The sequence below is a fragment of the Sus scrofa genome, chromosome 7 (assembly GCF_054392235.1).
Source record: "Sus scrofa isolate SSC_HxYL_T2T_F1_AM1 chromosome 7, Sscrofa_HxYL_maternal_Yorkshire_Landrace_v2.0, whole genome shotgun sequence".
In the NCBI taxonomy this organism is placed as follows: domain Eukaryota; kingdom Metazoa; phylum Chordata; class Mammalia; order Artiodactyla; family Suidae; genus Sus; species Sus scrofa.
Window position 1 is genome coordinate 47,671,568 of NC_139389.1, and position 105,818 is coordinate 47,777,385.

General features: G+C 52.7%; 3 protein-coding genes and 1 long non-coding RNA gene across 40 annotated transcripts; 3 read left to right on the forward strand and 1 right to left on the reverse strand.

Annotated features, from left to right (window-relative positions):
* The first annotated feature begins 20,455 nt into the window (after nt 1-20,455).
* On the forward strand, nt 20,456-27,261 carry LOC146401560 (uncharacterized). Its single transcript, XR_014810209.1, has 3 exons — nt 20,456-24,921; nt 25,171-25,807; nt 26,379-27,261. It is a non-coding gene; the product is annotated as an uncharacterized LOC146401560 (long non-coding RNA).
* Nucleotides 26,923-40,139, reverse strand: MRPL14 (mitochondrial ribosomal protein L14). Of its 4 annotated transcripts, none has more exons than XM_001929561.6 (3): nt 40,080-40,139; nt 29,616-29,707; nt 26,923-27,404 (listed from the first exon to the last, which is right to left on the reverse strand). In XM_001929561.6, the coding sequence occupies exons 2-3, from the start codon at nt 29,684-29,686 to the stop codon at nt 27,038-27,040; spliced, it is 438 nt and encodes a 145-aa protein (XP_001929596.1). In that variant the 5' UTR covers nt 29,687-29,707; nt 40,080-40,139; the 3' UTR covers nt 26,923-27,037. The 4 variants fall into 4 exon arrangements, with proteins under 4 accessions (XP_001929596.1, XP_020954447.1, XP_001929599.2 ...); XM_021098788.2 differs by having other exon boundaries at nt 39,983-40,139; XM_001929564.6 differs by having other exon boundaries at nt 35,093-40,139.
* Nucleotides 39,568-66,963, forward strand: TMEM63B (transmembrane protein 63B). 13 transcript variants are annotated; one of them, XM_084968166.1, is made up of 24 exons: nt 39,568-39,824; nt 46,239-46,575; nt 46,854-46,933; nt 47,205-47,243; nt 48,117-48,207; nt 49,873-49,910; nt 50,853-50,995; nt 51,089-51,140; nt 51,886-51,994; nt 52,994-53,064; nt 57,337-57,417; nt 57,883-58,006; nt 59,136-59,269; nt 59,348-59,485; nt 59,605-59,758; nt 61,383-61,489; nt 61,691-61,777; nt 61,979-62,044; nt 63,210-63,372; nt 64,026-64,131; nt 65,086-65,253; nt 65,486-65,601; nt 65,769-65,849; nt 66,174-66,963. In XM_084968166.1, exons 2-24 carry the CDS (start codon nt 46,417-46,419, stop codon nt 66,357-66,359), a joined length of 2,493 nt encoding a protein of 830 aa, XP_084824292.1. In that variant the 5' UTR covers nt 39,568-39,824; nt 46,239-46,416; the 3' UTR covers nt 66,360-66,963. The 13 variants fall into 13 exon arrangements, with proteins under 13 accessions (XP_084824292.1, XP_084824296.1, XP_005666113.1 ...); XM_084968170.1 differs by having other exon boundaries at nt 46,393-46,575; nt 49,873-50,370; XM_005666056.4 differs by having other exon boundaries at nt 46,393-46,575.
* Nucleotides 66,964-70,584: 3,621 nt separating this feature from the next.
* Nucleotides 70,585-97,742, forward strand: CAPN11 (calpain 11). 22 transcript variants are annotated; one of them, XR_014810193.1, is made up of 21 exons: nt 70,585-70,880; nt 77,727-77,977; nt 78,323-78,392; nt 81,145-81,263; nt 82,930-83,063; nt 83,257-83,425; nt 85,888-85,971; nt 86,061-86,146; nt 86,377-86,451; nt 86,570-86,727; nt 86,923-87,095; nt 89,443-89,665; nt 89,959-89,998; nt 90,095-90,163; nt 90,252-90,309; nt 90,454-90,518; nt 90,764-90,832; nt 91,573-91,651; nt 91,749-91,865; nt 92,675-92,733; nt 92,867-93,288. XR_014810193.1 is itself a non-coding variant. In XM_084968175.1 (21 exons), exons 1-21 carry the CDS (start codon nt 70,865-70,867, stop codon nt 92,891-92,893), a joined length of 2,115 nt encoding a protein of 704 aa, XP_084824301.1. In that variant the 5' UTR covers nt 70,600-70,864; the 3' UTR covers nt 92,894-93,288. The 22 variants fall into 22 exon arrangements, 2 of the variants coding, with proteins under 2 accessions (XP_084824301.1, XP_084824300.1); XR_014810188.1 differs by having other exon boundaries at nt 70,600-70,880; nt 77,724-77,977; XR_014810194.1 differs by having other exon boundaries at nt 70,600-70,880; nt 91,546-91,651.
* Nucleotides 97,743-105,818: the final 8,076 nt, after the last annotated feature.

Here is a 105,818-nt window from a genome sequence, read left to right on the forward strand (position 1 = left end):
GGACCCCACGCTGGTAACCCCGCATCTTTAAGGGATAACCCCCGCCCCCAGGAGTTCCTGTCATGGCTCAGCAGTTAATAAACCCTACTAGCATCCATGAGGACTCGGGTCCAATCCCTGACCTCGCTCAGTGAGTTAAGGATCTGTGAGCTGTGTTGTATGCTGCAGACCCATCTCCTATCCCGTGTGACTATGTCTGTGGTGTAGGCTGGCAGCTACACCCCCGATTCGACCCCTAGCCTGGGAACCTCCATATGACTCAGGTGTGGCCCTAAAAAGACAAAAAAAAGGGGGGGGATAAAAACCCCCATAGGACAATAGAGAGGGGAGTTCTTCTTCCCCCTCCCAGCTGTCCTGGGAGCTGTTTGCTTTCCTGTAATAACTGCTTGCTTGCTCAAAAATAAAATAATGAAATAAAATAAAACAAAACAAAATAAACCAAACACTGTGCTGACACACCTCGTATGTGATGTTTAAACATTTCCATGCCTTGGCCCGCTGGAGAAATAAAAGCGCCCAGCCTTGCGTTCACACAGACATGGATATAAACACAGACTCCAGCACAGGCTGTGTGACCTTGGATGTACCCCGTGTCCTTTCTGGGCCTCAGTTTTCTCATATGGAAAATGGACAGAAGACTAAGATGCTCTTCATGCTGCTGGGAGAATTCAATGAGTTGACACACATGGGAAAGCGGGGCTGGGAGGCAGTGGCAAGGGCTCCGCAAGGCTGCCCTTTCCTCCCTCTCCCGCCCCCACTCGTGCCCTTGACATTCATCCCAAGCAGACTTCACCTGCACGAACACCATCCTGGAGATCAGCCCACACTCAGTGCTTGTCCAGCCTCCCGACGGACCCTGCCTGTGGGATATTTGCACTTTCAAAGAGAAACCTAGTTAATCCACAGAAAGCCTATGCGATATAAAGAAGTGGAGACTTTCTGGATTCATCTCAGAAATATTTGGGATTCGGGAAGCAATCCTTTTCCCTCCAGTCACAACACTTAGGCAGCTGCTTCCACACCTCTTTCCTGAAGACACACACACACACGCACTCTCCCATAAACACACACACACACACACACGCCCAAACTCCTAAGCCGTAAATTCTCAAGAGCTGATCCCTGACCATGTTCTCACCTGCCCGCAGCTCAAAATGTCAGTGTAAGAATGCCCATCAATCTTCCGGGAGAAAGACAATTTCTTCTATTTTTGGTATTAAAATGTTCATATTTTTAGGATGAAAATACTAGGAAATTCATTTTGAAACTATTCTGAGGTTTTTACTTCACAAAATAAGATGCCAGCCACCCTTACATCAGTTTCCAAAATGACTCTTTGAAATGTGCATTGGCAAATCCTCAACTCCGAGGAACCCCCCCCCCAGACACACCCTCATCCGGGGTGGGGGTGCGTCCTGCCTCACTTGCTCAGCGGGGTAGGGGTGCGTCCTGCCTCACTTGCTCAGCGGGTGGGGAAAGGGCAAGGCCCTGGGGTCTGTCCCTGCCCTGCCAGGGTGGCTCTCTGCAGCCCCTCCCCCACCCCAATCCCGGCCGGTCCCCACAGCAGCAGACTGATTCCAGGCCAGGTGCCAGCCTCCACACACCGATGCACTGGTTCCTGCTTCCTGGTGCCAGCAGTGGAGTGGGTGACACAGAGCCATGGCACTGTCCCCTTTACCAATCCCCTGGTTCAGCTTAAGGAAGGACAAGCCATCTTCAGGGACAATTTTGCCTCTGAATCAAATAAGGCTTCAGTAGACAATGTAGACCCCACTCAGCCTGGGCAATTCACAGCCCAACTACATGTCCCAGGGGATGCCCATGGGCCTCATCGGGACCTCCTGGCCTCTCCAAGTCCCTCAGTTTAGGCCAGACCATTCTGGGTCACTGCCCTACCACCCAGGGTCTCTACCACTCCAGTCAGGAATGAACCCCAAACTCCCCACTTAAAATCATGTATTTTGGAGTCTCCTAGTGGCCTAGCAGTTAGGGATTCTGTGTTGTCACTGCTGTGGCTTGGGCTCGATCCCTAGCTGTGAACTTCCATATGCCACAGATGTAGCCAAAAAAGAAATAAGATGTTGAGCTTTTTTTTTTTTTTTTTTTTTTGTCTTTTGTCTTTTTGTTGTTGTTGTTGCTATTTCTTGGGCTGCTCCTGCGGCATATGGAGGTTCCCAGGCTAGGGGTTGAATTGGAGCTGTAGCCACCGGCCTATGCCAGAGCCACAGCAACGCGGGATCCGAGCCGCGTCTGCAACCTACACCACAGCTCACGACAACGCCGGACCGTTAACCCACTGAGCAAGGGCAGGGACCGAACCCGCAACCTCATGGTTCCTAGTCGGATTCGTTAACCACTGCGCCACGACGAACTCCTGTTGAGCTTATTTTTAAAAAATAAATAAAATAGGAGTTCCTGTCGTGGCTCAGTGGTTAAAAATCCGACTAGGAACCATGAGGTTGCGGGTTCAATCCTTGGCCTTGCTCAGTGGGTTAAGGATCCGGCGTTACCGTGAACTGTGGTGTAGGTCGCAGATGAGGCTCGGATCCTGCGTTGCTGTGGCTCTGGCCTAGGCTGGTGGCTACAGCTTCAATTAGACCCCTAGTCTGGGAACCTCCATATGCCACAGGTGCAGCGCTAGAAAAGACAAAAATAATTAATTAATCAAAATAAAATACACTGGGACGCAAGTTCAATCCCCGACCCAGCACAGTGGGTTAATGACCCATTGTTGCCATGGCTTTGGTTTCAGTAGCAACTATGGCTTAGATCTGATCCCTGGCCTGGGAACTCCATATGCCGCAGGGCAACCAAAAAAGAAAAAACGTAAGTAAATAATACATCCAGACAGACAGACATCAAATAAAATCTTGTATTTGGCTTGGAAGCAAAGTAAGTGACCTGGGGCCTGCCCCGGACCCTTCCACTCTGAAAGATGCCGGCTCAGCCTGACCCACAGTAGAAACTGTCAGCACGAGGAGCTGCGAAGGGAAGAAAAGAGACGAGGACGGGCAGGCAGCAAACACAGACTAAGAGTTCACGCTGCGCTGGGCGAGCGCTGGGTGCTAAGGAGGCAAACATGAGTGTGACACATCCCTGCCCGAGGGGCTCCCCATGAGCCGGTGTGACCAGGGGAAGAGGCGAGGCCAGGACTAGCACTTGACACGTTTGTTCATTTCCCATAATCCCAGAGACGAGAGCCCATCCCCGGAGTCCCGCTGTGGCACAACGGGATCGGCGGCATCTCTGCAGCCCCAGGACGCCGGTTCCATCCCTGCTTGGCACAGAGAGGGGGAAAAAAAAAAAAAGAGCCCCATCCTCACAGAGCTGACAACCAAGTCAAAAAGTCACAAAATTACAGATTGGGATAAACCCTAGAAGAAAATAAACAAAAGGTGAGACCCAGCAGAAGAGGGGTGGCAATTTTGAGACCGGTTGCAGAGGGCTTCTCCGAGGAGGTGACACTGGAAATGAAGTGGAGGAGGATGAGAAGAGAGAACGTTCAGGTAGAGAGCAGCAGGTGCAAAGGCCCGGGGGCAGGAAAAGCCTCCGTGTGTTCAAGGAAGAGCCGGGTAGCCGGGGCAGGGGGCAGTTCCCTGGCGGTGCAGCCAGGTTAAGGATCAGGCATTGTGACTGCTGTGGCTCTGGTCACTGCTGTGGCACAAGTTTGATCCCTGGCCCAGGAAATTCTGCGTGCTGCAGACCTGTCCAAGAAAGGAAGGAAACAGGTCAGGCAAGGCCTTAAAGGCTATAGTGAAGAATTTGGGTCGTGTAATAAGATCTTTTTTTTTTTTTTTTTTTTTTTTTTGTCTTTTGTCTTTTTTGTTGTTGTTGTTATTGTTGCTATTTCTTGGGCTGCTCCCGCGGCATATGGAGGTTCCCAGGCTAGGGGTTGAATCGGAGCTGTAGCCACCGGCCTACGCCAGAGCCACAGCAACGCGGGATCCGAGCCGCGTCTGCAACCTACACCACAGCTCACGACAACGCCGGACCGTTAACCCACTGAGCAAGGGCAGGGATCGAACCCGCAACCTCATAGTTCCTAGTTGGATTCGTTAACCACTGCGCCACGACGGGAACTCCGTGTAATAAGATCTTTATCCCCATTTAGCAGCTATGAAAACCAAGACTCGGAGAAATTAACTACCTCACGTGAGTGACCAAGCTGAGATTCCACCGCCCAATCTGACATCGAAGCCCTCATGTTTTCTTTCTGCTACCCACTAACAACACTAGGCTGGCTGTCGCATGGGTGACCATCAAAAATGTCTGAATTGGAGTTCCCATTGTGGCTCAGCGATAACGAAGCCAACTGGTATCCATGAGGACGTGGGTTCGATCCCCGGCCTCACTAAGTGAGCTAAGGATCTGGCATTGCTGTGAGCTGTGCTGTAGGTCACAGATGCGGCTTGGATCCTGTGTTGCTGTGGCTGTAGCTCTGATTTGACCCTTAGCCTGGGAACTTCCATGTGCTGCGGGCGCGGCCCTAAAAAGACACACACACACACAAATAATAATAATAATAATGCCTGAATTGACTCACAAGCAGTGAGACGCCAAGGAAAGATCTTGAGCAGACTAAGCTGTGCTGTCTTTAGGAAGAGGATTCTTGATGCAGGAGTCAGGAGAGGCTAGGGACAGTGGGAAGGGACACTTGAAATAAATGAGGAGACAGAGCCTGGTGGACAAGAGAGAAGAAAGAAGGAGGGAAGTGGTGAGCCCTGCTCTGCAGAGGGAGGTAGAGGGCAGGGCCCCTCCGGCCCCAGAGATAACAGCCCTGCTGGGCTCCCCTCCTTATCACAGGGCCTATTTATCCTGATCATACAGAATCTCAGGAGTTCCCGTCGTGGCGCAGCGGTTAACAAATCCGACTAGGAACCATGAGGTTTTGGGTTTGGTCCCTGCCCTTGCTCAGTGGGTTAACGATCTGGCGTTGCCGTGAGCTGTGGTGTAGGTTGCAGACGCGGCTCGGATCCCGCGTTGCTGTGGCTGTGGTGTAGGCCAGTGGCTACAGCTCCGATTGGACCCCTAGCCTGGGAACCTCCATATGCCGCAGGAGCAGCCCAAGAAATAACAAAAAGACAAAAAAAAAAAAAAAAAGAATCTCAGTAACCTGGCTGATGGGTACTTGGAGAGCAGAGGTGCTCAGAGAGTAGAGAGAGGTATTTTTGCAGCCCCAACAGTGGGGTAGCACAGCCTGGGACCCCACCCTATTTCAAATCCCTCCCCAGGCCTGGCCTAGGTCCAGGGTCCACTACTAGCCATGAGCCCCAGCCCCTGCTGTCATTGGCCCAGGGCTTTCTTTTCTTTTTTCTTTTTCTTTTCATGTGTGTATGTGTGTGTGCGCATGCATGTGTCTTTTTAGGGCTGCACCCATAGCATGTGGAAGTTCCCAGGCTAGGGGCTGAATCAGAGCCACAGCTGCCGGCCTACACCACAGCCACAGCAACTCGGGATTCTTCAACCCACTGAGCGGGGCCAGGGATCGAACCTCTGTCCTCATGGATACTAGTCGGGTGTGTTACTACTGAATCACAACAGGAGTCCCTGCCCAGGGCTTTCTGTTCATGCTCCATGGCCCACCCCCACCCTCACCCCCGGCCTCTCATCTTCTGTCAGAGCCCCCAGCCCCCATTCTCAAGGGAGCATAAAAGATGGGGCGTCAGCTTCACAGACAGGATGACCCTAGGATACTGACCTCAGCCAGCACTTATCAACCCGCACTCTGAGAGGGACCTATTGTTTCATTTTAATCATTTCATCCCCACAGCATCCCTACAAGGTAGATACAATTGTGCTCCAAAGAAGGGAAGCTGAGGCACGAAGGACCTGCCCAAGGAATTCTCTGTTTATCGACTCTCCTCTGCGTTGGGTCTTCAGCCTGCCTGCCCTCTCTCCCCTCTCTCCTCCTTGCCTTCCTGAAGACCCTGCCAGATGTTCCCATTTCTGCGGGGGGGGGGGGGGGCCCAAGGTCCACGTGTGGCGATGTGGCATCAGGCCTGCAGGGCAGAGGAGCTCGCCTGACGTAGAAAGGCCCCTCTGGGAGGCGGGGCAAATCTGTTTGAACCCTTCCCGCCCTGCACCTGGAAGGCAGCCACAACCAACCCCAGCCAGCCGTCCCTCTCCCCTCTGCTCTGAGACCCAGCCAACCAGGGCCCCTTGCCCATGGTGTCCTGCGCCCAGGGTGCTGGAAGCCCTGTGGCCACTAGATGGCGTCATGCGCACAGAAATGTAGGTTTGACCGCTGGGCGGCGCCTTTATCAGCAGCAGAGCTGAATTTTCACTACACTCTATTTTTTTTCATTTATTTATTTTTCTTTAAATTTTTATTATTGTTGACACTTCTGCTGTGCAGCAAAGTGACACAGGCATACATACATTTATATTTTTACACACGCTTTTTTTTTTTTTTTTTTTTTTGCTTTTTTTAGGGCCATACCTGTGGCATATGGAGGTTCTCAGGCTAGGGGCTGATTTGGAGCTGCAGCTGCCGGCCTACACCACATCCACAGCAACGTCAGATCCGAGGTGCGTCTACGACCTACACCACAGCTCACGGCAACACTGGATCCTTAACCCACTGAGCAAGGCCAGGGATTGAACCCACATCCTGGTGGATACTAGCTGGATTCACTACCACTGAGCTACAATGGGAACTCCTACACTCTTTTTCTCATATTATCTTTCATCATGTTCTATCACAGGTGACTGGATACAGTTCCCTGTGTTAATACAGCAGCTCTCCCTCTATTTTTATCTCACTTTTATCGCCATTCCTCACCCCAGCCCTGCAGTCAACCATGTGTGTTCTTGCAAAAGCTTGATCATGTACTTTCTAGTTTCCTACTTAGTAAACTGTATATATTCTCACTTTGTTCACTCAGCACCATGGTTTTGTTTCAGTTTGGGTTTTGTTTTGTTTTGCTTTTGGGGGGCCAGCATGTGGAAGTTCCTGGGCCAGAGACCGAACCCGTGTCATGGCAGCAACCAGAGCCACTGCAGTGACAACATCAGATCCTTAACTTGCTGCACCAAAAGGGAACTCCAGCACCCTGTTTTTTGGTCTTTGTTTTGTTTTGTTTTGTTGCTTTTTATGGTTGCATCCGAGGCATATGGAGATTCCCAGGCTAGGGGTCAAACAGAGCTGTAGCCGATGGCCACAGCCACAGCCACACAGGATCTGAACCAAGTCTGTGACCTACACCACAGTTCATGGCAATGCCAGATCCTTAACCCACTGAGCGAGGCCAGGGATCAAACCTGCGTCCTCATGGATGCCAATCAGATTCATTTCTGCTGAGCTACAACAGGAACTCCTCTGTGTATTTTAAAAACTCGCCCATGTTGCTACGGTGGGCAGCCTCCACACGTATGTACCCACTCTCAGGGTGACAGGTACCCACGTCCCCTCCAAAGCCCCTCAACACTCCCGCCTGAGCGACCTTGTGCATGACCCTGTGGCCCTGCCAGAGAACCTAGGGAAGGGAATTGCCTGGTCACAGGATACGTGTTGACTTAATTTAGTGCAGCACCACCAGCCAGCTCTCTACTCACCCAGTTCTTGGAAGGTTCCTGGGAGAGGGCTCTCAGCCTCCTGGTACCACACAGCCTGGCATCCTCCCTGTGGGCTGGCCCGAGTCCCTTCCGCTTGGGCCTTAGGGCAGTCGAAGGGCTGCTGGTGGGTGGCTTCTGTCAAGAGCAGCCTGTGATCATAAGACCTCAGGGCCCGCTGTCTTCCCTGGGCCTGCTCTGCCCACTCCTCCCCAGCACTCACCAAGGCCAGCTGGCATTTTTCGCGGCCCCCACGTCTGTCTTCAGGGGTTTTCCTGGTGCCAAAGCCCATTTTTCCCTCTTCCTCCTCCCACAGAACATCCCCAGTTTTCTGCATTTTCCTGAATTCTCTCCTCAGCCCATCCTTCTGTGCTTCTTAGCCCTGTGCCTGTGGGCAAATTATTTAGACTCTCCAAGTATCCTTGTCTGTAATACGGAGACAAGGTATATCATTACTGATAAGGGGCACACAGATAGGATCCCTCCCAGCCACTGCACACATCCCTCTCTCTGACTCACTGCTGCTCTGCTTCCCACATATGCAAGTAGCTATAACTCCTCCTCCTCCAGGAAGTCATCTCTGATTGAACCAGCTGTGGTTCTGAAGCCCTCAACCCAGCTGTTACCTAGTAAGAGGTCAAATATTGGGGCAGGGGGTGGGGGCTGAAATTTGAAATATGATGGTAGCTATGGTTCATCGAGCACCTACAATGTGCTAAGAATCCTTTTTTTTCCGTCTTTTTTTCTTGAGCCGCTCCCGCAGCATATGGAGGTTCCCAGGCTAGGGGTCTAATCAGAGCTGTATCCACCAGCCTACACCAGAACCACAGCAACGCAGGATCCAAGCCACGTCTGCAACCTACGCCACAGCTCATGGCAACGCCAGATCCTTAGCCCACTGAGCAAGGTCAGGGATCAAACCCGCAACCTCATGGTTCCTAGTCAGATTCGTTAGCCACTGCACCACAACGGGAACTCCATGTGCTAAGAATTCTTTATCCTACTTTATCCTCACGAGGGCCCTGGAAGGCCAACACCATCTCCTTCAGAATCCCTTCCTCCTGCCCCTCATTCACCATATTCCCAGTGTGTGTTATGTTTGAAAAATAGGTTTTGTTTTTTTTTTTTTTTTTTTTTGCTTTTTAGGGCCACATCTGCAGCATATGAAAGTTCCCAGGCTAGGGGTCAAATCAGACCTGCAGCTGCTGGCCTACACCACAGCCACAGCCACATGGGGTCCAAGCCGTGTCGTCAGCCTACACTGCAGCTCACAGCAACGCTAGATCTTAACCCACCGAGTGAGGCCAGGGATCGAACTCGCTTCCTCATGATTACTAGTTAGGTTCGTTACCACTGAGCCACAATGGGAACTCCTAAAAATTAGCTTTAAGTACACACATAATACAGGGATATATTCTCCTTATAAAAATATCAAAGCACTGGAGACAAGGCTGTGTCACCTGGGACCAGGACCTGCTACCCTCCCCCAAGAGCCCCCCCAATTGGCAGCATCCTGAATTTCATTCAAGTCCCTTTCCCATGGGTTTCCATGCATTTTTCTACATGTGGGAAATAGGTAATATAGTTGAGTGTTTTGGTTTGGTTTTACATTAACGATGTGTGTACATATAGATCACTCTTCCACGTGCTTTTTCCCACTCGACAGTATGTCTTGAGCTGCATCTGTTGAGAGCCGTTACATCCTTTCTTGGAACTGTTGTGCGCTGTTTGACGGCAGGGATGGGTTTGGCTTCTGAACCGCCCACCAGAGACGGGCAGTGGCCAGCCAGGTTGTCCACAGTTCTCACAATTCAAAATGAGGCTGCAGGAGTTCCCATCGTGGTGCGGTGGAAACGAATCCAGCTAGTAACCATGAGGGTGTGGGTTTGATCCCTGGCCTCGCTCAGTGGGTTGAGGATCTGGTGTTGCCATGAGCTGTGGTGTAGGTTGCAGACTCGGCTCAGATCTGGTGTTGCTGTGGCTGTGGTGTAGACCGGCAGCTGTATCTCTGATTCGACCGCTATCCTGGGAACCTCCAAATGCCTCGGGTGCAGCCCTAAAAAAAAACAAAACAAAACAAAAATACAAATAAAAAATGAGGCTGTAATGCCCATCCATGTACAGGCATCCTTGTGCTCCGTGACGTGTCTGGTGCAGTCACCACCTCTCATCTGTCCCACGGCTAATGACACATGTCATGGGAGTTCTCAACCTGGGAGCCACTGGAGGCCTCAGTAGGGGGGCCTGAAATCCTGCCCAGAGTTATCTGCATGTGTGGATCATCCTGGGGACAGTCACCTCAACCCTCACCGGTTTTCAGGTGTCCAAAGAGCCTGGTAAAAGCTAAGAAGTGCGTCCCACGCTACTTTTGTGATTTTACAAAGCACATGTGCTGTGCTCACAAGGACGGGGCGGGGGAGGGGGCATGAAGCCTCTTCCCTCCTAATGGTCTTGCCAACAAGGATTTTCCACCTAGTGCTGAAAAGTCCTCTAGAGCCAGATCTAGGCCAAAATGCTGGCTCCACTCCTCACGGTGGGCAACTAACAAATACTCAGCCTGTTTCCACTTTATGAAGAGAGGTGAGTGATGCCTGCTTCGTGGGGTTGCTGTGAAGAGAGAATAAAATCACCTGTGCCAGGAGTTCCCATTGTAACACAGTAGAAACTAATCTGACTAGTATCCATGAGGATATGAGTTCGATCCCTGGCCTTGCTTAGGGGCTTAAGGATCTGGCATTGCCGTGAGCTGTGGTGTAGGTCGCAGACGTGGCTCAGGTCTCGAGTTGCTGTGGCTGGGGTGTAGGCTGGCAGCTGTAGCTCCAGTCCTACCCCCAGCCTGGGAACTTCCATATGCTGCAGGTGTGGCCCTAAAAAGAAAAAAAAATCACCTGTGCCAAACGTCCAGCCCATCCCCGCCCCGCACCTCTATCCATCAGTCCCCACTGCCTTCCCCCAGCAGCATAGCAGAGACTAAACACCCCAGTGCCACCAGTCCTGGCCCAGTCACCTAGGCAGGTACTCTTCCAATCCCAGCCTCAGCTCCTGCATCTGTAGCACAGGGTAAGACCCAGTGAGACAGGCGGAAGCCACCTCCTGAGATACTGGGAGGATGAGCTGTAGGCACACGAAGCAATGAGAAGCAGGGCAGGTAGTGGTCCTCCAGGGCTTGCTGTTGCTCTGGCAACACCCACAGCATCTGAAGGGCACAGAGGCACCTGAATGATCACTGAGTGACCAGGGATGCAGAGGCCAGTGGACAGCACCAAATGGGTGTTTGCTCTCCCCATCGGATGATCTTTCAAAATCAGATGAACCCCTAAATCTGTCCTTCCTGGGATCTGAGCCCAGCCCTTTGTCAGGCAGGTTGTTGTTGTTGTTGTTGTTGTTGTTTGCTTTTTAGGGCCACACCCACAGCATATGGAGGTTCCCAGGCTAGGGGTCTAATAGGAGCTGTAGCTGCCAGCCTACACCACAGCCACAACACCACCAGATCTGAGCCGCATCTACAACCTACACCACAGCTCACAGCAATGCCAGATCCTTAACCCACTGAGTGAGACCAGGGATCAAACCCGTGTCCTCATGGATACTAGTCGAATTTGTTAACCCCTGAGCCATGATGGGAACTCCCTGTCAGGCAGTTTTGCTCCCCTCTCCTGTGGGAGGCCAGCTTCTGCAGGTCCAGGCATCACTGGAGGCTCTGAATGAATCGAACCATGCTCGTGGGTCTCCTTGTGCTGCTGACATCTTCTTACCAAACCCCCCGCCACAGCAAGATGAGAACCCAGGCCTCCCCAAGGAGTTGCTCGGGTCCTTGTGTCACCCTCCAGCTACAGCCCACCTCTCCCCTTGAAGAAGTCCTCTGCACTCCAGGTGACCGTCACTTAGCCCCGTCCCCTCCTCACCCTCTCGCAGGCTGCCTCTGACCCAGTTCTCCCCCAGCGACAGCCGGGCAGTCACTTCCACATCCCTCTGCAGACCTCACCGCTAAGGGCCTGGCCACATCTGACCAGAGCCACCACTTACTCCTCCAACCTCGCCTCCCCTGTCCCCTTCCTCCCTCCCTGGCTATTTCTTCAGGTCTGCTGCCCAGCCCGCATCCTCCTTCAGCTGCTGCTTAAGCACCAGGGCCCTGTCCCCAGTTTTGCCCTTGGCTCACTGCTCCTCCCTCCCTCTCTCCTCCTGACCTCAGGGCTTGAAGTACCAAGTACCAAGTACCTGGCCTCAGGGGTTGGAGTACCCAGTACCAAGTACCTGACCTCAGGGCTTGAAATCTTGATGCCTCAGAAAGCTCCCAGTCTCTTCTCTCCCCTGACCTTGCATGTGGTGCAGGCCACTGACCCCCATACACTTGCAACTCAGCAACCAGAGGAGAAGTCTCCCTTCCCTGGTGTTTAGGGAGTTAGGATTTGGTGCTTTTGCCACTGCAGCCCCAGATTCAGTTTCTGGTCTGGAAACTACTGAGATCCCACATCAAGCTGCCGCGAGAGAAAGACGGGGGGGAGGGGAGAGGGCAAGAACTCCCTTGTTCCTCCCCTCTCCCAGGATCCTGGACTTCCTGAGGTGCCCCACGAGCACCCACGAGCTGGAAGATTAGAAGGCACCCTCACCTCCTCCCACCTCCAGAGTGAGCAGGATCATGAGATCCTGCCCCCTCCCCCCTGGGGCAACCTGACAATTAGGTGGTCCAGCAGCTGTAAGACTCAAGGCGCAGGATGCTCCAATGCATCTAATTCAAGGATGTGGCTCAGAGGAAGGGCAGCTCTGAGGGCAAGGACAGGGCCCAGGAGGGGCGCAGGGCAGTGGAGGGGTGGCCAGCACCATGGCTGGAGTCACATACAGCCTGACCAGGGTGCTCTGCCCCCACAGGACCAGGAACACCATGGGCATCTCTCCCCAGCCCAGCCCAGGCCACCCCCAGTCACTCCTGAGCTGGCCAAGCATCTTCCCCCGTGTTGCCCCTCCCCTCCCCACCGGCCCTCCTTCACACAGTTCCTCTGACTACAAACATCCCAAATACCCTGGTTGTGCCAACCTGAATATCTGGACCCCTGCCCTGTCTCCCAGAGTGACTCTTCCCTAGGCCACGCTCCCCGAAATAAACACCTACCTCCCCCCAGATAGTTCTTCGCTGCCATCCTCCATCCCTGCCCTAGCATTCGCATCAGCTCTTGAACTTACAGGTTTCCTGCCCTCTGGCCAGCCCCTCATGCCCTCCCTTAGAGCGGTCCCTGCCCAGCACTGGGCCATCCAAGTAATGCACATCTGAGATGAGGCGCCCCCGGCTGCGCAAAGCAGGGCAGTGGCAGATCCCAGTCCCAGCTCCTGGCCGGGCCTGCCTGCCTCCTCACCCACCGCCACCCTCTAGGGCCCCCAAAATGCTGGCAGGTCCCTGTACACCCCGCTGGGTGTCATACCTTGGGCTTGGGCTGGGATGAAAGCTGTTTGTGCTTTTTTTTTTTTTTAATTTTTTCTTTTTATGGCGGCATATGGAAGTTCCCAGGCTAGGGGTTGAATCAGAGCTATAGCTGCTGGCCTACGCCATAGCCACAGCAATGCGGGATCCAAACTGCATCTGCACCCTACACTGCAGCTCACAGCAAAGCTGGATCTTTAACCCACTGAGCAAGGCCAAGGATCAAATCCACATCCTCATGGATACTAGTCGGGTTCTTAACCCACTGAGCCATAACTGGAACTCTGGCACTCACGCTTCTGTCACTTGCCTCTGACCAACCTTCCAGCGCCCAGAGATTTCCTTTGGAAGACTCTTTGAATCTCCCAGACCAATGGCTTCATGGCACATGGGCATCCTGGCACTTACCACCCAATGAACCCATCCCACCAGCTTCTCCAGGGCAGGGACCATCCTTCACCCATCTGGGCACCTACATAAACTTTTGTAGCAGGCAGGGTGGTCTGAGCAGATACAGGTGGGCATCCAAGCTAAGATCATCTGAGGAGGGCTTGACAAAGAAAGGGATGATTTACAAAGGTGAGAGCCAGGGCAGTGGGTACCACTGTGCCCCAGGTCTGACACACCCAGGAGGGAGCTGCTGTGAGAAGCCATGACACATGCTCGAGGGATGTGGTCAGCCCTGCAGGGAGAGAACGCAGGGGCAGTGCCAAAGACCCCAAAACCTCTCTTCCCTCTGGTCTTTTGAGCTCTTGCTGGTGATCCCAACGGCAAAGCCCGGGTAGAAATCAGAGGGCAGGGGGCGGGTGCAGGTGCAATCATACAAGTTAGCCTCGCAGGCACAGAGCAATGTGGAAAGGGGCAAGACGGACTTTGAGAAGCAAGTTAGGGACAATCAATGCCAGCAGAGCAGAATTTCACCGATGAGATGTCTGAACAGGGCTCCAAAGGATGCCTGGCCACCACTCCAGGAGTAAAGGACATTCCAGGTCAAAGCCATACCCAGGCTAAGCTGTGGGCCCAGCATGGCCTGTGCTGATGGAAAGGCAGCGGTCCAGCAGACGGGGCTGGGGAAGCAAAGTGAGGCGTGGCCTCCAGATGGGACACACCCCACCTCACCCTAAAAGGATGGGCAGGTAAAGCCTGGCCTCTGCTGGGCTGCCTTGGCCTGGGTTTTCAGGGGGAGGACCCACCCTCTCCATCTGGGAACCAATTGGGGACTGGGGGCCGAGGGCTGCACAGTGTGACAGGGACCACAGGGAACCCACAGTTGGCTGGGTGCACAGCATGGGAGGCAGAGGCCTTGCCCTTAGCCAGTGTAGCTGCCCAGGCTTCGAGGGACAGGAAACTGCTGATAACAGGGCCGGGAGCGGGCCTCCAGCGGGAAGGGCTGCCCTTGGCTGGAGGGAGCTGACCTCAGAGGCAACTGGAAGTGACTGTGAGCTTCCTCAGTGCCCGGCCAGCTGGAGCTTCCGGAAGGTGGATTTTAATAGCTGAGGGAGGGCAGGTTACCAAGAAATATTTCCACCACAGTCGGTGCGGCAAAAGGAGCAGGAGCTGTGAGGTCACGTGGACTGACTTCAAACCCCAGCCGCCCCGATCACCTGTCCCCTAACTCCTCTCAGCCAGTTTCTCAGCCATCACTTAGGCACCATGACTGCAGTGTCCCCATGGTCCCCAGAGTGTGTGTAAAGTGCCTGAACCAAAACTGGCACAAAGTAGGCCCCCAGTCCATTGCTTTCTCAGCACAGTGGTTTCTCTTCCCTGCCCCAAGACCCCAGGCCTCCGGATGGGATTTTACACCGAGGGCCGCCTCCTCTGGGGGCGGCTGGGTGATCACAGCGACGGGGCAGCTGAGCGCCCAGCCTGGGCTGGGGCCCTGGATAGAGCAGAAGGACTGTTGTGCTACGGGAGCATGGGCGGCACTTTGTGAAAACTGGAAACAGACAGGGAAGAGCAGGACAAACCCAGAAGTGAGTCCAAAGTTGTGAGATTTGTAAGGCAGGAAGGTTGCCTGTGCCACTGCTAGGACAGTCATGGAGAATGAGCAGGGACAGGAGTTCTGGTTGTGGCTCAGCAGGTTAAGAACCCTACACAGTGTCTGTGAGGATAAGGGTTCAATCCCTGTCCTTGCTCAGTGGGTTAAGGATCCGGCGTTGCTGTGGCTGTGGTGTAGGCTGGCAGCTGCAGCTCCAATTCGACCCCCAGCCTGGGAACCTCCATATGCTGTGGGTGCAGCCCTAAGAAGCAAAATAAATAAATAAATAAAATAGGGAGTTCACTTCGTGGCTCATGTGAAACAAATCTGACTAGGATCCATGAGAACGCAGGTTCAATCCCTGGCCTCACGCAGCGGGTTAAGGATCCAGTGTTGCCGTGAGCTGTGGTGTAGGGCACAGAGACAGCTCGGACCTGGTGTTGCTGTGGCTGTGGGGTAAGCCAGCAGCTACAGCTCCGATTGGACCCCTAGACTGGGAGCCTCCATATGCTACAGGGGAAGCCCTAAAAAGCAATAGATAAATAAATATCTGGGAAAATTGACTCACCAAGGAGGTTCAACCTGTGGGCAACTCCATGAGCAGCTGACCAGGACTCCCAGCCCAGAGCTGCTCGCATGGTCCGAGCCCCTCCATGTGCACCCTGGGCCAGATGCCTCACTGCTCTGATGGCCTTGACTCTGCTGGTCTTTCTCCACCTTCCATAAGCTGCAGCTTTCTAGACTCACCACCTGCTCCTCCTCTGCGGCTCAAGTCAGGGTAATGGGCAGATAAACCGTGGGTTTCATGCCTATAATCCTGCACTGTTATTTAGGAACCAGGGCTTGAGGTGACTCCCAAGGGTCCTCTGTCCCTTACACACAGCAGGTCCCACCTAGTCTTCACCCAGGGTTTCTCACCCTTGGCACCATCACTACTTGGGGCCAGGTTGTAGGCGCTATGCTGCACACTGTTACATGTCTACCAATGTCCCTGGTCTTGTGTCACTAGACGCCACCCCCAGTTGTGACAACCAACTAGCCTCCAGACACTGCCTAATGCCTCCCCCCACCACCCTGTTGAAAACCAGTGCCTTATCCCTTGGACAGCTTTCTTTTTTCCTAAACATGGTGAAGATTAAAAAATGAGTCCACGGAGTTCCCATCATGGCTCAGCAGTTAACAAACCCAATAGCATCCATGAGGATGGGCGTTCGATCCCTGGCCTCGTTCAGTGGGTTAAAGGATCCAGAGTTGCCCTGGGCTGTAGAGTAAGTCAAGACGTGGCTTGGATCCCCTGTGGCTGTGGCTGTGGCTGTGGCTGGCAGCTGCAGCTCCAATTCAACCCCTGGCCTGGGAACCTCCATGTGCCACTGGTGTGGCCCTCAAAAGACAAAAAAAAAAAAAAAAAAGAGTCCAGGGAGTTCCTGTCGTGGCTCAGAGGAAACGAATCTGACTAGTATCCATGAGGACACAGGTTCGATCCCTGGCCCTGCACAAAGGGTTAAGGATCCAGCACCATGAGCTGTGGGATAGGTTACAGACATGGCTTGGATCCTGCATTGCTGTGGCTGTGGCTGTGGCCAGCAGCTGCAGCTTGGATTCTACCCCTAGCCTGGAAACTTCCATATGCTGCACCTGTGGCCCTAAAAAAAATGAGTCCATAAGTAAATTTGTTTATTCTGCATCCCTCTGGGTGGGGAGAGCAGAGGAAAAAAGATGGAGTAAGGTGGAAAAGCTTTGCCAAAAAGAAGCAACCTGCAGCCTGGGCACTGGTGAACACTGAAGCCAGTTTATGGGGGCATGTCATCACTTTCCGTCGCATGCATCTTTTCTCCTCTTACTCCCTTTCTTCTGTCATCTGCCTAAGCCTGAGGCCTGCTGACACTCTTCCAAGGACATCATTTAAAGCCAATGATCTTGAGCCAAGGATTGAGCTGTTCGAGTCCATCTTCCGCCTTCCATCTAGCCCACAAATACTCACCCGCCTGAAGGGACTGCTGTCCTCTGAGCCCTACGGAAATTACTCTCTAAGGGCTCCTTCTTCATTCCTGGCTAGTCCAGGTAAGAGATACCCAAGGTATGACCGGAAGCCACACCTCATCGTGGGTTTTCTCCAAGAAAGCACACATTGCCTCTTTGGACAGGAACGTGAACTCCAGCTTAACGGGGTTATCAGGTCAGACCTGGCACAGGGAGACAGCCTCTTAGCAAGAAACTGGTATCCACCCCATGTGTGTGAAGTCTACTGGGTAAGAATCCACATAGAGATATTCAACCCTGACCAGCTCTGGTCCTTAGAAATATACCATAAATGTCTTAATACTTGCCAACTCTTCTGCTAGACAACTGTACAGGCTCCTAAATTAAGAATCCAAATTTTATTATTTATTTACGTGTTTGTTTATTTATTTATTTTTCTTTTTATGGCCACACTTGTTGTATATGGAAGTTCCCAAGCTAGCAGTCAAATTGCAGCTGCTGCTGCCAGCCTACACCACAGCCACAGCAATGCCAGATCCGAGTCACATTGTGACCTACACTACAGCTTTCAACAATGCCGTGTCCTTAACCCACTGAGGCAGGCCAGGGACTGAACCTAGTTCTCATGGACCCTAGTGGAGTCTGTTACTGCTGAGCCACAACAGGAACTCTGAGAATCCGCATTTTAACATTTGAGCTCTCAATATTTTTTTGTACATCTTCTGGGCATGGGGAGAGGACCATGAACCAGACGGACACTGTTCCTGAGCCCATGGGGATTACCAATTACAAAGAAGTGTGAAGAGGAGGTCCTGTTGTGGCTTAACAGGTAAAGAACCTGACACAGTATCCGTGAGGATGTGGGTTCAATCCCCGGCTTTGCTCAGTGGGTTAAGGATCTGGCATTGCCGAAAGCTGTGGCATAGCTGTGTTGCTGTGGTTGTGGCGCAGGCTTGCAGGCTGCAGCTCTGATTCAACTCCTAGCCTGGGAACTTCCATATGCCATGGGTGAGGCCCTAAAAAGAGAAAAACCAAACAAAAACAAGTGGAGTGAAGAGTGCTATGCTGGGGGGGTACCAGGCATAGCAGGGGCCCTGCAGAGTAAGAATGCTCCCTGCTCCATTGCACACTTACTCAGTTTTCTATCCATAAAGTAGGAACTTCAGCCCTATCTATCACCCATCATTGCCACCAAGGCTGCAGGAAGCCTTAGAGATGGCATGACATGAGATCACAAATGTGGGAGCACCTGTATAGCAAAAGGGCCCTGCAGAGGTAGAGGTCTGCCTGCAGCAGTGCTCAGAGATGACACGGACCCCAGTAAGGAAATACCTTGCTATCCAGGAGGAGGAGAGGGCAGCGAGGTGGGCTCTGAAGCCCCTGGACCACAGCATCACAAATCTGCTTCCTCCTGACCCTATCACCGCTGCACACACAACCTCAAGAACTATGATGGATTAGGGCTCCCCTCCCAGCTCCTCAAAAGCAATGCTGCTTCCTACCTCCTGCCTCCTACCGCTACGGGCCGGGGGGGGTAGGGGGGAGCAGCCCCACTCCAATGTACCTTTCAGAAGGTTCATCATGTTTTTGTCTTTTTTGGCCATGCCCACAGCATGCAGAAATTCCCGGGCCAGGGATCTAACTGGCATCACAGCAGCGACCTGAGCCATAGCAGTGACAATGCCGGGTCCTTAACCCTTCGCAAAGAGGGAACGCCTGAAAGTTCATCATGTTTTTAAACTCAGTGGTGAAAGAAAGTGCTTGGTGATGCTGTGAGGTGAAAAGAACTGGACTGGGAAGCAGAAAACCCAAGATCTGATTGAATCTGCGACTTTCCTCTGTGAAATGTGGGGGCTCCGCGGCCCCCAAGTCTACACAGTCATAGTGAAAGAGTCAAACCACATGGGTGGGAGTTCACTCCAGTTTGATTTTGAAATGAACTCGAGCTCCGGGTGCATTAGTTGTGATGTGCCCTTGGGGACAGAGGGCCCCTCCACATTCCCGAAACAAAGCACAGAAAACAGGGTTACTCAGGAAGGACAAAGTCCTCCTCTCCTTTGAAAACTCACCACAAACTTGACTAGAAGTAACCTACTAGTTTGATATTGTCCATACACCTACTATGTGCCAAGTGTTGGGAACAGAGTTAAAAGAAACACTATAGCCACATTCCCATGGGATACAACCCTAGCCCCGGCCCAGGAGCCGGGAGGACAATGATAACAGACTCCTGAACTGTCCCGTACTGTCCTGTCCTGTCCCCTTTCCTGTCCCCTCCAGCCATGTGGTACCACAGGTCAGGGGGCCAGGGCCCTGGCCAGGGCCAACACGTTTCAAACACAGCTTTGGTTTTGTAACCAGAATTTTTTTTTTCTTTTTTAGGGCTGCACCTGAGGCATATGGAAGTTGCCAGGCTAGGGTTTGAATCAGAGCTGCAGCTGCTGGCCTACACCACAGCCACAGCAATGCCAGATCCAAGCCACATCTGAGACCTATGCCGCAACCTGTGGCAACCCCAGATCCTTAACCCACTGAGTAAGGCCAGGGATTAAAACTGCATCTTCATGGATACTAGTCAGGTTCTTAAGCCACTAAGCCATGACGGGAACTCCATCACCAGAATTTTTATTTATTTAATCTTTTTTTGTTTTTTGTCTTTTTGTCTTTTCTAGGGCCGTACCCATGGCATATGGAGGTTCCCAGGCTAGGGGTCTCATCGGAGCTGGCCTACACCACAGCCACAGCAAAGCAGGATCCAAGCCGCGTCTGCGAACTACACCACAGCTCGCGGCAACACTGGATCCTTGACCCACTGAGTGAGGCCAGGGATTGAACCCGAAACCCCATGGTTTCTAGTCAACTTGTTAACCACTGAGCCACGATGGGAACTCCCCTAGAATTTTTTTTTAAAGCAGTCATTCCTTTTACTTTTATCCCCAAAATTTTGAAAATGTCAAATCCTTAAAAGGTTGAAAAATTAGTATAATTGCCACAAACTCATTTAGATGCATTAATTGGTCATTTCTTGCAGATATCATGACACTTCATTCCCTAAGTACATCAACATCATACTTTTTAAAAATATAAAAATATAAATAAAGAGAATGGGTAAGACTAAAATTTTTATATATTACAAAAGGAAAAATACATATACATGGACTGTCTCTCTGCAAGTAGTTACCTACCAAAAAGCAATTTAATTAATTACCAAGGGGAGGCTATGAGACAGCAGATCTGCAGCAAACACAGTTCAAATAAATAGAGAACCACGTAAGCAATTGTTTTTTTAGGGCCGCACCTGAGGCACATGGAAGTTCCCAGGCTAGGGGTCAAATCAGAACTATAGCCACTAGCCCACACCACAGACACAGCAATGCCAGATCCGAACTGTAGCTGCGACCTACACCACAGCTCACAGCAACGCCAGATCTTTAACCCACTGAGCGAGGCCAGGGATTGAACCTGTGTCTTCATGGATACTAGTCAGATTTTTTTCCGCTGAGGCTGAGCCATGATGGGAACTCCATGTAAGTAATTCTTTTTTTTTTTTTTTTCTATTTTTTTTTTTCATGTAAGTAATTCTTAATTGTTTGTCTCTTGTGGGGACCTGGCCTGGAGAAACAAAATCCACTTTCTTTTTGGTATTTTTGTATTTTTAGGGCCGCACCTGAAGCATATGGATGTTTCCGGGCTAGGGGTCTAATGGGAGCCGCAGCCACTGGCCTACGCCACAGCTCACAGCAACGCCAGATCCTTAAACTACTGAGCAAGGCCAGGGATTGAACCCAAAACCTCCTGGTTCCTAGTCGGATTCGTTTCCAAAATCCACATTTCAAGCAAGGGTTTCACTCTTCACTAGCAAAACTTTATTTATTTATTTATTTATTATTGTTAATTTTTTTTATGGCCACACCTGTGGCATATGGAAGTTCTCAGGAAGGGACTGAATCCAAACCATACGTGCAGCAACATCAGATCCTTTAACCCACTGTGCTGGGCTGGGGATCGAACCCTCGCCTCCGCAGCAATCTGAGCCACTGCAATCAGATTCTTAACCCGCAGCACCACAACGGGAACTCCCTGGCAAACTTTTAATCAGGTTGGCAGCAAACCAATGAGTTAATGCAACTGGTTAAGGACAATGCCAGTGAGGTACGTGAACAAAGGAAAGCACTGCTCCCCTCCCATGTGTGCCAGCTAGGAAGGGCACTGGGTCAGCCCGTGGGGACGGAGCAGCACCACCCACTCCTGGCCCAGGAAACTGTCAGAGCCCAGACACAGCATCCCTTGAAAAGGCCAGCACTGGGAGACACGGTCTTTCTCTGTGTCCAGCCCTCGGCAGGTGGTGCCAATCAACAGGGAGCCCGGAGTGGGGAATGGGGAGCAGGGAGGATGGCTCTGATCCCACAACACATCACCAGTCTCGACTGACCAAGAGTTGCCTCTATTTCTCATGTGAACACTTGGACTAAAATCAACTGCCAATCACAGTTCCATAATATCCAAGGATATCAATTATTCAAAGGCTCTTATGAAATTCTCAAAATGAGTTTAAATTCACTTTAATTTAAAAAAAGAAAAAGCTTGTGGTATGTCTTACAAGCTAGCTTGTCATAATATCAAGCAAGTGACAACAGGTTATCACTGAACCTGGCTGGAAACCATTGGCTTTAAAAAATCATAAAGAAACTGGCTTGATGCTGAAAATTGAGAAGGAAACTCATTTTCACTTTGAGCCTAGGAAGCCCAACTGATTCAGAAAATTAATAATGTTTAGCAAAACACGTCAGCAAGTGTCCAAAAGACTGAGAGGAACTGACCTGCGATCCATCCATCCTCCAGATGGGGAAGGATAAAACGAAATCCTGAAACTTTTTGTTAAAGATTGAATTACAAAATTAGGGGAGGGAAAGAAATGCAGCTGCTGGGATAGATTTGAATTTCACTTAAGCATTTGATTCCAATATCAGGCAATTTTCGTCAAGAACAAGAATTCTCAGCAGCTGAGAAGGAACAAGAGCGAACATGAGACGAGGCCAAGGCAATGGGAGGATGGAGCAGGGAAGCTACGGAGGCTGTGCCCAGGCAGGGCTGTGCCCAGGCGAGGCAGGGCCCAGGGTGAGGAGGGAACCCAGATGAGGTGGGGGCCCAGGCGTGGCAGGGATCCACCTCCTTGTTCTGATTGGGTGGAGGCAGGCCCTCTGTCCAAAGGGCCCCCTCGCTCTTTGGACAGAAGCAAAGCTGGGCTTGAGGTCTTCAGGGCCTGCCATCCAGGCAGTGAGATGGCCTCACCACCCCGATGGAGATGGTTGATTTCTGGCTATTTTTCCAGGAACGGTGATGCTGACAGGCTGAGCCCTGCACATTCTTTGGCCAGGTCCTCATCTACAGCCAAGGGCACACACTTCAAGGTGGCTGGAGCGAGGGCACAGTCAGAGCTGTGCCTGGCTCACCCATCAGTGGAGTCACAAGTCCCCACACAGCCAGCTCCCCAGCTCACCCAGAGGCACACAGCTGGTTAACAGCACAGGCCCAACTGGAAGCCAGGTCTCCCAGCCACAGCCCCGATGGATGGCTGTCCACGCTTCTCCAGCAGTTGGGCTGCAGAAGTCAACCCATGGGTGGAGCTGGATACTGCAGCAGACACTTGGACGAGGTCTCTGAGCCTAGAGAGATGAGGCTCTTTGACGTGTCAGGGGCAGCTTCTTAAGGGCACAGAAGGGAAAAAAACAAAAGCAAGTTTATACTCATCAGGAAACATAATCTGTGATTATAAATATTTCATGAGCAAAGAAAGCGGTACTGGCTGAAAGACTGGGGTGGGGAGGATGGACAGCAAATTAGGTTCCAGTTTGCAAAGTGATAGGGCAGCTGGGGAAGCAGCAGAGCTGAGGCTATTCTGGGCTGTGCTGCCAGGGCCTGCGTCACAGTCGGGGAGCGGGCTCTGGCCCCTGGAAACCACAGCCTCCCCGTGGTCAGCACAGGACACCTTGGGAGCAATGTTAAAGCCCATGGAGGACCCGAGGGGGGACAATGAGGACAGTCATTTGAATGACTGGGGCCAACCTCAACAGCAGGGCAGCGGGAGAGCGGCTGGAGCGAGGCAGCCCGGGCCCTGCACACCCGTGAAAGGATGGACGAGTGTCCTACTGACTAAGGGCAGGGGAAGAAGTGAGCCTGACTTCCAGAAAGCAAGTGCCCTTCAAAGCTAGAGGGCAGCTTTGGTCAAGCTGCCCCGGTCAGAGCAAAGACCATGCTCTGGGCAGGTGGTGCCAGGCTGAGAATGACAATCCTGCCCTTCCTTTCCCTCAGGCCAGGGGTCTCTTTCTCCTGCCACCTTGGGGAAGCAGCCCAGAAAGCAGAGCCTGCAGCTGGAGAGACTCCCCACTGGCAGGGCGGCCCGGTGCGGTGTGGGCAAGTCCTCCTCCGTGGCCAGGTTCAGCAGAGCAGGTCGGCTAGAGTCTGCAGCCCTTCCAGAGGGCTGCCAGCCCCTAAAGTCCCCGGAGGTACCTGAATCAGGCTTAGTCAGAGTGAGCCCTGGGGAGTGGTGCACGCCTCGGCCGGGAAGATGGAAAACGAAGAGGCTTGGCTTCCCAGCAGTCAAAGTGGAGCTGGGGAGGCTCCAAGCAAACCCACTGAATTCAGGAAAACCGGATTGTTATCCTCTAGACTCACAGCTAATCGGCTCAAGATGGCAAGGATGTGGCAACCACAAAAATAAGACCCCAGGATGTTGTGGTAAGACCCCCGAGCTGACGTCAAGGGGTCTGGCTTTGAGACCAGCTTGACCACCTACTAGACACAGGGCAGAAATCACATTACCTCTGAAATTCAGTGTCATCGTGTAAAACACAGGACCAGGGGCCGCCAAACCTATGGACTCTGAGGAACACCAAGAACGCACGTATACATAAATGCTTTCACAACAGGTCCGAAGTGCTATTCCAACTTAAGAGGGTCTGTACATCCACCTGCCTCCTTGACACCTCCTGCACATCTCAAAGGTGTCTCCATTCAGATGCCTGGCTGCTCTTCCTCCCTTAGGACACCAGACCAACCACCCAAGCATGGAAGCCAGAAACCTGGGGCCCTTCCCCTTCATCCTAACACATGATCAAACCCAGTCAACTGCACTGTTGAAGGCCTTTGCTCCCCTGCTTCACCACCACCCTAGGCCAACAGGTCTTTTTTGGGGGTATGTGGAACTTCCTGGGCCAGGGATTGAAGCCAAACCACATTAGTGACAACACTGGACCCTTAACCTGATGAGCCACTAGGGGACTCCCCAACAGGTCATCCTGCAAAGCCTACCCTCATCCACTCTAGATTCCCTCAGCCCCTCTCAATCAATCTAACAGTATCCCGACCCTACTTGCTAACTACCCTACAACAGGGCCCTGGTGCCCTTCAGGTTAAGGAAACCTTCCCGGCGGTTTCGAGGCTCTGCATGGCTGGCCCCCTGCTCCTCTACCAGCCCATCCCACACCATGCTCCCTCCTGCCACCCTGCTCCAGCTACACTGGCTTTTTCTCTGAGTCCTTGGGACTCACCCTATTCCCTTCTGCCACAGGGTTTTTGCACATGCTCTTCCCTCTTCCTGGAACATTCTATCCTTGTCTCTCACCAGCTAATGCCTGTCCATTTATTTTTCACTAAGGTATTAAGTACACACAGTGCACTAAAGTATACAGCTCAATAATTACATGTGACTCACACTCAGATCTAGATTTAAAACATTTCCAACACCCAGAAGGTTCCCTCGTGCCCTAAGTGGTCTATACTCCTCCCCACCGCAGGTAACCGCTATCCAGACTTCTAACACAAAGCCTATTCGTTCTTCACAAGGCAGCTGATGCAACCTCTTCTCAGAGAAGCTGCCTCCAGTCCCACAGAAAAAGTCTACACCTCCATCCCAGGCACTTCTTACACCTGGGGATCTGCATGTGCTGGAGTAGGTAGGTGATCTGTGTGGACCTGCCCAGGAGAGCAAGGATGCGTGTGTCGTCCCCCCCACCCCCACCCACCTCCGCTGGCGCCTGCAGAGCAAGGATGACAGAAAACAGCTGGTGCCGATCACATTCCTATCACTGGGCATTCATAGGCACTAACTCCTTTAATCCTCACATCAATCCTATCAATCATGGACCAGGAGTTCCCGTCGTGGCGCAGTGGTTAACGAATCCGACTAGGAATCATGAGGTTGCGGGTTCGATCCCTGGCCTCGCTCAGTGAGTTAAGGATCCAGCGATGCCGTGAGCTGTGGTGTAAGTTGCAGACTCGGCTTGGATCCCTTGTTGCTGTGGCTCTGGCGTAGGCCGGCGGCTACAGCTCCAATTAGACCCCTAGCCTGGGAACCTCCATATGCCACGGGACATGGCCCTAAAAAAGACCAAAAAAAAAAAAAAGCACGGACCATTATCAAATCTCCACTTCACAGGTGAGGAAACAGAGGGACTGAGAGGTAAAACAACCAGCCTGAAGGCAGAAGGGTAAGTGGCAGAGTCAGGATTGGAACCCAGGCAGCCTGGCTTACAGAGGTGTGTTCTTAATTATCAGGCTACTCTGCCTCTCAGAGGCCCTGGAATATTTAATAAGCACTCAAGGGGAGGGAGTGGAATGGACTGGGAGTTTGGGGTTAGTAGATTCAAACTATTCCATTTAGAATGGATAAACAATGAGGTCCTGCTATACAGCACAGGGAACTCTATCCAATCACTTGTGACAGAACATGATGGAAGATGATATGAGAAAAAGAATGTATGTATCTATGTATGACTGGCTCACTTTGCTGTATAGCAGAAATTGACAGAACACTGTAAATCAACTATTCTTTAAGTTTTTTGTTTTTTGTTTTTTTAGGGCCATGCCCACGGCACATGGAGGTTCCCAGGGTAGGGGTCGAATCAGAGCTACAGCTGCCGGCCTACACCACAGCCACAGCAACTCGAGATCCGAGACACGTCTATGACCTGCACCACAGCTCACAGCACCGCCAGATCCTTAACCCACTGAGCAAGGCCAGGAATTGAACCCACAACCTCATGGTTCCTAGTCAAAATTGTTTCCCCTGAGTCACGATGGGAACTCCTATACTTTAATTTTCAAAAATAAAAAAAAAAAAAGTGCTCAAGATACTCTGAATGAATAAGTAAGCGACTTTAGAAATGAGTTGATGAGGAAGTTCCCGTCGTGGCGCAGTGGTTAACGAATCCAACTAGGAACCATGAGGTTGCGGGTTCGGTCCCTGGCCTTGCTCAGTGGGTTAACGATCCGGTGTTGCCGTGAACTGTGGTATAGGTTGCAGACGTGGCTCGGATCCCGCGTTGCTGTGGCTCTGGCGTAGGCCGGTGGCTACAGCTCCAATTCGACCCCTAGCCTGGGAACCTCCATATGCCGCGGGAGCGGCCCAAGAAATAGCAAAAAAAAAAAAAAGAAAAGAAATGAGTTGATGAGATTCCCTTTAGAGGAACTAAGGGAGCCCTCCCCCAAACCTCCCCAAAGAGGCCAACAAATAAATGGAAGGGAAACGCTGGATCCCCTGCTCAGGCCCACAATTAGTTTCCCTGCAAACACCAGGGCTGCTGCACTTCCCCAGCAGTCGAGGCAGGGTGTCTGCTGCAGGCACAGAGGAGCAGTAGGTGCCTAGCAGAGGGCGCTCCACTGTGGAGGAAGGATCCCTGCATGGGTTCTCAGAGCCTGCAGGCTGTGCTCCCCTGGAGGAAACGGTGCCCACGCAGCAACCCATCTGACGCCTGCAGCCCTCTGACACAAAGAGACGACACTTGGAAGGCAAATAAGCAAGCAGTTTGCCCGGTTAGAAAGTGAGATTCCACTGTACCTTTATAAATGGGCATTGGACTTGCACCTCAGCTATCCAGAGCCTGACAGCCGTGGGTGAGTTCACAGGCTGCTGTAGGCAAAGATCACCATCCCGTGCGGCATCTCTTAACTGCGTCAGCAGCACTTACCCCACACCCACACCCAGGAAGCTCAAACGTACAAGAAAATGTTTATTCCCCCACAGGACACTGTTCCCAGGGCTCCCTCTCAGCAGAGGCACAGTTCTCAGAATGGCTCCATCCACGAGCCCCTGGCTGGCACCCTGGCTCTGCTCACACAAAGTTCTGAGCAATGGCCAGCACCTTGGAAAACTCGCCTTCCCTCTGGCGCAGGCTGCTGGGGATGGGTGTCTTGATTCGGGTCCCCACAGGGTTCCCGTTGTCCTCGAGGAGGACCACGTTGTTGGAGTCGAACCTGGGGGTCATGCGGGGACCAGGCATGCGATGCCCCACGATGAGCGCCTTTTTCTTCTGCCCCCTGATGGCCAGCAGGATCCGGTCGCCCACCTTGCCCACCCCGGTCTTGTTATAGACGTGGATGCAGCGAGGGGGGCGATGGTAGGGGGTGGTCCCGAGGGCACTGTTGTCCACCACGCGCACCCGAGTCATCTTCTGAATCGCACTGAGGCTCCCAGTGGTGCTGGCGGAAGAGGAAAAAGGTCTGAGGTCTGCATCTCTGCTGGGCAGGGCCCAGAGGCCTCTGCCAGGCAAGGCTTGGAGCGAGCACAACAGCAACGCACTGAACAGAGCACGGCCCAGGCCTGACACAGCACTGTCTGGGAAGACGCCTCTGTGCCGGGGGCAGGGCCCTCACTTCTCCTGATAAAACTTTTTTTTTTTTTTTTTTTTTTTTTGGTGCTTTCTAGGGCCACACCTGAGGCATATGGAGGTTCCCATGCTAAGGGTCAGATATAAATCAGAGCTATAGCTGCCAGCCACAGCCACAGCCATAGCCAAAGCCAGATCCAAGCCACGTCTGCAACCTACACCACAGCTCACAGCAACACTGGATCCTTAACCCACTGAGCGAGGCCAGGGATTGAGCCCTCATCCTCATGGATACTAGTCAGGTTCATTACCACTGTGCCACAATGGGAACTTCCTCCTGACAGCTCCTGCTGCCAGCTCAGGACCTCCATCTGGATGGGTTTTCAAGAGCACCAGATATTCTATCACAGCAAACTTCACAGCAGCCTAAATTTAAAGCCTTTAGTTCCCAAAAGGCCTCTGAGGATTAAGGGAATACCTTATGGGCCAGGCCTCACCCACTGCCTAGCCTGCCAAACCTGCTCCCCAAGAATGCACTGACTCCCGAATGTCCCATCTACATGTCGCTGGGAACCAGAAGACCCAAGTGAGTGTGTTTTCTAAGGGAGTCCCATGACACAAAGTGGCAGAAACTGGAAATAAGTCAAGGTAACTGTCTTTCAAACAATTCTCACCCTGTCGCTAGGACCTCAGTGCTGGCTGGCGTTCTCAGGGCGACCCGGGGTCCTCTCCTCTCACTCCACACGCCCACCCTGGGCAACGCTGTCTATTCCCACTGTTTCCAACTAATACATTCCAACTCCAGCCCCACTACTCTCCTGCCTTCCAGTCCCATGTTTCCACTCTAAACTCCTCATAACATGACCTACAGATGCTACAAACTCAGTAGGTTCCAAGGTGACCTCACTGCCACTGTCTTTCCCGCCAAGATAATGGCTTCTCCAGAAACTCCAGGGCCCAAGCCATCAAGCTCTCTCCATCAACATCCACTGGGTGCTCCTTGCCCCTGATCCCACCTCCTAAACACCCCTGGCCTTTCCCTCCACGCCCTGGACACTTCTCCACCCAGCAGCCCCTCACTCACACCAAGACTATGACATTAGTGTCCTAACCAATTCCCTGAACACCTCACTCTGCCCACCAGGGGCTCTTTTTAGAAGATAAAACAGAGGCCACTCCCCTGCTCAGGAATGTTCTATGGACCCTGCTGTCCACACTGTCAACAACCTGGCCCCAGTGGACCTGAGGTCCTCCACCTCCTGCCACTCACACATGAGCTCGAGCCCCAGGGAACAGCCCTGGAGTTCTCCGGGTGCACCCGGCCTCTCGGCCCTCCCTGGGGGCCTGGACAGGGCCTGCCCCCACTCCCCTTCCCACAAGGCGGCCTGCGTCTTCCTCTTCTCCTCCTCCTCCTCCAGGCTCAGGCCCTGTCTCAGGCCTTCCAAAGAACTGTACAAGCCTCTATTGTTACACTGGTCACATTTTCTTAGAGTTACTTGTTTCCAACGTTGCTCCCATGGCCAACTGTGAGAACTCTTCCAGGGCAGGAAGCAATTCTTATTCATCCCTCTGTGGACCAACCCCGGGCACAAGGCTCAGCAAACGCTTGCGGAATGAGTGCGCGAACGAGGCCAAAAGGCATGTTTGCCAACAGGAATGTAACTATGCTCTGCTCTCCACCCTGGCTTAGCATCTAACTGGGGAAGGGGGAGGGTCCGTCATGCTGGAGTTTTTGGTAGTAAATGGTTTTTTGTTTTTTTTTTTAAATAGATTCCACTTTTAAAAGAGAAGGTTTTGATGCACTGGGGGAATGACAGTGTCGAAAGACACCAGATTCCCTACCAGAGTCTAGTAGGGATGCGGGTTTCCTCTCCTCTCCCCATCCCTCCTCCAGTGCAACTCCCTCCTCACGCATCCCCTCACCTGGCCTGGCCAAACCCCAGCTCCGCCAATTCCTTCAGCTTTCCCCGACCCCACACCCACCTCCCTGAGCTTCCGCTCCCATTTTTGTCATCCAAATACCCAGCCATGACAGGAGGTTTGCTCAAAGACTCGGCTTTCAGAGCTTAATGAGAAAAGGTACCTGAAACAGCGCTGGCTGAGGGCTCTGCTCACTTGGGCGAAGGGGCCCCGGAGCCCGGTACAGAAAGCCATGCAATCCCGAGATGGTAAACCCTGCAGGGGAAGAGGAGGAAAGGATTTATTCCAAAGTCAATGTCCTCACTCAGAGCCAGTTGTTTTTGTTGTTGCTGTTTTGTTTTTTCCCCCAAAGGCTGTTGGGGACTTGTGTGGGAGATGGCACTTGGAGCACAAGATCATTAGTCACTAAATATAAATCTTAGTGGTTAAAAGATACGCAGATGATTAGATGGAGCTCCAGCAACAATTCTGCTGACTCATATTCTAACTGGGGTCAGAGAGCTGGGATGGCCCACAGCAGTTCTTGCTGTAGCTGACACTAGAGCACAGAAAATGCCTTCATCCTCACATCACTTCCACAGGAAGAAGGAAGGCATGAATCCTCGGGGACACACCCTGGCAGGGACCACTTCCCATGTCCTCCACACAGGAAAGCCTGCCCTCTGGTCCCTTGTTGACGCTGCCTGTGTGCCTCTTGAAACCAGAACTTTGGCTCCCTGCAAGAAAGCAGATTATCTGAGCCCCTGCCTAGCTTGCCTGTCACATCACCTTTCCCCCAAATGTAAAACCCAGAACACCTGGACAAGCTCAAGTTTAGCAACGTAGAGCCAAAGGATGCCCTTGCCAAATCACTGACCAAGGTCTCTATTTGTGTCGGTCTCCCAAATGACAACATAAAAACCACCTACCCCACAGTGCAGCTGAAAGCGGGGTTTGGGAGAGAAGCTGGAGATAAAAGAGCAAACACCGAGCCACCACTGGTGACTCTAGCTGGCAGAACCTTAAGCCCGTGGCTCCCCAGCACCAAAAAAGGTGGCAAGCTCCAGGTTCCTGCAACACTTGGGCATCAGTGAGGGGAATGGTAAAGGAAAACCTATAGCCAACTGGTCATTTTGGCTGCAAGATATGCCTGTTTTCCATCCAAATGTTTGGCCCCCAGAGGGCCTCATTTGAGAGTGCTGCTGAGAAAGCCCCTACCACTGCAGTATTTACACACGGCTTGGTCTTGCACAAGTTCCAAGCACCTTAGATAAGACTTTATTTAATAAGGGTGGGGTTAAGGCCACTATTTACTTTCAGAGAAACACCTAAGCCCTCCAGAAAATGCTTATTACCTACAATACAGCCTCAAGCCACAAGCTTAGTTCTCCAGTGTTTTCCTTTAAGACAACCCAGGAGGCATTGGCCAAAATGTAATTATGATCAGAAAATTAGACGCAGAAGAAGGCAGCCAACCTAAAGAACTATTAACATCTGACACGCAGAACCAGAGACTCTCTGATAAAGCCAGCTTTACCTTTGCAGCTCGGGGAGCCCCTGGGCAAGGAACTAGCGGCTTCGGCCTCCCCAACTGTAACACCTACTCACAGGGTGGTCGTGAGATACGCTGGAGCACAAGGCCCACACTCAATGCCTACCAGCCCGCTCCAGCATCATCTATCATATCATCATGGTCATCAATCACGTCCAGGTTTGAAGATGAGGAAACTAAGATACAGAGAAAGGGAAGGACTTGTATAAAGCCCCATATCTAGCTGAGGGCAGAAGCAGAAGTGGACCCAGCTTTGGTCCAAGGGTCTTCCCCGCACACCACACAGCCTCTCTCTGCTGTACAAAGCCCACTACACCCAAGGGCTCAGGGTGAGGAGCACTTTTGAAGTCATCTTGTCTTTTTCTGTTTTCTTTCTTTGTGAAAATGTATCGAGTAGTTATAACGCGTCAGGCACTAGGCTAAGTGCTTTACATTATCATCTCATTTTGGCCTCACACAAACTATGAAATGGGCACTATTATCAGCCTCATTTTATATGCCAGAAAATGAGGCCCAGAGAGGTTAGATAATTTGCCCAAGTCACACAGCTAGGAGTGACAAAGCTAAAATTTGAACCCTGGCTTCCTGAACCTATACTCTTTTTTTTTTTTCTCTCTTTTTTTAGGCCACACCTGTGGCATATGGAGGTTCCCAGGCTAGGGGTCAAATTGGAGCTGCAGCCACTGGCCTACACCACAGCCACAGCTATGCAGGATCCGAGCCACTGAAGCTCACGGCAACGCCGGATCCTTAACCCACTGAGTGAGGCCAGGGATCGAACCTGCATCCTCATGGATCCTAGTCGGATTCGTTAACTGCTGAGCCACGAAGGGAACGCCCCTGAACCCATGCTCTTTCTCAATGGAGTTAACATGGTAACTTTAATTTAAATACTACTATTTTTCCAACAGTTAGATCATCCTTGTTCCATCCGGAATATGATATCACATGCACATTTTACTCAGCCCCATCCCAAGGCTTGCTGAACCAACTAAAATACAGACAAACATCAGGTGAAAGTTATTCACTCTAATCCAATTTAAGTCTTGAAGACAATTGGTAGTGTAGGTGGCAAAGAGCTCCACACTCTGAGCAATAATGGAAAAGTGGTTTAAAAAAAAAAAAAAAAAAAAAGTCACTCTGAAAAGCAGCCCTTCTGGTCCAATCTTAGCCAGGCCCTCCCAGCTGCGCCTGCAGGGCCTGCCCTCACTCCTGGGAGAAAAGAGGCTCCTTGGCTCCTCCACGGAGCCCTTAAGGTGAGCCCAGAGCCACCTGCCTTCCTGCATTCGTCACCTCCAAGCTCTCCAGGCTGCACCACTTCCTCCACAGCGCACAAGTGAGTCTGAAAACTGTAGGAGTGCCTGGGGGCTTCCCAGAACTTTCCTGATGCAAGTTTAACACACTCCACCATTCCAGGCACCTCCCTAAAATCTGTAGGGCAGTCTGTGCACAAACCCAAAGCGGGGGGGTGGGGGTGGGGGGCTCTCAGCACCTTGCTCATAAGCCTAAGTCCATCTCCGTCCAGCTAAGTCTGCCCCAGCTCCATCTCCTCTGGGAGGCTCTGTGCAAGACTGCAGCAGGTGCTGCCACCGCGCTGCACCCCGAGGACACTGGATGGCCTGTGCCAAAGGAATTCTCACTGCCCTGACTTTCACTAGCCAAACTCAGACATGGCATAAACTTAGATTTTTTTTCTTCTTCCTTTTTTTTTTTTTTTTTTTTTTTTTGGTCTTTTGTCTTTTTAGGGCCGCACCCATGGCATATGGAGGGTCCCAGGCTAGGGGTCTAACAGGAGCTACAGCTGCCAGCCTACACCAGAGCCACAGCAATGCCAGATCCGAGCCACATCTGCAACCTACACCACAGCTCATGGCCACGCCGGATCCTTAACCCACTGAGCGAGTCCAGGGATCGAACCCACGTCCTCATGGATATTGGTTGGGTTCATAAGCCACTAAGCCACGATGGGAACTCCTTTTTCTTCTTTTTGAGATAGGGCTGATATCCCTCAACATTCTCATTCTTGCTACTCACTATTCCAAACTCAGAAACCAGAGATCTTGACAGCCTGGTGTCTGAACTCACTACAGGTGTTCAGGAATCATACTGACTCAGGATTCTTGGTACTGCCCTCAAATGCAGAGTAATACATTCCCGTCTCCAGGGAGCACCTCCATTTTCAAAAGAAAAGGCCCAATTCAAAGACTTTTCACTAGCTCTTTGTTGGCTCAGATACTGACCTCCTGACTCAAAAGACTTAAAGTCATCAAAGGGATGGCAGTAAGCATTCCTATGACCTTGAAAGTATTAAGAGAACCAAATATATTTGTATATTTGTAAACAAAAAAGCTATGGCCCCCTCCACTGCCACTCCAGCAAAAGATCCCAGCAGGCCCTGAGAGAGTAGGAGTGCAATCGCTATTTGCTGAATAAAATAAACGAGGGAACTGACAAAAAGCCAGATTCCCCCCAGCCACGGCCCCGCACAGGGCAATCCAAACACTGCAAAGTTCTCAGCTGAATATCGGGAACCAGCACATCACCTGCAAACACGCCTGTGGGGAACCATGGAGCTGGCCATGGGAGGCTCAGCCCAGGCTAAGTTTACTGCCCCTGGAACCATCTCCTGGGCCAAGGGTGCCCACTGTGGAGAAACACTTCATCCCACCAGGAAACAACCAGTTCAGAGCACGGAAGAGCAAGGGAGACAGCAATTTACTTTAAAGCACCTTTGATTGACCTTGGTGTTCGTTCCTAGGATAACTCCATCCTGTGGACACAGGCCCTGATTCACTTCAGATCCGTCTATACGTAACGCTTCATTTCACAAGCAGTGTTATTCTGAGTCGTGTGTTTGCAAAGGAAACTAACCTCGGTGATATTTCCTCCTCTCCGCTCGCTGAGAGGAGGCCAGGTATTTGGAAGACTCCGGTGCCAGAGGTGGCTTTTCAGGCCACTTCCTGGGCAGCACTGAGCCTTGCCCTCCAGGTCTGGAAGATGAATCACAACTTCCGGGGTGGGGGAGGGGTGCAGGGGGGAGGATGGGCCAGGCAAGAGAAGGAAGATAAGAGAGCCAGAGGGAGAGAGAGAAATCACTTAACACAATCATTTTCCACCCTGGTTTAAGGGTTCCTTGCAGCTGTGGAGGCCAGGGAGGACTGTACATCTCAGGGACACAGGTGAGTTTTTCACTTGGCACCACCTTATAGGTCCCCACTGGGAGTACATTGCTTGGTGATGGCAGGAACCATGCCTGCCCTGTCCGTGGCTGCATGTTCAGGACCTAGAACAGTGCCTGGCACACAGATGGAGCTCAGTGAGTATCTGTTCAAGGGATACAATTTTTGCAATTGCAATTCATCCTCCAGCTTCACAGAGGCTCTGTGCTGGTGGGTTGGTGGTCTTTCTTGTGCCCTTCACCCAGGCTCCCAGGGACTTGGGGGAGCTTCCTAGACACTGAGAGCTCATTTTTAGCTAATTTTATACACCAAGACTAAACTAGAAGAGCAGACAGAAAGAGCCTGATACTTTGTGGAAAGCTAGAAAGTACCATTACTTGAGCTTTAGGGGATCAGCAAAATGCTGTTGTACTTAGTATCAAAGATCCATTACATTTATACATTGTTTCTACCTGAACAACTTCCATCTTTAGGCCCCAGCACCTTACATACATTTCCAAGACCTTTCAAAAGGAACAGGTTCTAAAGGAGAGGCAAACAAGTATCACCAAGAGAAACGAAGTGCAAGGCCCAGCCACAGAAAGGACAAGCTGCCTAGTGGAAGGATGCGGATGTCCTTCGTAAAGCAGGAAAAAGCAGAGGCCTGGCAGCTTCAAGGAGTCAAAAAAAGGGAACTGCCTGGACCCTCTGCCCTGTCACGCCCAAGAACCCCTCCCAACTCCAAATATTCTGGACCCCAAAGTACTCTTATTTGTTGCTTAAACACACATTATTATCTTGTGGTAGAAGGATTCTCCTTCAGGAAGTTTTGAACCTCACACAAGTATTACATGTTACAATCCTCAAAGTACTTTCACACAGATCATTTTCTTGGTTGATTTCATCCCTAAGCACCCAATGGAAACACAAAGATTAACAACAAAGACCTACCCTTTCCGGCAGGCTTGATTCCAATAAGGATCTTGAACAGTTGTACAGGTTCAGCAGAGTAAGTGTCATTTTGCTAAGCACCTTGTAGACTTGTCCCAGGAAGGTTAGAAGGGTAGGAGGCTGTATCTCACGCCCTACACATTACCTACAGGGCTCAGATGCTGCTTTAACCACTAATGAACCTCACAGGAATAAACACACCCCACACAATGCAAGTACTCTTTCTCTTCCATCAAAGCTGTCACATAATCTTTTAAAATGCAGGAGTTAAAGAAGCTGTCTTTTCAACAGATGTCTGTACTATACCCAGCATAGCCTGGGACCAACGCTGAAGCTGACACTGATACACCTGCAAAGGTGTGAGTTTTCACAGTATTACTATCAATAAGCGAAGCATCCCTCAAAAGCATGATGGGCTTGTTCCTACCATGGCAACCAGTAAGGACCCCAGTTCTCAATTTGATTCACAAAGAAAAAAACATTTCCAGGGCTCTTCTCTCAGTTTATCTACATGTATCTATTTCTTTACTGTGTATTTGTTTGCTCAACCTTGTTACGGAAGTATTTAAAATCATGGTTCCTAAACATATCTGACAGTTCTCAATTATTCAAGTTGGTTTTTCAATGTGTAGATTTTATCTATTTTAGCTGTGCTCCTCCAGCCATCCCCACCTCACAGGTGTGCAAACACCTATAGCTCCCAGGAAAAGTTTGTAACATTCTTGGCAGGGTCAAACTCAGGAAAATCGCACAAGGCAAAGTTAAGTTCTACTTAATCTCATACCTATTTCTTTCCTATCAGTACCTCTACCAAGTCAGGCAAAGAGCCAGGTTTATGGAGCTGTCAGGTGGGCTTGGAGGGTGGGGGGGGAATGGATGAAAAGCCCAAAGAAAGTGTATCTCCTCCACCCCTCCCTCCCCTCCTCTCCTGCTAAGTCTGTGACACTGGAATCCAATTCTCCAGACCTCAGTGACTCTGTCAAGCAGGAGTCATTGGGAAGAGCAAAGAGGCGTGGAAATGAAGTGTTTTAGCTTCACTCACAAAAGGGATCATTCTCAAGTGGGGGAATGAAATTAACCAGTAGGACGCAGGTCTGTAGCACAAGCAGTCTGTTCTCCAGATCCTGACCAGGGAGAAGGGCTTCACCCCCTGATCCTCAGGGCAGCACTATGGGTGTCTCTTTAAGATCACTCAGTCCTGGGAGTTCCCATTGCAGCTCAGCGAGTTAGGAACTCGACACAGTGTCCATGAGGATGTGGGTTCAATCCCTGGCTCTGTTCAGTGGGTTAAGGATCTGGCATTGCTGTGAGCTGTGGTGCTGCAACCCTGATTCGACTCCTAGCCTGGGAACTTCCATCTGCGGCAGGTGCAGCCATAAAAAGGAAAAAAAAAAAAAAAAAAGATCACTCAGTCCTGAGAGTGTTTTTCAGTTTAAAGTAGACATGGAAAAGTGCTCCCTCTTTTCTAATGACAAAGATGAATTTTTTTAAGTTTTTGACAAGGAGGCTTTCCCACTCCAAGTTGTTTCACTGGTGAATAATAAATTGCCTGACACCTTTCTTAATAAGAGAGCATATTACCTGACCTAAAGCAACATTTCTGGGATCTGATCAGGGTCCTCTCTTACAAGCTGGTTGTCACAGTTAATACATATGCAAAGATCACACCAGGGTGAGCAACAACCCAGAACAAACCATCAGCCTCTGAAAAGGAAAGATCAATTGTAACCTGATTTTTGAGACCTTCCCAAGCCTCTGCATGGCCATATGAGCTATCCAAGTAACAAAAACAACAGGAAAATCTATCTTATATGGGTCCAGATGTCAAAACCCCCCCAAGACAGGAGTAGGGCAAGACATGCTTCAAAGGATTCTTGCATCATGTAAGATTCTAGATGCTGAGGAGAATATAAATAATTAAGTTCAAAAGTGCCCAACAGTCCCCCACCTGGGGGGTGGGGAAGACTCTTGGGGAGGTTTTTACCCTATTCATCAGAAGCAAGAGGAAAACATTTTGACCATGGTTCCTTCATGGATTCCACCATGCACTTATTTCTCATTTCAGGTTTTCTGAAATGTTTCTTCTTCCTGTTAATATGTTTTTGTTTTTGGTCTTTTTATGGCCATACATTCACTTGGCATATGGAGGTTCCCAGGCTAGGTGGTCGAATCAGAGCTGCAACTGCCAGCCTACGCCATAGCCACAGCAACATAGGATCCTTAACCCACTGAGCAAGGACAGGGATCGAACCCACATCCTCATGGATACTAGTCAGAGTCATTTCCACTGAGCCACCACGGGAACTCCTCCTGTTAATATGTTAATATGACCCTCATTGGGCACAGGCAGAAAGAGATCCAGAGTGCACCACATGCTGACATGTCTAGCTGTTAATATTTTTTAAGTAACAATACATGAGAAATGCCTTCTAGTGATCCTTAGAGCTCCCCAAACCAGGTAACTACAGACTCCATTTCCACTCCAGATAGCCATTACTAGTGCTACCTAGCAACGGATCACACCAGCTTTACAACCATAAAACCAACACACCACATAAAAAGTTTCATAGGACAGATACATCCAAGAAGCACTAAGGACAAAATGGACGATTCCAAACAAGGGGGGGAAAAAAACAAAACACAAAAAGAACAGATGCCTTTTCACCAAAACTGCTTGCTCCTACCCCAAACAGCTCCCAGAATCCAAACCTACAAAGCTTACTTCCATCAGGCAGTCTACTAAACACAGCTTAACCCCATCTCCCTTTCTGTCCTTCCTACGTAATCCAACCTACTTCCTACCCCAACAAAATGCTTCTTGTTCTTACTCCCATAAGTGAAGAGTGAACTGTCCTTCTTCTGGTGTAGTAACAACCTTCCTGAGAAAAAGAGACCCACTCCAGAGGCATACGGAGGTTCCCAGGCTAGGGGTCTAATCGGAGCTGTTGCTGTCGGCCTACACCAGAGCCACAGCAATGTGCCAGATCTGAGTCAGGTCTGCCACCTACACCACAGCTCATGGCAACACTGAATCCTTAACCCACTGAGCAAGGCCAGGGATCAAACCCTAAACCTCATGGTTTCTAGTCAGATTCATTTCCGCTGTGCCACGATGGGAACCCCCCACTCTGTTCTTTTCTGTATATTCCTAGTACTATAAACTGCATTCTCGTGAACAATTTCAAATGACTGAAAATGCAGGCTGAGGAAGGCAAGAGTGCAAACAGGAGAACACAGGAAACAGATGTGTTGTGTACCTCTCTGTGACACGCAGAAACACACTGTACAACACTTCCTAATAATACACACTCATGTGTGTGTATATGAGGAAGCAAGCATCCAGAAACACTATTTCATTCTTTTTTTTTTTTCTATTCTACATCACTTCTTTTCTTTTTCTGTCTCTTTTTTGGGGGGAGGGGTGCACCCGAGGTATATGGAGGTAACCAGGCTAGAGGTGGAGTTCAAGCTTCAGCTGCCAGCCTACACCACAGCCACAGCAACACAGGATCCAAGCCTCATCTGAGACCTACACCACAGCTCACCACAATGCCCAATCCCTTAACGAGGGAGGCCAGGGATCAATATTGCGTCCTCATTGATACCAGTCAGATTCGTTTCTACTGAGCCACAACAGGAACTCTTCACTTTTTTTCTTTTTTTTTTTTTTTTGTCTTTTTGCCATTTCTTGGGCCGCTCCCGCGGCATATAGAGGTTCCCAGGCTAGGGGTCCAATCAGAGCTGTAGCCACCAGCCTACGCCAGAGTCACAGCAATGCGGGATCCGAGCCACGTCTGCAACCTACACCACAGCTCACGGCAATGCTGGATCCTTAACCCACTGAGCAAGGGCAGGGATCGAACCCGCAACCTCATGGTTCCTAGTCGGATTCGTTAACCACTGCGCCACGACAGGAACTCCATTTCTTAAATGATAGCCACGATCCACCAAATGGACTTCCAATCAACCAACGGGATGCAGTTTGAATGAGGATTCAGTTTGAACTGCATCAAAACCTTACAGTTATATCCCACAAGCTACTAATGAACTCTTTTAAAAAAAAAACAGCAGACAGCAAAGACACTGACCAACCACAAGAACCAGACACACCAGGTAGGCAGTGCCCTTCCTCGGTCCAGCAGCCCAGACTGAAGCATCTCCCAACCTTCCCACTTTTCCCCAGCAGCCTAAGTCGCTCTTTTGTGAAACCCTTTATCAATTCAGTCCATTCAATCTCTTAGGGTGGCAAAGTTCAATTACTGCCCATCGTGTAAAGCACTATTTCTCTTCTGTCCCAGACTGTCTCTCTTCAAGCCTGAAGGGATAAGACCCTTCCAGGAACCCAAAATTGAACGAACAAGTTGGTACTCCGTGTGACTTTGTGATCTGTCCTGTGGGTAACATACAGGAGTATGCACACGCGCAGACACACCCACACCCACATCTCTCTCATCTTCCCAGTCTTAATCCCTGGCAGATGCAGCCTCTGGTGAAATGAGAAACCTGGGAACCCCCTGGGGCCGGGGGAGCCACTCATCGGCATGACAGTGAAAGCGGTGGACTCATTCTCCACAGTACAGAAGTGCCAGCAAACGAGTCACAAAGTCATCTCAGGGCCCGGGTTGGAAAAGGAAAGGGAGAAGTAGACAAACCCGAGGAGCTGCGCCAGAGTGACCGACCGAGGCCACCTCGCGTGGCCGGCCAGCACCCCGCCCCTTCCTCGGGAAAGTAGGTAAGCGGGGGCGCGGGGTCGCAGAGGCCACGGGAGCCCGGGCGACCTTGGGGAGTGGGAGGGCGGAGGGTCTGGGTTAGAGGCCTCCCTCCCCGTCGGGACCCTCCCACTGCCCCTCTGCCCCCAAAGGGCCCAAGATCCTCCCCTTCCTCACCCACCCAGGGGAGTCCGCCTCCCCTACTGCGGGGAGCAGAGAGAGAGGGGAAGCAGCAGAGTTAGGAGCGTGACGTCCCCTACCCGCCCCCCACTCCATACCGCCTTCGCCGCCCTGGAATATCCCGCTGCAGGCCCCACTGGCCCAGGGCCGCCTTCCCCCCCACGCGGCCTGTAGTCCTGCGCCTGCGCATCGGACCCAGCTGGGCGGGCGGCGATCTGAGAGTGCGCGCGCGCCTTGCGTGAGCTGGCGTGGGGGGTGGGACCTTCGTGGCCACGCCCCTCCTCCTCCCCCTCCCTCCTCCCGCTCCCCCTCCCCCAGACACAGCCGCGGCCGCCGCAGGAGCCCGGAGCTCGAGCCGCCCAGCGACTCCCCCTCCCCCTCCCCCAGCCCCGCCCCGCCCCAACCCGGGGCTCGGAGCTGGAGCCGAGTCTGCGCCTGGGGGTGAGTACGCGACCCTTCCCCGGCCCCCTCTCTTTTCTTTGAGGATCCCACCACCATCCAAAGAAAAACCCCGGACTCGGCTGCGCGTCCCCTCCCTTCAGCCTCCTGCGGGACCCAGAGGTGCCCGGGCCCGCGGGACCCAGTGGTGCCGGGCGCTGCCCCCAACCCCGCACCATCCTGAAGCAATAATATGAGTCCTCCACCCCCTACAGGGGGTCCAGAGGTACACCGCCTTGTGTCCCCACCCCTTGAGAGATCCGAGGGGTGGGACCCCTCTCCCCTGGCCCCCTAGCTCCTCTCTTCTCCCACCTGCCCGGTCCAGGTGCGCGTCCCCTCCGCGCCCCTCCGGGGTTCCAGCTGCGCCCCATCAGCCCGCCGCCGCTGTGGGGAATCTGCCGCCCCCGCCCCCGAGTTTTGGATTCCACTGTCGCCAAGTCCAATGCCCTCGGTGTCTTTTATCTTTTCTCCTGCTCCAGGGGCCGAGTACCCCCGAGGTCGGCCCGGGGTAGGGGTTTGGGCTCCGGCAAAGGCAGGGTTCGCGAGTGCTGGCATGAGGCCGGCCGCTGCCCCAGCCCGACTAGGGACTGGTTGGAGGACTGGGGAGGCGACTGGCCCCGGGAGCGTGTCCTCTCCTTGCGCCCCGCACAGTGCAGTTCATTCATGAGCTGCCCGGGCCTGCCTTGGAGGGTGCGGTGGGGAAAAGATTCGGACGCGGAACCGGAGTGGGGCAAAGGCCCTGTTGGGGGGAGGGGGTGTGCTTTGTCCCTCCTGGCCTTCTTGACTACCTAGAGAGGACAGTTCCAAAGCTTTGGCGCCTTGTTCCCCAGAAGAGAAGGACGCTTGGGAAGTGGCGATGAGAGGTCAGAGGGGCCGGCTGCCCTTGAGGCTCTGTGCTGCCACCTGCCTAGGTCCTCTGGGTGGAGGTCTGGCCACTCAGCGCTCCACTTCCCAGGAGGCGGGTGGGGGGCGTTCGGCCAGCCGGAGGGTCAGGACTCCTGTACCTAGGACCACTCTGGAGCCTCTCCCTGGGTCTGCAGCAGCCCGGGATGAGTGAGGCTATGCCCAGCCCCTCCTGAGGAGGGGTTCCCAGTCCTGCCTCCCAGGAACATGTGAGGAGGGGAGTGGCAGTGTCTGACAGGCTTCCATCGTGGGGGGTGGGTGCTAGCATCATGTCCCTCCTCCAGGGTACCAGAGGGTCTAGGCCCTGGCATGCCCCAGGTGGCACATGCTGGGGCCTGCTATTGGCTCACCCAACTGGGTCTTGGCCTATGGGTGGGTGCGTAGGGACGTGGCCAGGCAGAGGGCAGGTTGTGAGTAGCTAAGAACCCCCTTTTGGACATCCTACAAGTTCCCTCCAATTTTAACAGTCCTGGAGACCTGGGTTCAAATTCCAGCTCTGCCATTCTTTAGCTGTGTGACCTTGACGAGTTACTTAACCTGTCTGTTTCAATTAAAAAGTATGTTTACTACCACCTCCTTACAAGATTAATCAAACTAGATAGTACAGGTAGAGAGCCTGGCACCCTGCCTGGTAGTTGATCGATAACGAGTTCTCTTCTCTGAACTTCTGACCCATCCTGGCATGGCATTGCCCTCCCATGCCCCCACCTTCCAGCCTGCTACAGATGGATCCGTTTGTTTGAAGAGTTTGGAAACATTCCCTGCCATTCAGTGGCAGAGCCCCAAAAGCAGTATAAGCCCTTAAATCTAGACAAGAAGCCCATCCAGACTGAGGAGTTCTAGCATATTAAATTCTATGTATTCTTTTATTTTGATTTTTACTAGTTCTTCTCCCCTAAACCAACCCTTTATTCCACACTTTATTGATAACAGTAGCTAAATTTTTTTAGAATCCATTTGTGCCTTGAACTGTATTAAGAGCTTTACATAAGTCATCTTGTTTAATCCTCAGAACAACCACAGGACTGAATTATCATTCCCACTTACAGATGAAGGAAGCAAGGCCCAGGGTGGTGAAGTAGACAGAAGTAGACAGAAGCCAGATCGGTCTCATCCTAGAGCCTGTGCTTTTAGCCACCAGGCTTGGTTGCCTGTCCCTTGCACCTGCCTCAGAACCTGAAATCACAAACCCAGGGCCTGAGTGGAGGCTCTGGGAGCTAGAAGCAAGAGGGAAGGCAAACAGGTAGAAATAGGGTGTGGCATTTCTCTAGAGCTGTAACTAGAAACCTCAAACCCCCAACCCCTAGCTTCCTGGTAGAAGTGGCTCCTCTGCTGGCCGAGGCCACAAAGTGCTGTGATGAAAAGCATAAGCTTGAGTCAGGTCCATATCCAGATCTAGCACAGACTAGCTGTGTGACACTGGGCAAGTTATGTACCCTCTCTGTATCTCATGTCTCTAGGGTCGTGATGGGGAGTACACGAGGTAGCATCTGCAAAGCCCTTAGAACAGTGCTTGGCCCAAAGTATGAGTTAAATAGATATTTGATAAATGTGTTCTTTTCCTACTACCTTGGCCACCATGGCATATGAAAGTCCCCAGGCAACCTGGGATCCCTAACCCACTGTGGCACAGCAGGAACTCCTTTTTTGTACTACTTCTATCATTCGTGGATACATTTTACCCATCTCTCTGAATTTGGTAGGGGCGGAGCAGGGATGTTATTACCTCTTTGTTACAGATTGGAAGACTGAGGCCCAGGTTACATAGTAACAGAGCTAGCCTCCATCTTCATCTCCTCCCAGCAGACCACACTGCCTTCACAATCCCTAAATTAAATCTCCCCATTTAACTCTGTAAGAGAAAAACTTCTAGCTTCTAGCTTCTTCCCCGCCCCCACGATGCACACTTTTTTTTTTTTTTTTTTAGGGCCGCTCATGCAGCATATGGAGGTTTCCAGGCTAGGGGTCAAATCGGAGCTACAGCTGCCAGCCTATACCACAGCTCACGGCAATTCCAGATCCTTAACCCACTGAGTGAGGCCAGGGATCGAACCCGCAACCTCATGGTTCCTTGTTGGATTTGTTTCTGCTGCGCCATGACGGGAGCTCCCATGCACGCATTTCTTGATGATAAAATAACCTTCAGTTAGCTAGAAATAAAATCCTCCATCACTCTCTCTACATAACTTCCAGCTAAAGCCTCAGTGTCAGACTAGAGAAATTCTGGGATGCCACTGACTCGGGCAACCCTGTGGTGTGGATGAACTGGTCTCCCCTCCCAGCCTCCCCCAAACATTCTGCCTCAGTCTCTTCCCTCCTCTCAGCTGCTCTCAGTGGAGGCTTTGAGAGCAGCTGCCCTGGGTGAAATTCAGCCCAGCAACCCCGCCTCCACAATTAAGAGCTTGGAGTAACCCTGTCAGCAAGCTGAGCCACCAGCCCTGGCTCCACCCTTTCCTGCCCTGTGACCTCCATTGAGTGGCTTCTCCTCCCTGGGTCCATTTCCCTCGTCTGTAAAATGGGGAGTGTGACCTGCCTTCCTCATGGTGGAGGGGTGAGTGTTTTGCGACTGTAAGAGGGAGGCAGCAGATGGACGTGGTGTTTTCAGTTACTAAGCTTGTACCTGGACTCTAACCCACATTACCCAGTCCCCTTTGTAAGAGCTCCCCAGATGTCCCACGTTCCTTGGAGTGGAGAGGATAGAATGGGGGGCAGGAGGTTGCTGCTTCAGGGGTTTGTACCTATTACATTCTGGCCTGGTAGAGCCTTGGAGTTTCGGAGAGAAATAGGCAAGGAGTGGGTCTGGGCTGGGTTGATTTCTGGAGTGGACTAGAGTTGGGAGTTAAGAGAGGGGGACTAGTATAGAGGCCCCCCCCAATTAGCATAACCCCAAGATACCTATACCTACATTTAACCTCTCCTGGTGCACCTCGTGTTTACATCCCAAGGCTCCCGGACACACCCACATACCCACCCCCACTTCAAGATCAACAGCTCTCTTCATGTCCATGAACTGCCATGTAGTTACCTAGCTCCCACACCTCCACACACACACACACACACATCCACACAAGTTTACACACCTAAACACATACATGCTCACAGTACTCTGGGGTTCTCTAGCCAGAGAATATGTAATGAGCATTCACAAAACTTCCATGCTCTTCAGAGTCCAGTTCTAGACCCCTCAAAAAAGCAGCGACATCCCTGAAAAGTGTCACAACTCTAGAAACAAGTTGACCTAGGTTTGATTCCCTCGGTCCGTTTTATAAGCAATGTGACTTTGGAAAAGTTACTTAACTTCTCTGAGGCCCGTGCCCTTATCTTAAAATGGCAATGACATCTAACTCCCAAGTGTTGATGATTAAATGGAAAACGTGTGTATTCTTGAAATAGTGGGCGCTCCATAAATGGCACCTGCCACAATTACTAAGTTAATGAGGATTTTATTGTTGTTGTTGTTTAAGGCAACTCGGGCTGAAAAGGAAGAGGGAAGCGTAACATACAGGGCAGTTACTCCCTTAGCCTTTCTAACCCAGGCTTTTCAGAGACTCCCTGGGACTAAGGGACACACAAACAACCCCAGCTTCCCCTCCATCTGAGAGCTGGTGCCTCTTGCCCTGCAGTTGAAATATTAGAAAGAAGCAGGAGAAAATCAGGGATTGGTGGGCAGCAGAAACCAGCCCACCCAGGGAGCTGGGGGAGCTTGCTCGCTCTCAGAGTTGCAGTCACCCGATTGTTGTTCTCTTTCTTTGTCTGGTTTCCTTTCTTCCCCGGGGACCCCTGCCCCAAAGGCAGAGAGCTTCGGTGTTGTCAGCAGAAGGGGGCCCCCAGGGGCCCTCCAGTAGGATGAGGGTGGGGCACCAATGTCGCGGCCACACTTCTCCTCCGCCCCAGAAGCCTCCCCAGAGCCCTGCCCAAATGGGTCCCCAGGCACTTCCAGAACCCTGGCATCCAGACTGGTTGCTCCTTTTCTCCTCCTCCCCGCCAATTCACCTGGTCTGGTGAGGGCTGGACAGCCTAGCAATGGCAGGGAACCAGGCCGGTGGGCACTACCCTGGCTGCAGGGGGCTTGGGCGGGCTAAGAGGCCCCCGCCCACTCTCCCTTCCTTTGCCAATGGAAAAGCTTGCTGCAGGGCACGGCATTCCCAGCCTGCCTTGCTCCAGGGGCAGGAGCAGGGCACTATGGGAGTTGTAGTCCTCATCCCTCAGGTGCAAAGAAAATTGGAAAAAGGTGAAGAAGCTAGAGGGGAGAAAGCTGGAGCTGTTGCCACATCCGTGGAATGAGGGTAAACAAGTGTGACTGGGGCAGGCGAGGCAGGTCACGCAAACCCAGAAGCCCTGCATTTTAACCGACTTCCCACTCTGACTCCATCCCCAGATCCCCATTCTGAGGACAGGGGGACAACTCTAAAGCTGAACATCATATTTTGAAGCCAATTGTCCTGGGAAAGTGATTACCAGAATTGAAAACCGAGCAAATAATACCATGCCATTTTTCTAACAGGGGTAGAAAAGGTAACTGACTCATGACCCAGCCTCCCTGGCCTGGAGACCCCTTGGATCCTCAGACCTAAGACCCTCTGCATCTTCCCTCAGGCTCAGCTCTGCCTTCTGCAGCAGATAGACAGAGACAGAAAGTTTGTGTTTGTTGAGAGAGAGAGGGAGAACACAAGCGAGCAAGCCAACACGTGCGTGAGATTGTGTGTGTGTGTGTGTGTGTGTGTGTGTGTGTGTTCATGGAGGTGGTAGGAGGTTAATGCTAGGGACTCACGGACAACTTCCAGCTTAGAAAAACCAGTCTCCCCAGTCCAGATCTGGGCCGAGTTCCCCAGACCCAGGGTGGGGTTGCAGCCCGTTGCAGTCCAAGAACCAGTGAAGGTAAATCCATGTGACTCAACCCACCCTCTGCTCTCCAGGCCCTTATCTCTAGAGGCCAGAGTTTCCACCCACCCAGGCATCCCAGTGATCTGCCGGCACTGTCCCCTCCCACACCCACCTTGCTGGAGCCATGAGCAGAACTGTGAGGGAGACAGGGACCAAGCCCAGCTGACTGCTCTGCCTTCTGCCCAGGAGGACCATGCGGCAGTAGCAGCCATGCTGCCCTTCCTGCTGGCCACACTGGGCACCACGGCCCTCAACAACAGCAACCCCAAGGACTACTGCTACAGTGCCCGCATCCGCAGCACCGTCCTGCAGGGCCTGCCATTTGGGGGCGTCCCCACTGTGCTGGCTCTGGACTTCATGTGCTTCCTTGTGAGTGCCCACACGCCACCCTCCACCCTTGGCACCCACACCATATACATAGCTGCCTAACACCTGCAGCTCCGACCACTTTCCCAGCTACCCCTGGCTCCCTGGGCTTCCCTGCAGGAGGGACTCCCCATCCCCCAGCCCTAGCCTAGCCTCCGACCACTCACCCCAGCCAGAATCATCCCCTTCTCCAACAAAAATCCTGCCCCTCCGCCCTGCCCTCCAGGCTAGTCCAGTAGGTGGGCAGCCTTTCCTCCTGCCAACTACCCCTCCTTCCTCAGGCACTGCTGTTCTTATTCTCTATCCTCCGGAAGGTGGCCTGGGACTATGGGCGGCTGGCCTTGGTGACAGATGCAGACAGGTAAGGCTCAGGGACCCCTATACACAGGCGCACACACACACACACACACACACACACACACACACACACACACACACACGTCCACACTCATCAGGGATAGGAGGGGAGTCAGTGTGCTCTCATCCTCCTTGGTGGGGGGATGAGGAGGGACCACTCCCAGAGCAGGCATGGGGGCATGAGGGCCCACAGCTGGGCCCTTATCCCTTGCCAGTCCCCAGAGACACACACCCCCACCCCCACCCTGCTAACCCTGTCTGTTCTCTGTCCCCAGGCGCCGGCGGCAGGAGAGGGACCGAGTGGAACAGGAATAGTATGTGGGGCACCAGCCCCCTCATCCCACTAAACCAACTTTCCCTTTTCTTCTCTTTCATGCTTCTCTTCTCTTCCTGCCACGTTGCGGTTTCTCTTTTCAGTTTTCTCCTCTGCAGGCTCATGTTCGGATTAACGCAGGTGGTGTGCTTTGCAGAGCAGGGGGCTCCCCAGCTTGTCTCTGCCGCACTCCCCCATCCCTCCCTCCGGCTCCCTCCTGGGGCCTGGAGGCCTGGAGGCCCTGGTTAGCTGGGGCAGAGGAGCCTTCCTCCCAGAAACCCCCAGGACAGTCACGCTCTTGGTCGCAGAGACAAGATGGGGCGTCTCCAGTGGCTTCTTGCCCTCTAACAGCTAGTTCTTCCCATTGCAGGGTGCCCTGCTCACCCCTTCTGGAGGCCTGGGAGGGGGGCTGCCAGAGAAGCTGCCCTCTGTGCCCCATCGCCGTGTCTCTGTCATAGGACAGCTGGAGCTGTGGCAGCTGCTGGGGTCAGGGAAGAGGGAGGGTGGGGCTCTCAGGGTCCAGCCTGTCCTCCACCCCCACCACTGCCCAGTGCCTAGTGGTGGCTCTGTTCCCCCCACTCCCCACTGGACAGCTCCAGAACTGCAGGCCCTTCTGCCTCCGAGGGGTGCGCAGTCTCCCCACCCTTTGTCTGGAGCCCTTCATCAGTGCTCCCAGGTCCCTCTGGTCCCCTGAAGGGAAGGGGCGGGTTTAAGGAGGGAGGGAGAGGGCAGCCACTCCTCCTGGCTTCTGCCTCTGTGCTTCCTGTGCCTAGTCTGGAGCTCTGAAGGGGGACCCCCCCACACACACTTCACCCCGCTGCCCCGGGGCTCAGACTCACCAGGCTCTGTGATCTCTCATCTTCCCCACTCCCAGTGTGGCCTCAGCTATGCACGGGGACAGTCATGACCGCTACGAACGTCTCACCTCTGTCTCCAGCTCCGTCGACTTTGACCAAAGAGACAATGTGAGTGCCTCCCCCACCCCACTAACTCCTCAGCACCCCCTCCTCCAGGGCAGGTGGGCTCAGCAGCCTCCAGCTTCCAGGGATACAGGCAGAGGCCTAAAGAGTGTGGCTTTCCCAGCAAGAGCAGTGCTTGTCCAAGAGCCAGAAGGTAACCCCCAGACCCAGAACCGCTGGCTCTGTCTCCCATGGCAGCTTTCAGATTAGCACAAATAGGGGAGTTCCTGGTGTGGCACAATGGAAATGAATCCGACTAGTATCCATGAGGATGCAGGTTTGATCCTTGGCCTCGATCAATGGGTCACAGATGCAGCGTTGCCATGAGTTGTGGTGTAGGCTGGAAGCTGCAGCTCCAATTCAGCCCCAAGCCTGGGCACTTCCATATGCACAGGTGTGGCCCTAAAATACAAAAAAAAAAAAAAAAAAAAAAAAAAAAACACACACACACACAAATTGAACACCCCTGATCTCCAGATGTCATGTGCCCTGTAGAGTTCTTTGCCCACCTCTACTGGTCAATCCCAAGGATCTCTTTTTCCTTAGACATGGTTCTAGAAGAGATAATAAGCCCTCCAGACCCGCCTAGCAGAACACACAGAATCCATTTTGCTGCTTGGAGGTTTCAGGCTGGTGCCCCAGGCTGCATGGGGCCCACTGACCTCCTTGTAGAAGGGAGCTGAGGGCAGGACCCCTGTAGATGAGGCACATGTACTTGGCGATGCAGAGCAGACCCCAGACCCTTTTCACATCAGATCCAATACTCTGGTGTTACGTGCCTGGCCCCCTGTCATTCTGCCAGGGTGAGAGCCCTGGTCAGGACTCTAATCCTCAGGCCCTAGGGTGGCCCGGGTCAGTCCAGCTGAGGCTGGGGGCCCTGAGCGCAGCAGCTCCTGTGGCCACCATAGCGGAAGCAGTCTGCCAGCTTCCTGAGTTGGACTCATACTGGTAAGTGGCAAAGCAAAGGTACTACCCTAAGTGGTCCCCAGACTCAGGTGATGCTGGCAACAGGTAGCCCAGTCCTGCATCTTGGCTGGAGGGCACCTCTCTCTCCCATCCCATGTTATACCTCACCTTCTCCCTATAGGAGGTTGGGGGAGGGTCTCTCTGCCCAACTCTCCCCTGAATAGCCCTACTCTGCCCAGAGAGGGGTGGTCTCTGTCTGAAGAGAAGCCTAGGGGCTTGAGAGCAGGAGTCCCTGGGTTGATCACCCTGGGGTGTTCTACAAGGTAGGTGGCAGGACCTCAGGGATCGTGGCCCACCCCTCTGCCCTTGGCAGCCCCATCACAAACTCTGGTTAGCCACAGGTCCCAAGGTCCCTTCCTAGAACTGCAAGCCTCTGCTTCCCCGCCCCCGGCCCACACAACTGCAGGGCTCTCCCAGTTCTGCTGGCCTCTCGGATGTTTGTGGGGATCGGCACTCTGGGCATAGGAATCCGCAGATGACCCCCTTTGGCCTTGGTCCTGTTTCTTCTCCAAGGGCTGGCACCTTTCCTCTCTCCCTCTCTGGGGACGAGCTAGTTTCTGTGAGGGGCTGTGGGAGCTGTGACAAGGTGAGCCCCAGCACAGAGGCGGTTGTGGCGGGCCTGAGTGGTGGGGAGGCTTGAGAGGAAGGGAAGCTTGGGTTGGTGGGATGGGGATTCTGGCTGATGACCCTCTGTCCCCTCCCCAGGGTTTCTGTTCCTGGCTGACAGCCATCTTCAGGATAAAGTAAGTGAACCGTCTCCAGGCTCTAAAGAAAGAGAGAAACAGAGAGAAACTTCAGAGCTGTCATCTTCCTACAAAGTCCAGAGGCCAGAAGCTTTGAGGGCCTTAGTGCTCCTAGCCAGCCCGGCACCCTGCTCCCTACTCCAGGGAACCAGGCCCCTGCCTGCCCCCCACCCCCAGTCAGTCTCACTATACACCCCCCTCCACAGTCTCCTGTGCGATCCCCTGCCTGGGGGGCCCTCTCTGCCCTCAGCTCTCACCACCCCTGCCGCCCCAGGAGAGCAGGGGCTGGCGCTGCCACCCCAGAGCCTCCATGCAGCCAGCGGGTAGGGGGCAAGAGGCAGGCTGGGAGCAGCCAGCCAGCAGCAGGCAGGAGCCAGTATCCGGCAGGCAGAAGTCAGGAGATGGAGCCAGAGTGCCGCAGGCAGGCAGTGAACCCTGAGGGAGGCAGGAAGCCGGACAGGTCAGCACCGCCCGGCCCGGGCCCCTCTCCAAGTCTGACAGCCTGGCCAGCACCCCTAAGGCGCCACTGCTTCCCTGACCACCCACCTCCTCCCGCCTCTGCCTCTTCTGCCACCACTGTCATCCTCCCGTCCCAGATGCTCCTCTTCTTTTCCTTCTCCCCTGTCCTCCCTGGTCCTCTTCTCTGCAGTCTTCCTTCTTTTCCCTCTTTGTCCCTTTCTTTCTCTTTCTTCCCCCATCCCTCTCCTCCTCTCTCTATTTTCCCTTTCCCTCCCCTTCTCCCTGCATCCTTCCTTTTTCTCCTTCCCCTTCCCTCTCCCTCGCTCCTCCTTCCTCTCCCAGAAAATTGGGGGACCCAGAGCCCCCCTTTGCAACCCTATCCTGCTGCCAGACCAGCGGGGCTAGGGTGGATGTGGGCTGGGGATGGGCGAGGGCAGGTGAGCCTGGTCCTCACCACATCCCTCTGTCCCCTGGTGCCTGCAGGGACGACGAGATCCGGGACAAATGTGGGGGCGACGCTGTGCACTACCTGTCCTTCCAGAGGCACATCATCGGGCTGCTGGTGGTCGTGGGCGTCCTCTCCGTCGGCATCGTGCTGCCCGTCAACTTCTCAGGGGACCTGCTGGGTCAGTGAGGGCCAGGACAGGCGCGGCGGGGCGGGGCAGGAGGGCACATAGCCTGACCCTGCTGTCGTCCTCTTCTTCCCCCGCCCCCCCCAGAGAACAATGCCTACAGCTTCGGGAGAACCACCATTGCCAACTTGAAATCAGGGTAAGATTGGGAAGCTGGTCAGTGAGGCCTGGGTCTGTGGCCAGAGTCTGGGCCGTAACTGGGAGGGAGGAGAAGGGGAGTGTTCCCAGGAGAGGTGCTGAGGCTGCAGAGATGACCTTGGGACCCTGATGGCTGTAGGGCCGTGAGGGCCTGAGACAGAGACAGGGACGACCAGATCAAAAAGAGGGGCGTGCCGCTTCAGGCCAGGGAGGCCTGGCTGGTGGCAGTTGGAGGGCAGTGTAGCCAGTGGGAAGGGCATGAGGAGGTAACCTCTTGGGAACATTTCAGTTGGAATGGAGCAGGCTTGGGGTCTAGAGGATGTGAGGTGTGGGGGCCCACCCTGCAGGGGGTGGGGGGGGACAGAAGACCAGTGACACTAGAGGGACCCTGTACCAGGGTTTAATTAACACCAGGAGGTTGGAGTTCCCATCATGGCTCAGTGGTTAACAAACCCGACTAGTATCCACGAGGACATAGGTTCGATCCCTGGCATCGCTCAGTGGATTAAAGATCCAGCATTGCCGAGAGCTGTGGTATAGGTTGCAGACACGGCTCAGATCCCACATTGCTGTGGCTGTGGTGTAGGCTGGTGGCTACAGCTCTCATTCGCCCCCTAGCCTGGGAACCTCCATGTGCTGCGGGTGTGGCCCTAAGACACAAAAAACAAACCAAAAAACCCACCAGAATGTTGGAGTGTCAGAGTGTTCTCGCCCTGGTGGCTCCACGCACCCCTCTGCCCTTCCAGGAACAACCTTCTATGGCTGCACACCTCCTTCGCCTTCCTGTACCTGCTGCTCACGGTCTACAGCATGCGCAGACACACCTCCAAGATGCGCTACAAGGAGGACGACCTGGTGCGTGGAGCGAGCCGGCCCCGCCCACCCAAAGCCCCGCCCCTTCCAGGCCCCTCCTAACCTGCCGGAGTCCTCAGGGGTGACCGCTCTGGGGTTAGGCCAGCTGGCTTTGAACCCTGGCTCAGCAGCTCAAGAGCCCTCATGGTGCCAGTTTAGTTACCCCCACGAGCCTCAGTTTCCTCATCTGTGAAACGAGAGAATGGAGTGGGGGGAGCGGTGAGGTGTGGTCCAGCGTGGAAGGCACTGGGGCAGGAAACAGTTGTGGTTGATATTATGGGAGTATTAGTCCCTCCCCTTCTATTTGGGTTTGTTTTTTTTTTAAGTTTTTATTGAAATATAGTTGATGTGCTAGTTTCGGGTGATTCCGTTTTTTCTATATATATATATATATATATATTCTTTTTTAGATCTTTTTCCATTATAGGTTATTACAAGATAATTGAATATAGTTCTGTGTGCCGTGTAGTTGGACCTTGTTGGTTATCTGTTTTACATATAGTAGTGTATATGTTTTAATCCGAAACTCCTCATTTATTCCTCTCCCTACTTCCCCTTTGGTGACCATAAGTTTGTTTTCTCTGTGAGTTTATTCCTGTTTTGTAAATAAGTTTCCTTTGTATCATTTTTTTTTTTAGATTCCTTGTATAAACGAGGTCATATAGTCCCTCTCCTTCTGTATTCATTCTTCAAACCAGTACTGAACTGTCCATTCCATGCCAGCCACTGTGCTGGGGCCATATGGCCAGAGGAGCTGAGAGTAGCACCCCCCCACCCCCCAACCCCGCCCCTAATCTACCCTCCAGGGAGCAAGGAGCCAGGGGGCTTTCATTTTGCTCACTGCCTGATTTCTATTAGAAACACTCCCCCAGCTTTCCCTGGGCCTGGCTTATTCCAAGGCCCCCTCCCACCCCTGTCTGCTCCTCTCTGCTCACCCCATTCCCCACCCCTCCTTGCATTCTCTGAGCCACAGAAAGGTAAACCTACCCCTTCTCGCCACAGGTGAAGAGGACTCTCTTCATCAATGGAATCTCCAAATACGCAGAGTCAGAGAAGATCAAGAAGCATTTTGAGTGAGTAGCTCCCCCACCCCAACCCCAGGATCCATGAGCCCCCTCTTGGCCTTGCAGCTCCAAAAGCATCCTTACATGCCTCTCTCTAGCATCTGGGGCTGCCGTGTGGGCTGCAGGTTAGGCTAAGGAGGAATTCTCTGACTCCAAGGCAATCTAGCCCTTGGGCTGAACTTACAGGCCCCTAAGAGAACAGGAGACACACTTGGAAAGGAGCCCCCTGGGTCTCTCCTGGACTTGAACCAGGTCATGGATTGTGGCCCCAAGGTCCACAGGCCCTTGAGGTGTGTGGCTGTCTCAGAATCATGCGTGCGATTCCAGAGCTCGTGTGCAGACTGGCAGGGAGAAGCGCCTCGGCTTTGACTGGATTCTCAGGGAGCCTAGGAGGGCCTGGGCTGTGGGTTGTCCGAGGTACTTTTGAGCTGGAAGTGTGTCTTGTGAGCAGGATATGCACTTCATGGGCCAGAGCAATCTGTGTACAGGATTAGGGAGCCTATCGTGCATCCATCTGTCCACTCAGCAAACGATCTCAGGTACTGTTGAGCCTAAGCCATGGTGGTGGCCTGGGGACTATAAAAATGAGAAAAGGACCATCAGGCTTGCAGGGGTTTGCAGTGTGGAAGCCAACTCCAGGAGCCAGTCCCCGGTCTGCTCAGGGATTGATCTGAGGTCACAATTAGGAACTGGAAGAGTTCCCACTGTGGCTGGTGGGTTAAAGACCTGATATCTCTAAAGATGTGGGTTTGATCCCTGGCCTCTCTCAGTGGGTTAAGGCTTGGGTCACAGATGCAACTCAGATCCATTGTTGCTGTGGCTGTGACATAGGCCTTAGCTGCAGCTCCAGTTCAGTCCCTAGCCTGGGAACTTCTGTATGCCACAAGTGCAGCCATAAAAAGAAAAAAGAAAAGAAAAAGAATTAGGAGCTGGGGGGTTCCAGTTGTGGCACAGCAGAAACGAATCCTGCTAGGAACTATGAGGTTGCGGGTTCGATCCCCGGCCTCCTTCAGTGGGTTAAGGATCTGGCATTGCCATGAGCTGTGGTGTAGGTCACAGACACGTCTCGGTCTGTGGCTGTGGGCTGTGGCTATGGCTGGCAGCTGTAGCTCCAATTCGACTCCTAGCCTGGGAACCTCCATGTGCTGTGGGTGCAGACCTAAAATCCTAAAAAAAAAAAAAAATTAGAAACTGGCCAGTGGTCCTGATTAGCAACATTGGTGGTGTGTATCAGGATTCTGTCTGTAGGCAAGATCAGGATTTAGTGAGATCAGTGGACCTGGATCAGAGGTCACTTGTTGTTCTGGATCAGGATGGGATTGGGGTCAGAGTCCAGGCTCCCATGTTACGGAGAATGACTGGCTCATGGGTAAATACTCTTTCATTCAATGTGCATTTATTGTCACCTTGTGTGCACCAGGCATAAATGAACTAGAAACAGGCCCCGCCCTCATACAGTTTATACAACAGCAGCCACAATTAGATCCTCAATCACTGATCAGTATGAGAGAACGATTTGGGGTCCCATCTGGGGTTCAAGCTGTGCTCAGCATTAGGGGGCAGTCTGGGTCAGGATTAAGGACAGCATGTGCTCTGAATTAGGTGACATCTTAATGTTACCGTCCAAGCAGAATCAGCTGGCAGCTTGTCCAGGCAAGTGCTTTCTTGACGGTGTCTTTTGAATACCTGCTATGTGCCTGCACAGGAGCAGGAGCCTGGGGATGTGGCAGGATACAAAGAAAAAGCCCCTGCCCTCTTCTCCTTCCATCCTCATGGGGCGAGGCAGATGACAAGGACTTGAGGTAGTAATAGACACAGTGTCATGTAGGGGTAGGTGCTAGGAAGAGAACCAGCATGGAGAGGGACAGAGTGAGAGGGGTCAGGGAGGGTTGCTATGTCCAACGGAGTGGGCAGGGGGCGTTCTGAGAGGGTGACATTAGAGCGGAGCCCCCAGCACAGTGAGCGAGCGAACCGTGGAGATGAGCGTCCACTGATTCAGCAGATGTGTGTTATACACTTACTGTGTACTTCATGCCAGGGAGACAGAGAGCCAGGCCCCATCAGTGTCTGAGGAGCTCACAATCCAGGTTGTCTGTTTCAAGGATCAGGCTGTGGTTTCGTTTACAACACAGTCTGATTAAGGAGTTCCCGCTGTGGCTCATTGGGTTAAGAACCTGACATAGTGTCCGTGAGGAATGCGAGTTCGATCCCTGGCCTTGCTTAGTGGGTTAAGGATCCGGCATTGCCAGGAGTTGTGGTCACAGATGTGGCTTGGATCCGGTGTTGCTGTGGCTGTGGTGTAGGCCAGCAGCTGTAGCTCCAATTTGACCCCCGGCCTGGGAACTTCCATATGCTGCAGGTGCAGCCCTAAAAAAGCAATAAATAGGAGTTCCCGTCGTGGCGCAGTGGTTAATGAATCCGACTAGGAACCATGAGGTTGCGGGTTCGGTCCCTGCCCTTGCTCAGTGGGTTAACGGTCCGGCGTTGCCGTGAGCTGTGGTGTAGGTTGCAGACGCGGCTCGGATCCTGCGTTGCTGTGCCTCTGGCGTAGGCCGGTGGCTACAGCTCCGATTCCACCCCTAGCCTGGGAACCTCCATATGCCGCGGGAGCGGCCCAAGAAATAGCAACAACAACAACAACAACAACAAAAGACAAAAAGACAATAGGCCAAAAAAAAAAAAAAAAAAGCAATAAATAAATAAATAAATAAATAAAATTATTCATTGGGTTAAGGATCCAGCATTGTCACTGCTGTGGCACAGGTTCAATCCCTCGCCCGGGAACTTCCAGGGCGCCGCAGCCAAAAGAAAAAAACAATTAACAGTCAAAACAACCATTCATTCGTTGAACCACTCATTCAGGACAGCATAGTGGGTGCTTATTGAGCACCTACTATGTGCGGGCTCTTGGCCCAGGCCTGGGTACATGGTGCTGAGCAGGAGCCTGTGTCCTCGTGGACCTGGCTCCCCGTCAGTATCGGGCAGGGTCTGGGGTCCAGGTCTGGGACTTTCTGGATTGGCAGACTGACCCAGCAGAATCGAGGGATATCTGCACAAAATCAGGGAACCTGTGTGATGGGGATTAGGGGATTAGAGATTAGTAAGGTGAAACTGAGGGCTCAGCCTGACACAGGGGAGAAGGCCCTTCCAAAGAGGAGCGCTAAAATGGTTTGAGCAACCAACAGTGTCAGAAGAGAAGTCTGGAACTTCCTGAGAAGTGTTTTTCAATATTCCCATCCCAGATTTAAGTTTGCAAATTTTCATGAGTTTGCATGGTCCGTCTTGTTTCTTTAGCACCATATCTTATGCATCTCTAACACTTGGTGTGTCCTTCATTAAAAATTCAAAAAAAAAAAAAAAAAAGCCGACAGAGCTCAGTCTAGATGAGGCCTTAGGATCAAGGAGCAGTGTGTGATCAGGGTGAGAAAGAACACGCTCCCCCATTCAGCCTGCAAGCATCCCTCGAGCCCGCCAGTTACCGAGAGTCCATCTGGTCAGTCTCACATCAAGGTGGGGTCAGTCTTGGGTCTGGGTAATGGGTCAGGTTAAAGGATCCGTCTCCAGCCAGAGGTAGAGGTCAGTTTCAGGTCAGGTTTCAGGATCAACCTCTGGTTGGTCTTGGGCCAAAGATCATTCCGTAGACCAGGGTTGTGGGTTGGTTGGGGTCAGCTGATGGTCACAGCCAAGTGTTGGACTGTGACCAAGTCTTCTGGGAACCAGGTTAAGAGACCAACTATGGCTGGAAACAGCTTCTCTCAACTTAAAGTTTACAGCCCCAGACAAGTGTCAGACCGTAGCCATGACAATGTCCCCAGCGCCACCCCCCCCACTCAGATAAACATGAGGAGGAATTTTAAAGTTTTATTTTTTATTTATTTATTTATTTTTGTCTTTTCTAGGGCCGCACCTGTGGCATACGGAGGTTCCCAGGCTAGGAGTCGAATTGGAGCTGTTGCTACCGGCCTACACCAGAGCCAAAGCAACGCCATATCCGAGTTGCATCTGCGACCCACACCACAGCTCACAGCAACGCCAGATCCTTAACCCACTGAGTGAGGCCAGGGATTGAACCAGCAACCTCATGGTTCCTAGTTGGGATTGTCAACTGCTGAGCCATGAAGAGAACTCCTAAAGTTTTATTTTTAGGGAACCGCTGTTTTTGCAGACTCAGAAAAAGGGAGCTTGAATAGGGGCTGTGTATCTTGAAGGTGATGCGGTCACAGAAAGTGGGGGGCAGGGGGGCAGGGTCACTGCAGAAGATGACGGTGAACTGTGTTTCAGGGAGGCCTACCCCAACTGCACGGTTCTTGAAGCCCGCCCGTGTTACAACGTGGCCCGCCTTATGTTCCTCGATGCAGAGAGGTAATGGGGCTATGGGGGGGGGGCAACACCTCAGGGCACCCGTCCACTGTGGAGGGCATCCACGCAGGAGCCTGGCTGCCCTTCCCATGTTTCCCAGGACATTTGATTTCAGTTTAACCCCTGGAGGGCTAGTGAGTCAAGCTCTAGAAAGAGCAAGGCCTAGAGGTTAGAGTTTGTTTCAAGAGGACAGGGACCCACTGTCCCCACTCCATTTGAGGACATACTCTTCCTTGGCCACAGTGTGAGAAATTTAGGCCGGACTGTAGGAAGAACTTCTTGCCCTCAAGGGATGGTGGGGAGATCCTGGACTGGGGACGTGTCTGGACTATGCATCCTTAACAAACCCTAGAGCAAGCTGGCCCCTGTCCTTGGGGAGGGGGCTCCATGACCCCAGAGCTGGGCCACTAACCCACCCTCCAGCCAACCGAGCTGGGCAGTGGGTGACCAGACACCCGGGTCCCACAGGAAGAAGGCTGAGCGGGGAAAGCTCTACTTCACAAACCTCCAAAGCAAGGACAACGTCCCCACCATGATCAACCCCAAGCCCTGCGGCCACCTCTGCTGCTGCGTGGTGCGAGGCTGCGAGCAGGTACGTGGTGTCCTCTGCTCAGAACTCTGGGCCCCCAGGCTCCTGACAGGTGAGGGGAGAGTTGGAAGGTCACAGGGAGACAGGTCACAGCAGAGATGGATGCACCCCATGGCGGGGCCTGTCCCACAATGCCAGGAACACACACACACACACACATGCAGGTCTTACACATAAACACCCCAAAGTGAAGAGACTCCCAGAGGAAGCAAAGTTGGGGCGGGGACTCAGCAGGGAGCAGCCCCTCCCTCAGCAAGTCCCTATCTGTTCCTACATCCTTCTTTTTTTTTGTCTTTTTCTAGGGCCACACCTGTGGCATATGGAGGTTCCCAGGCTAAGTGTCTAATTGGAGCTGTAGCCACCAGCTTACACCAGAGCCACAGCAACACGGGATCCGAGCCGTGTCTGCAACCTACACCACAGCTCACAGCAATGCCAGATCCTTAAGCCACTGAGCAAGGCCAGGGATCGAACGCAACCTCGTGGTTCCTAGTCAGATTCGTTAACCACTGAGCCATGATGGGAACTCCTGTTCCTACATCCTTGAAGCCCTAGTCCCGCTGTAGGGTCTGTCACCTGTCCCTACAGTGACCACGTTCTCAAACCCCACCTCAGAAGAGGGCCGCCAAGAGCACAGCTTGTCGTGTTTACTAGTCCTGTGGACTTGGGCAAGTTTCTGAACCACTCTGTGCCTCAGTTTTGAGGCCATATTACGGATGAGGCTACTTGTACCTACCTCTCAGGGTGGTTGTGAAGAAAAGTGAGCTTAAAGCAGAGCCTGGGGAGTTCCCGTCACGGCTCAGTGGGTTACAACCCCAACTAGTATCTATGAGGACGCAGGTTCAATCTCTGGCCTCACTCAGTGGGTTAAGGATCCGGCGTTGCCATGAGCTGTGGTGTAGGTCACAGACGCAGCTCGGATCCTGTGTTGTTGTGGCTGTGGTGTAGGCTGGCAGCTGTAGCTCCGATTCCACCCCTAGCCTGGGAACTTCCATATGCCGTGGGCGTGGCCATAAAAAATAAGAATAATAATAAAGCAGTGCCTGGGCCGCTGTGGGCTCCAGGCGGTGCCCTCTGGCAGCTGTGGCCACCAGCAGCTCTGACCAGGACCATGCCTGGCCCGTCCTGGCAGGTAGAGGCCATTGAGTACTACACAAAGCTGGAGCAGAAGCTGAAGGAGGACTATAAGCGGGAGAAGGAGAAAGTGAACGAGAAGCCTCTCGGCATGGCCTTCGTCACCTTCCACAATGAGACCATCACCGCCATGTGAGCCCTGTCCCCCAGTCCCACCCCCAGGGACCAGCTGGGGCTCCAGGCCCCAGGTAACCATGCCCCCCTCCCCAGCATCCTGAAGGACTTCAACGTGTGTAAGTGCCAGGGCTGCACCTGCCGCGGGGAGCCCCGCTCCTCCTCCTGCAGCGAGTCTCTGCACATCTCCAACTGGACCGTGTCCTATGCCCCCGACCCCCAGAACATCTACTGGTGAGCAGAGCAGGGTGGCAGGGTGGCTCTGTGGGGGCCCTGGGTGGGGGAGGAGAAGCAGGGCCCAGCAGCGCCGGGGGAAGGTCAGGCCCCAGGGTGACACCTCCTCCCCTTCCCAGGGAGCACCTCTCCATCCGTGGCTTCATCTGGTGGCTGCGGTGCCTGGTCATCAACGTGGTTCTCTTCATCCTCCTCTTCTTCCTCACCACCCCGGCCATCATCATCACCACCATGGACAAGTTCAATGTCACCAAGCCTGTGGAGTACCTCAACGTGAGGCCTACACCCCACCCCTCCACGTGGTATCCCAAGATGCAGATACTGGGCCCCGAGTCCCTCCTCAGGGAAAACCAGACACCCACCTGCCCTGTCTTGCCCCTGTTCTGCTTTTCCAGCCCAGCTCCACTAAGAAGGTCCCACAGGACCATGGGCTGCAAACCCCTCTGGGCACCTGCCCTGGGCTCCCTGCCCCCTTCCCCCAGGAGAGGCCTCCCTTGGGTTTACACACACCCCGAGGGGCTCCCAGAGGAGAGAGAGAGCCTGGGACCAGTCCTAACTGCCCCTGTGACCTCAGACAAGGGCCTTCTCCAAATCCCTCAGTCTGTCCAACCAGAGTAAAAGTTCAGACTAGATCCTTGGCTTCCAAACTTGGATTCTGATGCCCTTTATCAGAAGAAAGTTTAGGAGTTCCTGTCGTGGCGCAGTGGTTAACGAATCTGACTAGGAACCATAAGGTTGCGGGTTCGATCCCTGGCCTTGCTCAGTGGGTTAAGGATCCGGCATTGCTGTGAGCTGTGGTGTAGGTCACAGGCGCGGCTTGGATCCTGCGTTGCTGTGGCTCTGGTGTAGGCCGGCGGCTACAGCTCCGATTGGACCCCTAGCCTGGGAACCTCCATATGCCGCAGAAGTGACCCTAGAAATGGCTAAAAGAAAAAGAAAAAAAAAAAAACGGAAGTTTACATGAAACTCAATGTGGAAGAGTGAGGTCGCTCAGATGGCAGAAGTGGGGTGGCCACTTCTGCTGGTGTCCCCTCACCCCTCCTGCCAACCACACAGCAAACCTCCTTGGAACCTCAGATTTTATGGGAAGGCACTTGGAAAATCACTGAGTGATAATAGCAGAATAGATAAGGCCCAGACTGCCTTCAGATCCTACCCCACTGCTTACTAGCTGGATAATTCACTGACTCTCATTTTGCCTCAGTTTACTCATCTGTAAAACGGGGTGATATCACTATTGTAGGAATTACTGCAGGAAAAGTACATGATCAGGAGTTCTCCTGTGGCACAGTCGGTTAAGGATCTGGCATTGTCACTGCTGCAGTTTGTCACTGCTGTGGTGCGAGTTCAGTCCCTGGCCTGGGAATGTCCACATGCCATAGGCTCAGCCAAAAAAAAAAAAAAACGTACATGCTGAGTGCTTGGCACATAGTAGGTATTCAGAAATGCTAACAAGCGTAGTTCCTATTGTGACTCAGTGGTAAACAAACCTGACTAGTATCCATGATAATTCAGGTTCGATCCCTGGCCTCACTCAGTGGGTTAAGGATCTGGCATCGCCATGAGCTGTGGTGTAGGTCACAGATGCGGCTCGGATCCCGTGTTGCTGTGGCTCTGGCGTAGGTCGGCAGCTGCAGCTCCGATTCGACCCCTAGCCTGGGAACGTCCATACACTGCGGGTGTGGCCCTAAAAAGACAAAAAAAGAAAGAAATGCTAACTGCTACTCTTATTCACCATGGGATCATACGTATGGCCCTGGCCCTCCAGATGTCCCGGACTTCTGACCTGTGGCCTTGGGACCTGGGACACAGGCTCAGGGGTCGGGGGGGCAGTAAGCAATGCAAGCTGAGCCTGCCAGACTGCCACTGCCTGACGCAGCCCCGGTGCCCTCTGCAGAACCCCATCATCACCCAGTTCTTCCCCACTCTGCTGCTGTGGTGCTTCTCGGCCCTGCTCCCCACCATCGTCTACTACTCTGCCTTCTTTGAAGCCCACTGGACACGGTGAGACACCCCCCACCCCCACCCCACACACGGCCCTTCATGGTAGCACCCCAGGGTGTGCACCCTCTGCCCCTCAGGCTCCCTGTCCTGGGCAGTCCCAGAGCTGGCAGAGGAACCCCACCCCCAGACCCCATACAGGCTGGGGGAGCAGGCGTGGGCGGCCAGCTCACCCGACCTCTGGCTGTGTGTCCCCTGCCCCAGCTCCGGCGAGAACAGGACCACGATGCACAAGTGCTACACCTTCCTCATCTTCATGGTACTGCTCCTGCCCTCGCTGGGACTGAGCAGGTGGGTTTCCGAGGGAGGGATGGGAGCTGGGGGGTGGGGTGGGAGGGAGATGGGAAGCAATTCGGGCTCCCTCCTTCCCTGCAGAGGCAGGGGTCCCATGCCTGGGGGGCACATCCCCAGAGCTCGTGAATGGAGCTCCCCCTCTCCTGGTATTCTGGGCCATTCCAGCCCCCCACACCTCCCGTCTCCTCTCCTCTCCAGCCTGGACCTCTTCTTCCGCTGGCTTTTTGACAAGAAATTCTTGGCCGAGGCAGCTATTCGGTTTGAGTGAGTGACCAGGGTCCCCAGGGAAGGAGACCAGATGGCGAGCATGGGGTACCCTCCATGGGGGGTGCAGCAGAGCTCCCACCCCTGTAGTGGGGGGGGCCTTACATCCAGGTTGGGTGGGGCCATCCCTAAGGCCGCCCCTGTGGGCTGTGTCTGGTGTATACATGGGATGTTCCGGGGTCTGTGTTGGGAACCTCTCCAGGTTCTGAGGTCACCCTCCAGGTGTATTGAGGGCTTTGGGGCACTTGGGGGCTTGTATCCCAGTGCTAACCGTGGGAGCCCCGAACTTCACTGGGGGAGAGGTCTGCTGTGGGATCTTGGTCACGCTGCAGGGTGACGTGGGCAGTCCTGGAGGCATCCCTGAAGGTCTCTGGAGTCCACACCCCTGAGCTTCGACAGAAGGCTCTTGGGCTCACAGCTGAGTGCCTGTAGGGGACTCTGGGCTCACACTCTGGGGTGTTCCTGGGCACAGGTTCTGGGAACACCTCTGAGGTCTTGGACTATTACCCAGAGGTGTGACTGTGCGGTTTTGCATGGGACACCTTCCCTGGGAAGCCCTGTGGGGGGTTTGGGTGGGCACATACGGTGGCTGTGGGCACAGGCTCCAGGGGGTCTTGCTCTATCTGTAGTAATCTTGGGCTAACTCGTGGGGTGTCATAAGTAGTGACAAAGATCCCTGGGCTCCTCCCTCTGAAGATCTCTGGAGGAGGGTCTCTGGAGCTTGAATTGGGGGTGTCTGAGGCTCATACTCTGGGTTAAGTTAAGGTCTAAGGCAGGGTGCCTTCTGGGTATTCCTGGGGCTCATACTCTTGGGTCTCGGTGAGGGGCGCTGGCTGGCTATGGAGATCCCTGGCAGTCATGCCCGGAACGCTCGTACCCTTAGGGGTCTCCAGCACTCTCTCCAGGGTCCTTAGGGGCACAGGTTCTAGGGGTGCCCCTGGGTGCACTCACACTGAGGGGGGGTGTCAGGGATTAACTTTGGAGCCATCTGTAGAACTCCAGTGTGGCCTCTGGGGTTCACACTCAAGGGGCACTAGGATGCAGGAGCTTTGAGAGCTGAGCTGGAGGGTCCATGTGGAAGAAGGCATCGTTGGGGGCGCTGGCAATGGGCAAGGGGCCACCTGGTCCCCCAAGGGTGCAGAGCTGGAGCACCTGGTGCCCGCAGGTGCGTGTTCCTGCCAGACAACGGCGCCTTCTTCGTCAACTACGTCATTGCCTCCGCTTTTATCGGCAACGCCATGGACCTGCTGCGCATCCCGGGCCTGCTCATGTACATGATCCGGCTCTGCCTGGCGCGCTCGGCCGCAGAGAGGCGCAACGTGAAGCGGGTACGGCCGCCCGGGGGCAGCCGCGGCCCGCACAGCGCTCCCTGGTGGGATCAACGAGAAACAGCGGCAGCCGTGCTAGAGTGGGGAGGGGCGGGGCACAGAGGTGCTGGGTCTTGGGAAGTTGAGGTCCGTGGCCCTGGGTTGTCTCCTTCCCATCTGGGGCCTCAGGTTTCCCATGTGTACAGCAGTGGGTCAACATAGCTAATCCTGAAGGCCCCTGCCAGTTCAGAGTCTGTGATGGGGTTGGGGGAGGTCTGGGTCTAGACTTAGGGCTCCTCTGCCCTAACCCCACAGGAGGGCTCTGGACATTCCCTTCCTGGGCCCACCCACCTGCCAGGCCTTGACCTCTCCAAGGCCCCTCCCTAGGCCCTGCCATTGTACCCACCCTGACCTCTGTCTCAGCACAGCCCCTCTCTCCATCGGCTTTGCCCTGTGCTCCCCTACCCTGGACAGTGGGTTCCTCCTCCCCGTGGCTTCTTTCCTGGCCCCTTCCCTGCCCTACCCTGAACAGTGGGTTCTTTTTCCCATGGCTTCTTTCGTGGCCCCAGGGTTCCTGGCCCCCCTTCCTCTTCCCACCTGCCCTGAGCCCCTCCAGCCCGCCCCACCCCACCCCTCCCCTCCCTGAGCCACCCTCGTGCCCATCTCCCCCCCAGCATCAGGCCTACGAGTTCCAGTTTGGCGCAGCCTACGCCTGGATGATGTGCGTCTTCACGGTGGTCATGACCTACAGTATCACCTGCCCCATCATCGTGCCCTTCGGTAGGCACCGCCGCGCCGGGACCTGGGCCCTGCTCGGGGGGACCCAGGACCTCTCCCACTCCACTTTAGCGAGGCAGGCCACTGAGTGGACAGGGCCCCGGCTGGGAGACCGGCCCCTCGGGCCTCCCACCTGGTCCCTGGTTCAGTCTGGGGCCCAGCCTGCGGGGAGGAGGGAAAAAGCCATCCCAGCTCAGGCTGGACTCAGCTGGCGTGCTGGGCTCCGCACGGCCACACTCGCTCACAGCCCGTGCCTTCACTCACGCGCGTGGCCTTGGACACGCATCACAGACCCCCTGAGGTGTCTGCACACACACTCCTACACAGCCCTGCACATTCAGGAAAGAGCTTTGGATGCCAGGGTGGGCTTTCATGGACATATCCCGCGTTAACTGAACTGTGTGACCCGGGCAAGTCCCTCTTCTTTTTGAGGAACGTTAACAGCTTCTCGTCATCATCTCCATTACAACCTCCACCCGCGGTCTCTCCCTTCCCGCCTCCAATATTCCTAACCCTTCACCACCCTCCCTGGTTTTCAGAGGCTCCAAACTCCCAAACCAACTGCCTCATCCCCCTTTGAAATGTCCCATTCCCTTGGCCTCCAGGAAAATAGAACTTACCACCTAATATATACTCATCTGTTTCGGGGCAGGGAGAGGAAAAATGATACAGGTTTTAAGAGGATGCTTGCTGAGCCAAACAGATGGATCTGGACTAGTAGCATTCCCAGTGAGGGGCTGCAGAGTGAAGGGCTTGAGGCGGAGGAAGCTGAGGTTCTGTGGTCCTGCAAGGGGCGCGGGGCGAGGGGCTCAGGGCTTTATCCTCTCCTGGGACTGGGGCAGAGGAAGGGGAGGCCAGCCCTTGGGCAACCTCAGAAGGCCCAGGACAACCCGTGACAGACACGCAGAGGTCCGGCCACGCCAGTTCCAAGGTCAGGGCCCATGTGGCTTCCCCCAGGGCTCATGTACATGCTGCTGAAGCACCTGGTAGACAGGTACAATCTCTACTACGCCTACCTGCCGGCCAAGCTGGACAAGAAGATCCACTCGGGGGCCGTGAACCAGGTGGTGGCCGCGCCCATCCTCTGCCTCTTCTGGCTGCTCTTCTTCTCTACCATGCGCACCGGTGAGGGCCACCCCCACCTTGGGGACCCAGCGGGGGCAGGGATGGGGGCAGGGGTGCAGAGGAGACTCCCACCCATGTCCGGGAGGCCACGAGGGCCGGGGGTCACAGGCAAGGGGCCTGGGAGCGGCCACAGCACATGGGAGCGCGGGTCTGTATTCAGAAGGGCACAGAAGCCCCTGGGAAGGGGGGTCCAGAGGAGGAGCAGCAGCCCATTCTCTGCCCCCCGCACCAGGGTTTCTGGCCCCCACGTCCATGTTCACATTTGTGGTCCTGGTCATCACCATTGTCATCTGTCTCTGCCACGTCTGCTTCGGACACTTCAAATACCTCAGTGCCCACAACTACAAGGTGTGGGGCCGGGGGGCAGGGGGGTGGCTCGGGGGGGGCGGGGAGGGGGGCAGGGGAGTGGTTGGGAGCAGAGGGTTGGGCAGCAGAGGTGCCAAGAGGGAGCCAAAGGTACGGGCATCCCCCGCCCCCGTCCCCCATGACCCCTGACTCACTCCGGGCCCCTCAAGATCGAGCACACGGAGACAGACACCGTGGACCCCAGGAGCAACGGACGCCCCCCCAGTTCTGCCGCTGTCCCCAAATCTGCGGTGAGTACCCTGCTCCGTGGCCAAGGAGGGCTCACAGCTTTATCTGAGACATTTACCCGGAGGCAGTTGTCCGATTTTGTGCTCCTGCCCTGGACGCCTGGCCAGGGTCCTCCGGCAGAGACCCAGCCCCAAAGCTGGAGGACCCGTTAGTGGTGCAGAAGAGGAAGCCTGTTCCAGACCCCGGGGGTGGCGGGGAGCAGGGGCAGGAAGAGGTCCAGCCTCTCGGGGTGGGGGCCCATCCACCTCTCCCCAGGGAAAGGGTCACTGCCCCTTCCCCCACAGGCCCTGAGAGTCCCCAGCACCCACACCCCTCTCTCCCTTCAGAAATACATCGCTCAGGTGCTGCAGGACTCAGAAGTGGACGGGGATGGGGGTCCTGGGAGCTCGGGGGACGAGCCCCCGTCATCCTCGTCCCAGGACGAGGAGTTGCTGATGCCGCCTGACGGCCTCACGGACACAGACTTCCAGTCCTGTGAGGACAGCCTCATAGAGAATGAGATTCACCAGTAAGGGGAGGGAGGGCCCTGGCGGCCTCGACCTGCCCCCACCCGCCCCGCCCCCCACGGACACTAAAAAAAAAAAAACGCTAATAATTTATTAGATCTAAAGCCCTTTCCTCCCCCATCCCCTGCTTTCATTAAGGTATTTAAACCTGGGGACTTCACCGCTCTCCCCCACCACGGAGGGAGGGAGGGAACCCCCCCAACCTCAGTGAGAAGAGCCCCGAGCCGGCCCCGGGGCAAAGAGGGGTGTGGACAGGGTTCCCCCAGATCAGTGTCCCCCTAGGCTAGTAGTGTGATCAGGAAAGGGTTAATGAGAGCCAAGAGGGGTGCCTGGTGCCATGGCCGGAGACCTGGGCAGGGGGCCGGCAGATCAAGAGCTGCCCCCCCAGTTCTTGCCTCCCCCCAAGACCCCCAGGGATCTGGCACTCCAGGGGAGTGGAGCCTCCAGCCCCTACGGGGTTGCATGAGAGGGAAGGGGTGCTGAGCGGGAGGAAGAGCCAGGGGGGTGACCTGGGGGTGGGGGGTGGGCATGGCTGACACTGGAAAATGGGTTTTTGCACTGTTTTTTGTTTTTTGTTTTTTTTTCCTTTAAAATAAAAATGAAAAGAAAAGCCTGGAGGCAGGTGTCTGATTTTGTGCTCCTGCCCTGGACGCATGGCCAGGGTCCAGCCACTCTTCTCTTGCCCAGAGAACCTGTGGCGTCAGAGTCCCCACCTGCCCCGAGCAAAAGACTTCTTTCCTGGAGCCTCACTTTCTCACCACTGGAGAGGAGAGAGCAGCAGGAGGGGCCTGCCCCATCCAAGTGTCACCCTCTCCCCCTGCATCCCTGTCACCTCTGCCTCTGACCCCTACCCCAGGAAATGGTAAGACCACTCAGACTGAGGGACAGGGACACAGGCCTATACTCGGAACCCCCAAGACCCACACAAATGCGACAGAGACGCGGGAGAAAAGCCAGGCAAAGTCCCAAGTTCCGCATTGGTCCAAGAAGGCTTCCTGGAGGAGGAATAACCCAGGACAGCCGCTTCCAGAAAGGGCTGGAGGGAGAGAGGCAAGAAAATGGGGCCACGGAGATGGACCAAATACGGTTATTATTGTTTGTTATCATTGTGGGGGTTTTTTTTAATCATTTATTTATATTTTTTTTCTACTGTACAGCATGGTGACCCAGTTACACATACATGTATACATTCTTTTTTCTCACATTACATGTTCCTTCATAAGTGACTAGATGGCGTTCCCAGTGCCACACAGCAGGATCCCATTGCTAATCCATCCCAAAGGCAATATTCTGCATCTATTTACCCCAAGCCCCAGTCCCTCCCACTCCCTCTCCTTCCCCGTTGGCAATGTCATTGTTGATGCAATTTATCCAGTGGTTCTTATGTGCGGGTAATTACCATAAGTGACTTCTAAGCTTTAAAGCACTGACTCGGAGTTCTCATCGTGGCACAGTGGTTAACGAATCCGACTAGGAACCATGCCCTTGCTCAGTGGGTTAACGATCCAGTGTTGCCGTGAGCTGTAGTGTAGGTCACAGGTGCGGCTTGGATCCCTCGTTGCTGTGGCTCTGGCGTCGGCTAGCAGCTACAGCTCCGATTAGACCCCTAGCCTGGGAACTTCCATATGCCGCGGGAGCGGCCCTAGGAAAGGCAAAAAGACAAAAAAAAAAAAAAAAAGCACTGACTCCTGGGAGTTCCCCTTGTGGCTCAGCGGAAACAAATCTGACTGGTATCCATGAGGACGCGGGTTCAATCCCTGGCCTCGATCAGCGGGTTAAGGATCCCACATTGCTGTGAGCTGTGGTGTAGATTGCAGACGCAGTTCGGATCCAGCGTTCCCATGGCTGTGGTGTAGGCCAGCAGCTGTAGCTCCAATTTGACTCCTAGCCTGGGGCCCTCCGTATGCCATGGGTGCGGCCCCAAAAAAGCAAAAAATAAATGAAGCACTGACTCCTCAGAGAGCTTTCTGTGAGGCCAGGCATGGCTTTGCTGTGAGGGTTATGAGATAATGTTCAGGTGCTCGCTTGGCCCCGTGCCCAGCACATAGTAAACACCCAATAAATGTCAACTATAAAGAATACTGTGCTCGTTAATAGTACCTACAAAGCAGGTGTGGTTTTCCTCTTGTTATGGGTGAGGACACAGCTCAGGGAGGGTGTGGGCTTTGCCCGAGGATCTTGGGAAGGTTCTGAGCATCTCCCCTCACCGGCTCCCAGCTTGTCTGTCCTGACCCCAGGAGTGCCTGAGACCCTCCAGTTCAAATCCGCCCCATCCTCTAAGGTCCAACTCAAATTCACCTTCTCTAAGAAATATGCCGTGGAGTTCCCATCGAGGCTCGATGGTTAACAAATCCAACTAGGAACCGTGAGGTTGCAGGTTCGATCCCTGACCTTGCTCAGTGGGTTAAGGATCCGGCATTGCCATGAGCTGTGGTGTAGGTCGCAGTTGCAGCTTGGATCCTTCATTGCTGTGGCTGTGGTGTAGGCCAGTGGCTACAGCTCCGATTAGACCCCTAGCCTGGGAACCTCCATATGCTGCAGGTGTGGCCCTGGAAAAAGACAAAAAAAAAAAGACAAAGAAAAAAAGGAAAGAAATATTCCATGACCATTCTAGCCCACCCTCCAGAGGCCTACCAATCCACGTGGTCACATACAGTGTAGACAGCATACACAGCATGTACAGCAGGAGGCAGTCTACCTGGACACCAGTCCTGGTTCTGCTGCTCACTTGGTGCACGTCCCCAGGGGAGCCTCTTCTCCCCTCAGGACATGTTTCCGCATCAGTAAAATCAGGGGGCATGAGCAGGTGACCCCTAAGGCCCTAGAGCATCCTGCCCACCTGCCTCCCACCGTCCATCAGGAGGACCCAAGAAAGAAAGAGAGTGGGGGAACTCCCAGAGGGAGGGGAGACCTCAGAGGAGGCAGAGAAGGAGGAAGAGAAGAGACAGGTACTCAGGTACCAAAAAGGCTGCAGACTGTCAACATGAATTGGCCAACAGTCCGGACAGCAAACAGGGAAAAGCCTGATAAAGGCTGCCTGGGTGTCCTGGATGTCAGATCCATAGTCTTGTGAAATGTGGACTCTCGGGGGGGGGGGGGGGGTCCCAAAGTCCAGGGGCTGGAGGAGGAGTGGCCGAGCCAAGGGCCCCGGAGAGCAGAGAGCCCACTGGCTGGTGGGCAGAAATTGGCTGAGTTTCCGGCAGGGAGCTCGCACAGCAGTCCCCTGAGGCCGCAAACAGCAGTCGCACACTTGATCCCTCCATCTAACTGTCCAGAGGACCTACTGTGCACCAGTGACACAGTGGGGAGCAGGGCTGCCTCCTGGGCACCCACAGCTGAGCGGACAAGCTGCACCCGCAGCTGAATGGACAAGAGTTGGGAGCACTCACTCGGTCCAGCGCTGTTTTTAGCACTTTCTACACGTGAACTACATACAGGCAGACCTCAGCCATGTGGGTTCCCTTCCAGGCCACCACAATAAAGTGAATATTGCAATAAATCATGTGATTTGGAGGTGGGGTTCCAGTGCACATGAAAAGTTTACGATGTCCTCTATTAAGTGTGCAATACCACGGTCTTTAAAAAATGTATATACTGGAGTTCCCATCATGGCACAGTGGTTAAAAAATCCGACTAGGAACCATGAGGTTGCGGGTTCGATCCCTGGCCTTGCTCAGTGGGTTAAGGATCCGGCGTTGCCATGAGCTGTGGTGTAGGTCTCAGATGTGGCTTGGATCCCGTGTTCCTATGGCTGTGGTGTAGGCCAGCAGCTGTAGCTCCCATTCGACTCCTAGCCTGGAAACTTCCATATGCTGTGGGTGTGGCCCTAAAAAGCAAAAAAAAAAAGGAGAGGGGTTCCCACTGTGGTGCAGTGGGTTAAGAATGCAATTGCAGTGGCTCAAGTTGCTGCAGAGGCACAGGTTTAATCCCCAGCCTGGCACAGTGGGTTGAAAGGACCAGCATTGCCACAGCTGAGGCGTTCGGTCACAGCTGCAGTTTGAATTCAGCCCAGGGAACTTCCATATGCCTTGGGCACGACCGTAAACATTTAAAAACAATACTACTAAAAATAAGAAGGGGAGAGAGACACACAGAGGAGGCCATGTGAAGACACAGAGATGCACAGGGATTGCCTGTTGGTGGCTTCTGGAAACTTATCAAGATAAGAGGTCCGGTTGGGGTGTCAGCTCCTTCCTGGAAGCCTCGGGGAGAAGGAGAGGGACTCAGACTCATCCTGATTGGATGATGTGGTGAGGACAGCCAGCCTGGTAGTGGCCTCCGGGGTGGGGGTGCTGGGTCACCCTGTCCCCGTAGGAAGATGGCCCTTGGACTTGTGGGTGGGGACGGGGCTGGAAAGGGGCCAAGTTAGGGAGAGCGCCAGCCTGAGGGACCCAAGTGGGAAAGGGCAGCGGTTAACCTGCCGCTGTAATTGGAGAGTTCCGGGTGAGGGTGGTGTCCTCCAGCCCCTCCCCCAGCATCTTCAACTGTCAAGCACTGTGCCAGCCAACAGCATGCTGCCCTCCCCAGGTAGGCGCTGATGGGGTTTGTCCTACTGCTGTGCCTGGCAGACCTGGGCCTCCCCCCAGGGAAAGGGCTGTGTCCCCCTCTGTCACACTGGATGCTCCCAAGGCACGGGAACTGGGCCTCTCCCGCAGCCAACTCGGGAAAGAACAGGCGGTGGCTGGTCAGACCTTTGGGAGCCCAACCTCCTTGTTTCCACCGAGTGTTGGCGATGAGGAGAGGAGGGGGGCAGCCACCCCGATGTCCCAGTCTGGGCACCAGGCTTGTGGGACAGAACCTCCAGGGGCCATTAAGAGAAATAAGGGGGGAGTTCCCGTCGTGGCGCAGTGGTTAATGAATCTAACTAGGAACCATGAGGTTGCGGGTTCGGTCCCCGCGCTTGCTCAGTGGGTTAACGATCCGGCGTTTCCATGAGCTGTGGTGTAGGTTGCAGACGCGGCTCGGATCCCGCGTTGCTGTGGTTCTGGCGTAGGGCGGTGGCTACAGCTCTGATTGGACCCCTAGCCTGGGAACCTCCATATGCTGCGGGAGCGGCCCAAGAAATAGCAAAAAGACAAAAAAAAAAAAAAAAGAGAGAGAGAAATAAGGGGCACCCTAGCCTCAGTCTCTGGGCTTCTTGGGGACGGGGGACAAGAGGAAGACCCCAAACCCAGTCCGGGCAACACCTTTGTTTCCTCTCTGCTCCGGAAGTTGAGCTGTCACTTAATCAACAGGTCCCCATCTGATGGGGAGACGACATGTACGCCTGGGACAGAAAGTGCCCCCGTATCCATTCACTCCCTGTTTTCACACATGCCCTGCCCATCGGCCTCCCGACACCCGACCCCAACCCCGCCAACCAGTCTTGTCTGTCTGTCCATCAGTCTCAGTGTGTCCACGATATGCGTGAGCCCACCCTGCCAGCCGCTGAGTCAGGAGCGCAGAGGGTGGCCTGAGTATGCAGGACCTTAGGCAGGTTCGGAGTCAGGACAGTGAGTAAGGACTCCTGGGCTGGGCGATGGTCCAGGGACAGAGAACTCCAGGGAGATGAGGGAGGCGACATTTAATCCTCATCAACTTGAGACCATGATGTACGTGGACATCCACCCCTTCAGTGGTCCTTCTGGACTCCCATCCTGCGGGCTTGGCACACTCACTTCTGGGGGCAGCCAGGCAGAGGCCTCGGACAGCCCCGGGGGCAGGGACAGGTACAGACGGTTCCCCTGCTGGTGGGGCCTTGGCCCATTCTCTTGACCCAGATTTCTCACTCTTCACACTTGACATTTGGGGACAAGATATTTCTTCGTCGCGGGGGCTGTCCTGTGCACTGTGGGATGTTCAGCAGCATCCCTGGCCTCTGCCTACTGGATGCCAGTCGCCTCCCCTGCCCCACACCCCAGTCAGGACAAGCAAGATTGTCCTTAGACAGGAGTTCCCACTGTGGCACATAGGGATTGGCCCAGTGGATTGGGGATCCGGTGTTGCCAAAGCTGTGGCTTAGGTCACAACTGTCTCTCAGATCTGATCCCTGGCCCAGGGACTCTGTATGCCATGGGGTGGTCAAATTAAAAAAAAAAAAAAAAAAAAAAAAAGGAGTTCCCATCGTGGCGCAGTGGTTAACGAATCCGACTAGGAACCATGAGGTTGCGGGTTCGATCCCTGCCCTTGCTCAGTGGGTTAACGATCCGGCATTGCCGTGAGCTGTGGTGTAGGTTGCAGACGCGGCTCGGGTCCCGCGTTGCTGTGGCTCTGGCGTAGGCCGGTGGCTACAGCTCCGATTCAACCCCTAGCCTGGGAACCTCCATATGCTGTGGGAGCGGCCCAAGAAATAGCAACAACAACAACAAAAGACAAAAAAAAAAAGTCCCTAGACATCACCCAAGTGCTTCCTGGGGCGTGACTACCCCCTCTCCTCAGGGAGAAGCACTGACTTATCCTCTCTGGGAACCATAAGACCAAGCTGGCCAGGAACAGTCACTCCTGCCCTGCTGGCAATGCTGGCTGAGGATGAAGATGGGGAGATGGTGTTAGGTCCCCTGGCCCGACCTTCCTGCCAGAGAGAGGCACCTCCCTCAAGGGCAGGGAGGGATGAAGCTCACAAGCCTAGCTTGGGTCTGCAGTCAGGCTCAGTCCACCCCCACCCTCTCCCTGGGATCGTGGGCAGCTATGAAGCTCAGGGCTCCAGCTTCCTGTGCTGGTAGCTGTGGGCATGCCCAGCACAGAGCAGGCCCTCTGGACTGTCAGCCCTGCTGTTCTAACCCTGCTCCTGGCCTGTCAGCTCAAGGGAGATGCTCAGCTGAGACCCCCAGCTCCCATCTCTGAGGAACGCAGCCCTCTGGGGGGGTCCAATCCAGTCTCCCCTCCGGACAGCCCAGGAGCCCCCTGCCCCTCTGCAGCCGCTCTCTTTGCCTCGCTCTGGATTCCTCTCACACCCCAGCCTCAAGTGGACTCTGTTTAGCCTAGACCACATCCTTTCTCTTTTGCTCCTAAGCACGTCCTTATTCCAGAGGCAGCTGAGAATGTGGGGAGTCCAGGGGACCAGCCTGTGTGGCGTAGGACTGGAGATTCAGGGTGGACCTCGGCTCTGGGGCCTTACCTCCTCTTCCCCCTCCTCGGCATTCACCCCCCGGGTCCACTGTTGGAGTCAGTCCCGTGGGAGTCGGGGGGCAATACTCAGGAAGGATGGAAGAGGTCACAGTTGCTCTGGGACAGGAGGGTCCTGGTCCCCTGCCACCCACTGGCCTGGGATCTGTTGGCCCGTCTGACTGTTCCTCTGAGACCCAGCCATCCCACCCACTAGGCCATTCCCTAACTGGACCCTTCCCCACGGGCACCCCCTTCCCCTCAGCCCTCCTGCCCTCTACATTCCAATTTTCACTCTCCCCAAAAGGCAGTTATCTATTTGCATGGTCTGAAGCTCATTTTATTTTATTTTATTTTATTTGCTTTTGAGGGCCACAACCCTGGCATATGGAGGTTCCCAGCCTAGGGGTCCAATCGGAGCTATAGCTGCTGGCCTACACCACAGTCACAGCAACTGCAGATCTGAGCCACATCTGCGACCTACACCACAGCACACAGCAACGCCAGAACCTTAACTCACTGAGAGAGGCCAGGGATCAAACCTGCAACCTCAGGGTTCCTAGTCAGACTTGTTTCCACTGCGCCATGATGGGAACTCCTGAAGGTCATTTTTCAGGAGTTGTTTTATTGACGTGGTAATAATAATAAAATACATAATTAAATAATTGTGTATTTTACTATTAAATAAATATATTAGTAATTAAATATAATATAATTAAATGCAATTAATTATAAATATATTATATTTAATGTACATAAATATAATAATTATTAAATAAAATAATATAATACATGATATACAAAATAATAATTATGACATTGTGATAATTTCTGCTACACAACAGAGTGATTCAGTTATACGTATACACATCCATTCTTTTTCAGATTCTTTTTTTTTTTTTCCTTTTTTGGCCACCCCAAGGCATATGGAGTTCCTGGGCCAGGGATCAGGTCCAAGCCCAAGTTGTTATCTAAGCCCCAGCTGGGGGCAACCCCAGACCCCTCAGCCACTGTGCCAGGCTGGGGATCGAACCTGCAACCCAGAGCTCCCGAGATGACTCTGATCCCATTTTTCCCTAGTGGGAACTCCCATTCTCAGATTCTTTTCCCATATGGATTATCACAGAATATTGGGTAGAGGTTTCCTCTGCTGTACAGCAGGTCCCCGTTGGCCAATCATTCCATATACCTCAGGGTGCATATGCTACTCCCCAACCCCTGAAGGTCATTTTTTAAAAGAGTTCAATTGAAATATGATTCACAAACCATACAATTCACCCATTTAAAGTGTGTTGTTCTGGAGTTCCTGTCATGGCTCAGCGGTAACGAACCTGACTAGTATCCAAGAGGATGGAGGTTTGATCCCTGGCCTCGCTCAGTGGGTTAAGGATCCCCCATTGCTGTGGCTATGGCATAGGCCAGCAGCTGAAACTGATTAGACCCCTAGCCTGGGAACTTCCATGAGCCTCAGGTGCAGCCCTAAAACCAAAATAAATAATAAATAAATACAGCGTGCAGTTCTCAGTTCCTGCTCTGATGCAGTGGGTTAAGAATCCAACTGCAGTGGCTCGGATCACTGTGGAGGCAAGGAGTGGATCCCCGGCCGGGCACCATGGATTAAAGATCTGGTGTTCCCCGGCCCAGGAACCTCCATATGCCACAGGTGTGGCCATTCAAAAGAAAGAAAAAGGATCACACACGCTGTAGTCAGAGTATGTACACACATACAGCGATTGGCTGGCGAAAGGAAAGAAAACGTAAAGAAAGTGTGCGATTCCATGGTTTTCAGGAAATTCACGAAGTTGTGCCACTATCACCACAATCAATTTTAGAACATTTTCATTCTCCCCACAAAGAAACCCCATAGCCTTTAGCCATCAACTTCCAATCCCCAAGCCCCTGAGCCCTAAGCAAGCACAGGTGCAAGTCCCTTCTCTGTATAGATTGGGCTATTTGGGGCATTTTACATAATCGGAACCACACAATACGAGGTCCTCTGCCACCACCACCTTCTTCACTTAGTGTAACGATCATCCATGTGGTGGCTGCACCAGTACTTCATGTCTTTTTATGGTTGAATAATTTTCCTCATTTTGTGTGTTCATTCATCAGCTGATGGACATTTGTGTTTTGTTCCCACTTTCTGGTGCTTGTGAATGATGCTGCTATGAACATTTTTGTACAAGTTTGTGTGTGGGTGTATATTTTCATTTCTCTTGGGTACACAGACCTAGAGGTGAAATCGCTGGATCAGATGGTAATTCCACGTCTAACTGAGGAGAGCCCAGACTGTCTTCCAAAGTGTCGGCACCCTTGTACGTTCCCACCAGCAGGGTACAGGGGCTCCAGTTTCACCGCCTCCACGCCAACACTGCATGTTTCCAGTCTTTTTGGATTATAGCCATCCTAGCGGGTGTGAAGCAGTATCTCATTGTGACCTTGACTTGCGTTTTGTTTTTTTGGTTTTTTTGGTTTTTGTCTTTTGTCTTTTTAGGGTCGTACCCGCCACATATGGAGGTTCCCAGGCTAGGGGTCAAATCGGAGCTGCAGCTGCTGGCCTACACCACAGCCACAGCAACAGAGGATTTGTGACCTACATCAAAGCTCATGGCAACACCGGATCTTTAACCCACTGAGCGAGGCCAGGGATCAAACCTGCATCCTCATGGATACTAGTAAGATTTGTTTCCGCCAAGCCACAATGGGAACTCCTTGACTTGAGTTTGATGATGAACAATGTTGAGGATTTTTTTATGTGATTATTGGTCATTTGTATGTATACTTCATAAAAATACCTATTCAAATCCTGTATCCTTTTTTTTTTTTTAGCGCTGCACCCACGGCATATGGAAGTTCCCAGGCTAGGGGTAAAATCTGAGCTACAGCTGCCAGTCTGCACCACAGCCACAGCAACAGCAACATAGGATCCAAGCCATGTCTGCAACCTACACCACAGCTCACTCTCGGCAGCGCCGGATCCCCAACCCAGTGATCGAGGCCAGGGATCCAACCTGCATCCTCAGGGATTCTAATTGGATTCATTTCCACCGTGCCACAAGGGGAACTCCTTCTGTCCATTTTTTTAACTTGGCTGTGCCTAAGGCATACAGAATTTCCCCGGGCTGGGGATCGGACCCAAGCCACAGCAGTAACTGGAGCCACGGCAGTGACAATTCCAAGTCCTCAACTGCTAACCACCAGGGAACTCCCCTTTGCCCATTTTTGGTTTGTTTGTTTGTTTTTGGCCATAGCATGTGGAAGTTCCCAGGCCAGAGATCAAACCTGTGCCACCCAAGCCCCTGCTATGACAACACCAGATCCTTAGCCCGCTGCACCACAAAAGAACGCCAACCTTCAGCCCCCTTTTTTTTTTTTTTTTTTTTTTTTTTTTTTGGTTTTGGCCAAACTTTTTATTTAGTATTCTGTAGTTGCTTAACACACACTTAAAGGTCTTATTGAGGGAGGGGGAAAGGAAGGGTTTCCTTGTAGATTCCCAAGGAAATGTCAGAAAGGCAAAATACGGCCATTGTCCATTTGTTTTTTTGAGTGTTTACTGGGCGAACAGCACTTTCCTTACATATAAGCATCTGATCTCAGGTGTTTCATACTGAGAACATGGAGATTTTTGTTTGAAGACATTTGGAAATCCTAAGAGGAGCATTCCCCAACCACCCTCTAATAGCTAGCTTGTTTGAATAGGCAGGAGGATTCATCTATTTTAGGTGGCTAGATATTTTGTGGAAGAGCTTAGAATTGCTTGCCTCATCATTTACGGGGAAAAATCTTAAAGGAAGTGGCCTTTAGCGACACCCTTCCTTGGAAAATTACAACGCTAGTACACATGTCACATCTTAACACATTTAACATGTGCTTGTTGAAAGCAATGTCATAAACTCAAATATGATTTAACATGTTATGTTTTTCCTCACAAGAACATAAAAATTATGGCAGGGGAACTTAACAGGAAATTTGAAAAAGGCAACACACTTTTTCCTTTTAGTCCTTGGGTCATGATGACAGGCTCGGTTCCACTTTTGTTTGTTTCTTTGAACAGGGATTTTGGTCCAAAGTTTCGTTTGTTTTATAATATCTGCTTCCGCCTTCCCCTCTATCAGATTGGCTTCCTCCACGGCCACCACCTCTCCGTGCTCTGAGGCTTGACCTGCCATGGGACCCTCGTGGAGGAGGGTACCCCCTTTCCATCGAAGGGGGAAGCCCTCTTTCTTGTCTGCCAACCCCGATCACGCTCAGTCCATTTTTTAATCGGGTTCTCTTTTCCTTATTAAGCAGAGACCAGTATCACTAACAAGGGGATAGCGGCTCACATAACCCAGAGCCGACTAAGGGCCAAAGGTGTGGGCCAGCAGCACAATGCCGAGAACTACAACAACCAGAGCTTTGAGGAGCTGCGAGCAATCTGCCTACGGAAGGGGCTGCTGTTTGAAGATCCCTTATTCCCTGCCGAGCCCAGTTCGCTGGGCTTCAGGGAACTGGGCCCCAACTCCAAAAATGTGCAGAACATCAGCTGGCAGCGACCCAGTGTGGGTACTGGGAGGGGAGGCACGGACTCATGGGGCGGGGGTTCTAGTGACACCCCAGTTGCTTGGATAATCTCCACACACCCCCAATCTGGCCCTGCACTAGGATCCACCTGCATCAGGGCTGGGATGGTTCCGGACACGCTTAAGCAAAACCACTCAGACAATCCGGGAAGGCCACTCCCTGACCTTTGCTGTCACAGACTCCATGTCACATGCCAAGCTCCCCCTGCCTGCCATCCATGTCTCCCCCTAGAATCCAGAGGCGGGCTTTTTTCCTGGAGGTAGGAGGGAGGTTTGGGGGGGCCGGGTATCTAACTCTCTGAAACCTTTATTCCTTCACTGCAGCAAATCACCAGCAATCCTCAATTCATTGTGAATGGGGTCAGCCCGACAGACATCTGCCAGGGGGTGCTTGGTGAGCGGGGAGCAGGAAAGCTGGGGGTTGGGGGGGATGGGGGAAGAGGGCTGAGGTAGGGGAGTGTCAGAGTGTCTTTTTTTGTCTTTTTTCTTTTTTTTTTTTTTTTTTTTTTTTAGGGCCACACCCGTGGCATATGGAAGTTTCCAAGCTAGAGGTCCAATCAGAACTACAGCTGCGAGTTTACACCACAGCCATAGCAACTCAGGATCCAGGCTGTAACTTTGACCTACAGTGCAGCTCATGACAATGCTGGATCCTTAACCCACTGAGCAAGGCCAAGGACTGAACCCACGCATCCTCATGGTTACTAGTCACGTTTGTTACTGCTGAGCCACAATGGGAACTCCCAGAGTGTCATCTGAGGCTGTGGGACCGCCAGCTCTAGGTTCAGACAGGCTCTTCTATTTCCCAGGCTCTTCCCCTAATCCCAGTTCCACCCCCATCTGCTGCCCTCTGGGTCTGGGAGTAAGCTGGGGTGCTATATTATCCATTGCTAGGCAATCGATTGCTCCAAGACTCACTCAAGATACCAGTTGGGTTTGTTACCACTGAGCCACAACGGGAACTCCCTAGACTTGGTGATTTAAAGCAACAACAAATATCTATCATCTCACCGTTTCTCTAGGGCAGGAATTGAGAAGCAGTATAGCTGGATGGGTCTGGCTCAGGGTCTCTCCTGGGGCTTCGGTGACCTGAAGGTTTCATGGAAGTGGGAGGGCCCCCTTCCAAGGTGACACACTCACTTGGCAAGAAGCCTCAGGTCCTGCCACACAGGCTTCCCTGTAGGACACTAGAGTGTCCACACAAGAAGCTGGTGGTAATGAGTGCACAATCCAGCCCACACTCAAGGGGAGAGAAATTAGGCTCCTGCTCCTGAGGAGAGGATGATCAGAGGACTTGTGGGCACATATTAAAGCCACTGCGAGGGGTTCCCGTTAGGGCTCAGTGATAACAAACCAGACTAGAATCCATGAGGACTCAGATTCAATCCCTCACCTTGCTCAGTGGGTTAAGGATTCAGTGTTGCCATGAGCTGTGGTGTAGATTCCAGATGTGGCTGGGATCTGGCATTGCTGTGGCTATGGTGTAGGCCGGTAGCTGCAGCTCTGATTCGACCCCTAGCCTGGGAACTTCCATATGCCATAGGTGCGGCCCTAAAAAGACAAAAAAAAAAAAAAAAAAAAAAAAAGGTCACGGCGAGTGCCACGACTTCCTCAGTCTGGGGTATCAGGTAAAGGAGCAGCCCACCCTCCTGCAGGCTCCCATGGACAGGCCCCCAGACATACCTTCCTCCCTAAGCCCCATCCTTTCCCACAGTTTCCTCCAAAGCCCTCGTTGAATCTCTAGGGATGGAGTTCCCATTGTGGCTCAGCAGGTTAGGAATTTGACTAGTATCCATGAGGATGAAAGTTCGATCCCTTGGTCTTACTCAGTGGGTTAACTTTCCATAGTTGCTGCAAGCTGTGGTGTAGGTCGCAGACGCGGCTCGGATCTGGCATTGCTGTGGCTGTGTGGAGTGGGACGGCAGCTGTAACTCCAGTTGATCCCATAGCCTGGGAATGTCATATGTCATGGGTGCGGCTCTGAAAAGATCAAAAAAAAAAAAAAAAGAATCTCTAGGGATAAGGCCAGGGTGGGCTTTCTCTGAGGCTGAATTCTGTCCTCTTTGGGGCAGAGGCAAGGGCAGGATGTGGGCAGGGCAGAGGCCCAGGAGGCTTCAGGCCCCATGGCTGCAGCAGAAGGGGCTGGGGCTCCAGGAGGGGCTCCAGAAGGAGAAAATGCCTCTTCTAGGTGCCCTTTTGATGATAGCAGTTGGAGCATCCTTCACTTTCCCTTCCCACCCTATGCTTCCCTCCAAGGGCATCTCAGGCAGCCAGGAGGCCCTGGTCATCACAGAAGCTTTCCCAGTGCCCTCAGCCTCAGCCAGGCCCTGGGCCCCACACAGGGCACCACCCTGCCTCCACAGCCCCACCTGTGATCTGAGGCACCCCCCCACACAGCAGGAGAGATGGCCGCAGATGACCTCAGACCAAGAATCCTGCCCCTGTGTCCCAGCTGGGGTACAGACTGAGCCCCCTGGGTCTCCAGTATTATGGGGGTGACCCAGTTTAATAATGAGACAGAGGTGGGGGTCATGGGAAAGGTGACTGGCCTTGTTCAAGGGACGGGAGATAATTGACTGTGCCCACCCCCAAAGGCAGGTCCCAGAGGGAGAAGCAAGACCAAGGCCAGAGGTTCCCTTCATGGCCCAGTAGAAACGAATCCAACTAGGAACCGTGAGGCTGCGGGTTTGATCCCTGGCCTCGCTCAGTGGGTTGGGGATTGGGCTTTGCCGTGAGCTGGGGTATAGGTGGCAGATGCGCCTTGGACCCCCGTGTTGCCGCGGGCTGTGGTGTAGGCCGGCAGCTGTAGCTCTGATTCAATCCCCAGCCTGGGAAGCCCCATGTGCCAGCCTAAAAAGGGTACAGCCCTAAAAAGAAAAAAAAAAAAAAAGACCAAGGCCGAAAATACCTTCTCTCCCAATCCCAAAACAAAAGTGATTGACTGTCATTTGCGAGTCTCTCACCTAAGAGAAGGCTCTCACCTCTAGAGCCTTCCCTTCCGCTCTCGCTCTCCCCCGGCTGGCTTCCCCCGCAAACAGCCCTTAGCAGGAGGGCCTCTCTAGCGGGGGAGGGGGGCCCTCAGAGCCAGCTCCTGCTCCTTGGGGTCTGGATTCTGAGTTACATGGGGAGCCCTTCTGTCTCTCCAGGGGACTGCTGGCTGCTGGCTGCCATCGGCTCCCTCACCGTGTACCCCAAACTCTTCCACCGTGTGGTGCCCAAGGGCCAGAGCTTCAAGAAAAACTATGCCGGCATCTTCCACTTCCAGGTGAAGGGCAATTTGAAAGCCAGAGTTGTGTGCGAGGGGTGCGTGCATGTGTGTGTGTGTGTGTGAGAGAGAGAGAGAGAGAGGAGGGAGAGAGAGGAAGAGAGAGAAGATAAAGAATGTGCACATGCTGGATTCCCGTCATGGTTCCGACTAGGGACCAGTGGGTTAAGGATCCGGTGTTGCCATGAGCTGTGGTGTAGGTCGCAGATGCGGCTTGGATCCCGAGTTGCTGTGGCTGTGGTGTAGACCGGCAGCTGTAGCTCTGATTAGACCTCTAGCCTGGGAACATCCATATGCCGCGGGGAGCGGCCCTAGAAAAAACCAAAGGAAAAAAAAAAAGAGAATTGGTACATGCTTTGAAGTTCATCTTTTTCGTATTCTTTTTGAAAAATGACATTTACTACGATGGATTTTTGCCTAATTATCAGCAAAACATCTGCTCACTGGAAGACATCATGGAAGCTAACTTTTTTTTTTTTTTTTTGCTTTTTAGGGCCACACCTGCAGCATATGGAGGTTCCCAGGCTAGGGGTCATATTGGAGTTGGAGCCACTGGCCTATGCCACAGCTCACGGCAACGCTGGATCCTTAACCCACTGAGGGAGGCCAGGGATCGAACCCAAAACCTCATGGTTCCTAGTTGGATTTGTTTCCGCTGCACCTCAGTGGGAACTCTGGAAGCTAATTTTTTAAAGCCTCCAAAGAAAACAATTATCAGTCTGTGGCTCTTCCTCCTTTTCCTCTCCTTGTCCTGCTTCTGTCTCTGTCTCTTCCTCCAGGGGAGATACACACGTGTATATGCACATTTACATGTATATGCATATGTATAGGTATGAGCGTATCCGACATTGGGAATTTCTGCCATGTGATTTTTGGACTCTGTTCTTTTAAGTTAAGCGACATATGGACAAATTCCTCCTGTCATAAAATATTTCCAAAAATCACAAGAGGTTTTTTTCTCATCTTTTTAGGGCCGCCCTCGCAGCCATGGAGGTTCCCAAGCTAGGGGTCGAATCAAGAGCTGCAGCTGCCGGCCTATACCACAGCCACAGCGATGTGGGATCCGAGCCCCACACCACAGCCACAGCAACGCCATGCACCCTCATGGACACTAGCCAGATTCGTTTCCACTGAGCCTTGACGGGAGTCTGTGGCACAGTGGGTTAAGAATCCAGCAGCAGAGGCTTCGATCCTGGCCCAGCACAGTGGGTTAAAGATCCAGTATTGCTGCAGCTTCAACTCGAATTCTCTCCCTGTCTGGGGAATTTTCATATGCCATGCGTGCAGCCATTAAACAAGAAAGAAAGAAAGAGAGAAGGAGAGAAAGGCAGGCATCCTAAAGTTCATTCAAGGTCAAAAGGTGGGCGGGTCCCTCGGGAGCCCAGGCAGAACCTGGAGATAAGGATGCTGGGGAGGTTCAGGCCTTTTTAGGGGATGGGCTCTCTGAACTGGTGTGTCACAGAACCTGCCACCAGAAGGCGCTTGTGTCACAGAGTCCTCAGGCAAGGAGGAGAGAGGGAGAGAGAGAGAGAGAGAGAGAGAGAGAGAGAGAGAGAGAGAGAGAGAGAGAGAGGGAGAGTGTGTGTTTGTGTCTTCGCGCGCGCACTCTTGGCCTGGCACAGACAGATATCCCACACTCGGCTGAGACTCAGCTTGCTACCTGCAGATCTGGCAGTTTGGCCAGTGGATGGATGTGGTGGTGGATGATCGGCTGCCCACAAAGAATGGCAAGCTGGTGTTTGTGCACTCAGCCGAGCGCACTGAGTTCTGGAGCGCCCTGCTGGAGAAGGCCTACGCCAAGTGAGTGCTCCAGCCAAGGGGTTGGGCTGGCCTCCAGGTCTGCCCTGACCGTTGGCAGCAATGGGGACAGCTGGAATCAGGGGAAGAGGCATGGGGACCGCAGAGCATCCTACCCTCTCCTCAGCCCACCCTCTGATGTCCAAGCTCACAACTGCCTCCTAGAGCCCAAACAGTGCCCTCTCTGTGCCCACAGGCTGAACGGATCCTATGAAGCACTGTCAGGGGGGAACACAATGGAAGGCTTTGAGGACTTCACGGGGGGCGTGACCCAGAGCTTCCAGCTCCAGACACCCCCTCAGAACCTGCTGAGGATGCTTAGGAAGGGCATAGAGCGATCCTCCCTCATGGGCTGCTCCATTGAAGTAAGCTGTACTTGGTCCTGGCTCAGGGCCTTTGCACCTCCTGTTGCTGTCACCTAGAAAGCTCTTTCCTCGGATACCTGCATAACTAGCTCCTTCTCTTTCATTTTTCAGTTCAAATGCCTCTTCCTCAGGCTAATCTTCTCTGTCTCCCAATCTAAATTAGCTGCTCTTATACTCATTGCTTCTTTACTTTGATTTAATTTTCTCCCCAACATTTATCATGAGCTGAAACTGGCTTACTTGTCTGTGTGTACATTCACGACCTAGCTTCTCTCGACAATTCTCCTATTCCATGAAGGCAGTGACCTTATCTGTCTCACTCACTGCTGGGTCCTAGGACTTAAGATGGTACTTACCATGCAATAGATGCCCAACCAGTACTTGTTCAAATAAATAAATGGAATAAATTTATTTATTCCATTTATTTATTTATTTTTGCTTTTTAGGGCCACACTCGCGGCATATGGAGGTTCCCAGGCTAGGGGTCGAATAGGAGCTGTAGCCGCCGGCCTACACCACAGCCACAGCAGCATGGGATATGAGCCCTCTCTGCAAGCTACACCACGGTTCACGGCAACACCGGAGTCTTAACCCACTGAGCAAGGCCAGGGATCGAATCTGCGTCCTCGCGGTTGCTTGTCAGATTCGTTAACCACTGAGCCACAACGGGAACTCCAATAACATAAAATTTGAAAAATAAAAAGAAATGAACTGTTGATACACACAACAACTTGGATGAATCTCAAGGAATGCATAAAAAAAACGCCCATCCCCAAAGGTTCCATACTGTATGATTCCATTTATGTGACAATCTTGAAATGACAAAAATTTGGGAATTGACAATTCCGACTCTGTAGAACTGAGAGCCACAGAGTCTGGAGTTGTCAGAGGCTGGGGAAGAGGTCAGAAGAGGTGGATGTTGGTTATCCAAAGGCAGCACGGAGTTCCCGTCGTGGCGCAGTGGTTAACGAATCCGACGAGGAACCTTAAGGTTGCAGGTTCGGTCCCTGCGCTTGCTCAGTGGGTTAACAATCCGGCGTTGCAGTAACCTGTGGTGTAGGTTGCAGATGCAGCTCGGATCCCGCGTTGCTGTGGCTCTGGCGTAGGCCAGTGGCTACAGCTCCTATTCGACCCCTAGCCTGGGAACCTCCATATGCCGAGGGAGCGGCCCAAAGAAATAGCAAAAAGCCAAAAAGCCAAAAAAAAAAAAAAAAAAAAAACAAACAAAGGCAGCAAGATGGATGCTAGTGCTGATGAAGCTGCTTTGCATCGTGACTACAGCGGTGGATCCAGGAAAGTACACATATGATAACACTGCACAAAACACACATAATAAGCACAAGCAAAAGTGAAGACCTGTATAAGACAGACAAATTGTGGAGTTCCCATGGGGGCTCAGCAGGTTAAGAACCCCCATAGCATCCATAAGGATGTCAGTTTGATCCCTGGCCTCGCTCAGTGGATTAAGGATCCAGCATTGTCTCAATCTACAGCTTAGGTTGCAGATGTGACTCGGATCTGGTGTTGCTGCGGCTGTGGTGTAGGCTGGTGACTGCAACTCTGATTTGACCCCTAGCCTGGGAACCTCCATATGCCACAGGTGTGGCCCTAAAAAAAAAAAAAAAGACAGAAAAAAAACAGGCCAATTGTGAAATTGTGTCAACATCAGGATCCTGGTTCTGATATTGTGTTATAGTTTTGCAAGATGTCACCACCCAAGGAAATTAGATAAGGGGTGCAAGGGCTATCTCTCTGTTATTTCTTACAATTACATGTGAATCTACAATCATTTGAAAATACGAAATTTAATTTTCTTTCTTTCTTTCTTTTTTTGCTTTTTCGGGCCATACCCACGGCATATGGAGGTTCCCAGGCTGGAGTCTAATTAAAGCTATAGCTGCCGGCCTACACCACAGCTCACGGCAACGCCGGATCCTGAACCCACTGAGCAAGGCCAGGGATCGAACCTGCAACCTTATGGTTCCTAGTCGGATTCAGTTCCACTGGGCCACAACGAGAACATCATCTCTATGTTATTTCTTACAACTGCATGTGAATCTACAATCATTTGAAAATACGAAGTTTAATTTTCTTTTCTTGCTTTTTTTTTTTTTTTACTTTTTAGGGTGGCATATGCATATGGAGATTCCCAGGCTAGGGGTCAAATCAAAGCTACAGCTGCCGGCCTACACCACAGCCACAGCAACGCCAAATCCAAGCCCCATCTGTGACCTACACCCCAGCTCACAGCAATGCCCAATCCCCAACCCACTGAGCAAGGCCAGGGATTGAACCCGAAACCTCATGGTTCCTAGTTGGATTCGTTTCTGCTGTGCCACATTGGGAACTCCCAAAGTTTAATTTCCTTAGAAAAGGAAACCAGAGAGTCATCACCTCTCTTTCTGGTGCCCCCGTCCCTCTGATCAGGTCCTGAGTTGGTTTCCTTCCTCTCTGTACGGTAGGTCACCAGCAACAGCGACTTGGAGTCGCTGACACAGAGGATGCTGGTAAAAGGACATGCTTACTCGGTGACCGGCCTTCAGGATGTGAGTCTGACCACAGCACCCCACCTAGAGGGGCCTGAGGAGAGCCTCGCTGACCCTACACCCCTGACCTTTGTCCATCCTCCACCCAGATCTGGTACCACGGCAAGACAGTAACACTGATTCGGGTCCGGAATCCCTGGGGCCGGATTGAGTGGAATGGAGCCTGGAGTGACAAGTAGGCGGCCCTGACCAGCACTTGGGGTGAGGGGTAGAGCACATGCAGGCCCTCCAAGGCCATGCCACAGGGGGACTGATTGGCATCCAGTCCCCTGGGCATCGGGGCAAGTGAACCCCACCCCTCCAGAATCTCCATCTAACCGGGACGTTCAGGGATGGGGGAATCCCTGGAGGAGGAACAAGGTGCCCCCTGACCCCTGCCCCTCGCCTCCCACTGCCCGTCTCCAGTGCCAAGGAGTGGGAAGAGGTGTCCCCAGACTTCCAGAGGCAGATGCTGCACAGGAAGGAAGACGGGGAGTTCTGGTCAGTGCCGCTTGGATGGGACCGCCTCTGTCCCCACACCCTGTCCCACCTGTGCCTTGGATGGGGAGGCTGGCGGGGGGGCTGCGTGCTGCTGATGGCGCTGTCCCCTCCACCACAGGATGTCCTACCAAGATTTCCTGGACAACTTCACCCTCCTGGAAATCTGTAACCTGATGCCTGACACACTCTCTGACTACAAGAGCTGTTGGCACACCACCTTCTACGAGGGCAGCTGGCGGAGGGGCAGCACTGCGGGGGGCTGCAGGAGCCACCTCGGTGGGCACAGGGGACTCCGGGCACAGGGAGCAAGGGATGGGCCACTGACTCACCCCACAAGCAGGCCTGGGGGGGAGGTCACAGGGGTCAGGGGCCATCAGATCCCCCCGGGTCCTGTTGAGGAGGCAGCCACGTGGCTGGAAAGGCCATTCCCGAGGGGGAGTACAGAGCCGTCCGGACCTGTTTCCTCCACAGACACGTTCTGGACCAACCCCCAGTTTAAGCTCTCTCTCCCCGAGGAGGATGACGATGACCCAGAGGCCGAGGAAGCCGTCTGCACCTGCCTGGTGGCCCTGATGCAGAAGAACTGGAGACGGGGGCGGCCGCACGGAGCCCAGCTGCAGACCATCGGCTTTGTCATCTACACGGTGAGCACCCAGCTGGTCCCCCAGCCACTCTTGCTCCCTGCCCCCACCCCATGGCCTCCCCTGTGGGGCCACTGCCCACCTCCGCCCCCTGCCAACAACAGTGACGCCCTCCCATCTCCTCCACAGTCCTGATTTTTCTTGCACATGTGTTGCTTTTAATCTGAAACACTTAGGGAGCAACACACACACTTCATCTGTGCCAAGCATTGTTCCAAAGGCCTCTTGAGGAGTTCCCGTCTTGGCTCAGCAGAAATGACTAGGAACCATGAGGTTGCGGGTTCGATTCCTGGCCTTGCTCAGTGGGTTGAGGATCCGGTGTTGCCATGAGCTGTAGTATAGGTTGCAGACCCGGCTCGGATCTGGGGTTGCTGTAGCTGTGGTGCAGGCTGGCAGCTGAAGCTCCAATTGGACACTTAGCCTCCATATGCTGAGGGTGCGGCCCTAAAAAGACAAAAAAAAAGACAAAGGCCTTTCGAGTAGTAAGGCCTTTAATGAAGAGGAAGGAGATTGGGCCCCAGAGAGGTGGGGTCCCCGTTCCCACACACTCGGATTTCTCCACAACCCCCAGGCTCCCCACAGATGCCCCCCTGGGAAGCATATCAAGTATCAGGCGGCCAAGAGAAATCCCTGTCAAAAGGATCCCACATGCAGCTTCACTAACTCCTAGAAACGCCCACTTATCCATTCAACATGGTCAACGATATTCATGGAACCCCTCCCATATGCCGGCCCCCAGACCAGCCCCAGAGTGTCGATCAAGCACAGTGCAGACACCAGCAGTGTCCCCCTCCTAGGCTGTGAGTCCCCAGGTTAACAGACACCTCCTGAAGCCATTGCCAAGGTTAGAAGCAGCCCTTCCAGGAAAGGCTATATTCACACACTCCAGTGCCATCAGCATATTAAAGGTTTGGGGACATCCCTGGAAGAGAGCAGCTATTTTATCTTTATTTTATTATTTTTTCTTTCTATAGATGCACCCACGGCATATGGAAGTTCCCATGCTAGGGGTTGAACGGGAGCCACAGCTGCTGGCCTGCGCCACAGCCATGGCAACACCAGATCTGAGCAGCATCTGCAACCTACACCACAGCTCACGACAACGCCAGATCATTAACCCACTAAAAGAGGCCAGGGATCAAACCCGAATCCTCAGGGATACTATGTCAGGTTCTAAACCTGATGAGCCACAACAGGAACCCCAAGCAACCTATTTATCTTCGTTTAACTCGCCTTTTTTAACAAACTTCTATGTGCTCATCCCCTGATTTCAATAATTCCCTATTAACTTCCAACAGGAGGTGAGTGCTTAAAGGAAAATGCTCTCCCAGTTTTTTTTTAATCCCAGGTCCTCCACTGTCCAGCAGTGTGAGATTGAGCAAGTTATCTCACTCTGAAGGATTCCATTTCCCATTCTTAACCTGCAGTGGTAAAAATCTCCCCCTGGGAGTTCCCTTAAGGCACAGCAGGTTAAGGATCCAGCATCATCACTATAGCAGCTGGGGTTTGATTCCTGGCCCAGGAACTTCCACATGCATGGGCTAGGCCAAAAAAAATTTTTTTTAAACCCCCCGCCCCGGGGAGTTCCCATCGTGGCTCAGCAACGATGAACCTGACTAGTATCCATGAGGACACAGGTTCGATCCCTGGCCTCACTCAGTGGGTTAAGGATCCAGCATTGCCAGGAGCTGGCGTGTAGGTTGCAGACTCAGCTCGGATCTGGCATTGCTGTGGCCCCGGCGTAGGCCGGCAACTGTAGCTCTGATTCAACCCCTAGCCTAGGAACTTCCATATGCCGCAGGTGCAGCCTTAAAAAGAAAAAAATAAAAATTTTTTTTAATCAATAAAAAGAAACATCTTCTCCTGGCAAAATTTTGTGTAAACCATACTCTGCTGTCAGTAGCTGAAGGGTTATCAATGCTGGGACTTTTAGCTATTAGAGCCCACGCACCTCCCCACCACCAGCATCCTAGTGCCCCTGACACAGCCCCCTCCCCTAAACACACACCCGGCTTCCACTGGCCTGAGCCCCTTCACCATTCTGAGGATCCAACCCTCCTCTCTCTTCCCTTTCCAGATCCCGAAGGAGGTACACAAGACATGGGGCTTGATCCTGGGCCACCCCACCTCTGGCTGCACCTGGGTGGGCAAGGGGTAGAATTCTAGGAAAGGCTCTGGGGGCCACTGGGTCAGTCCCCCGGCAGGAGTCAGGAAAGGAAGTGAGCACACCGTGGTTACCTGCCAGCTGGGCAGTGTCCAGACCTCTTGGCCCTGCCGAGCCAGGCCTCATGGTGGGGATCCCTCCACCCCTCCCCCTCCCACCCCCCTTGGGCCCGGTACCCACCCCCAGGGCACATACAGTTTCAGAACCTCCAGGATATCCACTTGAAAAGGGACTTCTTCGAGAAGTATCAGGACCTGGGCTTCTCAGAGATCTTCACCAATTCCCGGGAGGTGAGCAATCACCTCCGGTTGCCTCCAGGCGAATATATCATCATCCCCTCCACTTTTGAGCCGCATAAGGATGCCGACTTCCTGCTCCGGGTCTTCAGCGAGAAGCACAGCGAGTCCTGGTGAGGGGCCCCACCTGACGGTTCCAAGGCTCCCGGCCCCAGAGCTGTACGATGGCAGGCTCAGGGAGCAGTCACCTGGCCCCATCCTCACTCTGTCCCTATTTTACAGACGGGAAAACTGAGGCACAAGGCAGGGAAGTCCCAGGTAGTAGCAGAGCCAGAACCAGAACCCAGATCCCACAGAGCCCAGGCACCTGACAGGATCTCCCGACGCCCCACCCACTGGAATCCCCGTCTCTCTGCCCCCCACCCCCACCCCTGCTCACCCCCAGCTTTCACCCACTCTTGCCCAGGGAACTGGATGAAGCCAACTGCACTCAGCTTCTGCAAGAGGTGAGGGGAGGCTGTGGGGCTGGGGGCTTGGAGGCAGCAGGTGGGGGTGTGGAGGAACTTTCTGGACTGAGTCTCCTCCCCTTCTTTGCCCCCCAGGAGACCATCTCGGAGAATGAAATAGACCAGAACTTTCTCCATTTGTTTCAGATAGTGGCTGGTGGAGAGGTGAGGCACAGAGGGCTGGGGGCTGAAAGGAGGTGGATGCGAGTGGGCTGAAGGGGCCAGAGTAGAGGTTTAGGGCTCCCCTTCCTAGGATAAGGAGATTGGCGTGTACGAGCTGCAGAAGCTGCTCAATAAGGTGGCATCCAAATGTGAGTCCCCCACCCCCTACTCACCACCCCTGCCCCACAGCCGGCGCCCCACCTGACCCACCCCGCCCCCCACCCCTGTTCCCCCCACATCCCATCAACCCGCTACTCACTCCTCCTCTCCTTCCTGCCCCTTGCCTCCCTCAGTCAGACACCTCAAAACCAAAGGCTTCAGCCTGGACGTGTGCCGCTGTATGATCAACCTCTTGGATGTATCTTCCAGTCCAGTGGGCAGTCCTATCCAGCGCTGTCCCGCCCAGCCCCCTACCCCTGAGCCTGGCCCCTGAGGTTGTAGGAATTAGGCTCTGGGGTAGCAAAATATGCCAGACCGGCTGGCTGTAACCATAGTTACCATACAGGACCCTGGTGCGTCACCTCCGTGAGCCCCTTCACTTCCCAACCCCCAGGACGCCCTCCAGCCTCTCCTCGGATATCCTTGACTACCCGCCCTTCCTAGAAAGACAGCTCTGGCAAACTGGGGCTTCAGGAGTTCCAGATCCTGTGGAGAAAAATCAAGAAATGGACGGTAAAGGGCCTTGAGGGGGGCCCGTTTATGGGGCAGAGAAAGAGGCTATCAGGAGAAATGAGGACTAGTAAGGATGAGGCTGGAACAGGAGCCCCTGACTAGACACACACACACACACACACAGCAGGATGGAGCTGTTGATGTGTTGGTTATTTTTCTTATCTTTCGGTGTTTTGTTTTGTTTTACTATTTAGGGCCACATTTGCAGCTTATGGAGGTTCCCAGGCTAGGGGTCGAATCCAAGCTGTAACTGCTGGTCTACACCACAGCCACAGCAATGTCAGATCTGAACCGCGTCTGTGACCTTATACCACAGCTCATGGCAACACCGGATCCTTGACCCACTGAGTAAGGCCAGGGATCGAACCTGCATCCTCATGGATAGTAGTCAGATTTGATTCTGCTGAGCCACAGTGGGAACTCTGATGTGTTTGTTATTAACTAGTCAAAGTATTCAGTAATAAGTACAGTCCAGGTATTGGCCAACATAAAGGATACAGGCAGGAAGCCTCAGGCAGCGGTACCAGGGTGCCAGGATGCCAAGAACTAATCCTACACTCACCAGGTGATAGGAATACTGGAGCTGGGGATGGGGTAGAGAGGAAGCAGCAAGCTGGGGCGTGGGGGGAGAAGACAACGTGGGGGCCCCCCAGGGTCTTGGAAAGCAGTTGCTTCAGCCTTTCATCCCTTTAACCACCACACCACGCACACAGCCCTGCAGCATCTGTCTGTCCCTTCAGGACATCTTCCAAGAGTGTGACCAGGACCATTCAGGCACCTTGAACTCCTATGAGATGCGCTTGGCAATTGAGAGAGCAGGTGGCTGGGGGGGCAGGGAAAGGGCTTCGGGGCAGGGACGGGGGAGACAGTGGCCAGGAGGCTGGACTCTCCGCCTTGGTACTGTTCTCTCTCCCAGGGATCAAACTCAGTAACAAGGTGACACAGGTGCTGGTGGCCAGGTATGCAAATGACGACATGATCTTGGACTTTGACAGCTTCATCAGCTGTTTCCTGAGGCTGAAGGCCATGTTCAGTGAGTCAGACTCCTGCCCACCCCCACCCTAGGCCATGGGACCACCGGCTTTCTCCCACTTTCCCCCACAAGAAGCCATGCTCCAGAAGCACTCCTCTTTCTGGGGCATGGATGCTCTGAGTTCAAATCCCAGCCCCTCCACTTGCTGGCTCTGTTGGCCTTGAGCAAGGCATTTATCTCTCTGTGCCTCTGTCTGCCTTATCTGTGACTGCAGCTAGCAGTAGAGCTCACCTGGGATGGGCGTACACGTTACAAGAGATAGTATTTTGAGAGCACTCAGAACTCGGCCTGGTTCTTAGGGAGGCTGTGGGAGTCCTTGTCATTCATCCTCTGCTGGGCTGGGGGTTTAGCTGGGGAGCAGGAAGGAGTAGCTTCTGCCTCCCTTTCTGATGTCCTCCCTTTGTGGGGAATGGGTCTTGCAGATGCCTGACTCGGCTCCCAACCCCTCTCCCTTTGCCCCTCCCCCCAAAACAGCGTACTTTCTTTTTTCTTTCTTTCTTTTTTTTTTTCTTTTTAGGGCCACACCCACAGCATATGGAGGTTCCCAGCCTAGCAGTTGAATTGGAGCTACAGCTGCCAGCCGATGCCACAGTCACAGCAAGGCCAGATCCAAGCCACGTCTGCAAACTACACCACAGCTCACAGCAACGCCAGATCCTTAACCCACTGAGCGAGGCCAGGGATGGAACCTGCAACCTCATGGTTCCTAGTCAGATTCATTTCTGCTGTACCACAATGGGAACTCCCAAAACAGCATACTTTCTAACCATGGACCCCTTCTCCCTTTGCCTCCTCCCCACCCAAAACAGCGTACTTTCTAACCATGGACCCCAATAATACTGGCCAGATTTGCTTGAACCTGAACCAGGTACAAAGAAGTGATTTTGGGGCACCTCAACCCATGGCTCCACCTGCCCTTCCCTGCCCCCCCCGCCCCCCTCAGCCCCTGCCCCCCTGCCCCACCCACCTCTCCCATCCTCTGAGATCCTCTCTCCCCACAGTGGCTGCAGATAACCATGTGGGGATAGAGTCCCTGCAGGAGCCTGGCTTCCTATTGCCACCACCAGCACCAGCCCCCCGGGGTTCTGGCCTGGAGGACGGGGTACCCCTTGCCACGCTCAGCTCTGCTGTCTCTGCTGATGGAATGGGCCCCAGACGCCATGCTCACTCCAGCCGAGGGACCTCCAGGCTCACCCTCCCAGCTCCAAGTGCTTCTCTCTAACCCCAGCCATCTAGTGGCTGGATTCCCCCCCAGTCTTCCTTTCTGAGTCTATTTCACTGAGGTTAATTGACACTTCCCCAGTGTCCCCTGGCTGGGGAGACTGTCCATGCTTCCTGTCCTGCTCATGCCCTCCTGCCTCATGGCCCCCCTCTTCTTCCCCTCACTCGGGGGCATTATTATAATTAACAACATGCCACTGGCTTCTGAGTCTCTGTGTTTCTATGGCAGAAAAAGACTGGCGGGGGTGTGAGTCGTCTCCTCAGCACCAAAGAGGGGCACCCAGTAACTCTCAGTTGGGGTGATACCACCCCACCTCCAAGGAGCATTTAGAAAATCGAGGTTGTCACAGAAGCTAGAGGGCATTGTTGGCATTTATGGGCAGTGCCAGGGATGCTTAAGGCACAAGGGTCTCTGCCTGTGAACCGTTAACAGAGAGCGGTACCCAGAGCAGCATCCAAGGAGCGGGCTGAGCCACAGGGCCCAGAGCCTCCTCTCCCTCTCCTCCCTCAAACTGGGGTCTCCAAAGGTGGCACTACTGGGGTCTCAGAGCTCCAAAGTCCAACACCTGCAAGAGAGAGCAGGTCCTAGAAATGAACTGCCCCTCCTGGGTGTGCAGCTGAGAGGGGTAAGGACTGTGAAACAGGTGAGTTCATTCCTGCCTTAAGAGTGTTCATGGGGAGTTCCTGTCGTGGCTCAGTGGTTAACGAATCCGACTAGGAACCATGAGGTTGCGGGTTCGGTCCCTGCCCTTGCTCTGTGGGTTAAGGATCCGGTGTTGCTGTGAGCGGTGGTGTAGGTTACAGACGCGGCTCAGATCCCACGTTGCTGTGGCTCTGGCATAGGCCAGGAGCTACAGCTCTGATTCGACCCCTAGCCTGGGAACTTCCATGTGCCATGGCAGAGGCCCAAGAAATGGCAAAAAGGCAAAAAAAAAAAAAAAAGAAAAGAGTGTTCTCGGGAGTTCCTATTATGGCTCAGTGGTAAAGAAACCCACTCGTATCCATGAGGACATGGGTTTAACCCACTTGGTGAGTTAGGCATCATGGCATTGCCATCAGCTGTGGTGTAGTCAGAGATGAGGCTCAGATCCCGTGTTGCTGTGGCTGTGGTGTAGGCCGGCAGCTGCAGCTCTGCTTTGCCCCTAGTCTGGGAACTTCCATATACTGCAGGTGCAGCCCTAAAAAGAAAGAAAGAAAAAAAAAAATAGGGTTCACAGAGTTCCCTGGTGGCTCAGCAGGTTAAGGATCCAGTGTCGTCACTGCTATGGCTCAGGTTCGATCCCAGGCCCTGTGAGAACTTCCACATTCCACATTCTGCATGGCTCCCCCACCCTTCCCGCCCTGCCCCAAAAAAGGTGCTCAGATTCAAACCATTCTTATTTTTAGAAAAATGAGCTTGCTGCCTGCCAAGCTATTGTCCTCACGGGAGGGAGGGAGGAAGGGAGGGAAACTTGGTCCTCCTGTCCTTGACTTTTGAGTCTCTGCCCCAGGTGCCCCCAGCTTGAAGACTGAGGCCACCAGCAGCACCGTCAACTGTACTTCTCCCCTCCTTCCAGATCTCTCTCTGATGTCCCCTTCTGGGGAACTGAACAAGCAAGCATCTCAGCCTCTTGCCTAGAGACAGCCTCCAAATTCCCTCAGATTAGAGACTGATGCATCTAACCCCCAAATGAATCAGAATCTCTCCCGTGTCTGTGTGCTTTCCGCTTCCTGGGGTCACTCACTTCCTTTCCTCCTGCGGTGCATGCTCAGAGGCTTCCTTCCACTGGCACTAAACCCCCTCACCCTGCTCGTGCTTAGTGGGAGGGCTGGGAGTCCAGTCTTCCTGGGTCTGGGGACTGATTCTCTGTGCCAGTGCTGCCCCCCGGCCTCCTGTGTGCCTTCAAAGACTAAACTCAGGCAACTGCCCCATTGATTCATTGTCGTCCCCCCCCCCCCGCCACCACCCTACTGCCTCCTGAAGAATCACTTCCCCCACCTGCTCCCGAAGTGCAGTCTAGTCTGAGACACAAGGTTAGCAAGTTTCTTAAAGACTGGTTATGGATTTCCCATCCTGGTTCAGTGGTTAACAAATCTGACTAGCAACCATGAGAATGCAGGTTCGATCCCTGGCCTTACTCAGTGGGTTAAGGATCCGGCGTTGCTGTGAGCTGTGGTGTAGGTCGAAGATGTGGCTCAGATCCTGCATGGCTGTGGCGTAGGCCAGCAGCTGTAGTTCTGATTCAATCCCTAGCCCAGGAAGTGCCATATGCCACAGGTGCAGCCCCAAAAAGCAAAACAAACAAACAAAAAAAAACAAAACACTGATTCCTCCAGGAGTTCCCATTGTGTCTGTGGAGTAACGAACCCAACCAGTATCCATGAGGACATGTGTTCGATCCCTGGCCTCGTTCTTTTTTTTTTTTTTTTTTGTCTTTTTGTCTTTTTGTTGTTGGTGTTGTTGTTGCTATTTCTTGGGCTGCTCCCGCGGCATATGGAGGTTCCCAGGCTAGGGGTTGAATCGGAGCTGTAGCCACCGGCCTACGCCAGAGCCACAGCAACTCGGGATCCGAGCCGCGTCTGCAACCTACACCACAGCTCACGGCAACGCCAGATCATTAACCCACTGAGCAAGGGCAGGGACCGAACCCGCAACCTCATGGTTCCTGGTCGGATTCGTTAACCACTGCGCCACGATGGGAACTCCCCTGGCCTCATTCTATAAGTCCGGAATCGGGTATTGCCATGAGCTGTGATCCAGACGCGTCTTGGATTCCGTGTTGCTGCACCTCTGATTTGACCCCTAGCCATATGCTATGGGTATGACCCTTAAAAAAAAAAAAAAAAAAAAAAAAAAAAGAGGAGTTCCCATCATGGCTCAGTGGTTAACCAATCTGACTAGGAACCATGAGGTTGTGGGTTCGATCCCTGGCCTTACTCAGTGGGTTAAGGATCTGGTGTTGCTATGAGCTGTGGAGTAGGTTGCAGACGTGGCTCGGATCCCACGTTGTTGTGGCTCTAGCAAAGGCGGGAGGCTACAGCTCCGATTAGACCCCTAGCCTGGGAACCTCCATGTGCCGAGGGAGCGGCCCTAGAAAAGGCAAAAAGACAAAAAAAAAGTCTGAGTCCTCCAACCCTATCTTGCCCCACCTTTCTCCTACCGAGCAGCTAAGGAACAAAGTCCCTAGGTGGGGGAGGGCTGTTTGATGGAGGCCTGAAAACTAGCAGGTCCCTTGAGCTTTTGAGAGGACTAGGGAGACCCAGTAGGTTCTGGGGGGCCCAGCAAGGTGCAGACCCCTCCCCTTCTCTGTCCCTTACCCTAGGGTGAGATGTTGCCAACTTCCAACTGGGTAGCCTTAGTCAAGTTATTTATTTCTCTAACAGAGTCTCTTTTTTTCTCATCTGTCAGTTGGGGGTGACAGTGCCTATCTCAGAGGGGTGAGATTATGAGGGTGAATCCCACAGAGGGTAAATTTATCTTTGTTACCTGAAAACTGCACTCTCCTCTTGGTGGGTATCAAGCCAAAAGACCCAACCAAGCCACAGAGCAGGAGAGGGATGAATTAATTATTTGTAGCAAGTAAGGAGAACATGGAGTTCCCATCATGGCGCAGCGGAAATGAATCTGACTAGGAACCATGAGGTTGCAGGTTTGATCCCTGGCCTCGCTCAGTGGGTTAAGGATCCGGCCTTGCTGTGAGCTATGGTGTAGGTTGCAGACAAGGCTCAGATCTGGCATTGCTGTGGCTGCGGTGTAGGCCAGCAGCTGTAGCTCCAATCAGACCCCTAGCCTGGGAACCTTCATATGCCACGAGTGGGGCCCTAAGAAAAAAGTAAGGCGAACCTCAGGGATCTTTTTTTTTCTTTTCTTTTCTTTTTCTTTTTCTTTTTTTTTTTTTTTTTAAGGGCCACACGTGCAGCACATGGAGGCTTTAGGCTAGGTGTTGAATTGGAGCTGCAGCCGCCAGCCTATGCCACAGCCACAGCAACACAGGATCTGAGCCACGTCTGTGACCTATACCACAGCTTATGCTGAAAGGATGAAAATGCAACCTGACCCTCCCAGAACCCAGGAAGTTAATAAGAAGCTCTAAATGCCCTCGAATTCCAGACCCTGTTCCCTATAGGTAAAAGATCATACTTTTTGCTGTTTTAGGGCTTGCTTTCTGTTCTGTACAAAACTATGTGGAAGGGGAAAAACAGGCCCCTGAGTATGTGCCTCTATGCATGAAACTTCTTGAAACTGCTTGAGATAACAGGGAAAAGGGTTCCTAACTGCTTGTTTGGCTTCTGTAAAGCTGCTTGCATAAGATAAAAAGAGGAAAAGTTAATCACCTAACCAACCCCAGTAAGTTTGGTTGCGCCACAATATGTTGAAAATCCTGATAAATATATCTTGGCGACAATATGTCTCCCCAACCCAGGGACAGGCACAAACACGTAACCCCAGAACAACTTAAAATTAATTGGTCCACGAAGCGCAGGCTCTCGAAGTTTTGAATTGACTGGTTTGTGATATTTTAAAATGATTAGTTTGTAAAAGCGCGGGCTTTGTTGTGAACCCCATAAAAGCTGTCCCGACTCCACACTCGCCGCCGCAGTCCTCTACCCCTGCGTGGCGTACGACTGTGGGCCCCAGCACGCTTGGAATAAAAATCCTCTTGCTGTTTGCATCAAGACCGCTTCTCGTGAGTGATTTGGGGTGTTGCCTCTTCCGAGTCCGGACGAGGGGGATTTTCACTCGACTGGCCTTTCAATGCAACACTGGATCCTTAACCCACTGAGCGAGGCCAGGGATGGAACCTGCGTCCTCATGGACGCTAATCAGATTCATTTCTACTGAGCCACAACAGGAACTCCAGCATCAGGGATCTGGCTCAAAGCAGTGTCTGCCCTGAAACAGCAAAGCTGGGGAAGTTTTAAAGGTACTTTCCTATTCCTGAAGGGGCTTGAGCAGAGAATTCAGGATAGAATTGGGGAAAATTTCCAGAGTCTGAGCTTCAGCTGATTGAAGTCATCAGGGTCAGAAAAGGTCAACATCACCATCCTTTAGATTCTAGATGGTCGAGTGCTTCAGGCTAATCTTTACCATTGAAATAGAATTGAGTCTTTTTACAATAGATGTACTATCTTTGTCATTGTTCCTTCTCTCGCCTGATAAGTCATTTGTTCTTCGGTTCCCTTAAAATCACTACTAGGAGACCTTTTCAAGGGCAAACATCGTGGCCAGGCTCAGACCACAAAATGGCTTAGGTCTAAAATGGTTTCTCTCATGTCAAAAAACCTCTATCTGGGTCTTTTCCTCTGGGGCCCCCACCCTTTCTGCTTATATCATCTCCACACTTAGATTCCAGCAGAGGGAGTTCTTGCTGTGGCACAGCAGACATGAATCTGACTAGTATCCATGAGGATGCGGGTTCGATCCCTGGCCTCGCTCAGTGGGTTAAGGATTCGCCTTTGCCACGAGCTGTGATGTAGGTTACAGATGGGGCTCGTATCCTGTGTTGCTGTGGCTATGGTGTAGGCGGGCAGCTACAGCTCCAATTGGACCCCTACCCTTGGAACCTCTATATGTTGTGGGTGTGGCTCTAAAAAGACACACACACACACATACACAAAATCCAGCAGACCCCCATATACAATCTGTGCTCTGAACAACCAAAAGGGAGGTCATTCAGATTATGATGTGAGGCTCCCCCACCCCGAGTTTCCCACATGACTGCCCTGTATTAGAGAAGTGAGATGAACTAGCAGACCTGATTCATGCATGCGTGTCTAATGTGTATGCAAACATGCCTGCGTCACATTCTTCCACATCCAAAATCTGCAACAGAAGTACTCCCCCTCCCCGCCCCCTCCACCAGCTATAACCAGCCAAGGCTGCTCCCTCCTCCTACCTGTCCAGTCTGCTCTCTGCACACACACCTTCACCAGCTCCTTCTGACTTCAATCCCAGTTCAGCTTTGCTTGGTGGAGTTTTGCTAGACCATGCCACCTGCCCCCTGCACCAGGCGCCGGGTGACCTTGATTGAGGCCACGTGCTAATCTGGGGTTCACCTCTGGACAATTCACTGCCAAGCTCCACAGTGGCAGCCCCCTGTTTCCTTCAGACCCTCTGAAGCCTCCGATGTCAAAGACAAGGCCACAGCAGGGAACAGAGGCCCCTCAGAATAGCTCCAGAGCTTGGTCTTCCAGGCTCTGAGGAAGTGGGGTCAAAATGTGCCAGAAATCCAGCCATTTGCAACAACATGGATGGACATGGAGGGCACTGAGCTAAGTGAAACAATTCAGATGAAGACAAACCCTGTGTGATCTCACTTATATGTGGAATCTAAAATATCTGTATACATATACCTTTTTTTTTGGACACACCCACAGCATACAGAAGTTCCCAGGGATTAAACCCGAGCCACAGCAGTGACAACACCCAGTCCTCAACTGCTAGGGCACAAGGGAACTCTCTAAAAATATCTTTGGGAGTTCCCGTCGTGGTGCAGTGGTTAACGAATCCGACTAGGAACCATGAGGTGGCGTGTTCGATCCCTGCCCTTGCTCAGTGGGTTAAGGATCTGGCGTTGCCATCAGCAGACGCACCTCGGATCCCATGTTGCTGTGGCTCTGGCACAGGCCAGCAGCTACAGCTCTGATTGGACCCCTAGCCTGGGAACCTCCACATGCCGCAGGAGTGGCCCAAGAAATGGCAAAAAGACAAAAATAAATAAATAAATAAAAATATCTTTATGAGTTCCCCTTGTGGCTAAGTGGAAACGAATCTGACTAGGATCCATGAGGATGAAGGTTCAATCCCTGGCCTTGCTCAGTGGGTTAAGGTCTGGTGTTGCCGTGAGCTGTGGTGTGGGTCGCAGACACAGTTTGAATCTGGCATTGCCGTGGCTGTGGTGTAGGCCAGCGGCTACAGCTATGATTCGACCCATAACCTGGGAGCCTCCGTATGCTGCAGGTGCAGCCCTAAAAAGACAAAAAATAAAAAATCTTTAAAAATCAGAACTTTCAGGTTTCCCTGGTGGCTCAAAGGGTTAAGTATCCTCTATTGTCACTGCTGTGGCCTGGGTTCAATTCCCAGCCCAGGAACTTGCCAAGAGTGCAGCCAAAAAATTTTAAAAGTTAAAAATTAAAATAAAAAATCTGGGAGTTTCCGCTGTGGTGCAATGGGATTGGCAGTGTCTCTGGAGCACTGGGATGCAGGTTCAACCCCCACACACACACACACACACCCAATAAGTTAAGGATCCCAGCATTGCCACAGCTGCAGCAGAGGTTGAAACTTTAGCTTCGATCCAGTCCTTGGCATGGGAATTCCATATGCACAGAGCAGCCAAAAAACAAAGAAACTGAACTCATAGATACAGAAAAGAGTAATTAACATCTTATTTTAGTGCAATATATTGGTTATAATTAAGAAACCAGTATCAGTACATTAATATTAAATAAAACTCGCATTTATTCAGATTTCCTTAATTCTTACCTAATGTCCCTTTTTCTGTTCCAGGATCCCATTACACTTGGCTATCTTACTTCCTTAGGTTCCTCTTGGCGGTGACCATTTCTCAGACTTTCCTTGTTTTTGATAACCTTGGCAGTTTTTAGGAGTACTCGTCAGGAGTTATGTAAAAATGTCCCTCCAGTGGGATTTTTTGATGTTTTTCTTACAATTAGACTGGGGTTTTCCATTGAGGGGAAGGAAACCACAGAAGTAAAATGCATTCTTTCTCTTTTTTTTTCCCATTTCTGGCAGCACCCACGGCACACGGAAGTTCCCGGGCCAGGGATCAAGTCTGAGCCACATCTGCAGCCTGTGCCACAGCTGCAGTAACGTCAAATCCTTAACCCACTGCACCGGACTGGGGATCAAACTGGCCACTCATAGATACAGAGACAAGCGGGATCATTAACCCACTGCGCCATCCTAAAATGCCATTCTTATCACATTCTATCCACATGGTTTATCACTGTTTTGTTTTTGGGTTTGATTTTGTTTTTTGCTTTTTTTTAGGGCTGTGCCTGTGGTATATGGAGAGTCCCACGGGGTGAATGGGAGCTACAGCTGCCCGCCTACACCACAGCCACAACAACACAGGATCTGCAACCTACACCACAGGTCGAGGCAACACCAGATCCCCAACCCACTGTGCGAGGCCAGGGATCGAACCCACAACCTCACGGAAACTAGTTGGATTCATTTCCACTGCACTACAACGGGAACCCCCATCACTGTTCATGTTAACCTTGATCATCCTCCTAAGTCCTGTTCTCATCATGTTTCTCTGCCACAGAATTACTCCTTTCTCTTCCTTCCATACTGTCCTCTTTGGAAGGAAGTCACTATGTGTGGCCCACACTTAAGCAGCAGGGAACTAGCTCCACCTTCGACGGATTCCCATCATTATGGGGGTTTTGTGTTCGTTTGGTTTTGCTACTTTTTTTTTTTTTTTTTTTTGTCTTTTTAGGGCCACACCCATGGCATATGGAAGTTCCCAGGCTAGGGGTCGCATCGGAGCTACATCTGCCGGCCTACACCACAGCCACAGCAACCCCAGATCTGAGCTACATCTGCGACCTACACCACAGCTCACGGCAATGCTGGCTCCTTAACCCACTGAGCGAGGCCAGAGATTGAATCCTTGTCCTCATGGATCCGAGTCAAATTCATTTCTGCTGAGCCACAACAGGAACTCCTTTACTACTGTTCTTTTTGTTGTTGTTGTTTTAGTATTTCTGCACTTTCTGGCAATACCAGATGTTCCATGCTCATCCTCTGTATTTCCTGCCCCATCCTAGAGTCAGACATGTCTCTAAGGAGCCTTGATTCTGTTCATTGGAGAGTGGTATTAGAAACCAAGAGCTGGAGGTCCCATAGTGGCTCATGGTTAACGAATCCAACAAGGAACCATGAGGTTGCGGAAACTTCCATACGCCGTGGGTGCGGCCCTAAAAAGACAAAAGAAAAAAAAAAGAGACCCCTAGCCTGGGAACCTCCATATGTCATGGGAGCGGCCCTAGAAAATGCAAAAAGACAAAAAAAAAAAAAAAAAAAGAAACCAAGTACTGGACACTGGGTGTGCTTATTGCTTCTCAAGTGTTGTCATTCTGGGGCCCTCTCAGCTGACTATGGAAATGCATACTAACCCTGGTATATACACACACCTATAGATATATTTTATGTAATCATCTCTGTCTATATTAAACTACACAAGAGGGAGTTCCCGTCGTGGCGCAGTGGTTAACAAATCCGACTAGGAACCATGAGGTTGCGGGTTCGGTCCCTGCCCTTGCTCAGTGGGTTAACGATCCGGCGTTGCCGTGAGCTGTGGTGTAGGTTGCAGACGCGGCTCGGGTCCCGAGTTGCTGTGGCTGTGGTATAGGCCGGTGGCTATAGCTCCGATTCGACCCCTAGCCTGGGAACCTCCATATGCCGCGGGAGCGGCCCAAGAAATAGCTAAAAAGACAAAATAAATAAATAAATAAATAAAAATAAACTACACAAGAATTCATATTGCTATTTCTTTTTTTTCTTTTTTGGTCTTTTTTTGTCTTTTCTAGGGCTGCACTAGAGGCATATGGAGGTTCCCAGGCTGTGGGGGGTGGGGTCTAATAGGAGCTGTAGCCGCCAGCCTACACCACAGCCACAGCAACGTGGGATCCGAGCTGCATCTGCGACCTACACCACAGCTCACGGCAACACCAGATCCTTAATCTGATCCTGATCGAGGCCAGGGATCAAACCTGCAACCTCATGGATCCTAGTCAGGTTTGTTAACCACTGAGCCACAAAGGGAACTCCCAAGATGTTTTTTAATTGAAAAAAAGGAAACTATGGACTGATGAGTAGAATATGCTTCCTTTTATGCAAAAAGGGTGGAGAAATGCTATGTATTTGTATTTGCGTAGAGTAACTCTATAAGGATATATGAAGATCTACCAAGAGAATTGAAAATGTACATTCACTGCAAGGAGGTGAACTCAAGGTGCTGACTCGGAGGAACATTTTCCTCCGGCTCATCCCCACAGCAGCCTCACTCTCTCTCCTGGACCCCTGGCCAAGTTCTTCCTGCCCCAACCCCACCCCACACGCCTGCCACAAATGTCAAACTCTTGGTCTCAGAACCACCTTGATCGACAGCTCATCAACCCATCCCCCGCAAAGATGCTGGTTTCCCTCCTTCTGTTAGTGAGACCAGCCAGGCAGAACAGCCAAGACTCACCCAAGCGTTGTTTCCAGCCCACGTCTCGACTTGTGTGCAACATTTCCCGAATTTAGCCGGCTCTGTTTGGCCCCCTACTTTGTTGTTGCTGTTGGTGTTGTTGCTGCTTTTTAGGGCCACACTGGCGGCCTATGGAAGTTCCCAGGAGAGGGGTCGAATCAGAGCTACAGCTGCCAGCCTACACCACAACCACAGCAACACGGGATCCAAGCCAAGTCTGCAACCTACATCACAGCTCCTTAACCCACTGATCAAGGCCAAGGATTGAACCTGAGTCCTCATGGATACCAGCTGGGTTTGTTGCCACTGAACCACAAGAGGAACTCCTGGCCGCCTGTCTTCCTCGCCTGGACCAGTCCCCTTCCAGCAGGTCTCCCAAGCCTGTTTGTCACATGCACCCCATCCTCTGCCCCCAGGCGCCCCTGCCTTCCGTATCCTCTTGAGTCCCCCACTTCCCTGGCTCTGTCCTCCAGGAGGCCTCCTCTGAGAAGCTGCACGTACACACACCCCAGGCCCCAGGCTGGCAGGACGCCCCAGGTTCCCAAGATGCCAGGCACTTCCCCTGGCAAAGCATTTATCTCTCTGTATTGTAATTTCCTGTTTACTTCTCTGTCTCCCCACTGTCCATACACTGGGGGCAGGACAGACTTTTTCATTGACGTATTTCGAGTGCCTGCACGTATGAGCACTAAATAAGTTTGTTGACCAAGGAAAGGAATAGTTTCCCGAGCTACTGTGATCATTCCCCACTTTGAGCCTTCAACGCGCTCCAATGCAGATGCCTCCTGGAAGGCCAAGGTGGCCCAGCTGGAACTGGCCCTATCTTGGATGATGCAAACTCTTCCACATCGAGGGAATGTCTTCCTACAACCCTCTTCCAACTGTCACCGAAGTCCTCTCTGAACCTCAGTTTACTCATCTGTCTAGAGAAGGGAACACTCAGGGGAAAATTCTAAGGACCAAGTAAATCACAGACTTTATAAGTAGCAAAGTGATAAGTGAATACGTAGGGTGGGTACACGATAAAAAAGAGTGCTACTTTTCATGGAACATGTTTTCTATTCTAGGCACTTTTCTAATATCTAACTCTTTTTTTTTTTTTTTTTTTTTTGCTTTTTAGGGCCGCACCAGCCGCATATGGAGGTTCCCAGGCTAGGGGTCAAATCAGAGCTGTAGCAGCAGGCCTACACCAGAACCACAGCAACTCAGGATCCAAGCTGCGTCTGCAACCTACACCACAGCTCATGGCAACGCCCAATCCTTAACCCATGGAGCAAGGCCAGGGATGGAACCCCTGTCCTCATGGATGCTAGTCAGATTCATTAACCTCTGAGCCACCACAAGAACTCCTAATATATAACTCTTAATGCCTCTCATCCTAACAAATCAGCTTCCTCTCATAGGAAAGTACACTGAGGCAAAGAGCAGTTAAGGACTTACTTGCCTGGAAAAACACCACACTTGGAGTTCCTTTCAATTAATTGCCCCTCTCTTTCAATTAATTGCACCTTCAATTAATTAATTAATTGGGTTGTAGCACCCAAACATACAATCGCCTTCTCCTGGCATGATTCTAACTCTAATGGTAATTTTGGTTTTTTGTTTGTTTGTTTGTTTGGCCAACACATGGCATATGGAGTTCCTGGTCCAGAGGTCAGATCCAAGCCACAGTTTTGACCTATGCTGCAGCTGACCTATGTGGTAGCGAAGGTTCCTTTAACCCACTGTGCTGGGCAGGAGATCAAACCTGCGTCCTGGTGCTCCAGAGATACCTCTGAACCCATTGCACTGCAGCAGGACCTCTTAAGGGTAATTCTGTAGGTAGATTTTTGTGTAGGTAACCACTCACCACTCAAGAATGGAGACATGGAGTTCCCGTCTGGCTCAGTGGTTAACGAACCCAAATAGTATCCATGAGGATGCAGGTTCAGTCCCTGGCCTCTCTCTCAGTGGGTTAAGGATCCAGCATTGCCATGAGCTGTCATGTAGGTTGGCAGCTGCAGCTCCAATTCAATCCCTAGCCGGGGAACTTCCATATGCTCCAGGTATGGTGTGAAAAAAAAAAAAAAATCACAGAGGAAAAGGGTAGAGGTGAGGGGACCAATACATGTTCCATTATTAAACGACTAATATGCAAAATAAAAATAAGACACAGAGGGCAGTTCCCTGGTGGCCTAGAGGTTAAGGATTCTGCATTGTCACAGTTGTGGCTCAGGTTACTGCTTGACATGGGTTTGATCCCTGGCTGGGGAACTTCTGTATGCCGTGGGCACAACCAAAAAAAAAAAAGATGCATAGGACAGCAACTAATATAACAGAATACTTCCACATATTTAGCACGAAGATTAAACAGTGTTTAGCATTTTACCGTATTTCCTTTAGCTTTCTGCACTTGTTTTTGTGTTTTTGTTTTTTGGGGGTTTTTCTTGATCTTTTTAGGACCATACCCACAGCATATGGAAGTTCCCAGGCTAGGGGTCAAATCGGAACTGTAGCTGCTGGCCTACACCACAGCCTCTGCCACACGGGA

Bases quoted from the DNA above. Each gene is read 5' to 3' on its own strand.
- MRPL14 (XM_084968244.1), bottom strand. From the start codon at position 39,635: ATGCCGATGAGTGGCTCCCCCGGCCCCAGGGGGTTCCCAGGTTTCTCA. The intron at 29,708-39,512 runs GTGTGCATACTC...CTTCCCCTGCAG, and splicing joins GGGTGTGGGTGTGTCTGCGC to GGTTTACCATCTCGGGATTG. The intron at 27,405-29,615 runs GTACCTTTTCTC...CTCTTCCGCCAG, and splicing joins CTCAGCCAGCGCTGTTTCAG to CACCACTGGGAGCCTCAGTG.
- TMEM63B (XM_084968166.1), top strand. From the start codon at position 46,417: ATGCTGCCCTTCCTGCTGGCCACACTGGGCACCACGGCCCTCAACAAC. The intron at 49,911-50,852 runs GTAAGTGAACCG...TGGTGCCTGCAG, and splicing joins ACAGCCATCTTCAGGATAAA to GGACGACGAGATCCGGGACA. The intron at 50,996-51,088 runs GTCAGTGAGGGC...CGCCCCCCCCAG, and splicing joins CTTCTCAGGGGACCTGCTGG to AGAACAATGCCTACAGCTTC.
- CAPN11 (XM_084968174.1), top strand. The intron at 89,666-89,958 runs GTGAGGGGCCCC...ACTCTTGCCCAG, and splicing joins GAGAAGCACAGCGAGTCCTG to GGAACTGGATGAAGCCAACT. The intron at 90,833-91,572 runs GTAAAGGGCCTT...CTGTCCCTTCAG, and splicing joins GAAAAATCAAGAAATGGACG to GACATCTTCCAAGAGTGTGA.